The sequence below is a fragment of the Triturus cristatus genome, chromosome 9, assembly GCF_964204655.1.
Source record: "Triturus cristatus chromosome 9, aTriCri1.1, whole genome shotgun sequence".
Taxonomy (NCBI): Eukaryota; Metazoa; Chordata; class Amphibia; order Caudata; family Salamandridae; genus Triturus; species Triturus cristatus.
Genome location: NC_140592.1, coordinates 942,454,084 through 942,598,262, shown reverse-complemented (window position 1 = coordinate 942,598,262; position 144,179 = coordinate 942,454,084). Strand labels below are relative to the sequence as shown.

At 45.9% G+C, this 144,179-nt stretch overlaps 2 long non-coding RNA genes across 2 annotated transcripts; one reads left to right on the top strand and one right to left on the bottom strand.

Moving 5' to 3' along the window:
* Positions 1–23,279: 23,279 nt before the first annotated feature.
* LOC146799116 (uncharacterized) lies at positions 23,280–75,978 on the bottom strand. Its single transcript, XR_014969237.1, has 4 exons — positions 75,781–75,978; positions 50,943–51,065; positions 38,132–38,254; positions 23,280–23,388 (listed from the first exon to the last, which is right to left on the bottom strand). It is a non-coding gene; the product is annotated as an uncharacterized LOC146799116 (long non-coding RNA).
* Positions 75,979–119,874: 43,896 nt separating this feature from the next.
* Positions 119,875–142,134, top strand: LOC146799115 (uncharacterized). The gene is made up of 2 exons (XR_014968848.1): positions 119,875–120,039; positions 140,172–142,134. It is a non-coding gene; the product is annotated as an uncharacterized LOC146799115 (long non-coding RNA).
* Positions 142,135–144,179: the final 2,045 nt, after the last annotated feature.

The window sequence follows — 144,179 nt, the reverse complement described above, 5'->3', positions numbered from 1 at the left end:
AACCGGTCAGCGCCATATTGAGTATGAGCTTTTTGAGTGATTTACGCTTGGTAAAGTTCATGTTTTTAATGTGTTGCATGCTTTTCTATAGAAACCTAAAGGCCTAGCAAGTCTTTGTGAATTCCTGAGGAGTGCTAAAGTGCCTTATCATCAGGGCCTCGCCTGTCTTTCTCCCCGACCCTCTTTTCTTATTATCTTAGTGTGTGTTACTTCTCTTGCTGACAACTCTATTTTATGGACAGAAGCTAAGTCTCTCGGCTCCTGAGAAACCACAATCAGTCTTCAGTTTGGACTGACAAGATCTGTAATCTTGATACAAACAATAGAAAGAGGAAAAGGGATACAGGGTGAAGTCCATAGCCAGGGGGACATGACCAAGCAAAGCAAAGGCTGTAGGTCATGCTCTGAATGAGGCATAGGCACATGGTGCAGGACATGGGAGAGGGTCTATGACATGTGGATGGGGTTAGGGGTAAGGCGGGCTGGGCATGGCCAAAGGCCCTCTCCTGAGCACTCTGTGGGCATGGGTACAGTGCCAGCATCATAGGCCATGCCATATGGCTACTGCCATCATGTGTATTTCAGTTTGAGTAATGGGAGTAGGACATCACCAAAGGTCATGCCTTTCTCACAAAGTCACTGGACCACACACCACAGGCACAAAAAGGGGCACAGCTGAAGTCCATAGCGCCTGTTCAGTGACCAGCACTTTATACAGGCATGCAGGTGTACTGGGAACAGAACCTGGACATAGGCTATATCCTGTTCTTCATACCCACAGGCACGAACCAATGAGCAGGATCTAACTTGTGTAGAGGGTCGTATTAGGTACACAGCATGGCCAAGATCCATGGCCTTTTCTCAGAACCATCTGGAAACATCCATGAGGGTGCTGTTGAACAAGTTACTTACCTTCGGTAACGATGTATCTGTAAGAAACATTAGTTAGTTAGATTCCTCACCTTAGAATATCCCCAGGCGTCAGACTGGATCCGGAAGATTTTTCGTCAGCAATACCCCTTGCGCGTCGCTAGGCGTCGTCTGCGGCTCCGCGTCCGTCGTTGGCCTCGTGCGCCGGAATGACGTCGGAGTACTTAGACGCCGCCCTCGCGCGCTGACGTCAGTTCTTGTACATAGCCTTCCGCGCCAGGAACGCAGAGCCATGCAAGAGACCGACACTGGTGCCAAAAAATTCTAGGGCCCTGAAAGGGATAGCCTTAACCCTAGATGTCAGTTCGCAGAACGGGGAGGATGGGTGGGTCGGTGAGGAATCTAACTAACTAATGTTTCTTACAGATACATCGTTACCGAAGGTAAGTAACTTGTTCATCTGAAAGAAACACGTTAGTTAGATTCCTCACCTTAGAATAGATACCCAAGCAATACCATCCCCGGAGGTGGGTCTGCGAACCAAGATCACACCAGAAAGTCCTGGAGGACAGAATGGCCAAAGAAGCCATCCCTCCGGACTTTGGCTGTCAAGGCAATAATGCCTGGCAAACGTGTGTAGCGAAGCCCACGTTGCCGCCTGACAGATGTCCTGCAAAGGGACACCCCGTCCCAAAGCAGTAGTAGCCGCTGTGGCCCGAGTAGAATGGGCGCGCAGCCCAACAGGAGGGTCCTTTTTTGATTTTGATTTTGATGCACAAAACGACCCACCGAGAGATGGTCCGTTTGTGCACAGCTTTCCCCTTCTTAGAACCCACGTATCCAACGAAAAGTTGGTCGTCCACCCGGAACTGCTTTGTGCGGTCCAGATAAAAGGAGAGCGCACGTTTTGGGTCCAGACGGTGGAGCCTCTCTTCCTCTTTGGAAGGATGCGGAGGCGGAAAGAAGGTAGGCAAGGTGACAGACTGCCCAAGATGAAAGGGGGTCACCACTTTCGGTAGGAAGGAAGGACGAGGCCGAAGGACAACCTTGTCCGGATGAACAGATATAAAAGGAGGCTTTGATGATAAAGCCTGGAGCTCACTCACCCGTCTAGCCGAGGTGATGGCCACCAGAAAAGCAGTCTTAAGCGTCAGCAGACGAAGAGGACAATTATGAAGAGGCTCAAAGGGAGCGCACATTAGAAATGTGAGAACAAGATTCAAGTCCCACTGAGGCATTACAAAAGGGACAGGAGGGAACGTGTGAGTAATGCCTTTTAGAAAGCGTGTGACTACAGGGGACTTGAAAAGAGAAGGCTGATCAGGAAGCCGCAAGAAGGCAGAGATGGCAGCAAGATAACCTTTCAAGGTGCCCAGGGCAGAGCCCTGCCGGGCCAAAGAAAGAAGAAAGAGGAGAACCTCAGAAAGAGGGGCGGAAAGGGGATCCACAGCCTTTGCTGTGCACCATGCCACAAATTTGTTCCACCGGCAGGCGTATACCGTCTTTGTGGAGGGACGCCTGGCTGCCAGAATGATATCACAGACTTCAGGAGGCAAGTCAAATGGCATCAACTGCCGCCGCTCAATCTCCACGCATGGAGGTGGAGGCTGGACAGGTTCGGGTGTAGGACCGCCCCCTGCTGCTGCGACAGAAGATCCTCCCGAAGGGGCAGACGTATCGGTCAACATACTGAGTAGCTCAGGATACCAGTATCTTCGTGCCCAATCCGGGGCCACCAAGATGACTTGGGCCCGGTCGTGCCTGATCTTCTTCAGCACTCTGGGCAGAAGTGGTATAGGCGGAAAGGCGTACAACAGACCGCAACTCCACTCATGACGAAAAGCGTCGCCGAGCGAGTGCCGCCTTGGAAATTCCAATGCGCAGAACTGCTGACATTGCGAGTTCCCTTCGGTGGCGAATAGATCTAACCAAGGCTCTCCCCACTGCTGAAAGAGACCTTGCGCCACTTCGGAGTTCAGACGCCATTCGTGATCCATCATGCACCGGCGGCTGAGTTCGTCTGCTCTGGCGTTCAGAGAGCCCGCCAGATGTTGAACCACTAGGGTGACGCCCTGGTGTTCCAGCCACGTCCAGAGGCGCAGAGCCTCCTGACAAAGGGTCCACGACCCCACCCCGCCCTGTTTGTTGCAATACCACATGGCGGTGGTGTTGTCCGTGAACACCTGCACGACACTTCCCCTGACAGAGGGAAGGAAGGCTTTCAGTGCAAGTCGGATCGCTCTCAACTCCAACAGGTTGATTTGGAGGCGAGACTCCGCCGGAGACCAGAGGCCTCTGATCTCCGCCTCTCCCATATGGCCACCCCATCCCAGGAGGGACGCATCCGTCACCACGACATGCTCCGGTTGGGGAAGAGAGAGGCTCTTGCCCGTGACCCAATCGCGGTCCGTGAGCCACCACTGCAACTGCTGTGCAGTGCCCTCCGAGATCAAGACATGGTCGGACAGGTTGCCGTGATGCTGGGCCCACTGAAACTTCAGGTCCCACTGCAGAGCCCGCATGTGCCGCCTGGCGTGATGCACTAGTAGGATGCAGGAGGCCATCAGCCCCAGAAGCCGCAACACTAGCCTGACCGAAACCCAGGATAGAGGCCGAAAGATGGGAATCAGGGCCTGAATTTCCCGGACCCGCAGTTCCGGCGGATAGACCCGGAACTGCGCCGAATCGAGAACCGCTCCGATGAAGAGGAGCTTCTGAGAGGGACTCAGGTGTGACTTCGGCACGTTGATGGAAAACCCCAGCAAATGCAGGAGATCCGCCGTAGTCTGGAGGTGGGAGACGACTGCCTGGGGCGAGCCCGCCTTCAACAACCAGTCGTCGAGATAGGGGAAGACTGGAACCCCTGATCTGCGCAGATGAGCTGCGACCACCGCCATCACTTTCGTGAACACCCGAGGGGCACTAGTAAGGCCGAAGGGGAGCACGGTAAACTGAAAGTGCTCTTGACCCACCGTGAACCGCAGGTAACGCCGGTGGGCCGGCAGGACCGGGATGTGGAAATATGCGTCCTGCAAGTCCAACGCTACCATCCAGTCTCCAGGGTCTAGGGCAGCTAGAACCTGAGCCAAAGTTAACATCTTGAACCTTTCCTTCCGGAGGAAGGCATTGACGTTCCGGAGGTCCAAGATAGGGCGTAGGCCCCCTTTGCCCTTCTTGGGAACCAGAAAGTAGTGGGAATAACAACCACGACCTACTTCTGGGCTCGGAACGCGCTCGACGGCCCCCTTAGCCAAGAGGGCCGAAACTTCCTCGTGGAGAAGATTCAAATGATCCCCCGAGATACGGTGGTGCTGCGGTGGCATGGCTGGAGGGGACGTCTCGAAGGGGAGGGAGTAGCCCCTTCGGACGATTTGCAGCACCCACCTGTCCGATGTGATGGACCGCCAGTGGAGCAGGTGATGACGAACTCTGCCGCCCACTGGCGTGGAATGGGCCTGAAAGCTCGGACTAGGAAGGCTTTGAGGCGGATGCTGCCGGGGTGGATGTGGGCTGACCGCGTCGTCCTCCAGAACCGCCTCGGCGGAAACCACGTCCGCGACCGCGCGCAGGTTGGTTCTGCAGCTGGTGGCTAGGCGGACGTGAGGAGGCACCCCTTCCTTGGCCACGAAAGGGGCGAAAGGCGGAAGTTTGCGACCGCGGGGCCGAGAGGCCCAAGGACTTGGCCGTAGCCCGGGAGTCCTTAAAGCGATTCAGCGCACTGTCCGCTTTCTCACCAAAAAGGCGAGTGCCATCAAAGGGCATGTCCATGAGAGTGCTCTGGACATCTCCTGAAAAGGACGTGGACCGCAGCCAGGCGTGACGTCTAAGTGCCACCGTGGTAGAAATCGCCCTACCCAGCGAGTCCGTAGTGTCAAGCCCACATCTGATAGCATGTCGCGCTGCATCCCTCCCATCGGCCAGAGCCTGGGTAAGTCGTGTCTGGACCTCCTCCGGACACAGGGGCAGCACGTCCTCCACCGTATCCCACAGAGAGTGGGAATAACGGTCCAAAAGACAGGCGGTGTTCAAGGACCGCAGGCCCAAACTAAGGGAGGAGAACAGCTTTTTGCCAAACTGTTCCAGTCTCTTGGAATCCCGGTCCGGCGGAGCGGTCGGGAAGGAGGATTGGGAGGTAGAAGCCTGGATAACCAGGCTCTCGGGGGTGGGGTGTTGGGACAGAAAACTGGGGTCGCCCGGAGCAGGGCGGTGGCGCCTGGCGACGTTCCTGTCCACAGGAGGAACTGTGGAGGGCTTGGACCAGGTGCCCTGCAGAACGTCAATGAGGGCCTCATTGAATTGCAGCAGAGGCTCAGTGGAGCTTGCTGCAGACTGAAGCACCTCAGTGAGGATGTTAGTTCTCACAGCCACGGCAGGCAGCTCGAGCCCAAGGGCTGCGGCCGCCTTGCGCAGCACCACAGAGAAAGCAGCACCCTCCTCCGAAGCCACAGTCGGAGGAGAGATGAATCCAGTGTCTGGTGAGGTATCCAGACCACTGGCCTCCCCCAGTTCATCTGCCCAGTCCTGTGACAGCTGAGCCTGAACGGCCATAGGATCCTCGGACCCCTCCCATTCGCCCCCGTCATCCGATTCCTGGTAAACAGGAGGAAGGATCGGAGCCGGACGGTAGACATAATGTGTCTCCAGCGGCGCCGTACGCGGCGTCCATCGACGCCGTAACGGCGCCGTGTCCGGACCGGGGCTGAACTGGGGCACGACGCCGAGCGGAGCCGGTGTCGGAGGTGGAACCGGTGTCGACGCCGGCGGAGGAGGCGTGACGAGGTCGACCGGCGTCGGCGGGGACTCGGGGACGAGTCCCTCGGGCACTTGCGGCGTCGAGGCCGGAGCCGTCGACGGCGCCGGGGCCGGAGCCGCCGGCATGCAAGGTTGCCCAGTCAGGTCCGCTGGGCCCGAAGGCGCGCCAGCGGGTGTCGACGGCGGAGCCAGGTTCCTCATGGCCGGGAGGAAGGCACTGACTTCCGCCGGCGTCGCGTCAGTCCCAGGGACCGGCGGGTATGGGGACTTGCGCGGCGCCTGCGGCACCGCTGGAGCCGCGGGGGTGGAACCACCCTGACCCTCGGCCGAGTCGCGCGACCGGCGAGGGGAGTCCGAAGAGCGGTGTCGCCTCTTGGACTTCTTGGAGTGCTTCGACTTACCCGAAGACTTGGAGCCAGACGATCGATGATGACGTCGGCTGCGGCTCCGCGACCGATCCTTGGACCTCCTCCTGGACCGGGATCAAGAGGGGCGCAGAGCCGAGTGGCGAAGCTCGAGAAGCTTACGGGACCGCTCCCGTCTAGCCTTCGAGGTCAGGGCCTTGCAGTCCGAACACGACTCCGCGTCGTGGTCGAGGCCCAAACAGTAAAGGCACCGGCGGTGATGATCCGTAACCGACATCAAGCGGTTGCAGTCAGCACAGGCTTTAAAACCAGGCATCCTACCGGCACCGGAGTCGAGACAAGATCAAAAAGGATAAAAAAACGTAGTCAAAAAAGACTAAAAGGGGTAGCTCTCCCGGATCTGCGCTTACTGGCGCGGAAGAAAGAAGAACTGACGTCAGCGCGCGAGGGCGGCGTCTAAGTACTCCGACGACGTCATTCCGGCGCACGACGCCGACGACGGACGCGGAGCCGCAGACGACGCCTAGCGACGCGCAAGGGGTATTGCTGACGAAAAATCTTCCGGATCCAGTCTGACGCCTGGGGATATTCTAAGGTGAGGAATCTAACTAACGTGTTTCTTTCAGATAGAGTTGATATATGTACTTGGCACCAAGTTTGGTTGAAAGTGATGCCTTGAACCCAGTGGAAAAACAACAGTTGATGGACAGAATGCAGAACAATGTCATACATTCACCCCAGTACAGAGATCTGGGCCCAAATCCATCGTTTTTTTGCTCACCATGCCGTTCCAGTTTGAACCCAGCCATATGCAAATCAGTCTTGACCGTGTGCCTCATGGGTACAGCACAGCCGGAACTGCCAAGCCAGGTCCTCCCTGGACTGAAAACAAGCATCCTAGGACCGGTTTCGGGGTTTCACCCCTCTTCAGCCAGGATAGCTTGATTCCAAGCCATGTTGTAGCCATTCACGTGTTGCTCTGGGCTCTGGGCTCTTAATTGAGGTAAATGTTGTTGTCTCTCTGGGTCACATTCAGTATGTTAGATTCGTGTTAGTTTAAACTGTGTGCCCAACGTGCATATCTTTGGAGACATGAGTGAAATCTGACCCACTGAAGGCCAGCCCTTTGGGGAGGAGTGGACTCGGGGAACACAGGTCTGATATTCAGCCAATGTTTTACACAGGGTGTGAGGAAGCATCAAATCCCTGACAGAGGCATTAGAGTATTAGCAAGCCATCTGCAGTTCATTATCATGAAAGTAGAGGAAGTCTTCATTGTTTGATCTTGAATGCAAACTGGTGCTAAAGTAAATAAGGAGCGCCGAGTCTTTCGAAGGACAGGATATAGTCTTTGCAAAATACAAAGATTATAAAAAAGCATCGCGGCACCGACGCTTTACTTTTAATGTGAAAAGTAAAGCGCGGGTGCCGCGATTATATCAAAAGTAAAGAAATAGATTTTTTTTCTACTTCTTTACTTTTGGTATAATCGCGGCACCCGTGCTTTACTTATAATATTAAAAGTAAAGCGCGTGTGCCGCGATTATAGCAAAAGTAAAGAAATAGATAAGAACATCTATTTCTTTACTTTTGATATAATCAGCGAGACCTAAAAATGTGAAGCTTTTACTGCATAAATTATTTTGTGTTAAAATCGAAACGGAATTACAGCACAGTTGCAACTTAAATTAAGGAGGATGTCTGGTATGGCTTGTTCTCTCCTGGCGCCCGTGGTTTGTGTACTTGTAACACTTGCAAATGCCAAGCCATTAATCAAGCCGGATGGCTCTGTCTGGCTTCGAGCCTAGTGGCGCCTGTTGTCTGTTCCCTCCTTAGCATCTCACGAAACTCTTCCGTGCAGTAAGGGAGGGGGAGGAGCGGGTGAGAGAGGGGGAGGAAAGCCGGCCATGCGAGGAATGCTAGAAACCAGGATAGCAGCTGTGCGCATGCACGCCATCGCGAACGCAAGCTGGAGGCCTGAAAAAAGCCACTAGGTTAGCACTTCCAAAACCCGTTACTAAAACTCTTGCCAGAGCAGCGCTATAAGCGCTGGCTCAGGCGAGACCTAAAAAGGACACTGTTACACAGTTATATTTTCTTCTATGAATCTCAGTGTAACACTACACCACCTAAAGTACCCACTCCACGCTCTAGAAGTTCTCCTGTTTAAGATTCCATGTATGTAGTATGGACAAACAACTGATTAGGCAATGGGGCAATTCACTCTGGATGACCCCACTGACTAATGCGCAGATCGGTTCAACATTTTGTGCCGTGCCATTACAGGTTCACAAAGTCTAAGATTCACATCTGCATGTTCACTCTGTCTTTGCATGGTTAGGTCCGGCTCAACCTACTCACATAGGATGTGGTTCTTGTGGCACTAGCCATGCATTCTGACAAACTGCTCATACAACTGCATCATTGATGGTGTGACACCACAGCGGTGGTGTAATGTGGCACACAGGCTTCTGAAAGAGGATCAGCAACAGGCCTGAACTGCGGAGCTTGTTTTCGGCAGTGGTGACCTCCCAGCCCAGATGCAAATGAGTGCTCGGTCTCCACAATTACAGTCTCCAGGCCAGATGTTCCACAGGTGTTTGTCTTTGGCAGTTGTGGACTCCCAGGCTGGACCAAGGCTTCCACATCAGTTGCAATTGCAGCTCATTGTGTGTGGCAGCCCCAACGAAGGGGTGCCAGCACCAATCTTTTGGCCCAAGGAAGAGATTTCAGACATGTTGTAGCTTTTTAGTTGATTGTCTAGGCATAGTTCACAACAGGAATTGTTTAGGGAGACTGGGCGGCCTCGCACAACATAGACAGCTCCCGACTTTGCTCCTTCTGGCATTCAGCTTCTTCTAGGTGTTTTTACTGCCTAAAGCTCGCTGGGCTTCCCGGCTTGGAAAGTCTCTCATTCTGGAGGGAATGAGCTCTCCTGCCCTTTCTAGACACGCAGGCAGTCTTCTAGGTTCTAGACCGACCCTGATCTCTGCCAGCATGAAGTGCAGAGTTCATCTGATGTCCCCTCATCTCTGGGAGACCGGATGTCTTGATGATACCAGTTCTGGTCATACAGCAGCTCTTCAAGTACTCTCCAGAGCACTCTTCCTTGGTCATAAAAACATTGGAACAGGAATGGGGTGGTTGGGGTCCTACTTACACAGTAATTTCCAGACAGGGAATGTAAATCCAGTATCTAAGGGTTTAGAAGTGGTTTGAGAAGATTCTCTTTCAAATATCAGTTTCTGGTTGTCTTCCTGATACAGTCTTTGTGCATGGTGATGCCGCTCACAGAAGTTGACTCCACGAAGGAATATCAAAAACAAGGGCACAATGAAGAGTGAGATCTCTGCACCCAGATGTTACGAATCTTCCTGACGCAGCAATCAGAGACAGACAAAAGGGCAGGCCCTGCCGAGAAACCGCCTTACCTTTAACAACAGAAACTGCTGAGCCACACCCCCCCCTACCATATACCAAATGGCAATGATCAGGAAAAACTAACCAGCAGCTCTTTGCTAACAAGTATCTTATGGAATTTCAGTTGTCAAGGTAGCCCTGTCTCCATCCAATTACACTTCAGTGCCTGGGTCTTCAGCATTCAGGTATTGGAATGCTGTCAATACACATCCATCTGGGGAAACTGTATTCGTCCTCCATCTTGTGCCATTCTAAATTAAGGGCCTTCAACAAATGTATCCCATTTACCCCAACACTCGGATTCTCACTGCATATGGGGTCCTACTACCTAAGTGCTACACATGCACCGCACATACACACATTCAATACGCTCATTGAATATCAACGCCAGGGTCTGGGGATCACACTAACATGGAACTTTACATGAGTTGAGTAGTAGAACGAACTTTAATTTGACACATAACAAAGGTCTGGTCAAGACTAATGTTTCACAAAACACAATACGATGCCACCACCTCTTTACATAACCAATCCAGAACTTTGACAGTAGTCCCAAGTCGAGTATGAGGGTACATTCACTAAGGCCCTCCAGGTCACAGAACACGTTCTCGATCTCATATTACCATGGGGAGGCCTGGGCTTCTATGCATATTCTAGATTAGCATGATTGCAGGGTCAACTAACAGGTCAGGATATTACTTTCACATTCAGTTGGGCATTCAGGGCAGCACATGCCTGCATACCATGCACAGGACGATCCTGTCCCAACAGGTTTGCCTTTCCACCTTGGCATGGCAGACCTGCTGCCACGCTTTCATTTCACTAAAGTGGCTTCTGCCTTTGAGATGGGAAACTCATTGTTGTAAACAAAAATGCTGACCAAGCGAGAAACCCTACATTTTGTGTTCCAGCCACTACTTGTCATCCAGAGGTGGCACCCTCATTCTCCCAGTCACTTGTCAGCCTACTCACCAAACTTTAAAGGAGTCTCTTAGTCTTTTTAGGTCCAGCATTCGAGACCTCTTGTATATACTTAAGTATATACTTATATGTGTATGTACTTTGTGGGCTCTGGAGATCAGCCCTAGGACTTATCTGCTTCTGCTTAGGGACTTTCTTTTCTGTTTAACTGCCTCTATTTACCTGTCTTGATAGAAAACGACCAGTAGATGTCAGTAAAATACCAGAATTGCTTTCTGCTTGTTTAACTGCCTTTATTTAACTGTCTTGATAGAAAACAACCAGTAGAGGTCAGTAAAATACTAGAATTGCTTTCTGCTGAGGGATTTTCTCTTTTTTATTTTTCTGGCAACTGCCTCCATTTAACTTTCTTGATAGAAAAGGACCAGCAGAGGTCAGTAAAATACCAGAATCACTTTAGGATTCTCTAGATTCCAGTCCATAGAAATTGTCTTCCACGAGCACCGGTAGACAATAATATTTTTTTCAAATCTTGTATTAAAAACAGAGCTTTGGACTATATCATTTCCAGCTGAAAGGCAATATTTCTCTCCATGTGTTCCCATACCTGGCGTGTCATGCAGTTTGGTGCTTACTTTCCCTCCATGTTCAAGAACAGTAGATTTTTCAGCACCCAGGCTAATGTGCTGCATAGCTAAATACATATAAGGTCCCAAAGAGGAGACAAATTGCATTACAAATGCTTGTTTTACTTTTAGGATAAGTTAAATAGGGTTACGTGTGTCTGAGATGTGGTCCTGGTACATTTGGAACTCATCTGTCTTTCTGAATGACTGTTTACTGACCAGAGAAGTAAGTGAGGATAAGTAATATAGGGAGGAGTGCAAAAGGCGATACCAGACTGGAGCATGGGTAGCATCCAGCTTAAAACTGGGGTGGGTCATCTGCCCAGCGTTCTAAGCCTCCCTACCCAGCATGTGTGCCATTTTTAGTACAGTCTAGCCTAGATACAGGGGCTGGCCTTCCTCCTCCACTCTTCAGTGAGTGATGTTTTGGTGAGGGTAGCTGTATGTGAGGGTTAGACGAAGGTGATAATTGCATGACTCGACGTTTGGAAAGAACTATCTTTATTTGGTTGGATGCATTAATTATTGCTAAAAATATTACTGCTTAACTGATTTCTTAAATGTTTTTGTGTGGCGAAAAGCCCCAATCCTTCAAACCTTCCCAACAGCTCTGGGGATGATCTGGTTTGTAGGGCATCCCATAATGTTATTGACATAAGACTAGGGCCACTGGAATTATGTAATTGTACGACTGCAGCATTTTTCACATAATTATGAATTTGCCACACAATCCATCACTTGGTTGTGCAGTGGAAAGCCCTTTGTAAAAGTTGACTCGTCACCTTTCTGTTGCTTATTGCTATATTTAGATATTAAACTGGTAATAACAAGGTGCCATCACCTTGTGTTAACAAGAGTAAAATTTTACAAAATAATGAAGTAAAGCTATTACACAATTTTCCGCATTAAGATGCATTATTTGCCTTTTCTTCCCACATAATTTACTCACCCCGACACATAATTTGGTCTTTCCCTGCTGCATAGTTCCAGTTGCCCTGCCTATCAATTATTAGTCTCTTTATTTGAAACTTACATGTAAAATGCACCATTTAGTCCCATTTGTTTCCTAAAATGTTATTTGGGAGACCTCCCCCTAACTCCCACTGAACACCCGCTGAGGGAGGCCGGGATTCCTCACTTTGCTTGGTGCAGTTTATGTCAGACTATGTTGAATGCTTACCAGCAGCCACATTAGGGGTTTGGCTACCAGAGGTGTATCCAGTACAGTGGCACCGTAGGGCCCAGAGGTGGAAGGAGGCAACCTGGCTTTAGCATCCTCCCCAGCCCGGGTACTCGCCAATGACTACGCCACAAACGGAGCTTAGTATAACACACCTTTATACTTCTGCATGTATACATGAACTCTAAACCTACATTCAATTCACTACGCTCCAATGCTTACGTCACAGTTCTACGGAGTCCATCAGGAGCCACAAAGGTTCCTTCATTACAGACTCACATGACACTACATCGCCCCCTCAGTTAAATAAAACTTTTACTTTTTTTTTTACAAATGCCTACAAATAGAGCTCTTCAATGGGTCTTTGTGGCGCTTGGATCACACATTCCAACAGTGTCTTCAGAAACTGGGGACAGACAGTACAATTGTCCATGACTAGCGTTGGTGATGGAGAAACAGCATCAGCCAGGGATTCTTCACTTGTTCTTTCAAACCCAGACTCTACAATTACATTAGCGCCTGACGAGCGATGAGCCAAATGTCGGAAATGCAAGGAGTTTCACGTAATGGACGTCCCAGGACGATGGGATGTCACCACTTGTCCTTTGCTGGTCAAAACATGAAATGGTTCACCATTAAAAGGAGCATCAGACTTTTGTTTTCTATGCTGACAAACAAGAGCTTGATCTCCTATAGTAAATGTGACATGGTTCGCATGTCAACCCTAGTCTGCACAGTCCTTTATTTTCCCCTTGAGATCCAAGCCTTTCAAGCGTGTTTCTTCCTCGGTATTTGCTCTTCTGTTGGTCCATTGAGGTAACTTGGTCGTCATGGCTCTCCCCAACATCAAGGTTGCAGGGCTTACACAGGTGGTCGAGTGAGGGAGAAGGGTCAAGCGGTAAGCTCAAAGAGTGGAATTTAAGACAACTTTAAGGTCAAGCTTTTCTAGTACAGCACACTGGACAGCTTCCTTTAGAGTAGTCATGAAACGTTCGACAAGGCCATTGGCCTCTGGCCAAAGAGGGGTGCTCTTCTGATGCTTCACATTAAAATGACAGAGAAAGTCTCTGAATTCCTGACTGTTGAAAGGTAGGCCGTTGTCAGACTTTAAGATTGCAGGAACGCCCCAGGTCATGAAGATGCTGTCTAATCTCTCAATGACACGTTCTCATGTGATAGATGAGAGCTCTTCGATCAATGGAAAACGGGAGTATTCATCAACAATCACCATAAGGTGATGTACGTTGTCAAGAGGACCAAATAAGTCCACTGCATATCTTTCCCATGCATGCATTGGCAACTCTGACATGTTTAACAGGTGTTGAGTAGTTTTCAATGATAGGCAATTGCATAGATGACAGCCCTTTAACTCTCTTTCAACTCTCTTGTCAAGATGTAGAAAACAGACTCAGTCTCGGAGACCTTGTTTGGTGGCAACAATTCCACAATGTCCTTCATGGGCTACTTCAATTATCTGTTGTTGCAGACTCTCCGGAATGACAAATTCTCAAACCTCTTAGAATAATACCTTTCTGAGTAACAGACAGTTTATCTTTGACATTCTTAAACTTTTGATATTCACGGTCACTGGTAAGATGTTGAGCGTGCTGGTACCAAGACTGATGTGTAATAATGTCTTTCAGCTTCGACATGCCATTATCTTGACTTGTGGCAGTGACAATTTCTTTCAACGAAATGGTAGCTGGGGTGCTTGATTTCACTATGAAATTTATGTAAGCTTCAGCCGTCTTAGAATGGGTGCAAGGACACTGTAGAGGCACTTGTGAGAAGTAGTCGGTAGGGTTCTGATCTTTCCCTGGACAATGGTGTGGTTGTACTCATGCAGTCGCAGACCCCAACGTTCAATACTAGGAGGCATTTTTGCTTTTGAATGAGCAAAGATAGTCAACAATGCTGGATGATCGGTCACAAGCGTGAAGGGCTTTCCATACAAGAATACCTGGAAATGTTCACAAGCCCACACCACTGCAAAGCTTTCTTTCTCAGGGTTTAAATAAGCATTTTCAATTTGGGACAAACTTCGGCTAGCATACCCCACAATACATCTTTGAGCATTTGGGTGCCCGCTGTGCCGTGCATGGATGGCTCCAAACCCAACAGGGCTAGCGTCAACAACAAACCCAGTATGAAGCTTTGGATAAAACTATACCTTTTCAGTAGCATTATCAATAGCTTGTCTGATTTTCTGGAAGCTTTGCTTGCATTCTTGTGACCAAAGAAAAGAAACATTCATTTTTGTCACGTCTCTTAATGGCGCACTGACAGTGGCAAAGTCTTGTATGTATCTAGAGCAACATTTTTTTCACTTTGTCTTATGGAACTCATATTTCTCTGCATTCAATGTTAAACCAGCATCAGCGAGCAACTGACACACTTGCGTGAACGCTTTGTCATGCTCCTGTGAAGCTCTGAAAACCAATATGTTATCACTGTAATTGAAAGCATTCATGACAGGCTGTATGATATGTCGAATTACATCTTGCAATAGCTCTGTAGCTGATGATGCACCAAAACGTAGTGTCTTGTAACAGAACAGACCAACATGTGTAGAAAAGTTTTTAATGTACTTGCAATTCACGAGTTTCAACTGATGATAATCTTTACTCAGATCCAAGCGAGAGAATTCCTTTGCACCATTCAATTGTATTAAGTCAGCAATGTGCGGACCTGGATGTCATTCTCTTTCAATTGCCTTGTTCGCTTGATGAATTTCCACGCAGATGCGTACAGCTCCTTCACTGTTTTTTTTGGGTACTACCATCATGGGAGAACCCCATGGAGGTGGACCAGTGGAACGCTCAATGATATTGTGTTTAAATAAATCAAATTCTTTTTCAATACCTTCCTGGAAGTGAAAGGCAATGTATCTGTGTATTTGAGCAATAGGATGGATGTCCTCATTAATATGTAATTGGACTTTCATAGTCTTGAGTTTTCCCAACCCATGAAACAACTAAGGAAACTGACTTACTATTTTGTGATGACCATTCATGTAGTGGTTCATGGATATCAGTCCAATATCAGCAGCGGAGTATACAGGCGCTCGAGGTTGTACCTTTAAGTACATGAACGGGTGCATGTATTTTTGTTTTCGTATATTTCATCGTTGCTACAAATGAACCTTGACTTTTTAGGTGGAGTTGATGCAGCCCACGTATATAATTTTCGATGGTGTAAGTCTGGGCAATGGAGACAGTTTATTATATTTCTCCACAGGCATAATATTTATTGGTGCACAACTCGAGATAATAAAAGGTATTGAGCAACCATTGACTTTTAGTGTGATCTTCGGACAATGTTGGAATGACTTTGGTGCTTTGTCATGTCAATTTCTCTTGGACTGGTATTTTTCCTCACAGGCAGCCAGGCCAGTTCAATATGCACAAGCTTCTCTGAGGTAAACATTGACATGGTACAATCATCTTCTTCGCTTTTACTTCATATTGATACGGAAGAACTGTTTGATGAAGATTTAGATGTCAATCGATTTACTTTGGTGCGTGCCTGCCTCAGCTGATGTCGTCACTTGGCCTTATCGGTGTTCATCGAACTTCGCTTCTGGAACGTTCGAGCGGGCATTTTGTCTTTGTGCCTTGACACACTTACTTTTTCCTTCACCTTGCAAACTGTCACAAAATGGTTCTCCTTTCCACAGCCTTTGCAGATCTGCCCAATGGCTGTGGAACATTTACCTTTGTGTGGAAACGAAAATCCATACCTGAAGCACAACTTCTTTTTCTGTGGAGAATTCACTCTGTGTCCCTTGGCCTTGTGCCTTGTGCTTTGGTTTACTGTTCACATTCATGACTGACTCACTCTGGGCACCTCTGACCTCCATGTCAGCATCTTGCCGATCAGCATGCTCTTCAGCTCTGGCAGCCATGAGAACTCACTCCAGACTAAGTTTCTCTCAGCATTCGTCGTCTGAATGAATCTGACAAGCATCTGTCAATCACTCTGAGGCGTATAGCTTCCTCATCATTAAATTAATTGATCTTACAGTATTTGATGAGTGTTTCCAGTCTCTCAACAAAATTGCCAATGGTCTCACCGGCTTTCTGTCATTCTTGACTGAAGATGTATCTTTAGTAATCAACATTTGGCATTAAACTGAACTTGAAATTCAAGGCTGCTTTGATTTAACTATATGAACTTTCGTCAGCTCGCGGATAATCTTCTTGTTATCGGCCTCTTCAATCGCATCAATGAAATCATCAAATGTCTCTATTCAGCCACTCCATCTGTCGCCAATATTCAACTTTTTGTTGGTATTGAATGGCTGTGATGGTTTCAAGAAGGCGGAAGCATTGTAACCATTTACAAGCTTGGCTGACATGGAGGGTGGAGTTATATCTGATAACGTATGCTGTCCCCTAGGACCTGCTTCATCCATACCATCTTCAAGGCCTTTGGCTGTGCTGGCTTCTTGGTCATCTGGGACAGCACTTGGAACCTTGTTCTCCCTCTGGGTCTCCATGGGAGTCCTTTGATTTCAGGAGACCTTGGGAGTTGTTCTGAGCCACCACACAACAGCTTTGGTGGTGGGCCCCTTCGGGTATGGACAGCTCCGCAAGCACAACCCCTGGTGCTTCCTCTGGGGTTACTTCCCCCAGCTTAGTAGCACACGGACTCTCTTCGCTCAGCTCTGGTAAGCAGATGACTGTTTAAATATTTGAATTTCGTTGCTTGGAAGCATCCCTTTGTGTCGTCTAACACCTGGTTGATCTCTAACTCGCAGAGCTTCTGTTCGCAGTGTTATCACTCCATATAATGTATGCCTTTAAGGTGCATAGTAGCATAGTACTTCTCTTTGCGGCCTTCCAAGCAGGTTTTCAGTCACCGGTGTGTGGACTTCTCAGTTAAGCTTTTCTTAACTTCAAATGTTTTATACAGAACTGGGGCTGCGCTTTCACTCCACATATGCCAAAAGTCGATTTCGCACTTCAACTGAGGCACACGTGGCACACAGGAGCAGTTTGCAGGACCACAGAAAACACTCTGGGAGAGCACGGTTGATGTTTGGGTTACTTATCCACTATCTTGTCACCAGTTGTAGCGTCCTCCCCAGGTATTCGTCAATGACTACCCTATACACAGCAAGTAATTTATCAAAAAAACACATATAAATGACACACCTAGGGACACCATAGAGGGTATTCAGAAGTTTTATAAATTACGGCATTTATGAATACCGTAATGCCCCTTGGGTTGAAACGTCGACAATTTCCCCGGACCAGTTGAAAGACCCTGTGTCAAGACCTATTCATTTAATCCACAGAGCTATTCAAACATTGTTGTCTTCCTGGCCTTCCAAAAGAAACGACTTCTCTGTGAAATTCACTTTGTACATATTGTGCACCTTCACTACTGCACTGAGCACTATATTCACCTTGTCACAAAAATTGCAACGCATTTTATGTTTTGACAGCCTCATGAATCAATGGTGGTATTCATAAATGCTGTAATTTATAAAACTTCTGAATACCCTCTATGGTGTCCCTAGGTGTGTCATTTATATGTGGTTTTTTGATAAATTACTTGTTCCTATGAGTAAACCAATGACTGGTTTAAAGGCTTTAAAGAAATTAACTTTACCCGACAGAATCAATTGTTCATATTATATCATTGCCCAGGTTCTGAGGGATACTGGGTCACCCCATTGTTAATGTATTTTTACCCTATACACAGAGCTTAGGAGAACACGTCTTTGTTCTTCTGCGTGTAACTGTGAACTCAACATTCTAACCCTGCATTCAATTCCCTATGGTCTAATGCTTACGGCACAGTTCCACTGAGTCCCTCAGGGGCCACAAAGGTTCCGTCCTTACAAACTCACACAACACTACCCTGCCTTGCACCAGCTGAGATTATTTTAGAGGCTGCCTGTTCAGATGTTTTTAAACATAGCGCATGCCTTGGGGATTTACTCTGCATTTACTCTTTGGAGAGAGTGGAAGAAGATGTGTCAACGGAATAGAGGATGGGGAAGAAATAAAGAAGAGAGAAGGGATTAAATAAAAGGAGAGGGAGAAAGAATGCAGAGGAAAGTGACAGAATGGATGAAGGAAATAACCATAAGTGAAAAAAAGATAAAGAAGAGAAGGATGAGCAAAAGGGCAAAGGTGAGAGGAAAAGAAGGGTGCCATAAAACAGGATGTTGGATAAGTGAGGAAGGAGATGAGGATAAGTGAGACACAGAAGAGGGGACACGAGTGCGAGAGGAAAGGGACAGAGAGGAGAGTGTGAAAGGGATGAAGGTGAGGAAAGGAGAGAAGAGTAAAGATGCGGAAACAAGAAGGAAAGGCAGACAGAATGAGTACATTGGAGACCCGAAAGCAGTGCAGTATCTATCATTACTTCAACAAGTACAGTGACACTGGGGTCCAGGGGTGTGTTGGCCCCACATCACCTCATTCCTGTTGTTATTATAATAGCGCCGCAGTTTCCTTCCCTGCATTAGGGCTCATTACATCGAGGCTGAGCTGCTGGACTCCCGGACTTCCTCTCCAGCCCTCCACACTGGAAATCCTCAGAAACGCAGTGAACGTGCAGTGGAACTTTGGTCGTATATTAGGCCCTGCTATCAGCAAGGCTGGTTCACTGCCCCCTATCCTTGGGGTACATGGATCCCCACTGCACGCTGGAGCACGGCGCGGATTCGGTGACTGAAGGTTTCCGCTAAATGTTCTATTATGAGAGTCCCTCTAACCTACTTACCGAGATTTATGGGATTTTCTTCCACAATACAGATACATGTTCTGCTTGGCCCTCCGGAATACCGTTTTTTTTTTTAAGTTGCTAGGATACGCGGCTTTGCCGTTAGCAGAGAACTGTCTCTGGGCTCCAGGCTCAGCTGTGGTGGTGTCATGGGGTTGCTCTGCCATATGAGGTAGCGCCGGTGGGGGGTGGGGAGGAGGTGGAGGTGAGGCACAAGAAAAACTGTCTCGTGTATTTTCCATCCCTTAGAATAAAAAAAAAACCACACATCACATTGGTTTCTGCGGCGCTGCCAATGCGCGGTTACAAGCCGAGTACAAAATCAAAATGTTGTTTACAGTCACAACTGAGAGTTGCCTCAATGAGACGTGGTGCATGGCTTGGGCTGTCTTTTGAGACACCTGGCATTCAGAGGCTGTGCGCACTGGCATTCTCAAGGCCGCAGCAGAGCTGTCTCACGGGAGTCCTACGCTCTTACATCCACTAGGCCCATTGCTGTCTCTTTGACAGCCACGCGCACTGACACTCTTAAGGTCGAGTCTAGCTAAGGAATCCCTGCATAAGGACGTTCACAAGTCCCATGCTACAGGAGCGTAACGTAAACCCCTGCGGTGCAAAGGGGGGGGGGGGGCAACTTTTCGGGGCCCCCTATTCATCCCAAGGGCAATTAATATATGTGAGAAACAGGGCACTAAGGGGCCCGTCCTCACACTCAGCGGGGCCACGCCATCATTTTGCGCTACGCCGCTGCCATGCTGCCTCCACGAGAAATATAAGGACTGACATCTTACAGGACCAGGCCTCTCAAGTTCTCCATTCTGCCCATCAATTGTGTCAATTGTGTGTCTTTTTGCTCTCAAGTTCACTGGCATTTATCAAGGATGCCGCCTAAGCAGGAGTCACTGGCATTCTCAAAACCTAAGTCTGGGTAGTCTCTTTTGGAGCCTGCCACAGACATTCACTTGGGTAATGTTGTCCATTTCACAGACACATAAACTGACTCTCAGGGGGTCGAGTCCGTTTTCAGGGGAGCACTGTGTACAGATACAGTAGGCCCATGCTTTGTTTATGAAAACTAGAAGCGATGATGTTCACGAGGTCAGGACTGTTTCTCAGGAGCCCTGTGCGCTAGAATTCTCAAGGCAGCCACATAAGCTATCTCTGTGAGGGGCCTTTGCACCTACATTCACACATGGCCTGAGATGTCTCCAGGGCTTTAAGTGGGGTGCAAAAAAGTGCGGGTCTCTAAAGGGGACGTGGCTTCTCTCATTAACCCCTTGCATGCCCGCCCCTTTCCCCGCCCAGTGCCACGCTTTGCATTAGCGGGCGGAGTTCATGACGAGCTGGACTCGTCATGGGCACAGCGCCACCGCAGCCCATGACGAGTCCAGCTCGTCATGGGCACTGAAGGGGTTAAAGGAGTGGCTTAAACATGAAAACTAATTTTTGTGTGATTTCTATAGCGTGGCACACGACTGGTATTTTGGTGCAAGATTATGTCAAATAAGTGAAATATAAACAGGAGGTAAATCACTGAAATGGAATACCCGAGTGTCTTTTACATTACTTGCTCAGAAACCCACAAGTGTTATTTGCCAGTGAGGTTAAGGACATGAATATAGGGTTGATAGGGACACCTTTCAATGCCCGTTTTTAATTACTAAGAGGTCTGAGACCTGTAAAGACCTGGCCCACTGAAAGCCCTGGGTATCTCTGGAAAAGAATGGTAATATGGTGTTCCCAAGGTCCAGGCTTGAGACGAATAGTCGAAGTTCATAAAAAAAAAATACGTGGGTAAAAAATAAAATATTCTGTAATTGTTAACCTTCAGGTAACTACATATAAAATAAGGTACAGCTCAAATTAAAAATAAATGCAAGGTACGTTAATCAGTGGGAAATGCAATATCATACATTATGAAAACAAAGTACTGCAAAGCTTTGTGTCTGTAACCAGAGAACCACTGAATTGAATCTTGGTTGGTGCAGTAGAGAATAGTGGCTTGTGTGTGTTTAGTGCTACGAGGTCCCAGTCAGACAGAAAGCACTGTGAATATGCAAGTCATTATTTTAAATTTGCATTACACACAGTATAAGATAGGCTGCTACAAAATGCGCAAAAAAGGTTTAGAACCAAAAAAGTGCTTCCAAAATATAGATTTTAGTAATACTCAGACAATTCAAAGTTCAGCTGGTAACCCCCTTGCAATACCACTCAAAAAGAATAAATCTGAGTCATTGGGAAGTTTCACGTGATTCCATCAGTTATAGCCACTAACTGCTTCCAAGCACCCTTTACATTTTCAGATTAACAAGTTATGCACAATTTCATTTCTTTCAAGCAAGCAGGCAACCTGGCAAGAAGGCTTATTTAGCTGTCTGACCATCTTTGGTTTCACAGCACAGGAGACTCCCTGCCATACACTTGACCTGAAGCATTTCAGCTCTTGGAATTAACCGCCCAGGCCAGTTGTCTTTTCACAAAAAGTAGGATCACTGTTTTTCATAAATTAAAAAAGTATGGGTACGTCGTGCCCCTCAGATCCCCCCATTTCGACCACTGCTTGAGAATCTCCTTAGATTACAAAAACAAAGCCTTGACTGTGAGATAGGATGTGTGAGTGCACAGGAGTGGCATTGTCAATACTCAGTGGATGGGGCACCCGTTCTGGCACAGCGCCCCACTGAGTAACTATGCTGCTGTGGAGTTAACCACCCAAAGAATCTCTATAGGAGGCCAGTAAATTTCCTAAAGTGGATGTCCATTCTTGGACTCTGCTTCATATTATGGAGCAATGGCAGATCTGTTTGTAGCTCTAATGGTTTCATTCAATTCACCCTTCTTTGGGGGAAGTGCGCTTGTCTGGACCTTTGTGGGTGAGTACATCAGGCGACCCGGAGCATTCAGGAGTAGCCGAGTAACTGTGGAGAGCCCACTCTCACAGCTTTGTTTTCCAGGCTAGAAGCCAGAGTCATCTGTCAGGTTCCAGTATCAAGGTAAGCAAAACATACTCAACTCCAAACAATTTAAGCCAAAAATATTTAGCACATCCAAATCCATCCCCACTGTTTTTATGGGGGCAATCCTGAACAGTTCCAGCTACCCAAGATACTACCGTCCAGACAGATAAAATTAAAGATCTCAATCAGGGGGGGAACACTCAATTCAAAGTTCAGCATCTGTTAAATCCATTGGGCCCAATATATAAAAAGGAAACAGTCTTGATATAGTACAAAAATCTACTTTATTGAATTACAAATTTAAATCCAATACAACCAACAAATTTTATTCAAATTAATTTCTTCAGGGCGTAGCTCATATAGCCTAATTTTAGTGGTCTAGGCCGAACCAAGAAGGAATCCATTGAAAATTCACCATTCGACAATTTTATCCTTAGTATTGAATTCCTACTGTAGGCTGCTAACACTGACATGCTGTGCGCTAATACCTGCTTATACCTTTATGAATTGAATTTCAATACTGAGATGAAAATGGCAAACTGTTGATTTGCAATGAATTATTTTTAGGATGGGCCTAAACTAACAACATTTGAACCCCAAAGAAGTTCATTTGAACGAAACAAGTTGGCTGTTTTGGTTTTAAAACTAGAACATAATTAAGAAGATTTTGACAGTGTGTTAGATACACTTGATAATTCTTCTCCCAGGAAAATCACTTTTAGAAAAGCAGTCTTTAACTTCCTAAAATGTATTATATCAACATTTCATGTTACAGTTGCAATTTTTCTGTCTGTCATATTCTGTTGATCTTCTGGATTGTTTACTGTGAAATAAATGCCATGCGTGTAAATAATTGTTTCAGGGTCCCCTTGTAGGAGTTTCATGATTATATGTGAAAACATTACAGGGTTGGGCTTCTAGCCAGTGGTGGGTGATTACATAGGCAATGAAACCCGCCAAATGTAAAGTCGGTCAAATTATGTGATTCAAGTGCTACCTTTCAGCTGAAGGAAATGTTTGCTGAGTCAAGAGTGATTTTGTATCGCTTTTTTTTAATACACCAGGTTTCTCTTAAGCCCATTTCTTTGTGCATTCTGGTCAGCATGTACATGTATGAGAACTGTAATTCATTAGGATTCTGTGGGATCCTTCAGCTGTAATCACAGGAAACATAGGGGTGTTCATTGTAGAATAGCACAGTACTAGCACTCCTAGATATTAGGATTCAGTAAGAATAGAAATTTGCCTAACACCGTGAAGCATAAGTTTAAATTCTATTAAGGACACGGAGGCGCAGATTATGCTTTGTCTTTCGCCGCTTTATTAACATATCAAATTTCATCGCAGCCAGAAAGACATATTTAAAATACTTGCATGAAACAAAGGTAGAAATGAGTAAAAACATCAACTCCCATGACACTGAGGGAGGTCTCCAACTTCATAGTCTTTCCATAGCGTTCATGAACAGACATAGTCCTTTCAACCTGTTGGTTCCTCCTCTTTCTTCGCACATGTCATGCCAATCCATCACTGGTCCTGTTTCAAACCGTTGTTTCCTGAAAAACAGAGACAGCCTAAGGCCACCACTGAAATCAACTTCGGAGGAAGCAAAGATTCAGCAATGCGTACAAAAACCCATACGTGACAGTCTCACTATCCGCCCAATTACAAATTCTTATAACATGAATCCGTTACCTACCATCGTATGGGTGAGTTCGCACAAGACAGTGCACCAGGCGGGATAATCCTCGCCTCAGTGTCCTTAATAGAACTGAAATGTATCCTTCACGGTGTTAGGTAAATTTCCATTCTATGTCAGGACTGGAGGCTCAGATTATGCTAGTTTAAAGCTTACTTACCACTAACTGAGCAACCTCTACTATAGGCCTGAAATAAAATCTCTTGAAGGTTGAGTCCGAGGACCAATCTGCTGCCCGCATCAAGTCCTTTAGACGGGCCCCAAAAGAAAAAGCTTTCGAAGCCATCGTACCCCATGCTGAGTGAGCTCCAAATTGTTTTGTGTCAATGCCCACTTCTTGCATGACCCAACGCACCCACCTGGCTATAGGGAGGGGGGGGAGGGGGGGGAGACAGCATTGTGCGGATTCCTTAAGGCAATAAGCAATTGACGTTCGCCCGGAGGGCGCAACTCTTGAGTTAATTCTTCATATGCCTTGAGGCAACCCACAACCCACAATTTTGAGACATCCGGAAAGGCCGGATACAAGACTGTTCAGGTAAGTGACTTAGTGCGACACCCCACCGTGAACACTACCACGTCCGGGGAAAAAAAACTCTTGCTGTAACGTCCAGTGCTCGGACATCTGAAACTCGCCTGCAGGAGACTAAGCATAGAAGCATTGCCAGTTCCTTTAGAGAAAGATATGTATTCAGCTGCCAAGATAGGAACAGATTCAGGACCAAACTGACGTCCCACCGAGTGGAGTAGCGCGGTTCCGGGGGTAAGGACAGACGGATGCCCCGCAGAAGCCTGCAGACAAAGGGATGTCCCCCCCACTGGAGCCCAATCAATCGGACTGTGGCCCGCCGAAACTGCCAACCTTACTGCATTTATTGATCGGTAAGCCAGACCTTCCGTTGCCAAGTCTGCCAGGAAGTCCAAAATTAGAAATACACCTGCGACCACGGGATCCAAACCCCTTCGAAGACACCAACAAACCCATCTTGACCAGGCAGACCGATAATGTTTGTTAGTGCTATCCGCCCATGCCTTTGACAGGAGACTCTCAGCTGGTTCCGAAAGGCCCGGGAGCGACTATCGCTGCCTGAAAGCCGCCACGCCATGAGCTGCAGGGAGCCCTGGGTTACCAGATGGTGCGGTACTCTATCTGGGTTCAGAAGAAGATGAGGAAACAGGATTGGAGAATCCCCAGAAAGTTCCAGAAGAACCGGAAACCAAACTTGCGATCTCCAACACGGAGTCACCATCACCATCTCTGCCTCCTGGCGGTGAATCTGGGCTGCCGCTCTCGTGATCATTGAGAACGGGGGAAACGAGTAACCCTTCTCTTGACTCCAATCCTGGAGAAAAGCACCCGTGGCCAAGGCCATCGGGTTCGGTCTACAACTGAAAAACCGTGGGACTTGATGGTCTAGGCGCAACGCGAAGAGGTCCACTGAAAAAGGGCCCCACAGGTTCTCCAATCACTAGAAGACCGGAGGGTCCAGCTTCCACAGACTGGAATTGTGGAGGTGTCTCGAGTGCTAGTCCACAACCTGATTGTCTTGGCTGGAAGGTACTCCGTTGTCACAGAGATATGATGGGCCAAGCAGAAACCCCAGAAGACTTTTGCCAGGTTCGCTAAGGCTCGCGAACGAGGACCTCCCAAGTGATTGACGTAACGTACCGCGGAAATGTTGTCCATTTTTTTTAATTTAAAGTTTCTTTTTATTAAGCATCAAGCAGAACAGAATTACAGACATTAGTTCGTTCCAGGGGCGCGCAGGCTCCAAGGTTGCAAAACAGTCAGCTAAGGTGAGTTCAGCTTTGTACCGCCCCAGTTCATACCACACCCCCGAACAAAGTGATCAATGCTAATTTTAAGAGAACATAACCCTGAGGAGGTTCTTCAATCCAAAACCCATCCCCCAAACCCCCTCTCCCTCTCCCCCCCAAAATAACACCCCTCCCCCATCCCGGTGGTGGTAAGCTTATATAACAAGAAACCTAAAGGATAGCATCATTATCTCATCTTGATGTGAGTAGCCCAGGACCCCCACAGTTGTGTATTAAGGGCCGCGTCGTCACAACCAGACCCTGGGACCACCTATATTTGGAAAAGGTGCCCAGCCCGCACCATAGGAGGACAGACTGCAGAGGGTAGTCCCTGGGTCAGAAAAGCAACCAACGGCCCCCAGCTGAGTTTGAACCCTTTATAATTATCCCTAAAGAGATCTGCCAAGCGTTCCAAGGAAAGAATCCTCCACAACCGGGAGTGCCACAGTGACACCGCTGGGGTGTCTGCTTTCTTCCATGCAGCTGCAACAGTTAGCTTAGCAGCGCCAAGGCACGTCCACATAATCGCCTTGTCGGCCTTAGATTGATATGCTAAGGTGGGATCCCAGACACCCAGAAGGGCGAAATCTCTGGTAGTAGGAACGGGGTACCCCAGCATATCCTTGATGTGAGATAGGATCTCAGCCCAAAAAGGCCTAATCTTCGGGCAATCCCACCATATGTGCCGAAAATCTCCTTGCAGCCCCGCCAGCAGAGATTCGAGGTCCCAGGTAAGATACGACGGAGCTTGGTAGGATACAATTACCAATCATGTAAGGTCTTGTAGTGTGCTTCCCTTAGGGTCATAGAGTTGTTGTGTTGGGCAATGTCTCTCCAGGCGTGTTTCCATTCTATCTCCGACAGGTCCCTGCCCAATACTCACCCCCAGAATGTCATGAATCGAGCTGGTGGAGAACGTAGGGTGTTCAAGAGCATGTTATAGAGTGCGGAAATGGTGCCTTTCATAGTACCTGCCTTAGAGATCACCAACTGCTCCATGGGTGTGAGAGCCCTAGTGGCCGCCTCCCTAACGCGTGGGGGCGTAGCCCAGTGTTTAAGTTGAAGATAATGATAATCACTCGAGGGGAGTGCAAATTCCCTCGGACAACTTGCGAACGTTAAAACCTCATCATTATGGAACAAGTCAGACAATTTAAGACATCCTCCCTACTTCCAGCTGTCGAAAGGACCCTCGCGAATCGCCGGCGGGAATGCCGGATTGAAATGAATAGGAGTATAAGGGGATGGAAATGAGGTCCAGCCCTCCCTCCATGTGAGTCAGTCCCAGATGGTCAGGGTTGTGCGAGTGGGGGTGCTAAGATGTGCATTGTGGGGTCAGTCGCCCCTCGGCTTCCAGAGGATATCCCAAAGGGATCGTCCCACCACAGAGCGGTCCATATGGAGCCAGTGTTTCTCGGACTCCCTCGCCCACCATTTCATTGCCACTCTTTTTTTTTTTTTTTGAAAAACCTTTATTGACATTTCGATCATTGACAAGTATGGGCCTACAACCCCCCAGGGCCGGCCGCTAAGCAATCAGAGCAATAAGGTCAAATATAAGCACATGCGGCACCGCGGTAGCAAAATCTTCATACTTAAGATAGTTCGGCCCGGGAGCCGCGCAGGTAGGACACCAGGAGAAAAGGGGTTTTTCATTTTATAATGAAACAAAACAGTAGGATCAGGTGCCAAACAATTTCCCAACAGCGATAAAGGGCAGGCCGCATGATAGACGTTAGCAATAAACAGCAATCTGTCGAATCCATGGCGCAAACACAGGAAAGGATGGGGAAGAATATCAAAAACAGTTGCGCCTGCAGGCCCCCATACCTAACGCCCAGAGAACCCCCAGGAAACTGTGGCACACACGGAGAGACAACGGTTCACAGCAAAAGAGGCGTACCACGCTGATCCCAGAAAAGAAGAAACAAGAAGAAACGGAGAAGAAAAAGGAGGCCATGGAAAAAGAGAGGAAGACTGAGAAAGAAAAGAGTCCCCCCCCCAACCCCCCACCCTGCACCTCCGCAAATGAGTATGGCCCCTCCCCCCAGCAGTGTGCCTGTCGCCCTGGAACTAGACCCGAAATATAGAAGAAACAGGGAAAAAGGAATAAGAAAGCACCCCACCAGGCGGGGGGGTGGAGAAAATATAATAAACTGGAGGAGGGCCTTCAGAACATACCCCCGGCTTCTCCCTCCCGCACAGTAAGGTATCCCAACAGCAAACAATAAGTAGCACCAAATCGACCATAACAAAAGGGGGAATGGGGAGCATTGCGCACCGAATATGCTAGTAGCTGTGTCCTGGGAGTACACAACCGTGAGTTCACCCGTCTACCAGATGACCACCCCGAGGGATCAGCCTCATCCCTGACCACTCCTGGCGATGCTGCCCATGCCTACCCCCCGACCCAGCGCCATGTCCGATGTTCCAAGGTGAAGGGATGTCCCAAAACAACCGGGAAGCGACGCACACAGGTGGGGTGGAGGTCTCAGAACGCCAACACAGTCCGCATCTCGGAGGGACATCTTTCCCAGTGCTGCCCCAGGATCTGCACTGCACACAAGGTCCGGAAAGGCTGAATCATCCAAAGTAGACAGACATTGCTGGTAAAGTCCCTGGGTCACCGGAGGTCGTGCACGGGACGAGGCCACCACCTTCCACTCGGAACCACTACCTCCGGAACAGATCAAACCCTCAGTCAGCCGATCATACGGTAGCATACTGTCCGGAGTGTACGGCTGTGCCCTAATCGCAGGGATGGCCGCGACATTATCCTCCTGTGTGCAGTGTAGGAAGTCCCCGTGTAACTGCGGACCAGCATGCCGCCATTGTCCCATCGCTGATGCCACACCGTCGATCTTACTCCCCAAGACCTCGATGCCACGAGCCAAGGAGAAATGAAGGGCACCAAGGGCCTCAAGGAGGTCGCCGTACCCCAGCACTGCTCCCCGCGGTCGCTCTGCCACACTCCCAAAAGTCACACACTCCCAATCCTGCTGCGACCCGGTGGACAGGATAGTAGGCTGCATCGCAACAAGATGGCCGCCGGGGGAGGCCCGACTCGTATGGGGGCCGGGACCCAGGGACAAGCACCTCGGGGTCCACGTCGCTGGAGACAGGGGTCCGGGGGCAGGTACAAATTCAGCCGTTGCGTGGACTCGGGCAACAGTCGTCTCCACCAAGGACCAGCAGCCGCGAAAATCCGGGAGCAGTCTGCAAGGATCAGGGCGAGCTAGGGGCGGTGTCCGGGCAGCTCACCGTCAAAGGCAGGGGCAAACACCGAAGAGTCTGAGAACTGCACCCCCGGGCATGCCCTCGATCCACTACGCTTTAGCAACGGGAGCGGCCGTGGCGAGATGCAGGCCGGGGGCAGCACCGCTCCGGTGGACCGACTCCACCCAGTCACCACAGGCCGTTGTTGTTAAACTGCCACCCGGCCAAGGCGTCCACTCGAGGTCCCGGCTCCGGGGCTGCACGGGCCGCAAAGTTCATCCGCAGATTTCTCAGGCGGTACAGTAGCCAGAAACCCCGGAGTCACACGATCGGTTGCCACTCTCCTTCACAAACACGATCCCATGGCGCAAGCTGAGGATCTAGTACAGGATATCCGTGCGGGATGCGGAGGTTCACGGAGCCGGGAATCTACGCTGCCGTCTCGGTCGCCATCTTGGCTCCTCCTCCCTCATTGCCACTCTTAGCTGAGCGGCTTGGTAATACAAGTTAAAATCGGGTAAAGCCAGTCCACCCCTATTCCTCGGGCGTCTAAGCACGTGTTGGGGCAGGCGCGCCCGTCCCCCCTGCCAGATAAAGTTAGTGAGCAACGAGCGGAGACGAGGCATGAGAGATCAATCAAGATCGATGGGTAGAGCTTGAAACAAATATAAAAATGTAGGCAGTACTGACATTTTAACTGCATTGATCCTCCCGCTCCACGAAATGTACAGGGGAGACCATCGTTTAAGGTCCTGTTGAAGCTGTGTCACCAAAGGCGGGTAATTCGCTCTGTAGAGGTCGCCTAGCTTGGCCGTAAGGTGAACTCCCAGATAGAGTAAAGAGCGTTTGGCCCATTGAAAGAGTGTTTGGACTCTCAGTCTGTTCGCGTCCGCAGAAGGGAGGGTGAGATTAAGTATGTATGATTTAGACAGGTTTACCTTAAACCCCGCCACCCGCTCGAACCAACGTAATTCCCCTTGCACCGCCTGCAGCGAGGAGACCGACTCCGTAAGGGTAAGTAGTATATCGGCAGCAAACAGAGATGCCTTATGGTCGTACCCGCTAAAGGGAATTCCTCGGATATTGTCATTGGAACGAAGCCTGAATGCCAGGGGTTCAATACTGAGGGCGAATAAAAGGGGGGACAAAGGGCACGCCTGTCGGGTGCCTCTGCTCAGGGCAAAGGAGGCGGAGGGACAACCATTGACCAGGACTCAGGAGGTTGGAGGCGGTAGTTGGCCTGTACCATTTTGAGGAAGGGAGCTCTAAACCCAAACTTCTGCATAGTTAAAAAGAGGAAAGCCCAATCCACCCTGTCAAAGCCTTCTCCGCATCCAAACCCACCAGAATCGCAGGAATGTTAAACTTGGAGGCCTTCTCGATCAAGTGAATGATGCGTCTGATGTTGTCATGCTTTTGCCTGCTCTTTATAAACCCGGATTGATCCGGATGTATTAATTCTGGCATCAGGTGTTCAAGCCTCGCTGCTAGAATTGCGGAATATAATTTGGCGTCAAGGTTTAGGAGCGCAACGGGCCTATAGGAGCCGCAGAGGTGTGGGTCCTTTCTGGATTTGGGGATCACCGTGATCACAGCCTCAGCCATAGAATCCGAAACACGGGCGTCTGACGCTATGGCCTGGAATAGAGTCGCGAGGTGAGGAACTAGCTCGGAGGCAAAACATTGAAAAAATTGAGCCGTGAGGTCGTCGGGTCCGGGGGCTTTATGTAATTTGAGCCTGGAGATAGCTACACGTACCTCTTCCGAAGATATAGGAAAATCTAAGACGTCGGCCGCCGAGCGGGAAAGCTGCGGGAGCGTATCCTCGTCTAGAAACTGTTGTTGTAAGGCCGTATCAGGAGTAGTGCCCTGATATAGCTGACCGTAAAATCTCCGAAAATGTTAGCCTTAGCGGTATCGGAGTGTGTGAGGTGTCCCCGTTGATCCCGTATCCCCCAATAAAGTCCCGTTCCCTCTTTACTCGGAGTTGACGGGCCAAGTGCGTGCCCAACTTATCGCCCTGTGCGTAGGATGATTGGCGTAGTTTTAACAATGTGATCTCTGCTCGATTTGTATAGATGGAGCGGAGTTTACTCCGGAGGGCGGTGAGTTGTCGCTGTAGGGCACGTGTTGGTGTAGCTTTGTGGGCCTGTTCCACAATCTCCAACTCCCCCTCAAGAGCCTCCCTCTCCTTCGTCCTTTGTTTGTTGAGGATCGAGTTAAGTTGGATGCACTTCCCTCTCAGAACTGCCTTGAAGGCAACCAAATTGTTCTGCAGGGATGTGTCTTGGGGAGTGTTATGGGCAAAGAAGTCTACAATGGCAGCCCTGAGCTCCTCCCTGAGGACCACATCCCGAATAAGAGCCGAAGGGAAGTACCACCTAGAAGGCCCTTTAGAAGGACCGGTCCAGCTAAGGCCCAAGGTGATCAAGCTATGGTCTGAAATGGAGATCGGCAATATCTGTGCTGCCTGGAGGGCCCCCAACAAGGATTGGCTAACAAAGAAGTAGTCTATTCGGGAGTATGACTGATGCATGTGGGAGAAGTGTGTATAATCTTTTGCGGTAGGATGAAGGAAACGCCAAGCGTCACATAAGCCAAGGGTAGATAATTTCTGTCTAAACCCTTCAGAGAAGGTGTTGGCCGCCGCCCTGTTAGCGCTGGTACTGTCTAGGGTCCCATGCCAAGCCAAGTTAAAATCCCCATAAGGATAATGGGCCCTTCCGCGAACCCCCCTAACTGGTCAAGAGCGGTGGAGAGAAACTTAGACTGACCCGAGTTAGGTGCGTATAGTGAGATGAATGTGCACAGCAGGCCCCTCAGCCTCCCCTTAACCATCAACATTTGCCCCTCACGATCAGTCTTGACAGTGTCAGGTTGAAATTTCGTGGAGCTGTGGAAAATTAAGGCGACCCCATTGGGTTTAGTGGTCGTGGACGAAGTATAGATTAGCGGGTATGCTCTGTGACGGAGCCTAGTGACCTCAGCTCGCATGAGGTGTGTCTCCTGCAGTGCCACTACTTCAAATTTGCGGTCCGCGTTATATTGCTAGATTTTCTGTCGTTTCTGCGGGGAGTTCAAGCCTTTAACATTCCAAGAAGTTACGTTAACCATCAGGCAAGGAACACTCTCCACCCCCCATGCGGGCCCGCAGGTCCCGTCCACCCATACCCGGCCACTCTCAGTAGAATAGAATGTACCCCTCCCCAGTCCACACCCCCACCATCCGTCCCCCCAACCATGCTGAGATGAGTTAGGTATCCATAAAAGTGAAAATACATACCCCTAAAATCACCACAGGGACCCCTCCCCCCCCACAAACCCACCCCAACTTCCCCAAAATCTGGTGACCCGAGAGCCAACGGATCTTCGGCTCACACTTCCTCCAAAAGCCATAGGAGAAATAGTGGGTAGCACGGTCAAGGCCCGCACCCCCGATTTCAAAATCGTACAAACTGGTGAATAGCATTTTACTGAGTGGGAGAAAATGAAAAGCTCATTATCTATAGTGTCTCGATCAGAAATCGGGCGCTACCATGGCGGCCCCCCTCAGATCCCAGATGATCAAGCAGCCAGACAGCCGGGAGCCCAGCAAAAAACTGGCAATAGGGTCCCCCAAGAGAAAAAGGCTACGTTTCAACGGTTCTTTGTGACCTTGTGCCAAGATCCGGAGCGTCTCCTGGGAGATACCGCCCCAGCCGAGGCCCCCGAAGCCGGGGGGTCCTCCGTGGAAGCCAGTCCCAGGATGCGGAGGCCGTCAGAGAGCTCAGTGACATGATGTGTCTTTTTCCCATACTCGAAAGTAATGCCGAAGGGGAATGTCCAGCGGTAGCGAATGCGATCCTCTTGCAGTTTGGTGATCGGTCGCAATGTTTGCCGGCGAGCCAAGGTCGCGGGGGCCAGATCTTGGTAGAGAGAGCATCTGTGGTCTTGAAAGGACACAGCTTTCTTCTTCCTGGCAGCGGACCTTATCACTTCCTTCACTTTGAAAGAATGGAGTTTGACCAAGACATCTCTCGGACGCTTACGGCTCCCCGCCTGTAACACGCCCACACGATGGACCCTGTCCAGCTTGATTTTCAGGCGTTGTGGGGAGAGGATTTCTTCAAAGAGGCCCATCACAAAAGCCTCCAGATCCGGCCCTTCCGCCCTCTCTTCCAAATCCCGGATCCGAATGTTCTCCCGTCGAGTCCTGTTCTCCAGGTCTTCCGCCTTAAGGATGACTTGCTGAAGCTGGGTTTGGAGCGCTTGCTGCGAATCCTGTACCTTGGAAGTAGCCGTCGCCAGGTCCTGCGTCTGTTCCTCCACCTCCAGTACGCGAGTACCTACTGCGTCCACATCCTGCCGGAGGGTGGTGAGCTTCTCGGTGAGGTCACCTTTTAATTGGTCCACCGAGGACCGCAGGTCTTGTTTGATCTCTAAACACAACTCAGCTTTGAAATCACGAAGGGTGGCCACCAGATCGTCACGCATAAGCGCCATAGCCTGCAGTGGAGCAATTTCCGCTGGGGTGAGAGCCGTCTCAGGTGCCTTAAAGAACCGGGAGACTTTGTTGACGTTCTTCTTGGGCGGCATAAGGTCACCACCCCACTCCCTCGAACGCAAAGTCACTAGGATTCTCCAGACCTTGCCAGAAGGAAGCATAACAAGAGGCCAGATCGTGTCGTGTGCTCCCCCCTCGCTGTGGGGTCAGACACCCGCTGCCCACTGCCCCCCGGTATGCTCTTGAGGAACAGAAAGTGGGGGGACCCGTCCCGCTGTAGGCTCCTAAGGGATTCCCCTCCAAAGCGCGACCCGTCGCTTCCTCACACTGTAGCTGGGAGGCCGGTGCAACATCAAGGCCCAGATTGCCGAGCCACCGCTGGTGGCCGTCTCTGCCACGCTGCCATCTTAGGGTCAGGCACAGCCCTCGTGGAGCGTTTCTTTCCCCCCAGATCGGTAAAAACTGCAAGGCGCTCCTGTAGCGGGTGGTGGGGCCCCAGGCCGCTCCAGAACGTCACTCAGAGTGCCCCCCTGTCGCCGCTCCCCATTCAGCACATCGTTGCCACCTCTGCGCCAGCACTGCGGGACCCGCGAAATGGCGTCAACGAGGGCCCACCGGCACTCACTGCCTTTGGAGGGCTGGGCGCATCGGCAAGGACAGCGGAGCACCGCCGCGCCAAGGCACCGCTCCGGCGTAAGGAAGAACCCTCCACGGCCTCCTCCAGCGATCGTGGCAAATCGCAGGATTCCCGCACCGGTCCCCTACACCTGTCCGCGGTGGGCCCGGGATCTCATGAACGCCGCCTCAACTGCAAGATGCTGGAAATCCGCGGCAGATCTCTCGTCGCCGGCAGGCCATCCAGCTCACGGACAACCTCAGACGTCCAGTGGGTAAGTCTCTCGTTCACCAGGCTGTTGGGTAGCGCATAAAACAATCGGTGGGGTCCGGAGCCGAGTCGGGTCACAACCGCTCCGCCATCTTACACCCCCCAATGTTGTCCATTTTTAGGAGGACACATGAACGCACCCTGTTCCTGGTCCAACAACGAACCGCGAATGAACCCGCTAAGAGCTCTAGGCAGTTGATGTGAAGGTTCTGCTCGTCTAATGACCAGACGCCTCCAGTGGAGAAATCCCCACAATGGGCGCCCCAGCCTGACCAGCTGGCGTCGAACTAGATGATAAGGTCCAGAACAGAGCCGAAAATTGCCCGGCCGTTCCATGCTTCCATGTGGGTCAGCCACCACGCTATCTCCTCCTTCGCTTCCGTAGAGAGTGGTAGCGACTGAGCGCATGACAAACCGCTCCTGAGGTGGTGAGCTTTGAGACGCTTGAGTGCCCGGTAATGCAAGGGTCCCGGAAAGATTGCCTGGATGGAGGAGGAGAGGAGGCGCACCAACCAGGCAATCTCCCGGAGAGACGTGTGAGTTCTGACAATGGTTTGCGCAACTTGTGCCGTATGTTGGCCATCTTCCGGGACGGAAGACTCGGGGATGATTGGATGGAGTCCACCCCAAACCCGAGAAAAACCTCCTTCTGGGAAGGGCTGAGGACTGACTTCTCTGCATTGATGACAAACCCCAGTCCTTGCAGAAGGGAGACCGTTTGCTGGAGTTGCTGGGATAAGATCCTGGGGCACTGTGCCATGAATAGAATGTCGTCTGGATACACGATCATGCGTATGCCCTGTGCCCTGAGGAATTCCACCGCAGGATGGAGCACTTTGGTAAAGCACCATGGTGCTGAGGAAAGACCGAACAGAAGGGCGGTGAACTCGTAGATTAGGTCTCTCCAGCAAAACTGAGGGAACCGCCGGTGAGGAGGGTGAATCGAGACTACCAAGTAAGCATCCTTTAAGTCAAACTGTAAAATTCAGTCGGATGGAAGTAGAACATCCCGGAGGAGGTGAATTCCCTCCATTTTGAAATGGCGGTACACAAACCACCCGTTGAACTCTTTGAGGTTGATAACAGGCCAGCGACCCCCATCGGACTTGTCTACTAAGAATATGTTGCTTAGAAACCTGTCGGGATGCAGGGCTGAACGACAGATGGCCCCCTTGCGGAGTAGTGCGGAGACTTCCTCATCGCTCAGTTGTGCATCGCGACTTGAGAAGCAAATGGGACGAGGATAACTCTCTTGCAGAGGATGGTCGAAACATTGGATATGAAAACCTTGAAGGTCTGTAAGACCCATGCATCTAACGTAATGGCTGCCCAGGCGTCCCAGAAAGCCGCTAAACGACCCCAATACGGAACTGGTCCACAGGTAAAACACTCACCGCTGGAATTGCCACCTCCGGTGTTGTTCTTGAATCCTCTGCAGCCCCTGAAGCGCTGGCCTTTTGCTGGGTAGAAGTTATTATAACTTGCTTTGGAATTATACAGTCCGCGACCGGAGCCTTGTTCCCTGGGGGGATTTTGTTGGACACCACGGCGGACCGAGCGTCTCCTGCCTCGGCCGGCCCCATGGAAAACCTGCGGGTTGAAGACTCTTTTCATACTGGATTGGGCCTTATCCAAGGAGGTAAAAGTTGCCACAAAATGTCCCAATTCTTTCACAAATGGGTCCCCAAAGAGGCCTCGCTGCGCCGCTGCGCCTGCCTCCGAAGAAGCTAAATCTCCTAGCTTGGGGTCAAATTTAATCAACAAAGAGCGGCGACGCTCTGTTGACAGGGCACAGTTTGTGTTGCCCATGAAGATAAGGTCCCGTTGAGCCCAGTTCGACAACACCTCTGGTGAAATAGGGGATCCTGACACCTTCGCTTCCTCTGCCATGTCCAAAATTGTGGTCATAGGGCCAATGGCGTTGAGAAGCTTATCCTGGCATGAACGCCAGGACCTATCTATGCCCGTGCGAGGGTCTTTCATATATTTGGCCAGGAAAGTGGCCATCTTGGAGTTTAACTCCGGGGTGATAGCAACTTTCCCTTCAAGAGTAGGCCCCGGGCACTCTGCTCTAATGCAACCCAGAGCCTCCTTTTCTAAGGGCTTGCGGAAGCAACCAGCGACAAACTTGGCTACCTTGTCGCCAGGAGCCCAAGCTGCCGAGCGAGGATGAAATATCTCGTCCGGGTCCAACATACCCAAGTCCTCCTCTGGGGCTGAAGGAGGGGGAATCATCGGGCGCCATGGGCGGGAAGGGCCTGCCTCGTCCTCTGAGTCCCGCTGGGAGTCCTCATCAGGCTCTTGGTACCCTTGGGACTCGGGAGCTGGTGGAGGGGTCGGGGAGGGGGAATTCCCCTGCGCTAGGAAGGCGGTCTTACGGCGTGCAAACACGTCTTTATCCACCCCTTCTGAACACTTCTTTTTAGGAGGTGGAGGGTCCTCTCCTTTTGGAGGATCCAAAGGAGTTGCGGGCGGTACAGCGCCTGTCTGCACTAATTTGGCGCACTCCTGAACAATCCTGTCTGACATGCGTTGTTCCATAGGCCCCACCAGTTCGTTGACAACTCTGTAAATGGAGGAGTCTACGGCATCGTAGAAGTCATCCCCCACGGAATATACTCTTGGGACTCCTCATATATAGTATTCTGCGCCTCCATCATCTAAACAGGCCAACCTCAACCTCTGCAGGGGTTAAAAGGGGGAAAACAACTTTTAAGGTGTAGTGCGCTAATGTGTTGGGAGCTGGGAAACCCAGACAATATCAGTGGCAGACCTGAGGACTGCAATATTTTGGGCAGACCCAGGGCCTGCAATTAGGCTTGCACGTACCTGAGCGCGCGAGCCCTCAGGAGCACACCTGACCAGGCTTGCTACCTCACAGCGCACTGTCTAAAATTATCCAGGGAAAGTGCAAATTTCGAATCGTCTGCCGGCGTCACCGCGGGTTCAGCCCGCAATACGGACCCCTGCTGGGGCGTCAATTAAGAAGAAAGTGCTGGGAAAAGTACAGGCGTATCGTGCAGGCAGCGGGGACAAGGCTCATGTTACGCGTCTCTTGCAGCGCGGCACCTCCTCTAAGGCACTGCGATGCAGAACCAGTGAGACGAGCGAGTCGCCCTAGCGGGCCTCTGAAGCACCGCAACCACAATGGCGCCGGCCGCGTAAGCAGTGCGAAACGCTCCCGCAGCCGGATCCTGGACCTGAAAATGAAAAAAACACAATACAAAGGTCCAGAATGAAAATAAACCGCCCCCAGGCAACACAGTCTTTAGCGCGTTTCCCACAGGAGCAAATACAGCTAGAATCACAGGCAATCAATGAAATATACCAGAAACAAGAAAATTGACTTAACTGGCTGCGAAGCAGCGAAGAAAGAGGAGGAACCAACAGGGTGAAAGGACTATGTCTGTTAATGGACACTATGGAAGGACTATGAAGTTGGAGACCTCCCTCAGTGTCATGGGAGTTGATGTTCTTACTCATTTCTACCTTTGTTTTATGCAAGTTTTTTTAAATAAGTCTTTCTGGCTGCTATGAAATTTGATATGTTAATAAAGTGGAGAAAGGCAAAGCATAATCTGAGCTCCAGTCCGAACATAGAATTGTTTTTACATTATGTTTAAACTCTGCCCAATATTAAAAGTGTTGCACACAAAAATAGTAATAAAGCAAATGCGGCTAAGAAAATTATAATAGCGAGTGATACAAAATTAGGTATACCTATGACTAACTTTAGTTGAACATGTTTCTAACTAGAACTATGTTGGTGCTACCAACAACACTTTGCAAGAATATAATGAAGTAATAATAAGGTTCTACCATGTTAATACCTCTGAGCTCACTTCAAATTGTGGGTATTCAGGGTAAATGTATCTCGTAAAAGTAGTATGTATATCAACAGGTTTTTGTAGATCAACACATAGTCCAAATGAGGGCTGTGAAGTGGCTGAGAAGCAATGCAAAAGGAATAACACAAGGGGCAGTACATAGCATAAGTGAAGGAAGGCTAGCAAACAAAACATAAAACTACTTGTTTAGTCCAAAACTGTGAAATAACACTGATGTAGTAAAACATATTCCAGGATTAATAAAAAACTCAAAGTTGCATATCAATTTGGATTTAAAATAAGGTACCTTGAGGTGATCCGACACCCAATTATGGTTCTCAAGAGAGCCAAAATGTAAAGGAGAACTTACTCCATGAAGATGGTAAGGAGAGTATTCGTAATGAGCTGTGAATATCAATATCATTAACCCATCATAAGGTATGGTAACAAAGTGCTGTCCTGTGGGAAGACAAGATCTCTTCACGTCGGTATTCTGAAAAGGAAGGCCAGAAGGGGAAATTAAATGTGTGCAAATACCCACTACACGGTAGCATGCAGCAAAATTAAATGGTGTAATGCTTGGAGATCCACAGGCACATTTACTATTATTTCATGCAAAGCTGTGCAGCAAGGGAACTTACTGTGTGCGAAAGCAGAAATTCTCAACATTTACATAGATATGGAGCATTTCTGCTCGCTCCTTGCCTTGGCGGACTGTACACACTTCCTGCACAAAAACAACCCAAAGAGGAATTTTCCTCTTTGTTTATGTGCTGCAGAAAACAGCACACATTGAAATAGGAAGTAACAAAGAGAAATAAAGATATTTCTCCTCGTTATGCCTCTGTCGGCTATGCCCATATTTTGGCACAAACCCAGGTTTACAAATCTTTGCAAATCTGTGTGTGCGTCAAAATACATGCATGGATGCATGGGAATGGTCATCCTCCACCCACCTACCCAATGCAAAGTAATACAAGGTAGTGCTATGCGCAGAATTGCATTAATTTGTATTTTCTAACCAATGCAAAGCGGCTTTGCTTTCTTAGTAAATGCCAAAAATGATGTGCATTGGGGGCTGTGCCACAAAAGTGACGCAGCCCCAATGCTAAATTATAGTAAATCTAGGCCATAGTGCATATCTGTTAAAACAGGTCTGAGTACCAGTCAATAGGGAAGTGTGCTCAAACAAGAGTAAATTAAGTTTAAAACGAAGGGTATACCTTTAGAAAGGCCCTGAAAACTTGGCTTTACAAGCAGTAACTTTTTATGTTTGTGTTTTCTTCCATCTTCTCTCTCAGTTTGGGGTCAGAAAGCGCCGGGACACTCCCTGGAGTAGCCGTGCGCTATATAAGCAACCCCAATAACATAACATAACATAACATAACATAACATGAAGAAACAAAATCAGAAGATTAAGCGAGCCCATAGTGCAGCTTAAGATAGGAATCAACAAGCGATCAGTGTTAGGTAATACAATGATGACAAGTAGTGTTTTGAAGTTCAAATTGTCGGATCAAAAGATACTATTGACAGAATAGGAAATTAAACTTTGTTTAAAGAGCAGACCATAAGATTGAGAATAATTATAAAGTATGTCTAATGTTCCACCAAAATTCAAAAAACAAATCATGCGAAAAAAATGTGGAAACAAAATTGCCGCCAGCTTGCCCACAGAAGTTGCAGATGCAGAAGTAAGGACTCATTGAATGTAGCAAAAGCGTGAGGTAGCTGGTGGCCCAGCAACCCCGTTGATAATGGTGTGTGTTGGCGACAATCTCGCTGAACACTAATAAGCATCGAGCCATAAGTGCCAATGGCTAAGGTGCACTACAACTCTGCATATGGAATGTCAAGGACGAAAATGGTAGGCTTGGTGGGAGCAACATAAATATTTTTGTGGTTCACAACAAAGGCTGGTAGAGGGATAGTTCAGAAATAAAAACAATGTATGATATGTATGGGATAAAGTACCTTCTTTCATATTTTATAAGGATATTGCAAGTCAACAAGTTGTTCCGTGATCATATAGAGGAACTAGGCTGAAGGCAGAGTTCATTTATAAGGTCACGGAATGCCAAGGTGACTTGCACTATCTTTAAAATCAATAATCGATAGTATTTTATTCCTTATACTACATAGTCACACCATCACCCCTCCAGCACATCACTTAAAGCCTTGGGGCCAGATGCATCAAGCATTTTTTGCCTTCGCAAACGGCTGATTCGCGGAGTCGGGCCGTTTGGGAACGCAAAAGAATTCCCTTCTGATGCAGCAAACCCTATTTTGCGATTCGGCAACCTGTTACTGAATCGCAAGATGGGTTTGCAATTCGCTATTAGGATGGGACGTGTTTAGGGTGTCCCTTCCTAATACCGAATCGCACCGGTATGCATGAATGTTTTGCGACCGAAATGCGGTCGCAAAACATTCGCATTTTACCACCTACTGCAAGTAGGTGGTAACCGATTCGCGCGAATGGGCAGGGGTCCCCAAGGGACCCCTTCCCCTTTGTGAATGTCTGTAAATGCATTTTCTAAGAGCAGGCAGTGGTCCGACGGACCACTGCCTGCTCTTAGAAAATGAAAGGAAAGGTTTTCATTTTCTCTTTTGGAAAGCATCCCCTTTTCCTTTAAGGAAAACGGGCTGCTTTACAAAAAAAAAATTGCTTTATTTAAAAGCAATCACGGACATGGTGGTCTGCTGACTCCATCAGGCCACCATCTCTGTGATTTTTGCGATTCCTATCGCAAGTATTCGCAATTAGGAAATCGCAAAATGGTTTGTTGATGCATGTGGCCCTTGGTGTCTTGCTCTTTCATATGAAAGAGCAAGTATGGTTGCAGATATGAAGAATAAAAGTGGTATCTGGTGTAAAATTATATTCACCAAAGAGTAGTTAGTAATTTATTGACTGTTGGCCATGTTAGTAATTTATTGACTGTTGACCATGTTGGTAAGAACATGACATTGATGGTTCACAGTTAAAAGCTGTTGGAATGAAAGTTAAGGAATGAATTTAAAAGCGTGAACTCAATGTTATTATTACTACGGAGGAATTATTTCCAAAGTAAGGTGGCATATTTCAAGGGAGACAACGAACATATGGATTAAATCCTGGGTGCACCTAATAGAGATGCTCAAGTGGGTGTCATCAGATCCATGGGCCTACCACCAGTAAAACCAGACACCGACTTGCCCCATGACATGTGGTCCCCTAAGACTCTGTAGAGTGCTCTCACCCAGTATAGTTTTTGTTCTCTTTTCGAAAAAAGCTTTTGCCGTCTACAAAACCAGTAGGGTCTTTAACTACTCTTTCATGACCTCTATACTGCAGGGCAACGACTACTTGTTCTGTGTTAGCTCACATTAACTGAACACTGAGACTCTGAGGAACAGGCAAGCTAACCGTTGCACCCTCAAAACTTCTTCATTGATTTGTTTTTGGAGGATTTTATATAGCGCAAACTAGACCCGAAGGTATCAGAGCGCTTTTCATGAGCACCAATTATTTTACAGACGGACACATTCATTTTTGTAAGGCACGGGGAGATTAAGTGATTTACCCAGAATCACAGATTGTTGAGCGTACCTGCCGAGACTCGAACCTGGTTCCCCAGCTCCGAGATTGACCGCCCTAGCCGTTAGGCCACATTCTCTCCCCTACCTGGTTGGGACTCTTGTTTTACTTGGGGCGGTTGGATTTAGAGCTTACAACATGTTTGGACTGTTCTATCCAGGGCCGGACCGGGAACACAAACCAGCCCTTGGCAATTCTGGAAACAAACTTACTGCGATTTCTAACAACAGTGAGAAATGGGGAAAAATCTTAAATCTCAAGATGAAGTTAACCAGGGCTGAATTGCATGCTGAATTTTTAATTGAATATGTCAAAGCAGGAGTAATCCCTAAAGGGCTCCAGATAAGACCTGAACCAGGACTATTTCTGGCCAATAAGACATTTTTAGACGTTGGGACTCAAATAGCCAACTGGTGTAATAGAGATTGAATTCTACTGATAAAAGAGACAGCGCAGTAGATCATCATATTGGAGAAACAGACAATCGAAGTGTTAGAATCCAGTCTGAAAGCTAATACGGCATTAGATGAAGCTAAAAGAAAATTGGAGATGTTAGATCTACAGGTCAATGGGTATAGGGAATACCTGATTAACAAAAAGACAAACTCAAGAAATATGTTAGCAAATTCAGGATGGAATTAGCATTTCCATATCTAAATAAAGAATACTATGAACAGAGAAAAGAACAGGGATGGGAGGGACAACCAATGACCAGGCCCGTGTAGTTGAGGGGTTGCAAGAAACATGTAACGTTCTACAAGACATCAGGGTCAAGTAGTGAGTATGAGGGACCATCCCTGGAAGAACAAGCAGGACATACCTCCATTTCCTACCATTTTGTTTTTTTAGAACGACAGAGAAGGGGACAAAGAAACAACTCGAATCAGGGCAGGGGCAAATGACAAGGAATTACCCACCACAGTAATACCTAAAACAAGGAAATCAGAAATATTGGAGGTAAATACATTTCCCATTATCAATCTATCAAAGGAAGAATTAAACAGGGTAGAAAAGGAAGTCTTAGAAAAAGGGTTTAGTTTTGCTCCCACGGCAAATGCCAATAAGTTTGAACTAGAAAAGGATCTCAAATCCTTTTTTTAGGAAAATTAGACTGAATAGACTTTTTGAAGGCTGTCAACCACAACCGGTTGAGAACATTTCAGAGTTGAAACCAAAATCCACATTTACACCATCCATAAATCAAGTCACCAAAAATGTAGAAATATTAGAAAGAGCAGTAGAGATCAATGTGCAAAAACTCCTTAGCGATCCCCATTTACAACCCAACAACATGTCCAGTGAATTGAGAGAGGCTCTACGCTTACTCAAAATGATGGTAGCATCACCATATATCCCGCCAATAAGGGCAGGGGAGCAGTGATTTTAGACACAATGGACTATGTGAGAGTATTGAAACTCCTTCAGTTGGAGCAACATTGATAAAAGTTCCATCTAGGAAACTTCTTGTTCTGAGGAATGAAGTAGATGTGCTATTAGAGACAGCTGAAGATAATAATTGAATATGTGAGGAGGAGTTTAGGTTTTAAAGAACAACAATCCCCCAACTCCAATCATCTACAGATTACCGAAGATCCATTAGGATGAAAAGAACCCACCTTTGAGTCCGATTGTCAGTAGTTTAGGTTCCCTTTTGGAACCTTTAAGTAAATATGCCGACTGCTTTTTAAAAACCTTTGGTATCAAGAAAAAGTCATACATTAAAGATTCAGCACATATCTCCATACTTGAGGAAAAAAGCTTCAACAAGGATACACACATTTTAGTTACCCTCAACATTGAAGCTTTGTAGTTAAAACATTTTTAGAAAATTAGGAGATACAAGGTGCCAGTAAGGAGTTCATTTCACAATGTGTATCAATGATGTTAAAAAATAAAATATTGTTATTCAAGGATGAACTATTCTTGCAACTTAAATGGACCAGTGTAGGGGTCACATGTGCCCTAATTCTGGCCTGCCTTTAGGAGAGTGTTTTTGAGGCTAGACATATTTTTAATGAGATGGCCCCTTTTTCAGAGAATGTAAAGAATTGGTATAATTTTATAGAGGATATTCTCTTCATATAGGAGGGCCCTAGTGAGATATTGGAAGACGTTTTGGAATGGTTAATCCTGGCTGACTCAAACCTTAAATTCGCTGCCCATTGGAGCAAAACAAGGGTGAACCTTTTACACATTTCCATCAAGAGTGTATCAGGACAACTAGAGGTAGAATAGTACACGAAACGGACTGACAAAAATACCCTTTTGCATTACTCTAGTTACCACTCTAGAACACAGTGTGATAATATCCCTTTCTGACAATTTATTCGTCTTCAAAGAAATTGTTCCTTACTCAATGACTTCTACACATATTCAGAAACTGTAAAGAATTTTTTTTAAAGCTAGGGGTTACCCGAAAAAACGTATAAATCATTATTTTAAAAGAGCCCTTTTCTACAACAAGACAGCATGTTTAACAGAATACACACCAACCGTAAAAATAGTAAAATGGTTTTTGCAAGTCAGTTTTCTGGAGTAAGCAATCAGATTAAAAACATTGTGAACAGGAACTGGAATATTTTGAATGAAGGCGAGGACACGCAGTTGAAAAAAATATTTCTTACCTTCAGGAGAAATAAAGTATGCAATGCTTTGGTACATACATACAGAGATTCTAAAATGAAACAACAAACCACCTTAGAAATGAAGAGAGTACACTGCCCACAATGTGCTCTTTATAAGGCAGATATAGTTCATATGTTTGCGACTTGTAGAGAGCTGGACCCTGATTAAGGAGATCAAGGGATGTCTCAACGAGAAACTATGGCTTCAGGTCGAGCTGGACCCTCCATTGATATTGCTGGGAATATCTAGGCTGAAAGAATAGGAAGGAGGTGCCTTATTAATTATAGCAATGGCTGTGTATAGGCTATGCATTGCATCAGCCTGGCTGGATCCGGCACCCCCCTCAATTCAGCAATGGGTGCCTCGCTTACTGGCTGTATACAATCTGGAAAAAGCTATATTTTGGTGAAAGGGATACAGGGCAAAGAAGAAGGGAATAGACATTTGGAAGCCTGTATCCGACTGGGCTGAACAACCGGATTGCTAAGGGGGCGAACAGAATAAGTGGTATGCTATGGGGAAGGGAGCTTTACCAAAGTTAACAATGAGTTTGATGAAAAAGATTTAGTACCGCATGTAAAAACATTGTTTACACCTTGCACTTTGCACTAAGCATTTTATGGCTATGTCTTTGCTGTCATTTAAATAGCTATGCTGCTACGTAACAAAAGTCAGGAATGTAAAGTTTAGATGTACAGTTTTGCACCTGGTACTTTAACTATTTTAAATGTACAATGAGAGCATTTTGAAGCTTTATGCATCACCACTGGGACGGAATTAATTAAATATCAATATAAATGTGGGCCGGGGTAGGGGGTCTTCGGGGATAAAACGGGGGGGGGGGGGCAAATTTGTTTTCTTTGTCCCTCTCTCTCTCAATAAAAAAAATTAAAAATAAGAAATCAAGAGAGCCACAGGTAATCATAAATGTGGCAACTGTACTATATGTGACCACTGCATAGTGAGTAAAATGACATCCAGAAGCTTGAACAACTGTTGGAGTAGTAATATTGTTTACCTGTTATTATACCCATGCTTATATGGATAGGTGGGTGAAACAGGTCCAGAGTTAAGGCTCTGCCTCTTGGATCACAAATCAGCACTAAAACAGGAAAACCTAATGCGCACCTAGTTGAACATTATATAGAAGCCAAATATGGATACCTTGATTTCCACAGGTTTATTTTACAAAAAATGAAATGGAACAAGAGGGTTGGATGCCTAGAATATAAGAGAAGGTTAAGAGAAAACTGGTACATCTCCAGACTCAACACTGTGAGGAATGGACTTAATTTGAGAGAAGACTGGATGAAAATCATTAATTGATGGCTATAATCATCTATGATATGAAGTCAAAACGACTATATACAACCCAACGGCCATTGGCTCAGTCTTATCGATAGGCTACAGGGCTCGAAGAATCCACTCGCCCGCTCGCATTCGCGAGCCAGATTTAATTAGGGAGAGCTATTTTTAGGAGGAAGGAAGACTGACATTTGACCTCTGTCTCTGAAAGCAGAGCAAATGTGACAAGATAGCAAGATTTAAAGGCATCTTTATTGCTCACAAAGTGAATGAGCAATAAAAATGCCTTTAAATCTTGTTAACTTCTCACATTTGCTCACAGAGGTCAAGTGCATTACAGTTAGGTCAAGTAGATTTTTGAAGTTACTAGACCTGCAGGTCTATTGAGATTTTTTTGATTTTTTGAGCCCTGCTACACCCACAGATTTATAGGGCTGGGTATCAGCCACTGAGAGCTTGTATGTGGAGTGCTATCAACTGAATTGGATACACACTGAATGATGGGCCATCTCTATAAGCACTCACAAGAACAATTTGGGGCTTCTCATTTACCAAATAACTATGCCTGGTAAGCCCTAAAATTTATAAACTGTCTGGTTAATAGGAAACAGAAGGTTAACATTGTACATACGAATACACCACAAAACGGCGCAGCTGTGATGATACAGCATTTTTAAAAAACAATATCTTTATTCGTGTTCAGTACAACTGGGAAAAACATTTTTTTAAAAACACCACATTAGTTACACTGTATTATAACCAGATCTAGACTTATCATACCTAGAACTTCTGCAGTCAGTTGGAACTTGCCCACTCGGAATACCATGTATGTGGGGGAAGCGCGGGAGGGGGGGTAAATAGGCCCCCACAATAGTCTTTCCATTTACCCCAGATTTTTACCCATTGTTTTGGACCGCCTCTATTGGTGTAGACATTTTTTTCCGCTACCATGTTTGTGTCCATAACTTTTTTGCATTCCATGCCATATAGGAGCATCATGCAGATCGTTGTCTCCCAGTCAATACTCAGGTCTCATCATGGTGGGGGGAGTGGCACTTGCTTCCTAAGCCATTTATGAGGCGCTGTCGATCACGGGTAATCCCTACATGTTTCTGCTGTGCCTGGCGATTAAGGGCTTTGGGGTCTGGGGCCCTCCATCCAGTCCTAGGCCTCCTCCGCCAAGGAGAAGAACCACTTTTTGTCTTCTGCCATGACCCTTAAGCGGGCTGGAAACATCATGTAGTATTTAATGTTTTTTTCCCTCATAGCTCTTTTTACGTCCAAGAAGTTTCGGCGCATTCTTTGTACCTTAAGCGTGAAGTCTGGAAAGAATGTGATGGTGGCGTTATCGTATTTGAGAGGTGGAGCACTTCGAGTCGTCTGCAGAATCACATCACGGTCCGTATAATTGAACACCTGAGCTACGATGGGACATGGGGGAGCCCCTGGACATGGGCGGGAGCCCGGCACCTTGTGTGCTCTCTTGACAGAGAAGAACTTGGATAGGCCGTGGGGCTGCAGTTGTTTCAGCACAACATCTTCCACAAAGAGTTCAGGGGTAGGGCCTTTCACCCTCTCTAGAACCCCCAATATTCGAATGTTATTGTGTCTTGAGCGGCCCTCCGTGTCAACCCAGGCCTCCAGGTCTCTTGTGATTCTCCACAAGTCGGCCCCTTGGGTTTTGAGGGTGGCAGTTTCAGTCTCTAAAGCCGTTGTTGTTGCTTCCACCTCTCGGACTCTGGCCCCTTCATTGCGCAGGTCTGCTCTGACCAGCGTGAGTTCTGAGTTCATTATGTCTATTTTACCTTCAAGTGCTGTGCGCACTACCTGGATGGCAGCCATTTCATTGTGGAGCATGAGCGTCTCAGCGTCAGTGGAGCCAGTCGTCTCTTGGGTCAACTGCTCCATAGCACCGCCTGCAGCTGAAATCTCTCTGGGAACCGCATACTTGTCCAGCTTGGTCTGAAGGCTGCCCATTGGGCCCTTCCCCCCTGTCAATGTAGTGCCTGGGCCCTTGTTGTAGCTAGGGTGCTGGGTGTAATCTTCTGCATGAGGCGCAGGAGTAGCGTACCGTATTTACTAATGCCTGCCGGGGTGTCAACAGCATACCTCGCGGCCTGTTGGCATTCCGGCAGTCCCTCACAAGCCCTTCTGAGTAGTAAAATGGTCATGGACAGCTAGGCCTCGCAGGTTCAGGTTCACTGCAGCTCGAGACAACCGCCAAGTTTGCCCTCCGTTGCTTCCCAGGGGCTATTACTCCAACACTACCGGTCTCCAAGGGGGGGGGTGGGGACAGAGTCCCCGCTCTCGCAGGTGTTTAATACTATCAGGGATGTAGCGCTAGAAATTCTCTGAGTGGGTTCCTGCTTGTCCGGTGCTATCCCGTGGGTCCGCACCATGCACAAATTTTAGTCGAGAGTCGGAGCCCCGCCCCCTTAGGTCAGTCAATACACCGCCTCTCACCTGGCAAGTCTATTGTTTGCAGTCCACCGGCTCTACTGGGCAGGCCCGGCGAGTTACGCTCGTGCTCTTCTGCCTCTGTGATACGGCCCACTAGTGTCTTCAGAGGTTGTGGGGCCTGACACCTCCTTCGCCGCACCACCCCCCTCCAAGCAGCTCCTCACCTCTGCACTTGCAGTGGCAGTGGCAGTGGCTCCCCGGCCGGCCTGGAATAGAGCGGATACCAGGGCTTCAGGCGCCGACTCGATCATCACCGTAGGACCGCTGCCCCCCCACCACCTGATCACCTCACTACTCAGGATCGGGCAGAAATCAGGATCACCGCCAAGCGCCACAGCTCCCCTGGAACTGCCCACTTGTGGGCCTCTGCCTCTTGACTCCACAGGTCCATCAGGTGGGTGCACATGGCATGGCAGGCCTCATGAGGCAACCCGCCACTGATGTCAGGCAGATCAGCCAGGCTCCAGGTCGCAGTTCGGGAAATCGGCAAAGTTTTGTTATGCAAAACGAACAGTTTCAGAGCTGTTGTCTGGCGCTAGGATCGGATTTTGTAACAGATGGTGGGGGATTGGACATTAGAGGCTCTGAGCTGCTCTTTGCAAGTTGCCATCTTGCTCGGCAGACAGCCACGCTCCAATGATACAGACTTTTGATCTAAGCAATAGAATAAATGATTGGGGACAATGGAACGCATGAGACTATTAAGAGGCTCTAAACGTTAATAGTATTTTAACCAAAACAATGTTGGAATCTTATGAATGTATATATCTATGAATTAATCAAGCCTACATGGTCTGAACAGGTAAGAATCGACTAGCGGATAGGAAGCAGATAAATAAAATAGGTAACATTAACACATTACAAAATGGAGCAGCCTTCATTACATGGGTCCCTCCATCAAAAATGACGAAGTCAATGATTGGTGAGGAAAAAATACGTCACACCGGAAGGAGGGATAAGAACGCCTTGGAATATGGCATTATCCCTAAAACACAGCAAATCCAACAAGAAAGATGGTTAGACGCGTAAACGCAGTTAAGCACTTACGAGGTAAGGGGGCTAGGCTCGGGTGGCAGATGACAACAGTGATCCCTGGTTGATTAGGTAGGCTTTGTAACATCCCGTAGTGATTTGAGAGGAGGTAGATGGTGTCACCAGGACGGACCGCAGTTAAATTCAGTCACCCCCTAGGTTAGTCGAGGCAGGCTCTGGAACACCCTGTAGTAATATGAAAAAGAGGGGAGTGGCTATTGTCCTGTGAATTATTCCGGACTGTGAAGGAGGTAAACTCATGGAAGATCCATTTCCATTCGATGTGAGGAATGTGGAGGTTAATCTAGTATGCGAGACAAAGACGACTATGATCATAATACACCCCAACATGAAACATGGGTCATACGAGAGATTAGGATGGCTAAATAATGGAAGGTTGAAAGCCCCATTAGATAATCCCAGTAGTGAAATTGATAAGGACGTAAATTTGGGCTAAATAGGAGTAGTTTAATATATGTAGACATTAAACAATAATCATTGGCTTTTAGGCACTGGGAGGCCTGATCAGGCAACCAGCAGCCCCACAACCGATTTTGTATTGGCAAGAAAGCCTGGAGGTTGATAAATTCTATATAGATCCCTCAACTCAAAGAGGAAGGTAGGAACATGTATTCACCCAAATGAGGTTGAGTGAAATACCAATGTTAGGGCCCGTAGTGATTGTTTAAGCGGGGGACGTGAGTATTCGCTTGAGTCAAATGTGTTGGGAGCTGGGAAACCCAGACAATATCAGTGGCAGACCTGAGGACTGCAATATTTTGGGCAGACCCAGGGCCTGCAATTAGGCTTGCACGTACCTGAGCGCGCGAGCCCTCAGGAGCACACCTGACCAGGCTTGCTACCTCACAGTCTAAAATTATCCAGGGAAAGTGCAAATTTCGAATCGTCTGCCGGCGTCACCGCGGGTTCAGCCCGCAATACGGACCCCTGCTGGGGCGTCAATTAAGAAGAAAGTGCTGGGAAAAGTACAGGCGTATCGTGCAGGCAGCGGGGACAAGGCTCATGTTACGCGTCTCTTGCAGCGCGGCACCTCCTCTAAGGCACTGCGATGCAGAACCAGTGAGACGAGCGAGTCGCCCTAGCGGGCCTCTGAAGCACCGCAACCACAATGGCGCCGGCCGCGTAAGCAGTGCGAAACGCTCCCGCAGCCGGATCCTGGACCTGAAAATGAAAAAAACACAATACAAAGGTCCAGAATGAAAATAAACCGCCCCCAGGCAACACAGTCTTTAGCGCGTTTCCCACAGGAGCAAATACAGCTAGAATCACAGGCAATCAATGAAATATACCAGAAACAAGAAAATTGACTTAACTGGCTGCGAAGCAGCGAAGAAAGAGGAGGAACCAACAGGGTGAAAGGACTATGTCTGTTAATGGACACTATGGAAGGACTATGAAGTTGGAGACCTCCCTCAGTGTCATGGGAGTTGATGTTCTTACTCATTTCTACCTTTGTTTTATGCAAGTTTTTTTAAATAAGTCTTTCTGGCTGCTATGAAATTTGATATGTTAATAAAGTGGAGAAAGGCAAAGCATAATCTGAGCTCCAGTCCGAACATAGAATTGTTTTTACATTATGTTTAAACTCTGCCCAATATTAAAAGTGTTGCACACAAAAATAGTAATAAAGCAAATGCGGCTAAGAAAATTATAATAGCGAGTGATACAAAATTAGGTATACCTATGACTAACTTTAGTTGAACATGTTTCTAACTAGAACTATGTTGGTGCTACCAACAACACTTTGCAAGAATATAATGAAGTAATAATAAGGTTCTACCATGTTAATACCTCTGAGCTCACTTCAAATTGTGGGTATTCAGGGTAAATGTATCTCGTAAAAGTAGTATGTATATCAACAGGTTTTTGTAGATCAACACATAGTCCAAATGAGGGCTGTGAAGTGGCTGAGAAGCAATGCAAAAGGAATAACACAAGGGGCAGTACATAGCATAAGTGAAGGAAGGCTAGCAAACAAAACATAAAACTACTTGTTTAGTCCAAAACTGTGAAATAACACTGATGTAGTAAAACATATTCCAGGATTAATAAAAAACTCAAAGTTGCATATCAATTTGGATTTAAAATAAGGTACCTTGAGGTGATCCGACACCCAATTATGGTTCTCAAGAGAGCCAAAATGTAAAGGAGAACTTACTCCATGAAGATGGTAAGGAGAGTATTCGTAATGAGCTGTGAATATCAATATCATTAACCCATCATAAGGTATGGTAACAAAGTGCTGTCCTGTGGGAAGACAAGATCTCTTCATGTCGGTATTCTGAAAAGGAAGGCCAGAAGGGGAAATTAAATGTGTGCAAATACCCACTACACGGTAGCATGCAGCAAAATTAAATGGTGTAATGCTTGGAGATCCACAGGCACATTTACTATTATTTCATGCAAAGCTGTGCAGCAAGGGAACTTACTGTGTGCGAAAGCAGAATTCTCAACATTTACATAGATATGGAGCATTTCTGCTCGCTCCTTGCCTTGGCGGACTGTACACACTTCCTGCACAAAAACAACCCAAAGAGGAATTTTCCTCTTTGTTTATGTGCTGCAGAAAACAGCACACATTGAAATAGGAAGTAACAAAGAGAAATAAAGATATTTCTCCTCGTTATGCCTCTGTCGGCTATGCCCATATTTTGGCACAAACCCAGGTTTACAAATCTTTGCAAATCTGTGTGTGCGTCAAAATACATGCATGGATGCATGGGAATGGTCATCCTCCACCCACCTACCCAATGCAAAGTAATACAAGGTAGTGCTATGCGCAGAATTGCATTAATTTGTATTTTCTAACCAATGCAAAGCGGCTTTGCTTTCTTAGTAAATGCCAAAAATGATGTGCATTGGGGGCTGTGCCACAAAAGTGACGCAGCCCCAATGCTAAATTATAGTAAATCTAGGCCATAGTGCATATCTGTTAAAACAGGTCTGAGTACCAGTCAATAGGGAAGTGTGCTCAAACAAGAGTAAATTAAGTTTAAAACGAAGGGTATACCTTTAGAAAGGCCCTGAAAACTTGGCTTTACAAGCAGTAACTTTTTATGTTTGTGTTTTCTTCCATCTTCTCTCTCAGTTTGGGGTCAGAAAGCGCCGGGACACTCCCTGGAGTAGCCGTGCGCTATATAAGCAACCCCAATAACATAACATAACATAACATAACATGAAGAAACAAAATCAGAAGATTAAGCGAGCCCATAGTGCAGCTTAAGATAGGAATCAACAAGCGATCAGTGTTAGGTAATACAATGATGACAAGTAGTGTTTTGAAGTTCAAATTGTCGGATCAAAAGATACTATTGACAGAATAGGAAATTAAACTTTGTTTAAAGAGCAGACCATAAGATTGAGAATAATTATAAAGTATGTCTAATGTTCCACCAAAATTCAAAAAACAAATCATGCGAAAAAAATGTGGAAACAAAATTGCCGCCAGCTTGCCCACAGAAGTTGCAGATGCAGAAGTAAGGACTCATTGAATGTAGCAAAAGCGTGAGGTAGCTGGTGGCCCAGCAACCCCGTTGATAATGGTGTGTGTTGGCGACAATCTCGCTGAACACTAATAAGCATCGAGCCATAAGTGCCAATGGCTAAGGTGCACTACAACTCTGCATATGGAATGTCAAGGACGAAAATGGTAGGCTTGGTGGGAGCAACATAAATATTTTTGTGGTTCACAACAAAGGCTGGTAGAGGGATAGTTCAGAAATAAAAACAATGTATGATATGTATGGGATAAAGTACCTTCTTTCATATTTTATAAGGATATTGCAAGTCAACAAGTTGTTCCGTGATCATATAGAGGAACTAGGCTGAAGGCAGAGTTCATTTATAAGGTCACGGAATGCCAAGGTGACTTGCACTATCTTTAAAATCAATAATCGATAGTATTTTATTCCTTATACTACATAGTCACACCATCACCCCTCCAGCACATCACTTAAAGCCTTGGGGCCAGATGCATCAAGCATTTTTTGCCTTCGCAAACGGCTGATTCGCGGAGTCGGGCCGTTTGGGAACGCAAAAGAATTCCCTTCTGATGCAGCAAACCCTATTTTGCGATTCGGCAACCTGTTACTGAATCGCAAGATGGGTTTGCAATTCGCTATTAGGATGGGACGTGTTTAGGGTGTCCCTTCCTAATACCGAATCGCACCGGTATGCATGAATGTTTTGCGACCGAAATGCGGTCGCAAAACATTCGCATTTTACCACCTACTGCAAGTAGGTGGTAACCGATTCGCGCGAATGGGCAGGGGTCCCCAAGGGACCCCTTCCCCTTTGTGAATGTCTGTAAATGCATTTTCTAAGAGCAGGCAGTGGTCCGACGGACCACTGCCTGCTCTTAGAAAATGAAAGGAAAGGTTTTCATTTTCTCTTTTGGAAAGCATCCCCTTTTCCTTTAAGGAAAACGGGCTGCTTTACAAAAAAAAAATTGCTTTATTTAAAAGCAATCACGGACATGGTGGTCTGCTGACTCCATCAGGCCACCATCTCTGTGATTTTTGCGATTCCTATCGCAAGTATTCGCAATTAGGAAATCGCAAAATGGTTTGTTGATGCATGTGGCCCTTGGTGTCTTGCTCTTTCATATGAAAGAGCAAGTATGGTTGCAGATATGAAGAATAAAAGTGGTATCTGGTGTAAAATTATATTCACCAAAGAGTAGTTAGTAATTTATTGACTGTTGGCCATGTTAGTAATTTATTGACTGTTGACCATGTTGGTAAGAACATGACATTGATGGTTCACAGTTAAAAGCTGTTGGAATGAAAGTTAAGGAATGAATTTAAAAGCGTGAACTCAATGTTATTATTACTACGGAGGAATTATTTCCAAAGTAAGGTGGCATATTTCAAGGGAGACAACGAACATATGGATTAAATCCTGGGTGCACCTAATAGAGATGCTCAAGTGGGTGTCATCAGATCCATGGGCCTACCACCAGTAAAACCAGACACCGACTTGCCCCATGACATGTGGTCCCCTAAGACTATGTAGAGTGCTCTCACCCAGTATAGTTTTTGTTCTCTTTTCGAAAAAAGCTTTTGCCGTCTACAAAACCAGTAGGGTCTTTAACTACTCTTTCATGACCTCTATACTGCAGGGCAACGACTACTTGTTCTGTGTTAGCTCACATTAACTGAACACTGAGACTCTGAGGAACAGGCAAGCTAACCGTTGCACTCTCAAAACTTCTTCATTGATTTGTTTTTGGAGGATTTTATATAGCGCAAACTAGACCCGAAGGTATCAGAGCGCTTTTCATGAGCACCAATTATTTTACAGACGGACACATTCATTTTTGTAAGGCACGGGGAGATTAAGTGATTTACCCAGAATCACAGATTGTTGAGCGTACCTGCCGAGACTCGAACCTGGTTCCCCAGCTCCGAGATTGACCGCCCTAGCCGTTAGGCCACATTCTCTCCCCTACCTGGTTGGGACTCTTGTTTTACTTGGGGCGGTTGGATTTAGAGCTTACAACATGTTTGGACTGTTCTATCCAGGGCCGGACCGGGAACACAAACCAGCCCTTGGCAATTCTGGAAACAAACTTACTGCGATTTCTAACAACAGTGAGAAATGGGGAAAAATCTTAAATCTCAAGATGAAGTTAACCAGGGCTGAATTGCATGCTGAATTTTTAATTGAATATGTCAAAGCAGGAGTAATCCCTAAAGGGCTCCAGATAAGACCTGAACCAGGACTATTTCTGGCCAATAAGACATTTTTAGACGTTGGGACTCAAATAGCCAACTGGTGTAATAGAGATTGAATTCTACTGATAAAAGAGACAGCGCAGTAGATCATCATATTGGAGAAACAGACAATCGAAGTGTTAGAATCCAGTCTGAAAGCTAATACGGCATTAGATGAAGCTAAAAGAAAATTGGAGATGTTAGATCTACAGGTCAATGGGTATAGGGAATACCTGATTAACAAAAAGACAAACTCAAGAAATATGTTAGCAAATTCAGGATGGAATTAGCATTTCCATATCTAAATAAAGAATACTATGAACAGAGAAAAGAACAGGGATGGGAGGGACAACCAATGACCAGGCCCATGTAGTTGAGGGGTTGCAAGAAACATGTAACGTTCTACAAGACATCAGGGTCAAGTAGTGAGTATGAGGGACCATCCCTGGAAGAACAAGCAGGACATACCTCCATTTCCTACCATTTTGTTTTTTTAGAACGACAGAGAAGGGGACAAAGAAACAACTCGAATCAGGGCAGGGGCAAATGACAAGGAATTACCCACCACAGTAATACCTAAAACAAGGAAATCAGAAATATTGGAGGTAAATACATTTCCCATTATCAATCTATCAAAGGAAGAATTAAACAGGGTAGAAAAGGAAGTCTTAGAAAAAGGGTTTAGTTTTGCTCCCACGGCAAATGCCAATAAGTTTGAACTAGAAAAGGATCTCAAATCCTTTTTTTAGGAAAATTAGACTGAATAGACTTTTTGAAGGCTGTCAACCACAACCGGTTGAGAACATTTCAGAGTTGAAACCAAAATCCACATTTACACCATCCATAAATCAAGTCACCAAAAATGTAGAAATATTAGAAAGAGCAGTAGAGATCAATGTGCAAAAACTCCTTAGCGATCCCCATTTACAACCCAACAACATGTCCAGTGAATTGAGAGAGGCTCTACGCTTACTCAAAATGATGGTAGCATCACCATATATCCCGCCAATAAGGGCAGGGGAGCAGTGATTTTAGACACAATGGACTATGTGAGAGTATTGAAACTCCTTCAGTTGGAGCAACATTGATAAAAGTTCCATCTAGGAAACTTCTTGTTCTGAGGAATGAAGTAGATGTGCTATTAGAGACAGCTGAAGATAATAATTGAATATGTGAGGAGGAGTTTAGGTTTTAAAGAACAACAATCCCCCAACTCCAATCATCTACAGATTACCAAAGATCCATTAGGATGAAAAGAACCCACCTTTGAGTCCGATTGTCAGTAGTTTAGGTTCCCTTTTGGAACCTTTAAGTAAATATGCCGACTGCTTTTTAAAAACCTTTGGTATCAAGAAAAAGTCATACATTAAAGATTCAGCACATATCTCCATACTTGAGGAAAAAAGCTTCAACAAGGATACACACATTTTAGTTACCCTCAACATTGAAGCTTTGTAGTTAAAACATTTTTAGAAAATTAGGAGATACAAGGTGCCAGTAAGGAGTTCATTTCACAATGTGTATCAATGATGTTAAAAAATAAAATATTGTTATTCAAGGATGAACTATTCTTGCAACTTAAATGGACCAGTGTAGGGGTCACATGTGCCCTAATTCTGGCCTGCCTTTAGGAGAGTGTTTTTGAGGCTAGACATATTTTTAATGAGATGGCCCCTTTTTCAGAGAATGTAAAGAATTGGTATAATTTTATAGAGGATATTCTCTTCATATAGGAGGGCCCTAGTGAGATATTGGAAGACGTTTTGGAATGGTTAATCCTGGCTGACTCAAACCTTAAATTCGCTGCCCATTGGAGCAAAACAAGGGTGAACCTTTTACACATTTCCATCAAGAGTGTATCAGGACAACTAGAGGTAGAATAGTACACGAAACGGACTGACAAAAATACCCTTTTGCATTACTCTAGTTACCACTCTAGAACACAGTGTGATAATATCCCTTTCTGACAATTTATTCGTCTTCAAAGAAATTGTTCCTTACTCAATGACTTCTACACATATTCAGAAACTGTAAAGAATTTTTTTTAAAGCTAGGGGTTACCCGAAAAAACGTATAAATCATTATTTTAAAAGAGCCCTTTTCTACAACAAGACAGCATGTTTAACAGAATACACACCAACCGTAAAAATAGTAAAATGGTTTTTGCAAGTCAGTTTTCTGGAGTAAGCAATCAGATTAAAAACATTGTGAACAGGAACTGGAATATTTTGAATGAAGGCGAGGACACACAGTTGAAAAAAATATTTCTTACCTTCAGGAGAAATAAAGTATGCAATGCTTTGGTACATACATACAGAGATTCTAAAATGAAACAACAAACCACCTTAGAAATGAAGAGAGTACACTGCCCACAATGTGCTCTTTATAAGGCAGATATAGTTCATATGTTTGCGACTTGTAGAGAGCTGGACCCTGATTAAGGAGATCAAGGGATGTCTCAACGAGAAACTATGGCTTCAGGTCGAGCTGGACCCTCCATTGATATTGCTGGGAATATCTAGGCTGAAAGAATAGGAAGGAGGTGCCTTATTAATTATAGCAATGGCTGTGTATAGGCTATGCATTGCATCAGCCTGGCTGGATCCGGCACCCCCCTCAATTCAGCAATGGGTGCCTCGCTTACTGGCTGTATACAATCTGGAAAAAGCTATATTTTGGTGAAAGGGATACAGGGCAAAGAAGAAGGGAATAGACATTTGGAAGCCTGTATCCGACTGGGCTGAACAACCGGATTGCTAAGGGGGCGAACAGAATAAGTGGTATGCTATGGGGAAGGGAGCTTTACCAAAGTTAACAATGAGTTTGATGAAAAAGATTTAGTACCGCATGTAAAAACATTGTTTACACCTTGCACTTTGCACTAAGCATTTTATGGCTATGTCTTTGCTGTCATTTAAATAGCTATGCTGCTACGTAACAAAAGTCAGGAATGTAAAGTTTAGATGTACAGTTTTGCACCTGGTACTTTAACTATTTTAAATGTACAATGAGAGCATTTTGAAGCTTTATGCATCACCACTGGGACGGAATTAATTAAATATCAATATAAATGTGGGCCGGGGTAGGGGGTCTTCGGGGATAAAACGGGGGGGGGGGGCAAATTTGTTTTCTTTGTCCCTCTCTCTCTCAATAAAAAAAATTAAAAATAAGAAATCAAGAGAGCCACAGGTAATCATAAATGTGGCAACTGTACTATATGTGACCACTGCATAGTGAGTAAAATGACATCCAGAAGCTTGAACAACTGTTGGAGTAGTAATATTGTTTACCTGTTATTATACCCATGCTTATATGGATAGGTGGGTGAAACAGGTCCAGAGTTAAGGCTCTGCCTCTTGGATCACAAATCAGCACTAAAACAGGAAAACCTAATGCGCACCTAGTTGAACATTATATAGAAGCCAAATATGGATACCTTGATTTCCACAGGTTTATTTTACAAAAAATGAAATGGAACAAGAGGGTTGGATGCCTAGAATATAAGAGAAGGTTAAGAGAAAACTGGTACATCTCCAGACTCAACACTGTGAGGAATGGACTTAATTTGAGAGAAGACTGGATGAAAATCATTAATTGATGGCTATAATCATCTATGATATGAAGTCAAAACGACTATATACAACCCAACGGCCATTGGCTCAGTCTTATCGATAGGCTACAGGGCTCGAAGAATCCACTCGCCCGCTCGCATTCGCGAGCCAGATTTAATTAGGGAGAGCTATTTTTAGGAGGAAGGAAGACTGACATTTGACCTCTGTCTCTGAAAGCAGAGCAAATGTGACAAGATAGCAAGATTTAAAGGCATCTTTATTGCTCACAAAGTGAATGAGCAATAAAAATGCCTTTAAATCTTGTTAACTTCTCACATTTGCTCACAGAGGTCAAGTGCATTACAGTTAGGTCAAGTAGATTTTTGAAGTTACTAGACCTGCAGGTCTATTGAGATTTTTTTGATTTTTTGAGCCCTGCTACACCCACAGATTTATAGGGCTGGGTATCAGCCACTGAGAGCTTGTATGTGGAGTGCTATCAACTGAATTGGATACACACTGAATGATGGGCCATCTCTATAAGCACTCACAAGAACAATTTGGGGCTTCTCATTTACCAAATAACTATGCCTGGTAAGCCCTAAAATTTATAAACTGTCTGGTTAATAGGAAACAGAAGGTTAACATTGTACATACGAATACACCACAAAACGGCGCAGCTGTGATGATACAGCATTTTTAAAAAACAATATCTTTATTCGTGTTCAGTACAACTGGGAAAAACATTTTTTTAAAAACACCACATTAGTTACACTGTATTATAACCAGATCTAGACTTATCATACCTAGAACTTCTGCAGTCAGTTGGAACTTGCCCACTCGGAATACCATGTATGTGGGGGAAGCGCGGGAGGGGGGGTAAATAGGCCCCCACAATAGTCTTTCCATTTACCCCAGATTTTTACCCATTGTTTTGGACCGCCTCTATTGGTGTAGACATTTTTTTCCGCTACCATGTTTGTGTCCATAACTTTTTTGCATTCCATGCCATATAGGAGCATCATGCAGATCGTTGTCTCCCAGTCAATACTCAGGTCTCATCATGGTGGGGGGAGTGGCACTTGCTTCCTAAGCCATTTATGAGGCGCTGTCGATCACGGGTAATCCCTACATGTTTCTGCTGTGCCTGGCGATTAAGGGCTTTGGGGTCTGGGGCCCTCCATCCAGTCCCAGGCCTCCTCCGCCAAGGAGAAGAACCACTTTTTGTCTTCTGCCATGACCCTTAAGCGGGCTGGAAACATCATGTAGTATTTAATGTTTTTTTCCCTCATAGCTCTTTTTACGTCCAAGAAGTTTCGGCGCATTCTTTGTACCTTAAGCGTGAAGTCTGGAAAGAATGTGATGGTGGCGTTATCGTATTTGAGAGGTGGAGCACTTCGAGTCGTCTGCAGAATCACATCACGGTCCGTATAATTGAACACCTGAGCTACGATGGGACATGGGGGAGCCCCTGGACATGGGCGGGAGCCCGGCACCTTGTGTGCTCTCTTGACAGAGAAGAACTTGGATAGGCCGTGGGGCTGCAGTTGTTTCAGCACAACATCTTCCACAAAGAGTTCAGGGGTAGGGCCTTTCACCCTCTCTAGAACCCCCAATATTCGAATGTTATTGTGTCTTGAGCGGCCCTCCGTGTCAACCCAGGCCTCCAGGTCTCTTGTGATTCTCCACAAGTCGGCCCCTTGGGTTTTGAGGGTGGCAGTTTCAGTCTCTAAAGCCGTTGTTGTTGCTTCCACCTCTCGGACTCTGGCCCCTTCATTGCGCAGGTCTGCTCTGACCAGCGTGAGTTCTGAGTTCATTATGTCTATTTTACCTTCAAGTGCTGTGCGCACTACCTGGATGGCAGCCATTTCATTGTGGAGCATGAGCGTCTCAGCGTCAGTGGAGCCAGTCGTCTCTTGGGTCAACTGCTCCATAGCACCGCCTGCAGCTGAAATCTCTCTGGGAACCGCATACTTGTCCAGCTTGGTCTGAAGGCTGCCCATTGGGCCCTTCCCCCCTGTCAATGTAGTGCCTGGGCCCTTGTTGTAGCTAGGGTGCTGGGTGTAATCTTCTGCATGAGGCGCAGGAGTAGCGTACCGTATTTACTAATGCCTGCCGGGGTGTCAACAGCATACCTCGCGGCCTGTTGGCATTCCGGCAGTCCCTCACAAGCCCTTCTGAGTAGTAAAATGGTCATGGACAGCTAGGCCTCGCAGGTTCAGGTTCACTGCAGCTCGAGACAACCGCCAAGTTTGCCCTCCGTTGCTTCCCAGGGGCTATTACTCCAACACTACCGGTCTCCAAGGGGGGGGGTGGGGACAGAGTCCCCGCTCTCGCAGGTGTTTAATACTATCAGGGATGTAGCGCTAGAAATTCTCTGAGTGGGTTCCTGCTTGTCCGGTGCTATCCCGTGGGTCCGCACCATGCACAAATTTTAGTCGAGAGTCGGAGCCCCGCCCCCTTAGGTCAGTCAATACACCGCCTCTCACCTGGCAAGTCTATTGTTTGCAGTCCACCGGCTCTACTGGGCAGGCCCGGCGAGTTACGCTCGTGCTCTTCTGCCTCTGTGATACGGCCCACTAGTGTCTTCAGAGGTTGTGGGGCCTGACACCTCCTTCGCCGCACCACCCCCCTCCAAGCAGCTCCTCACCTCTGCACTTGCAGTGGCAGTGGCAGTGGCTCCCCGGCCGGCCTGGAATAGAGCGGATACCAGGGCTTCAGGCGCCGACTCGATCATCACCGTAGGACCGCTGCCCCCCCACCACCTGATCACCTCACTACTCAGGATCGGGCAGAAATCAGGATCACCGCCAAGCGCCACAGCTCCCCTGGAACTGCCCACTTGTGGGCCTCTGCCTCTTGACTCCACAGGTCCATCAGGTGGGTGCACATGGCATGGCAGGCCTCATGAGGCAACCCGCCACTGATGTCAGGCAGATCAGCCAGGCTCCAGGTCGCAGTTCGGGAAATCGGCAAAGTTTTGTTATGCAAAACGAACAGTTTCAGAGCTGTTGTCTGGCGCTAGGATCGGATTTTGTAACAGATGGTGGGGGATTGGACATTAGAGGCTCTGAGCTGCTCTTTGCAAGTTGCCATCTTGCTCGGCAGACAGCCACGCTCCAATGATACAGACTTTTGATCTAAGCAATAGAATAAATGATTGGGGACAATGGAACGCATGAGACTATTAAGAGGCTCTAAACGTTAATAGTATTTTAACCAAAACAATGTTGGAATCTTATGAATGTATATATCTATGAATTAATCAAGCCTACATGGTCTGAACAGGTAAGAATCGACTAGCGGATAGGAAGCAGATAAATAAAATAGGTAACATTAACACATTACAAAATGGAGCAGCCTTCATTACATGGGTCCCTCCATCAAAAATGACGAAGTCAATGATTGGTGAGGAAAAAATACGTCACACCGGAAGGAGGGATAAGAACGCCTTGGAATATGGCATTATCCCTAAAACACAGCAAATCCAACAAGAAAGATGGTTAGACGCGTAAACGCAGTTAAGCACTTACGAGGTAAGGGGGCTAGGCTTGGGTGGCAGATGACAACAGTGATCCCTGGTTGATTAGGTAGGCTTTGTAACATCCCGTAGTGATTTGAGAGGAGGTAGATGGTGTCACCAGGACGGACCGCAGTTAAATTCAGTCACCCCCTAGGTTAGTCGAGGCAGGCTCTGGAACACCCTGTAGTAATATGAAAAAGAGGGGAGTGGCTATTGTCCTGTGAATTATTCCGGACTGTGAAGGAGGTAAACTCATGGAAGATCCATTTCCATTCGATGTGAGGAATGTGGAGGTTAATCTAGTATGCGAGACAAAGACGACTATGATCATAATACACCCCAACATGAAACATGGGTCATACGAGAGATTAGGATGGCTAAATAATGGAAGGTTGAAAGCCCCATTAGATAATCCCAGTAGTGAAATTGATAAGGACGTAAATTTGGGCTAAATAGGAGTAGTTTAATATATGTAGACATTAAACAATAATCATTGGCTTTTAGGCACTGGGAGGCCTGATCAGGCAACCAGCAGCCCCACAACCGATTTTGTATTGGCAAGAAAGCCTGGAGGTTGATAAATTCTATATAGATCCCTCAACTCATAGAGGAAGGTAGGAACATGTATTCACCCAAATGAGGTTGAGTGAAATACCAATGTTAGGGCCCGTAGTGATTGTTTAAGCGGGGGACGTGAGTATTCGCTTGAGTCAAATGTCCTGGGCCATTTACCAATAAGCACAGCGGCTTTGGATTAGTAATGAAAAGATCGAAGGAGTACCAAGCTAGGTACCCAGTTGCCGAGTCTTTATATATAAAGACACCCCACCATCATTATGCATTCGAGTTAATAGTTTTTGCGAGGAATGGATTGTGGCACAATGATTAAAAGGGTAAACAAAATTCTGGACTAAATGTGGTATGTGATGTGAACAACATTTGGGAGATGTAAGTCATGGTAAAAATAAATGAATGGTACTGTAGCACGAACTGGTGAACCACCAAGCCTGAGTTCGAAAATTGTTACAAGAATAAATGGAATCGAATGGATATCTGTGTTCACAATTATATATGTATTCAATGAAAAAACCATAGGTTTCAGGGGCGTTATAGTTAGCTACACATTTCACTCGTACAAAACCATAGAAATTCGGCGGTTATAGTTAGTTGAGCTAACTATAACTCACGCCACCGCAATGGACTGCTGATGATGTCACATATTACATCATACATGACATGGTCAGTGACATCTCAAATGACATCACTGATGACATCACTGATGACATCATCCAGTGACTGTGTGTTTCTGTAAAGTTTAAATATGTTTTATAAATATACTGGCCAAGGTATATTGAAGAATGAGTGGGTGTATAAGTGTGTGGATGGAGGATTTAGTAGGTGCGTGACTGACTGTATAAGTGAGTGATTAAATGTGTCTTACTGAATTCATGGGTTAGTGACTAAACTGTGTGAATGTCTGTATCAGTCTGTCTATTGCTGTGTAAGCTGCTGCATTGGTTGATGAGTAGCTACATGAGTGTCTATGTGGGTTATTGATTGGTTGCCTGAGTATTTGTATGGGTGCCTGAGTGTGTGGGTGGGTGGGAGGTGTGTGACTTTGTGCATAGATGTGCAAGTTCTTTATTCACTGGGTGTATGGGTTCAAGACTGCATGTGGAAACAGCTGTATGGGTGGGTGAGTGTGTGTATGGGTGTGTTGGTGAGTGAATGGATATCTCAGTGCTACATGTCCAAGTAACTACATATGTAAAACGCAGTGCATGAGAGAGTTGGAGTATATAAATGACTATACGTGAGAGCCAGTGATTGTGAGAGTGCTGTATGGATGAGTGTGTACTTGTATCAGTGATTGTATAAGAGAGTAAGTATATGTTAGTATCACTATGAATAAGTGAGGTTGTGTGTGTATAACTGTATAGCTGAGTAAATAGAAGTGTGATTGATTCTTTGCATGACTGACTAGATGTGTGAGTAACTCTGGATGAGTGGAGGTGTGTGTTTGTATAGGTGTATGAATGCCTATAATAGTGTTGTATTGATGAGTCACTGCATGTATGAGAGACTGTGTGGGTGAATGAGTGGATGTGTGTGTAGACCTAGGAATCAGTGCGTGCGTACGTAGTAACTGGTATTGGTGTCTCTATTGTTTCGAAATTGGTAGTCTGTATTTTAGAGTGGGTGTATCAAAGGTTTTATTAAGGTATGAGGAGGGGCATCAGATTTTCACGTGGATGATGTCATCAGTAATGTCATTTGAGATGTCATCAGTGATGTCACTGGCCATGTCATGAATTATGTAATATGTGACGTCATCAGCAGTGCATTGCGGGGGTGTGAGTTATAGTTAGCTCAACTAACTATAACGGCTGAATTTCTATGGTTTTGTATGAGTGAAATGTGCAACTAACTATAACGTCCCTGAAACCTATGGTTTTTTTCAGTGAATTTCTAAGGTTTTCTTAAATGCTAATTTGTAACTAGAATGTCCCTGAAACCTATGATTTTTTTTAGAGAATTTCAAAGGTTTTTTAAATGCTAATTTCTAATTATAATGTTCATTAAACCTATAGTTTTTTCAGTGATTTTAAATTCTCATTCCATTCTCAACCTGGTGAAAACAGCAGATATTGCCAGTTTTCCAGCGATAGCTTCCGCCCAAAACAAATCACCACAAATGAGAGCAACAACTAACGCTAATAATATGCACAGTAGGCGTTCCTATGCAAAAATAACACGAAAACACCACTTCCCAATATTTTCAACGAGCAGCCAAATCTGCAGTGTGATCCAAAAACAGGCAATAAGCTGCGTTAGCAGTAGGAATGTAACATCTGTCTTTTACTGGTGTAAAGTAGGACGACTACCTACAGGGTGAAAGGGAGCCCGCAAAGAATCACATCTGAAGACCAACACATATCATAGAGCTACTGATCATGCACCTCCCACACCCAAGAAGGCCACAAAACCCACTGCCACCACCCTCAGGACCTCCCCCCAGACCACCTCCCTCCCCTACTACCACCGAGGCAGCGCACAACAGCACAGCGAACCTTCCAAAAACGGCATGGCCCCTCAGCCACACAATAGCTGAATGTTGCAAGATGTGGCAACCAAGCATGTGTGGAGGACGCAAGTCACCCACCAATAATAATGCACACAATACCAAGTGTAGCGGTGATGTGCTGGACAGACCTCACTAAGCAGAGCACAAACCTCGCCATGTGTACATATACTGCTGGTGCTTGTAGTGTTGTGGACAGTGGACGCAACCATGTGACCTCAGGCAGTGGGGAAGATCTCAGTCATGTACCTGTGTTGGCGTCCCCTGTAAGCGGAAGCGTAGTGGGCTGGTCCAAATTACGCCACTCCAGCGTACAAGTGTGATTAAATAGGCCGGGGCTCTGGGCGTGGTTCACTTGTGTGAAGGCCAACGCGTCTGCCAGAGTGGCGGTCCTCATCCTGCCACGTGGCTGCCACCATGACCGCGGACCTCCTCGACACAAGCCCCCTGCAAACACAGCGGCACAGCACCGCAGAGTTACATCTGTACACACTACTGCCTTCGATCTACACGGCGGACAGTAGGACTCACAATTCAGATGGAGTCGCAATTGCAGATGACGCAGTCCAGTAGGCAAGACACATTGCTCGAAGTGCGGCTCGCCCAGACCACGTATCATCGCAGGCTGCTTACACGCTGAAGGCCAGAGGTACCACTAACTCAGTGGACCACAAGTCAATGCCACGTGGCCTTACTGAGGCAGAATTCATTAGACAAAAGACATTGCTACCAGTGCAGCCAGCCCGGACCACGCATCATCGCAGAGTGCGCACACGCTGGTTGTTTCAGGTGCCACTAACTAACTGCACCACAAGTCATCGCCACGTAGCCTTATTAAGGCAGAATTCATTAGACAAAAGACATTGCTACCAGTGCGGCCCGCCCGGACCACGCATCATCGCAGGGTGTGCACACACTGAGTGCTACAGGTGCCACTAACTCACTGCACCACAAGTCATCGCCACGTGGCCTTACTGAGGCAGAATTCATTAGACAAAAGACATTGCTACCAGTGCGGCCTGCCCGGACCACGAATCATCACAGGGTGCGCACACACTGAATGCTTCAGGTGCCACTAACTCACTGCACCACAAGTCATCGCCACGTGGCCTTATTAAGGCAGAATTATTAGAAAAAAGACATTGCTACCAGTGCGGCCCGCCCGGACCACGGATCATCGCAGGCTCCGCACATGCTGGTTGCTTCAGGTGCCACTAATTGTGCAGTTGAACTCAACGCCACGTGGCTGTGGGCCCTTGCTGACCGCTGCCTCCGGCCTACACTGCGGTCAGCAGGGCTCACAATTAAAATTGAGTCTTGATTCATTAATTACAGAGTCCAGTAGGCAACTAACTACAATGTCTTCGAAACCTAACTAATATCCTTTTAGTATCCTTGCTTCAAGAACTTTTTTGACATCAATTATAGCTTTAGTACAATGACCAAATTCATCTTGCAAGTCCAAAGGAACACTGAATGGCAGTCTACACTGCGGACAGCAAAGCTCACAGTTCGAATTCAGTTTTGATTTATTTATTGCAGAGTGAACTGTACTCTATGTCATTGGATTTTCTCAAGAGGAAGTCACAAAAAGCATTCCTCGATGTCTGTGCTGACTACTGCCTTCGATCTACACTGCGGACAGCAGGGCTCACATTTCAGATGGAGTCGCGATTGCAGATGACGCAGTCCAGTAGGCAAGAGACATTGCGCCCAGTGCGGCCCGCCCACACCACGCATCATCGCTGGCTGCGCACACGCTGCGTGCCACAGCTTCCACTAACTATACAGCTCAAGTCAACGCCACGTGGCTCTGGGCCCTTCCTGACCACTGCCTCCAGTCTACACTGCGGTCAGCAGGGCTCACAATTGAAGATTAGTACTGATGCAAATTGTATAAGAGACTATAATCGGTTAAGAAAACCAAATGCTCCCAATCTGTGCAGCTAAAGTAAACGCCAAGTAGCTGTGGGCCTTTGCTGACCACTGCCTCTGGCCTACACTGTGGTCAGCAGGGCTCACAATTGAAATTCAGTCTTGATTCATTAATTTCAGAGTCCAGTAGGCAACTGACTATAACGTCCCCGAAACCTACACATTTCGACAATGTATTCTATACATATTTCATCTTTTGTTATCTACACTGCGGTCATCAGAGCTCACAATTTACATTGAGACATGATTTATTAATTGCAGACAGAATTGTTCTCTATGTCCTCGGATTTTGTCAGGAGCAAGTGACAAAAAGCATTCCTCGATGTCTGTGCTGACTACTGCCTTCCATCTACATTGCGGACTGCAGGGCTCACAATTCAGATCGAGTTGCGATTGCAGATGACACAGTTCAGTAGGCAACAGACATTGCTACCAGTGCGGCCCTCCCGGACCACGCATCATCACTAGCTGTGCACAAACAGAATGCTTCTGATGCCACTACCTCAGTGCACCACAACTCATGGACCCTTTATGATAGAATCTTTTGTGTATGATTTCAGATCTGCTGCCCCTACCTCAGTGTACCACAAGTCATGAACCCTTTAGGATAGAATCTTTTGTGTATTATTTCACATCTGGTGCCCCTAACTTAGTGCAGCACAAATCATTGACCCTTTATGATTGAATCTCTGCGTGTGATCTGATGATTACTGTTGTAATTGTTGCCAGCACCAACCATTTCCGGAGGGCTGGCTTACACTCACCCCACACGCATCAAGCACAGACACATGCCCTTACCCAGTTACACTATCTATCTGTGTCCGTGTGTTCATTATGTATGCAACATGCTGCCCCTGGGCCCTACCACATTACATTGTGCTCTGGTCAGCGTATGCAACCAACTTACATTTGACAGTGGGAGAAAACGTTGGTTATGTAACTTTGTCTCGGTCATTGTACAAGTACGTACGTAGAGACTGGATGATTAGAGTAGTGCAAGGAGAGTGTATAGTGAATTTATAAGTGCGTGGGGATTTCCGGAGAAATTGTACAAGTACATATGCTGGCGCAGCCCAACTCCAACGACGAGCTTGTCTCTAATTGGCTGCCCTCCATGTCCCAAAAACTGAAATTTGGGCTTTGCATAGCCCTGTATTGCTACAGCTGCAATACTCCACTGAATGTGCAATAAACATTCACATCCACACAGATGTGTCATGTCCACCATCTTTCTTGTGTGGAACTATGGATGAATGTAGGGTCAGTGATTCCCCGTACCTTCCATGTTGGCCATGTTGTGGCACTTGGGTCACAGAGTGACACATTGACGCTTGCGACCCGGGTGACGGCAGCACTACAACAAGAACACCCGCATGGCGGCCAGTGTTGCCACATTTTTTAAGCATTCTCTAGCCCAAAGCCAACAAAAAGGTAGCCCAATATTGCTACTTTAAGAAAGATGGGGCAGGGACATCGTCAAGCAGGTGGTGAATGCATTGGAATTGATGTTGCAGCAGGCTGCCAAGTAAATATTTGTCTAATAAAGCGCTTTAACATACTACTTTGCTGGAGTGCTGTATTTATATTTATAATCTGGCAACTAGCACAAACCACAATTTTACCACACAACCGGGAAAAATATAGCCCAATTGTGCATGATGTAGCCCAATATGGCAACAGTGTCACATCAGTTGATTCCTCATACAGCTCACGATGGAGCCACGCCCATAGCTCCGGAGTCATTCTTCACAGCCTCACACAGGACTGGCATACGTCAGGCCAGCCCACTCTGCTTACGCTTACAGGGAAGGACAACAACGCTACATGGCCCAGATTTTCATTGTAGTGATCTACTGGTCACAGGTCTAGTTGTCAGTATGCCACAGCCATTCCCTCACGGCTGGTATACACCCACACCCATCCAGCACAGGCGTCACAGGACACGTGACCCTACCAATAAAAAAGACCGGGCACACATGCTCTACGCCATTTTAGAGTTGCTCCCACCGCATGCACTGTGATGGCCCGTCCCGGTGGTCTGGACACCTCATGTAGGCCTGAGCCATCGAACAGGGGGGCCTACCGCCACGTGCGTGGCCTCACTGGTCACTGAGTTAGTGGCACCACAAGGACTGAGCAGGTGTGCAACCTGTGATGATGATAGGTGCACTAGTATGTCCTCTGCCATGGAAAAATCAAGACATAGCTCCAAATGTAAGACTTGTAGGCTTGCGGAGCGCAGCTGCATGATGTGGAGGGTGCCCTGTCCGCGAAAAGGTGAGCAGTGAGGCCTGGGTGCGCAGCGGTGGGCAAATACGTCTGGGCGGCGAGAGTTGATGAGGTGCAGCAGCCTGGATACAGAAACGCGGAACAGCGATTTAGGCGTACGCAGTCGTACATACTCTGCCATTACTAATTCTGTACTATGTTTCAGATGTGGGAGCTTGAGGGCTCCACTAGATCCCGGCACGTGGTTGGAGACAAGGCGGTGGCGTAAAGATGAGCTGTGAGCGTTTTGTCCACAGTATGGGCACTCTCTGTCCCTCTTCATCTCTTCCTTTCTCTCCTTCACACTTTCTCTCTTCCTCTCACACTTTCTCTTTATCTCTCTTCCTCTTTCTCACTGTTTCTCTCTCTCTCTTCCTCTCTCACTGTTTCTCTCTCTCTTCGTCTCTCACTGTTTCTCTCTCTCTTCCTTTCTTTTCTCTCTCTTCCTCTCACTGTTTCTCTCCTTCTCTGTCTTCCTCTCACTCTTTCTTTCTCTCTCTCTCCTTTGATGGGCGCATGACGCACAATCTTATCTTGCTTTTTGTCTAGCAGGCCTGCGATGATGCGTGGCCATCCTGCAATCAACACTCAACCTAAATTGTGAGCTCCGCTGCACCACGTGTACACAATGGGTGATGAGGTTTCTTCGGTTCTCTCTCACTCTTTCTCTCTCTTCCTCTGTCTCACGCTGTTTCTCTCTCTCTGCCTCTATTACACTGTTTCTCTCTTCCTTGTATCTCACTCTTTCTGTCTTCGTCTCTCTCTCTTCCTCACTCTCTCACTCTTTCTCTCTTCCTCTCATTCTCTCTCTTCCTTTCTCACTCACTCTCTCTCTCACTGTTTCTCTCTTCATCTCTCTGTCTTCCTCTCTTTCTTTTTCTCTCTCAATACCACTGTTTCTCTCTTTCTCTGTCTTCCTCTCACTCTTTCTTTTTCTGTCTGTCTTCCTCTCACTCTTTCTTTCTCTCTCAATCTCTCTTTCTCTTTCCTTTGATGGACGCATGACGCACAATCTTATCTTGCTTTTTGTCTAGCAGGCCTGCGATGATGCGTGGCCATCCTGCAATCAACACCCAACCTGAATTGTGAGCTCCGCTTTGCCGCGTATACACAATGGGTGAGGAGGTTTCTTCGGCACGTGGTGGACCCGCTTTGACACACGCCGGTGGCGGAAGGTGAGCAGAGGCTAGTTTGCGCAGCGGTGGGCAGTCACCTCCGGGCAGTGGGAGTGCATGGGGTGCAGCAGCCAGGGTGCGCAGCGACTGTCATACACCTCTGGGCAGTGGGAGTGGATGGGGTGCAGCAGCCTGGGTGCGCAGGGGCGGGCAAACACCTATGGACAGAGGGAGTGGATGGGGTGCAGCAGCCTGGGTATACAGCAGCGGATAGACACCTCTGGGCAGTGGAAGTGGATGGGGTACACTAGCCTGGATACACGAAGGCGGGACAGCGATTTAGGCGTGTGCAGTTGTATGTACTCATCCATTACTGATTCCATACTATGTTTCAGATGACTAAGCTTGAGGGCTGCCCTATATCCTGGCACGTGGTTGGAGACACACCGGTGGCAGAAAGGTGAGCTGTGAGGATTTTCTCCACAGTGTCAACACTCACTCTCCCTCTCCATCTCTTCCTTTCTGTCACTCACTCTCTTTCTCTGTCTCTTCCTCTCTCTCATTCTTTCTTTCTCTTCATCTCTTACACTGTTTTTCTCTTCCTTCTATCGCACACTTTCTCTCTTTCTCTGTCTTCCTCTCTCACTCTTTTAAACTTGAGGGTGCACTATGTCCCAGCACGTGGTTGGAGACACACCGGTGGCACAAAGGTGAGCTGCAAAGATTTTCCCCAGTGTCAACACTCCCTCTCCACCTCTTCCTTTCTCTCTCACACTTTCTTTTTCTCTGTCTCTTCCTCTCTCTCATTCTTCCTCTCTCTCACTCTTCCTCTCTCTCACACTGTTTCTCTCTCTTTTCCTTGTATCTTACTCTTTCTCTCTCTTTCTCTGTCTTCCTCTCTCTCTCACTCTGTCTTTCTCTCTCTTTTTCTGTCTCTTCCTCTCTCTCTTTTTCTCTCTCTCTTCCTCGCTCACTCTTTTTCTCTCTCTCTTCCTCTCACGCTGTTTCTCTCTTGTATCTCACTCTCTTTCTCTCTCACTTTCTCTTTCTTTGTCTTCCTCTCTCACTCTTTCTTTGTTTCTCTCTCTCTCTCCCCCTCACTCTTTCTCTCTTCCTCTTTCTCCTTTGCTGGATGCATGACGCACCATCTTATCTTTCTTTTTGTCTTGCAGGCTGTGATTCACAAATGGTCCAGCGATGACACGACATAGCTGTACAGAGTTTTATTTGTTGTTGTTTTGTTTTAATAAAATGTTTTATATGTAAATCCGTACATGACTAAGATTCTTATTTGTCCAACCTAAAGTGACTGTCCCATTTGTTGGTGGGGGTGAGGGGGGATGGCGGACAAGGAGCTCCTGCTGGGGGATGTCGGAGCAGTGTTGGGTGTCTGACCTGCATGATCATTGCCTCCATTGCATCTGTTCTCAGAGACTTACGAGCCGGCGGGCTGGCTCATAGATGAAGAGCTGCGAGCCGACTGGCAGGCTCAGAGGGAGAACCGCGGCCCGTCAGTTCGCAGAGGGAGAGCTGCGGCCAGCTCGCAGAGGAGAACCTGAGGGCCGACTGGAATTGGGAAAGGTGCAGACCGTCGGCTTCCAAAGGGATAGCTGAGGAACAGTGAAGTGGGTAGAGGGAGCGTGAACGGGGTATCTCGCAGAGAGAGACCTGCGTATATTTGCAGTCTTGGCTTCACAGATCCAACTGCGGGCCCGAGAACTCGCACCCGAAGAGCTGTGAGCTGACAAGTGGTTTGCAGAGGGAGACTTGCGGGCCCAAGAATGTTGTTGGAGGTATGCTGTTGATGGGGGAAAAGGGTGCGTTACCTGCTGATATAGGGAGACGCAGCGTGAAAGAGGTATCTCGGACAGAGCTCCAGTATTATAAATTGCCCCCGGGACCTTTCTTTTATATTTTCACTCGATGCAAGGCACAAGATGGCTGCTAACACTTCCTGGTTTGAAGTGTTAGCAGCCAATCAGAGGCAAGCTCGTGCTCGAGAGTTAGGCACCATCCAGATATATATAATTGTTTTCCTTTAATATCTCAAAAACTACTGAACGGATTTACACCATTTCAACAAAGCCACGCTTTCTGGACCAAGACCTTTCTCCCTGCCAAATTTGGCGTAATTCCGTTCAGCAGTTTGACCTGTAGCCTTCTCTAAAGTTTCCTATGGAAAATGCATTGAGAAAACACTTTTTCTGACCCCCCTTTTTTCTCAGCCCCCCCATGACCTATCACCCTGTAATAGGTCTTCGCAGCTGGATGGCTCCGGTTGTGGGTGCAAATATCTCGCAATAAACTTGCTTTCAATCAACAACCAACCTTGTACGTCCTCAATACACCCCTAAACTTTCAAGATACAAGCTGATCAAAAAAGAGAAACTTTCTGGAAAATTTAGTAAAGATTTGTCAAAGTTATAAGCACATGGAGGGCTCCAGGAGGGGGGCCGCGCAACATGAGTGAAGCCCCGGGTCTGCGGGGACCCCAGCGGGCCCCCACTATTATTTTTTAAGAAATGCCACCGGTACCTAGCCCACCCTGGGGTCTCATTAAAATAAAACGCGGGAACCTGCGACCCCAGCGCGAATTCCGCCGATATATATATATTTTTTTTTGTAATGCTTTCTTTGGCCCTGAGGGTCCTTCTGGGACCCCCTGAGTAGGCCTAGGGGGTCAGGGTGTTCCTACCCTGCCCCCTTCTCTTGTTTTATACCTTTGTTTGTCTGTTTTCTGGTGACTCGCTTCTACCGAGTCACAAGATGGCTGCCAACACTTCCTGGTTTGGAGTGTTGACAGCCAATCACGGTGAAGCTCGTGCACGAGACTTAGGCTCCGTCCAGAAACTTTTATTTTTCCAATCTCTCAGCAACTACTGAACGGATTTACACAATTTTAAAAAAAGGTCGCTTTCTGATCCAAGCACTACCTTTTTGCCAAATTTGGGGTAATTCCGTTCAGTAGTTTCGGCTCTAGCCTTGCACAAAGTTTCCTATGGAAAATAGATTTTTTGACTCTTATTCTTTGAATTTCTCAAAAACTACTGAACTGATTTACACCATTTAAAAAAAGGTCGCTTTCTGAACCAAGCTCTACCTTTCTGCCAAATTTGGGGTAATTCCGTTCAGCAGTTCGGGCTGTAGCTCATCGCAAAATTTCCTATGGAAATTAACATGGGGAAAAGGCGTATTGAGACCCCCCCTTTTTTCTCAGCCCCCGCTTGACGAATCACCCCAAACTTTCAGGATAGGAGCTGACCTGGATAGACTTTTTTGGGAGAATTTCGCGAAGATTCGTCAACTGACGCCAAAGTTATTAGCAAATCAAAAAATGCTTTTCCTATGGAAACTAGGTTGTAACTATAACTACCTACTGGCAACCGCCAGTAGGTAATATAATCTTTTTGGTTAATGGTTTTAACTGTAATATATAATCATGATCAATGATATGTTTAGCAATTCAAGTATTTATGTTTACATTCAGGTTTTAACAATTAATATTGACATGTGAGAGATATTTTGTTGTCTTGAAGGTGGTGGTCGGTATTGGCTTCAAATCACCAAAACACATTGATGCATATATAGTGCTAAAATCTGTGGAACAGACGGGCATATTAGATAAGAATTGTTTCTGGATCATGTGCGTGTATCCGATTATTTAGACTATTTAGCATTTTACAAAGACAGTATGTATTGTTGTGTGTTCTCTCTCTCCTTTATTTGTCTATGCTTTTTATTTTCTATTGTGATGTTAACTTGGTATGAAAAAATATTTATGCAAAAGTAATCTTTTTCTAAATTCATGAAAAATGTAATGAGTTTTACAATATATATGAAGGATTAGGTAACATTACAAGTACAGTGTAACTTAAAACAACATTTTTATTCTATTAAACATATGATAGTGGTAGTAAATGTTGTGGTACGTTACTCAGGCTGGGGATCATGCATACGAGTGGTGGATAAATGAGAGAATGCATATATAATGGAATGCATTACCCCAAAGGTAAAACCTTGCTACTTTACAGTTTCTTTAAATATTGACTGAGACAACTGCATATTGACTTTCTAGGACCCCCTGTGTGATGGCCCTAACCTCTGGGAGACTGCCTATCACACCCCTAGGAGGTCTTGACTGGCATATGTTCTTTTTGCCCTGCTAGCATAAATTTTTGAATGATGATGTGGGGGCAAAGTACATGGTGCCACACACTTATCCAATGTCCGGGGGAAAGTTCTGCTCCTTCATGGCACTTCTGTTGGATTCTCCTCAAGGACAGAATTGTAATATCCCGCAGACGGTAGCATGAAGAGATTCAGGGATGTTTCACATACCCATATCTTGCTCTCAGACACCCTTTTTAGTGCCATCCATAGGCCCCTCAGAGTAACACTCAATGACGTTCGAACACCTCTGACTCGTAGGTGGAAACCCCTCAAGACTCTCCAGTGTAAGGGCCTTGCATTATGGAATGGATAGGCAACTTCGCACCTGCATTGGACACCCTCACCCAAACAGCTCACTCCACCTCAATATCCTCCCAAACAGAACTTTTTCTGTGTCTAACGTTAATTGCTGGGGAGAATTTGACTTTCCCTATAAACACTGCCATGTGAACAACAAAGAGTGCAAGTGGACTGCCTGAATTAATCTCAGCCACAGGTAATCAGGCGGACAACGCCTGGTCAGTAAGATTGGAGAGGGGGCGTGAACTTCAGATTTCTCAACAATAGCGCTGGCGTATCTACTTTAAAAAAAAAACCACTATATTTTTCAAACTACTAAACATTTTTTAAGACCTTCAAAACAGAGCCAAGAGAGCGAGTGTTTTTGTCTGTGTGTATGTAAAAAAAAAAACAATAGACACCTCATAATATCCGACTGAAAGCACCTGTACTCGACTATTTACTACAGAATACATTTTAAGGGGGGGGGGCGTAGCACCCTAAACACCCCCTGAAACTACGTCCCTTCTGGCAATTATTTTGGGTGACATTTCTGTGCCACCTTTGCGACACTTCAGGCAGAGGGCAGCCACAAACTAATTACAGGTTGCTGACATTAGCTTTAGAATTCCTTTAATAACATTTTCTTTTTTACTGAGTGAGTCACCCTGGGTGGCACAAGTATGCCCAAACGTGGGGCCCATAGCTCGTTTCATGGTCCTTAAGATGCCAACCGGGCTCATCACGTCTTAGATTGATGGTATTCCAGAGCACAGGGCACATGGTTTAGAAGTTTCACGGTAGACTGTCCTCTTTAGAGGCTGGGCCAAGACTCATTACTCCAGGCCAGATTTCGGCCACCATCTTTTTTGTTTACATGTACACCACCTGAGACCAACAATATGCACTGTAGTCTTGGCCCTACCTAAAATGGGGCAGAAAAGCTCAAACAGCAAAAACTTCCCTACTGCGTTGACACATGGGCCAGCCATGAAGCATCAAACGAACACAATGCCAACCCCAAAAGTCTACATAAACCACAACACAATGTGTACAAACAGTACTCTGGTAGGTGGGCTCTAGAGATTGGATCATTGAAGGGTTATTTTTTTGGCGCTCGAGCCCGACTCTGGGGCACTGGCCAGGCAAACAGTGTCTTCACTTTGCTGTCCTGTATACCTGTCTCTGACGGGCAGATCAGCAGTCAGAGTCTAAAGGTTTGCGCCCTGCGTCTGAGGCGCTAATCAGACTGTATTTATGGTTTTTGATCCACCCTGCCGTTATCACGCGCCGGGCAACAGAAGAGGCTGCAGGTGCCGGCTGTGTGACAGAGTGGCCTGCGCTTCCATCTGCAATTACCTCTCCCCGTTTGCGAGGGCCTCCGCCAGGTACCCTGCAATGCAGCACTGAGTGCTCCGCGCTGTGATAAGTGGCTGCCTGGCTCTGCCGGTGCCAGGGGCGGGGAGGTGAAGCAAAGTCAGCTCAGCCGTGAACACTGGCTGCTGGCCTGGCTGGGCCGTTGCGACGCGGTTTCATCGGTCTCTTGTGAGGCGGGCTTCAGCCGCTGCCCGCTGGTCTGAGCTGGAGGCGCGAGGTGGCTTAAGGGTAAACATCCGGTGATTTCCAATTTGGCCCCACCCTGCTTCCGCCCCCGCGTTTCTTTTTAGTGGTATCCTCTCTATTAAACGTAACTTTCGCGTCTCATTTAACGCCTGACCTTAGGTTTGAGGAATATGTGTTTTTTTCCATTGTTTCGGAGCGCTTTAAAACACTGTAAATCATTTTCAAAATCTCAGTTTTTCAGGTGGATGTTAAATATACAGAGATTCATAGTGACGGTATGACTAGACCCCTAAGCCCACCGTAGCAATTCCCTACCTCTGCAATACTTAAACATACTGTTTAAGATCTCGGTGTACTCTGACGGTCTCCTGCTCATCCAAATTCCTATACACAATGTGATTTTTTTCTCTCCAAATAGTCTTTATTTGCTACTATGCAGTTCAATACGCAAGAATAGACCTTTATCCAGGCCAGTGAAAAATTCTTACCTTACTTCAGGAAGACCCCATACTCCCCTACCCACCGGCACGCTAATGTGGCTACCATTGGCCCTTGACATGTTTTGGATACCCCAAGCAGGGACATTGCTATTTGCCTGGTTCTGCGTCATAAGGCAGCAGCAATAACAGAAAGTGAACATGGCTCTAAGAGCCCTCTTTAATAACTTTCTGTATACCTCTGCATAGAGATTCTAAGTGCAGTAAATGTTAGATCTTACTATTACTTGATTTAAGGGTACACATTTTACTGACTTCGGAAAGGACGGAAGGCTAAGGCCCAGAATTATCATTATTTGTAGTCACGCAATGCAGCAAGACAACTTGCTGCGCTGCGCCAAATGGAGAGTGCGGGAATGCGCTATATCTATCAAAATATGGTGCATTCCTGCTCTCTCTCCCTGCACTGGTGCATTGTGTGCTGTCTAGCACCAATGCAGACACCCTTGTGAAGGAAGGGACACTGTCCTGCACAAGAACAATCCTTATAGGCGTTTTCCTCTTTCTAAGTGGGCTTCAAAATGCAACACACTTAGCAAGAGGAAGCAACAAAGAGAAATAGAGATATTTCTCCTCGTTGCACCTCTAACATGAAGGCGTACAATTTTTACACATTTCCAAATTTACCAGTCTTGGTAAATCTGACAATGCTCCAGAAGGCATGGGTAGATGAATGGGAACACCCACTCTCCACCCATGTAACACCTTCCCGACGCAGATTAATGCAAAGCAGTGACTTGCGCCGCCTTGCATTACTCCAGTTTACGAAGCCACACAGGACCACCATGCTTGGTTTGGTAAATCTGACTTAACTATTGCTTTGCCCTTGGGCCACCTTGAGTGACGCAAAGGCAACGCAATCCATTGATAAATCTGGTCCTGAGTTTGCAGATGTTAATTGTGGGAGATAATTCACAGAGACTCTCTTGCTGGCCACTTCCTGCTATTCTCCTAATCAGCTAGGAATAGGACATTGTTTTAGAAACTAAGGGTGAGACAAGCGGTCGTCCCTTTAATGTAGGCGCTGGTGAAACTGTGTGATGTTATTTCTGTGATCCCTGGCTTTTTTGTTAAGATGTCAGCTGAGCCCTTTTAGTTTAAATTTTCATGGGAGGTATCAAGGTAGTTTAATAACACATTCAAAACAACTAGGTGATATGATGGGCATTTTGCAGCACCCAATCAGCACAGTCAGTTGCATGCAGCAACCCGCACCTTATCCAGCCGGACCTCCTAAGGTGCACTGAGACTTACTGTAAGTGGGCCTGGGAAGGTATCTGGTAGGGTTAGAGAAGTTACATATACTTTGCTCCAAATCCCAAATGCATTTTGGGAAAACACACCAGGGCTTTAAGTGGGCCTGGTCTAAGACCCAGTACTAATTAAAAATGGACATTGAAATAGGTCCCCATCAGGTCCTATATTAATGTCTTTAACTTTCTAACCAATGAATGTAAAAAAGAGTAAATGTTGGCAAATTAATTCCTTTTTACATTGCACGTGTTTTATTTTATCTTGCCTCCCTTTGGAGTATTTGCTAATTCCAGGATGGTGTGTTTCTGTATTTTTCATGTAACATATTACTCTTGTACAGTGCATACTTTGAAATGAGTCCCTCCAGGTGTTCACAATGGGCCACCATGGGAGTTCTGGAGTTGGGGCTGAATGCCTGTTTCTCACAGTTTCTCACAGCGCCTGTCAGTGGATGAGAAAGGTGTTCACAATACATGGTCATCCAAACCTTGGCCTCTCTGCAGAGCATGCAGAGCAGTGGTCATGTGTTCCATTGCAAATGTGATTCTGTGTGCATGGGTTTGAAGCGAAAATATTGATAGGGCAAAATTAAAAGTAAAGGCAGTGTTTATTGGTGAGTGGGTGCAGTGTGTGTTTGGGGTTGTGAAGTGAAGGAGATGCAAGGAAGTGCATTAAGGAGAGAGTGAAAAGGCAGTGTTGAAGAAAGAGATGAGTTTAAGATATGCAGATAGCGGCGATATGGAGAGAAAAAGAGCATACACGTTCTGGACAACGGCAACTCTGTCTACATGGGAGTCACCACCCAGTTACTAAACAGACTGAAGACCATCTAGAACTTAGCAGCCAGGCTCATCCTCGACCTACCTAGGTGAGCCAACATCACCCACCACCTCAAACAACTCCACTGTCTCCCCATACACAAAAGGTGCCAGTTCAAAATGCTGACCCACACCTACAAAGCCTTGCACAATCAAGGACCACCCTACCTAGACCACAGACTGAACCTCCACACACTCAGCAGACACCTGCGCTCTGCCTCCTTCTCCCTCGCCCACACCCGTACTACCACCGAAGCAGAAGCAGCGGCCATTCTTTCTCCTACCTGGTCGCAAAAACCTGGAACAGTCTCCCCCTCCACTTACAGACCACACCCGCTCTGCAGGAACTCAGACACGGACTAAAGATTGGTTTGTTCGACAAACAGCGACCAGTAGCAGCCCCCCCACCCCTCCTTCCAGCACCTGGATACTCTTGAGGGTCATAGGCAGTGCTTTACAAATCCTGATTGCTTGATTGACTGACAGAGTTACCATAACAGGAGTGATTGAGACACCCTGAAGATCATTACCCCATCCACAGACCTCACTAATGTTTAATTCAGTCTTGTGATTTCAAAATGAAAACAATTTCAATATAAATTATTTACAACAAAATCATTGTTGTTACTCATTTATCTTAAACAGCTAACAACCACGGACAAAGCCGATAGTCCTGGCTGGTTTTAGGTGTATGTCAGTTGTTATGCTATATATCTGGATGCAATAACAGAAAGCTCGGATAGGAACCAAAATAAAGGTCAGGTGGCACACTGGCAATCACAAACCTTCACTTTAAATGTTTAAGCCACACCCTTAACTACATAGGTCACACCCATTTTAGGGACCCTCCTCCCCACCTTTTCATCCCACTTAAGGCCCTGGAACACACAGTGGGGTTGCCAGAGCCTCTGATTGTTATGAGGAGACCGGTGCACAGCTAATAAAGCATTCTCACCCTGCTCTACCCCACCGATGCAGTGGTGCTAGAACAATTTTCAGAGTAGGGTACATCACTGAAGTCATAGGGCTTGAGAAAAATCCAAACGCCACACAAAGAACAACTGTAGCAAATGTATTTAGCAAGAGTGGTAAGTGTGTGTATAGCTGGGTTAGCAATTTGAAGCATACTGTTGCAAATATAGTACTAAAGATTGGTATGCATGCAAACTGTCATTAACAGACAACACACTTGCCATTTAAATGTCTCCATATATGCACAGACGTACAGTTTTACTGATAAAGCAATATAGCACACAAACTTTATGAAGAAATAAAGTTTCAGCAAAAGTTTATCAATTGTGCATCACCAAGTAATGAGTATAGATTTGATTTGATCCTATTAAGTCTTTGTTTCCATCACACTTCAGATTTTTTTTTTATGTGCTTTATTTGGGATGTCCTAACAGCTGATATATTCCGAAATAATTGTACAGTTCATGTACAGGTATTTACATTTTGTTGCATGTAAGAAAAAAATTACATCATATAGCCTTTACTTTCATACTCTCTGCATCACAACCAGATTGTTGTAGTTTACTTTACAAAATCATTTCACTTTGCAGAAAGAGAAGTTGAACACCAATATCCATTTTTTTAAAAAGCAGCAATTTGTCAGAAGACATAATTTGTGATTTGACCTCTGTCTTAAAAGCACAGGAATGTCGTTTTTAGGTCTCGCCTGAGCCAGCGCATGCGCTACTCTGACGAGACATTTAGTGAGTGGGCTTTTAAACGTCCAACCACAGCTTTTTCGGTGGCATGGAGCATGTGGTTACACGCAGAGGCACCATCTGACTTTCCTCTTGCTCTCCCAGCGCACGCGCACCACTCGCGTGTTTTTTTTCTTTTCTCTTTGCTCGCGTGCGTGCACACAACTCCCGGTCGCGGCCGCACGTTTTTTCTTTTTGCCTGAGCGCATGCACACAACTCCCGGTCGCGGCCGCACGTCATGCTTGTTGCGCCGCCAATGCTTGTTTGCTTAGCGACTCTTCATTCGATTGCTCATACACTTCTTGGCCACTTGTTAGTTTTCCTTAGTTGGTGGAATCTTTTGCACACTCATTGGTCTACTTGTTTTCCTTCGGTCGATGTCTTTGTGAGCACTGCAGCCCAAACAACTTTGCCTTTCTATTCGTCATATCCTGTTGTCTTTTGCTTTAGATGATTTATTTGTTTTTGTGCTACTCAGTCTGCCTACTTCCCTCCAGTAGAGATGCACGTGTTTAAATTACATTTCTATAGTGCTTTTTAACCTGACGAGGCGTTACTTACTCGGTTCCATTCACCTTTGTAGGTATTTGTGCTCGTCTGCTTCCAACCCCTCTGGGAGCATTTTCTTTGAATCTCGTATTGTTTACCTGCTTGCTGCTTGTTCAGGGGACACCTGTGTGCCCCTGCTCTCTCCTGGTGGCCTCCATGGGCACCTTCCGACTGCTGCTCCTCTGGGTGACGTCAGCAGACACCCCATTTTGCTTGCACTTTCACCTACACTCAGTTGTTAGTTGATCTATTAGTTTGTCACCACCTTTCCTTACTCCCTCGTCACTGCTTTCCTTGTCCTGTTTTCTCAGTGTGCAAGCTCGCCTCCCACCCTGCCTGTAGCCTGCTTGCTTCTCAATTACTCACTTGTCAGTTCATTTGCTGCAGCCTTTGGAGCTCTGCCCATACGTCGTGCAGGAGCTGTGGTCCAAGCCTCGCCTTCACCTGTTAGAGTCTGCCAAGCACCGCTAGAGGAGGAGGAAGCAGTTGGGAACCCTGGCTCCCGAGAGCATGGGGAGGATGGAGGCTCTCGGAGGCCCCAGAGCTTCTCGAATGCTGTTGAGTCATGGGAGGGCACACAATTCATAGGGGCTTAGAAGGAGATTCTCTTTTGTTGAATAGATAGTCCACCTCAGCCTCCAAAATGAAAAGATACTTTAGTTACCTTTACACAAATTCATATTTTCCATCTTTTAGTGCCTGCTGCTTTCTGCTAGGGCTGGTATATTGTAACGATTCCACACCCTAGCCCATTGATGGGGCGCTGGCAGGGCGAATGACTGAAACAAGGGCTGTGTTCACGTCACATTTAAACGGTCCCAGTGAGGACGGCAAAAATAGCCAAGTCCTAGAACTAAGGCTCGGCTGTTTCTGGGACGGGCGTGGAGGGCAGAGAATGCAAAGGACTCTGGGGCATATTATCAAGACGGGTGATAAAAGTATCGAGGCTTTAGCGGCAGAAAACTGCAGCTAAAGCGGTGATAAGGGGATTGATAATATGCCCTATGAAAATCCAATTGAAACCCAGGTTAGATGTCCTTCACTATCGATGTCCTTCATTATCGCCGCTTTAGCAACAGTTTTCTGCCGCTAAAGCGCTGATAATTTTATCGCCTGTCTTGATAATATGCCCCTCTGTTTTTCCCTTCTTGCCCAGAGAAGACAAGGGATAATTTTAGCAACGGAATGCGATAATAATCATAAATCGCGCTTAGCGCGTTTTCCTGTATCGCCGTCTGTCGTTGATTGACATCGCCGTGTTAGCGGCGTATTAGCAACGCCTTGCTCAGAGGCGATGTCAAAACCAGCGATATACGGCGATAAGCAACAATAGCGTGAGAAATCATGCGATGATTTCTCAGCGCTAATGAAATGCTTGCTAATATGCAAGTGTGAACCTAACCAGACAATCCACCTCCCATGCAAAAGTTGGTTAAGTCACCTTTCAAACAGGTGTTAGATTCCTGCGATGACCGCGGTAAAGCATATTAGCGTGTTCTTGTAGATAGAGCGAAGAAAAAAACGCCGCTTTTTCGGCGATATGTGCCGAAAAAGTGGCGATAGATTTCTTGATAATATGCCCCAAGGACAGTCTGTGTTCCCTTCTCCTGCTCTGCTGCTGCCCCCGTGTCTTTTGTTCTTCCTCTTAGTCCCTCTCTTTCTCTCTCTGTCTCACTCCCCCTCATTTGCTAAAAACTATGGGGCATATTATCAAGAAAACTATTGCCACTTTTTCGGCACATATCGCCGAAAAAGCAGCGATTTTTTCTTCGCACTATCTACAAGAACACGCTAATATGCTTTAGCGCTTGTTTTCTCGAGATAGCTGCTTTTTTTTTCCTGCTTTGCTTGTCAGCAATATTTATAGCTAATGACATGAAAAGTAGGCGTCTCCTCATCAATACTACCTGAAAACAGTCGCAAACCAAACATCGCACTATTTACAATCCTGCCCCGGACACGCGAAGGGATATGAAAAGCCGCGCTATCGCAGGAATCCAGCACCTGTTTGAAAGGTGACTTAACCACCTTTTGCATGGGAGGTGGATTGTCTGGTTAGGTTCACACTTGCATATTAGCAAGCATTTTATTAGCACTGAGAAATCATCGCATGATTTCTCACGCTATTGCTGCTTATCGCCATATACAGCTGGTTTTGACATCGCCTCTGAGCAAGGCGTTGCTAATACGCCACTAACACGGCGATGTCAACCAGCGATAAATGGCGATACAAGAAAATGCGCTAAGAGCGATTTGCGATTATTATCGCATTCCGTTGCTAATATGCCCCCGTGACTTTAAGTTAAGAAACACTCTTACCCTTTCTTTTCCTTTATTTGTCCCCTGTGAAATGGATCCAAAACAGAAAAGCCTATGAAATGCAGAGACTAGTGGAACGCAGACTAGTTTGTACATAAATGTGTAAACTGCTGCGTTTCTCTGCAAATTTTATTTTTTTCTCCTCTGAACAAAATGCAACAAATATATTTCATTAGGGGGACACGAGGGAAGCTCGGGACATCCGCCCACCCTAATAAACAGTTACCAGCAAACTTTTGCGCTCTTGCGTGTAACAGGTTGTTAAAAAAAATCTACTTATAAAGCACCTGTGATCTCTCCATGTGTCCTTGTGCTGCAGCTGCACCCTGCTCACCGCCATGTCCGTCCTTCCTCCATCTCACACTCTGTGCCTGCACTTTTCTTTTACAAGTCATCACTGTCGCTGTGTTAGTTCAGTTGCACCAAGTAATCTGGACTTCAGCTCAGAATGCATCAGGTGGTTCAATTCAAATAGGCAGAGCTGCGCTGCGATATTGGGTACACCGAGTCACCCAGTACCTCACTCCAGTGTCTGCGCCGCTTGCCAGTTAGGGCACCAGTATATACGTTTTTATCCAAAATGTTCAGTTGTTTCTTGTAAAGGCCTAAATATGGAAATGTCGTCTTTTTCTGACATTTTTCTATTCCAAAGGGCAGCCTCAGGTACTGAGAGGAAAAAAAAGGTTAAAAATACGCAAAATAAATACATTACGTAATGCAAGACAGAGTGGTTGCAAAGTGGCCAGATTTTATTGACAACCACACACATTTGCGCCACTTTACAGAGCTTGCCAGTGAAGCGCTAATTTCATTTTCTTTTCTTTTTATTTAATAAGTCGTTCAGTTATACATAATATGATCTTAATTATAAATAAGGTAACAAAAATGCTTATAACACTCTTTAATTATAACTCTGCAACGTGCTGCACACAACCCACACTACTCTACAACATCGCTTAGACACATTAGCAAAGCCAATAACTCTGGCTAAACACTTATAAGGTTCCAAAGGCGAGACCTATTGGCTATGCCAATGCTTGTTTTGTTTGGAAAAAAATGTATTTGATTTTTCAGATGACACTTTACCCCTCCTGTCCCCCCCACACCCTCCAAACATGTAGTTTTTTTAAAGTAAGAAAAAGATCTTGCAAGCGACAGTGCTCGCCCAGCCTCAGGGGAGACTGGATGTACTGGATTCAATGTAATTGTAGGAAATTCTTATTGACCTTGATATAGTGTCGTACCACATGATCATTGTGGGTAGTTTTCAACGTGGAAGGCCTATATTAACTAAAGGTTGATGAGAAAATTCACTTGTAGTGGCTGGGGGCAGATTGAGTCCACTTACACTATGTGCCACTTGTACAGAACATCAAGTACCTTCTGAATCTGTTTGCCGGGGGAATGTAAACTGGTGTAAAGAAGTCACTTGTACGCTGCATACTGTTCTCAGTAGCATGAAGTCATCCAAGGAAGCTGACTTACAGGCTTACATGGTCAGCAGCCAACTTTCGAGCACACAGGCAGCTTTAGTACCAGTTGCAATTGGTCAAACCTGCCAGCGCTCCTTAACACTGGTCCCTGCGGCAGTGCATTCATCAGTCAACCTGCTAGATTGTGGTGCAGCGGGGAACATTGCCAGAAATGGCGACCAAGCACAGGCTCTTCTGAGCAGCTCAATTGACCTAACTGAAAAATCCTCATTGCGTCTTCACTTGCTGCGCCGCACCAATGCAGCAGCGGAGTCTGCAGATGTATCCCTCCTCACCCCCGGCCATCAATCACTGTGTATCTCGATCAAGGGCCTTGTGCTCAGCTCAAATCAATCTCAGAGTGATGTGCAGTTCATGAGCCTTCGGCTGGTTCTGAGCAGAGGGACGCTGGCCAGGACAAGAACGTATGGAAATAAGGCAGCTGCCGTGATGTGTATGTGAACAGATGAGATGAATGGGATGCAGTATGTGAGATGTGAAGTATGCATGCAGGGGGGGGGCATCTGGCACCCGCACCCTGTGCCCTAGTGAAGAGCTCTGGCCTTTCTGTGGGAGTCAGGTAATCCTGTATTGTGGCTTCCTGACTAGGTGTGTCTATTTAGACACCACGGGCAGTCGTCTGCTTGTGTTTATCAGTTTATGGGGTTAACGTCATACTGGGGCGACCAACTCACTCCAGGTCATTATGGACATGGTCTCCAGTTCTGAACCTTTCACCTACAAATCATTGATTTCAGGGGTGCTAGGCTAATTCATTCAAATGAGGCATAGCAAGACAACAACACCCGGAATGCATTTGGCTATCACACAAAAGTCAGGACTAGAAACAGTGCCCGTAATGACTTGGAGGGAGGTGGTCACACTACCACACTACAACATGCAGAGGAGGGGTTGCAGCACCTAGCATAGAATATTATAATCTGATGCAATTATTGAATGCTGCAGAGAGCGGTCAGGGTACTTTTGTAGAATATATTCACTTCCTTACTTCGCAGCAGGAAAGTTATACCACACAGTCCCATAAATTCTGCAAAATCTAATATCAAAAGATATCGTCACAGGACCAGTCAGACTATAGTCTGAGATGGACACCTCAGCATTGTTATGAGGCCATAGTAACAGCAGGCTTTGTGCAATGTAAATGCACATAACATAATATAACATAACAAAACCTTACCCATGACATATCCTAACGTAACGTGACATGTAATATAACATGATATGACACTACATCACATGACCTAATACCGAGTCACAGGGAATGCATATATGTCAGCGGGCAAAGGTGGCCCCTTAGCTGGCTGTCTGTGTTGCCACATTGGGCACACTGGATTCATTTAGCACACACCATAACTGCATACAACAAAGGGGGAGCCTGTTCTGCTTACTCAAAGTTCCAACTCTCACGAGGTGATACAACCAGCCCTGGGAAATATTGAAATCTCAGCACTGAAATGTAGGGAGCAGAGCAAGTGATTCCAGCCCCCCCGAGAGGGGCGTGCCCTCAAAAGAGCTGGAAATTACGCTTTATTTTACAGCAACATCTTTCAGATGCACTGTTAAGGCCTTTGTAAAGGTTCTGAATAGAAACGCAGGAAATATTGCAGCTCATCAGAGTAAGGTGCTGCATCCAAGAACATTATTTCTCAACAGCAGTAAATCATATCTGTGCTTATAAGGACGTTGTGTGCTTCTTCCCCAGGGCTGTTTTCCCTCTGCTAATCCACCCTGAAAGCAGGTATAGGCCCTGCCACCGACCCAAGGTTTTATTGTGTTCCAAGTGGCAAACGCCACCATCTTCTTGGCAATCTGTTTATAGTAAAGAACCGCCCAGGTCAGAATGATGCACTCCATGTTTGCTCCACTCTTTATATGCAGCCTTTCTAAATGTAAACTTGCCAGCATCTTTCCACCGCAAAGCCTGGTGAGATGTGCGTAGCGTAGGATGGTATGTTATTATTATTATTATTTTTGAGGTAGAGTTCCACACTCACAGTAGTTTCTTGGCTTTATGGATAAAATAACAAAACTCCATATGAATACAGAATGAGGAAAAGCAAATAATAACTGCTGGGACCAAATTAATAATTAAATGGAATGGTCTTTAGCAAACAGTGAACACACTGTGGGTGAGGAAGAGAACATACATCCTGTGTAAGGTAATTCCAGGTCTTTCCTGTGGTCACATACAAAGCTTATGGCCCGTCAGGGGAAGTAAGCACTATGTAAATCTACAATACAATACAAAAGATCAGATGTGATACAACCAATGGTTGGTAGGTTGCAAAGTACACTGTGGCCTATTAGGAGCACGTTTGGATGTCTTTAAAATAGGGATGGCTTGTGGTTGTCTAGTCGAAGATAATAGGAGACGTAAACAAGGCACATTCTCTGACAGGCATCCAATGCAAAACATGTAAAATTAGAATTGAATGATCCCTTTTTTCTGTTGTGGGTGACAAACTGCAGCATTCTGAGCCACCTGCAACATTGTTATCAGTTTGTCTGAGAGACCAGGTAGATTCAATTACTGTAGACCAGCCGAAGCATTCGAAAAAGGCACATGATGTTCAAAATCAACTAAATCTTTTTTAGCACTTTAATCTGCTCGAAGCAGGAGCTAGGCACCTTTGCTAGTTGTACCTCCAGGGATAGCTATGTCTCAGTGAGAATGACAGCGTTGCTGACAGTGCAGAGCCCAGGATTCCAGACCAGGATGCTGGATTCCGTTTAACATGGTTATTCCTGGTGATGAACTCAGACTTTGATGGACCAAGCTTCAGGAAGTTAGATGACATCAACCACCGAATAATGGCTTAGGCATTTGTAAGATCCTCCTGATGTGACAGAGCTAATACCTACGGAGGCTTAACGGGGGTATGTTTGTAGAGCAGGGTACATATGGTATTGAGATCCAGCCAAATGTAACAGATGCCCCAGTGTATATGTTAAATAATAGAGGTGATAAAACATGGCCTGACAGAACACTACAGATGATCTTGTTAGACTCAGATTTAAGAGGGGGAAGGATAATTGTTTGCCCCCTCCTGGTAAAAAAAATACTTTATTCACTTAAGAACAATGTTGCCAATTCCTATTTTTTGAGATCCAGCTTTGAGAATGGAGTGATCAACGTAGTTACCAAAAACTTTTAAATAGCGATAAAAGAAAGTGCAACAGGGTTGAGCATCAATAATTTCATTATTTTAGATGGTCAAACAAATTGGATGGAGAACCTCATATGATTGATGGTTCCTTCTAGTTCCTATGAGGTGGCTTTCTTAAAATAAAGTAGCCTGTGAGGATTAATAGGTTCTGGGAGATGTGGGTCCCAATCTTGTCTTATTAATGAGTTGGACACCGAGAAGACATTCAAAATATTTGCTTGGTAGAGGCGTGGGAACATGGCAGCCAACTAGAGTAGCCGGTTGGTAGCTCCCTCATACGGGTTAACTCTAGCACAAAGTTTTCCCCCACCGCCACGTGCCTGTCTCCAGTCACCTTTTGGCAGCGTTTGGTGCCATGGAGGTGGTAACATGATCCTCTGATTATGGCTAGTGTTTTATGAGGGAGATGTTGAGGCCAATGTTGTTTGCTGGGTTAAGCTGGTTCTGGGCAGCCAGAAAGCTCTGTAGGGAACTCCGTGCTGTGCATCTCACACAAACGCAGCACCGGCAGAGTCAGCACAGGCTCCACACATCCCGGCTGGCAAGTAGACTGAGGGGGGTGAGTGCAAATGTGTGATCAGTGCGTTCATGCATACAAGGTGAATGGTAAGTGTAAATAATAAGAAATAACAACTTACCTTGCATGCTGCACGAAGTCCGACGTCCTTCTCATTCCATTTGTGTTCTGCTCCAGCAAATTCCCCTAACCAATCCTGATGCTGCTCTCACCAGCATGAGAGCAGTGCAAATATTGGAGGGAGCGGCTTCTCTCAGCGCTCCCGAGGGCACTGGAGACGTGCTATTGCTCTAACCCAGCTGTCTTAAGACAGCTAGGTCAGAGAAGTTTAAAATGCGCATCTCTGGCTGGCTTTCGCAAGATGGCCGGCCAAAAAGACATGCACACTTTTAGCTTGGGAGCTAACAGTAGCTTCTACCTCAGAAAGAGTTATGAGTGCTTTTAAGTTAGACTGCTGGGCATGGTTCAACATATAATGAAAGTGTTGCCCAACAAATTGGTAAAAAGCCCCGGTAGTGGCAAAGCTATCCTCATTGTAGAAGTCCTGAAAAAACTACTGGAAGACCTCTTGAATGCCTTCCAGGTCTACAACAAGCTCCCCCTTTTCTCTCCTGATCTGCTGGATGATATTCAGACTGGCACTGTCCTTGACTCTAAAGAAGAGCATTCCACCCATCTCTTCACTGTTCTCAAAGCTTGCCAATTGCCGAGCACTACACTTTTTAAGCACCTTACCCCTTATGCACTTCCTGAGCAAGGCCGGCAAGACAGCCAACCGCTCCACAAGAAATTACGTCCGCTGCCCATCACTAGCGATTATACTTTTCCCCAAACAAGTCTCCAAGGATCTAAGGGTTAAGTGAGCCTCGGTCCCCTCCAGTGTAGCTACCCTCTGTTGATAGGCTACAAACAGCGATGTATGTCCCCGACAGAAAGCCTTAAGGGCATCCCAGACAACTGTGATAGCAGTTGAGCTGATTTTGACCTCCAGAAACTCATGTAGAAGTATGTTCATAGCGCGAATATAGTCCTCTTCTAACACAGGGGCGTAACAAAGGCCTCCACAGCCACCGCGGTGCGGGGAGGCCCCACGCTCCAGGGGCCCCCCTCAAGTTTTGTTGCGTCACTGTACAGAGCCACGGTGCCACATTGTCTTCAGTGACGTTGCTTCTGTTTGTTTGTATGTTTATGCAGTGCTGAATTTTGCAATAGTAAATCGGGTAATTGCCATCGCTCTCTGTCCCAGAGTACCCCGCCTTAGTTTAATACTTGACATGTTTTCTCAGTTCTGTAAAAAGTGACAAGAAGTGCTGAGAGCTATTGTGTCTTATCTGCCATCGTGTGCGAGTCTTTTTCAGGAAGGAGTGGTCTTCGTCAGCCTTCTTGCGGCTTCAAAGATTGTTTGACAGCCTTTTTACTTCGGCTTCATAAACATGGATTCCTTTGAGTTCTTGTGCGAGCCCACTACTGTATTAAGAATATATTGCCATCATGGAGTGTGTAGGCGCGTGCATCTCCTGGGCACGACCGTGACCTCTGCTGGCCCAGCTGGTCACAGACACAGAAGCGAGCCAACAGAACGACACCACCCAAGTATATCCTGTACAATTAATATTCCACTGTGCTAACGGATATAAATTAGCTGTACACACCCGTTCCATTCGTTAGCAAAATGTCCCTCGCTGAGACCACTAAAACAAATGTTTGAAAGAACCGGTCAAACGTTCCAGTTCCTTCCAGTGATGTATTTCAAGGGTTCCATATCCAGCCTACGATTGTATGAAGCAATGCATGTTGTCATGTATAAAAAACCAGGAAGCATGTTATAAACAGTCCTTGTTAACTTACCTTCTAAAACACATCCCCTCTACTCTATAATGTGCACATTCGTCAGGAATGTTTTGCTGAAAGTATGTTTGTAATGCGCTATGGACTGTGTGTTTGTGCGCACTGAAGGGTGTTTTAGTGCTATGCACTGTGTGTGTGTGTGCGCTGGAGAGTGTTTTAGTGCTATGCACTGTGTGTGTGCATAATGGAGGGTGCTTTAGCGCTATGCACTGTGTGTGTGTGCGCACTGGAGGGTGTTTTAGCGCTATACAACTGTGTGTGTGCTGGAGGGAATTTTAGCGCTATGCGCTTTGTGTGCGCACCGGAGGGTGTTTTAGCACTATGCACTGTGTGTGTACGTGTGCAGGAGGGTGCTTTAGCGCTATACACTGTGTGTGTGTGTGTGCGCGCCGGAGGGTGTGTAAATGCTATGCACTGTGTGTGTGCGTGCTGGAGGGTGTTTTAGCGCTATGCGCTGTGTGTGCGCGCGCACCGGAGGGTGTTTTAGTGCTATGCACTGTGTGTGTGTGCGTGCCGGAGGATGTTTAAATGCTATGCACTGTGTGTGTGCGCGCGCCGGAGCGTGCTTTAGTGCTATGCACTGTGTGTGTGCACGCTAGAGGGTGTTTTAGCGCTATACGCTGTGTGTGTGCGTGCACTGGAGGGTGTTTTTAGTCCTATGCACTGTGTGTGTGTGTGTGCGTGCCGGAGGGTGTTTAAATGCTATGCACTGTGTGTGTGCACGCGCCGGAGGGTGTTTTAGCACTATGCACTGTGTGTGTGCACGCACCGCAGGGTGTTTTAGCGCTATGCCCTGTGTGTGTGCGCGCTGGAGGGTGCTTTGGCGCTATGGACGTCTACATAATGGAAATAAAGGAATACGTGTACTTAGAAGGAAGCTGTAAAGCTGGAGACCATTTGGAGTCTGAGTTTAACTGGTAGGCAGGCAATTGTCAGGCTGGATGAACTTAGCTGACTTAAAGGACCATGTCTACTTGTAAAGCGCCTGGTCCCCAGTGTGTATCTTGGCGCTGTCAACATCTGATCTCATACTCCCTCTACCTATAAAAAAATAATTCCGGGGGTCTGATTGATATGTATTCACCAACAAGCTTTGAGCATTATCATTAATGGTGCCATACCTAACAAGCAAACAAACATTTGAAGTTGACTTATTTAGGAAAACTATGGGCCATATTGCATGAAATACATTGAAGCAAACCAGTACAAACAAAATTTGCATTCTTTTTTCACCAGTTTTTTGTTGTATTGCAGAAGGGGTCCCCGGTGTAGGAAGCTGGCTCTGTATATACTATACCAAAGTGAGGTATAGTGTGCACAGAGTCCAGTGGAACCCCAAAGGTAGGCAGAGGTAAAGTTAGATAGCACCTTACTCTCTATTTGTGGTAGTGTGGTCTAGCAGTCAGGCTTTATCAGGGGACAGTGTTAGGCATTTGTTGTACACATTCAGTCAGCAAATGATGTCACACACTCAAAGACTGAACTTCAGACCAATTGTTTTTGTATAAAAATATTCTTTTAGTTATTTTATTTCCTAGAACCAAGCAAGCCTGGCACAGGTAAGCAATAAATACTTTGCAGTAATAATTCAGTTTGTAACACAGTTTGGATTGCAATTGTAAATGTACTTTGATTTGACTTACAGTATTGTTTCAGAGAAATGCAATGCTTTGTAAATTCAGTACATAGACTTGAATGGGTTTTCAGTAAAATACCAGGTAAGTTACTTTTTGGATTACTTTTCTTACACAGAGTAGTATACCTAGATACTACTCTGGGACATTTCCTGTAAACAGGTAAGTAAAACACTTGACATTTTTCCAAGAAAAACAGTCAATGTTATCCAGTGGAGGAAAATAGTGTTATCGGTTTTAAGGTAAGTATTCGTTAGTGGGAGTTGAGGTTCTGGGGTAGACTCAGGTGTCCCCCAGGGTCAAGGTTGCACTCTCATTAGACCCCCAACCGCACTAGGGCGGCCGGGTGTAGAGTGTTGAGGCCCAATGCTATCCAATGGGCGATGGGTTGTCTCCGGTTGGTGGCTGCTGATTGTGGAAGCCAAGCTCCTGGTGTTAGGTTCAGGGCGAAGGGGGATCCGGTTTAGCACACAAAGTGCACCCACAGCGGCGCAGCGGCAGCAGGGTGCAGGGTGCTGTTTTGGTGTCTGGTGCCCTATTTTTTTCAATGGGGATTTTTGGTTTTGTTTTTTAGCTGCAGGCTCGGTCCAGGAAGACTTCTGGGAGGAACAAACAGCTGGGAGGTAAGTTGAAGGGCTCGGGGACGTAGGTGCACCTCTGGTTCTGTTCTCCAGGGCACAGGGCGACTGGATTCAGGGGTGTCTTTTGAGGTCGGATTTCACCTTACCGGGCCACTCGCTGTTGGGGGGGGGGGGGTCTCCGTGCAGAGGCTGCAGGCAGGGGTGTAACACAGGCCCCCGCAGCCCACGCGGTGCAGGGGAACCCCGATCTACAGGGGGCTTCCTCAGCACAGTTCTCAGGCTTGGGGGCTCTGGATTAAATCAGGAGCAGAGGCCCTTATGTGTACCTTGCAGTAGGGCCCCTTCAACTTTCGTTACACCACTGCCTGCTGCAGAGCTGTGGAAAGAGACTAGCTGACGCTGTGCGTATGACAACGGCACCTCACAACTGATATGCGTAGTAATACCTTGGGGGGTTGAGCACCTGCTGCAGTAATGGAGAAAGAGACTAGCTGATTCTTTGTGTGGCACGGACTGGCCAGTAGCAGCATATCACATAGCTGCCAAGATTTCAGATTGCTATGTGTGACATTTTCATAATTTCAGGGTAATTATGAGTGACATTTAAACAACTATGACTAACACTTTCTCACAAGCAAAATCAAGCTATGAATATGAGGGAATCATATAAATATCATCAATTACACTATCCCTGCCAAGTACCGCGCATCAGGGGTAGGACTAACACACACAGTTGCCAGGTTTCCAGCATGCATATGAGGGACATTTTTATGTTTATACTCTACTTATGATAGGTATTTATGTCTATCACAAGTGACACTTTGAATAACATTTTATCAAGAGAATTCAGGAAGAAAACGTGTATGGGACAAAATAGCAAATCATCAATGCATTATATGGTCGTACCATCCCTGTTACAGTATCAACCTTGCAGTGTTTTCTTTACTGCAGTGCTTACTAGAGATAGCTGTACCCTGGCATAACCCAGTGTAGCCAGCCTCTTATTATTTGGGTTATTTTGTTATATTTTTTAAAAGTTAGCCTGGGGTGCATGCAACACTCACCATGCTATGTCCCATTTGCAGGAAACAAGCACATGTCTATCTACACTCACCTTCACTCCACTCTTTCAGGGTTGCTCAGGACATTCTGAAATTAGCATTATAACACAGGCACAGCTACATTGACATGCGATAAAGTGTAACTCAAAGTGTCACACATAAGCACACTCCAGCCATTGAAATGTCACACATATGCATCCTGGAACCTTGGCAGTGATGCATGGGGGGTCCCCCTCTATGTACTTTGCAGGGGGGCCCCCTCACGTTTCGTTACGCCACTGCTCAAACAGCAACCGTCACTCAAATGACCATCCTTGAAGCCCAGAGGGCTGAAGGAGGCCACTTGATTGAACGAGCAGGGATAGAGAATTATGATCGGATAGGTCTCTTGGATTAAGCAAAATCTTTGAGAGCAAAATCCACGTATTGCTCACTAGGCACAAATCTATATGTGAAATAATTTTATGAGGGGCAGAAAAGAATGTAAAGCCAGGTTCATTGACTTTCTCAAAACGTGATAGATCAACCAGTCCTTATGAGGAGATGAGCTGTTTCAATGCCCCTCTGAGCCGGTGCTTCCCCCAAAACACCAGACTCAAGTGGCTGTGGGCCTGATACGTGGAATCTTTTTGGGGGCAAAATGTGACTTTAAAATCTCCACAAATGAATGAAGGGCAATGACCAAAGGTGGAGCTCAGCCAACAGAAAGTCAACGATAGACGGGTCATCATTATCCAGTCCATAGACTTGCGTATATAGTAAGATGCATACTATCCTTCTGGATGGTTGCGAGAAGCCACCGACCACCAGGGTCAACCTTTTGCCTCAAGACGCCTCATTTACTGTCCCAGGCCAATAATGCGACACCGCTCTGGGCTGAAGTAAAACAGGAGGTACATAAAACACTCTAACCCAGCTCCTTTAGCAGCTGTATTTCTGTGGAAGACAAATACTACTCCTGGAGGCAGACAATTTGTGGCTTGAGGGTATATCATTCTTTCCATGATACCTTGCGCTCATGGGGCGACTTAACCCCATTAATTTTCCAGGAAAGAATATGCATTTGCTGGCCAACACCCCTATTATCACCAGCCACTATCACTACATGTTGAAATCCATGAGCTACCCCTCACCCGGTCATCTTCCTGTGAAACAGATCCCATAAGTCAGTTATCACAATTGTTTCATGCCAACAACCTTTCTCCATTTTCCACCGTCAGCCCTTGATACCCATTCAATCAAAAAACAAAACTTCCACCACATGAATCCCACCCAAAGCCCCTTCTCTACACTCCAGGTCCCCGAGCTGGGGAACTATCCCACCCCCAACGCTATGCCCTAAAAGAAGGGACAGGTCTGTACCCGTCAAGTGAACCAAAAACTAAGGCCAAAAATAACAAACCTCCTTCCAATAAGGAAATCAGATTTGTAGCCTATATGAGGTGCCCCCAAATTCCTCAGAGAGGAACCCCACCTGACCAAGACCAGTGACAGGAAACCCCCTCAACATTTACCGAGAAACAACAGTGCTGGGAGCCACTCTACCCACAGAGGAAGAGGCATGAATAAGAATGAATAGAGAAGACAGCAGGAACAGATGGCGGCCCGTGACCAGACGAATGTATGACGTTACAACTCAAACATTTACAACGCATGCCTTTACAACACGTTTTTTATATCGCAACATCCATTACAACGCATGTTTTTACAACGCATGCAATTATAACACCTACCATTACAACGCATACCATTACATCGCATACTTTTTGGGGGTAATAGTAGGGTAAGTGTTGGATAGGGTAGGGGTAAAAACTACTATTCCCACTCCAGTGAGTGCAACAGTAGGGTAAGTGTTGGATAGTGTAGGGGTAAATATTACTATTCCCACTCCAGTGAGTGGAGCAGTAGGGTAAATGTTGGATAGTGTAGGGGTAAACATTACTATTCCCACTCCAGTGAGTGCAAGAGTAGGGTAAGTGTTGGATAGTGTAGGGATAAAAACTATGCGTTCTAATGGTATGCGTTGTAATGGCATGCGTTGTAGTGACATGCGTTGTAATGGCATGCGATGTAAAGGATGTTGGGATGTAATGTCTGCATTGTAAAGGTAGTATGTTGTAATGACTCCGTTGTAAAGGTTGTTTCTTGACTAGACGTGGGTGGTCCGTACCACTGCTGGTATGCACTTGAAGGAGACTGCTCACTACCGCTCCCTGCCCTCTCACTTACCCGTCCTCTGATTTCTGGGGGGGGGGGGCTGACACCTTGCTAATTGGCGCTCTGGATGCTGAGCACCCTGTGTGGGTTGTGTCTGGGATCATCGGATCTGATCCAGGGGATTTGGAACAACGAACGGGAGCAGCGGCTGGTGTTCTCCCAGGGTTCTTGACGCCTAAGTGAGGGCATCGTATCTGCCCAGCAACTGGGTGATTCCTGGTGGTGTAGTTGGGAGGAGCAGAGCTGTGCCTCCCTCATCTTAGGTGTTTACAGTATTTCGAAGAAGCTCTTTAAGTTGCACTCAACACATTGTTTCCTCTGCATTTACAGGGCTAATAGTCGGCCGGAATTATACTTTATTGCAACTTTTTAAAGGATTTCAGTGTCAGTAGGAGCTGAGCACAATGAAGATCGGTGAACTCCAGGACTTTTTACTTCTCTCATTTTCACTCCTCAGTCGTATATTGGTTGGCATTCCGGCTAAGGGGACAACAAAGTGGGCTGGCTGCAGCTGGCTGCAGCTGGTACCGTCTCTCCACAAAGGCTTGGAAATAAGTGCCTTCTCCCAAATTAGTTGAGAGATAATAATTCCAATAATCCTGTTGGTTTCGGGGGGCCAGAAGCTCCAAGCAATTTCCTGCGACTACTCCTCACTTGTCGGACTCAGTCGGGGGAGGCCAGGTCCTGCCTGGACTGGCTAGTAAGTCTCCAGTAGTTGAGTCTGATGTTGCTCCACTCAACAGTTCTGGGACGATTCTACCCGCCACAGTTTCTGCGGGAATTGGGCAAGGTGGGGTGTCTCTGTGTTCTCAGAAAACATTAGATTACTTCATCGCCGGCTCCCTCTCCTTGCCTCAGCTGCCATGAAAAGTAATGGGAACAAGGAAGTGCTTCCAGAGGTAGAGCCAGATGCTTTTCCCCTCCCCCATCATACTGAGCCAGGCTCATCAAAGCTATCAGGGAGTACTCCCTCTGCCCCCTCAACCCTCATTACCATGTTGGTGGGAGGTCTGGTTCCGGGTGTTGAGGCTTCCTCTCTCATCTTGATAAATGTCACCCTGGCTTAACTGAATGTGGTTGAGATGGGTTCCACCATGGCAGTGACGGCACACCATCCTGAAACAGGAAACATGCAGGCTCATATGGTACAGTCCTCTCAGCTCAGGGTAGCAGTTATCTCAGGGGTACTGCCACTGGATCGCGCTGTCTTGGGGGCAGATGGCCCGGAGGCCTTTTTTTCTCTCTCTGACTCAGGCAGCTTGTCCGATAATGACAATCAAACAGTTCAAGCAGATCATGATTATGCCGCTTGTCCAGAGCCCCCGGGGAAATCTCTCATGACTCCAGGCACTTTTTCTGCTACTGCCCCATCTGCCTTAGGGGACCTGAGGGGTGCCGGGGACTTATTACGGCTGCCTTTGAACAGGGGATTTTGGAGCCTGTATCTTCACTAGGGGAGGAGGAAGAGCTACTTTGGGACCCGGATGGAATGGAGTTAACACCTACCAACAGATTTCCACCAGTGTCTATCCCTCTAGTACGCCATTAGAAGTCCATCGGCCTACTCCTAAGGATCTGGCCTCGGTGGGGGGCTCCTCATTGGGGTCAACACCTGCACAGGATGTTCCCACCCTGAGTGCCATCTATACTCTTCACTTGCAGCATAGGGAGGATTATTGGAAAGATTCTCCCACATTGAAGTCTGCCTGTTTAAAGACTGGTTCTGTGGAAGCTGTCAAAGAACATGGATATTTTTCAATCTCGCATTGGGGAGGTGGGGATATCCCAGTCTGCCCTCCCCATGATAATTATCCAACTTGTACCATCACCAGCATCTCTCTTATTTAGTGTTAGGACGCCCTAGGGCATCCATGCGCTTTACAAAAACCCCCAAACATAAACAAAAACATAGTTGAAGAGAACCAATCAGCCATTACCCAGCATGGCTCCCAGTGTTTCAGTCTCTTATCTAGGGTGGAAGACCTCGAGAAAAGCTGTTCTGGAAATAATCTGCGAGTCTGGGTATTCCAGAAGGGGCAGAAGGGGACGACCCAAGGTGCTATTCTGTCTCCAGTTTCGAGAATCTTTTCCTACATTGAGTGACTGAGACATGGACAGTATGATACAAAGGGCACACCATTTTCCATTTAGGTGTCCCAGTAAGGATGGGTCCTCCAGGTATCCCCGGGCAATTCTCATTTATGTAGGACATTTTATACTACGGCAGGAGATTTATCCAGCAGCCCCACCATAGTCACCCATTAAGGCGTGTGGGGTGGAATTCTTTGTCTGGTCAGACGTTCGCCATCAAACTGTGGTGAGACGTTGGCAGCTCGGGGAACATATCCTGGATCTACAGAACATCAGGGCACTCTCTCATATGGAACCTGCAACTTTGCGGATAAGATTAGATGGTCAAACTTATTTTTGTTACGATGGTTCAAAGGTTCTGGAGTTGTTAGCTAAATGGCAGCCCAGTAATTGAGTCTGTATTCCTGCTGTCTTCCCTATTCATGCTTATTCATGCTTCACCTACAAAATTCAAAGGATCCATAGGGACACATTAAAGTTAAACACTGGGCGGAAGAAACCTCCTAAAAGTCTGGTAAACCGTTTATCATACTTAGTAAAAGTAAAAGAAAATATACTGGCTTCAGCTTTAAAGAAAACGAGCCACCAGGAGGAGGCTATTACTTTTTCAGTTAGATCTAACATTTCTCGTGCTACTGAAGACAGGCAGGTGGAGATAGGTAAGTGTGTGGTGGAGCTGAGGAAATGCAGAGCCAGTGTGCAACTTAGATTTCTAGCGATGTTGAAAATATTGAAAATAATGTGGGAAAATTAAACTTTCCCAAATGTATTTTACACATTGGATCAGGTTTGGGAAACACGTAGAATAAGCAATCAAGAATCACAAATACCCAGAGGAGGGCCCAAATAGGCATAGGTTATGCCAAGAAGAGGATTCCCAAGATTGGGTTTGCACAAGATAGGGAGCAAATGAGAAAAAAACTGAAGCATATATGTACTCTAATGGTATTAAGCAGATGTCAGGTAAAACCGAGATTAGATCTAGTCTAAGGGGTTAGGTTCAGAACTGATGATCAGCCATTGTCAATACTATGTTGGAACAAATCAAATTGTCAGGGTGGAACAAAATACAAGATCGACTTTTGACAAGAAGCTTTTTCTTCGGTCCGAGGTAGTGTTAGAGGTGGAAAGAAAAACTGATGATTTTTTAGTTGAAATTTGGGCACGCACAAATTCATACGGTGTGGGGCGCATCTAAGGCTTGTTTAAAGGGGTTTTGTTTCTACAGAGTATATCGGGTGCCTGGAATAAAAGGGGAAACATGAGGTGTCATAAGTGGAGAAGGAGATTGGTGGTCTGGAGGTAGTGTTAAAATCAACCCCCCTAAGAAAATAGCAATAGATTTAAGATAGATTGATCTCTGTTGAATAACCAGTCAAAATTTGGATTAAAAAAGGAGGAGAAGGTGAGACAGCAGTGGGAAGTTACTAGGACTAGGAGATTTGAGTATGGGGAGATGTGTGGTAAGCTGTTGGCATGTAAGACTAGAGTGGAAAGGAACAGGAATTATATTAAGGATACTTGATGAAAAAACAAGACTACGACGAGAGGTCAATTAAGGTATAGAAGAAGCTTTCTTTAGGTTTTTACAGGAATTATACTCTGAAGATATTGAATTAAACAGTGAAAAATCAGGAAGCTTGTTGAAGGATAAACAGTTGCTTAGGCGTACTTCTGAACACCAGCAATTTCTAAGTCAAGAAATAACAGGAACTGAAATTTTGGCAGCAATAAAGACATTTAAAAGAGGAAAAACATCAGGAACAGACGGGATCTCTAAAGGCGTGGTGGCCGAACATTAAAGTTTGCAGTGGGGAGGAAGGATTATGGTTCAGAGCAACAACAATTTAATAGAAGCAAGATCATATAGTGTGATGGAGGCACTGTTACACATTGACTACAAGGGCAATCACAAATCCAGTAGCGCATGTAGCGTTGTGTGCCAGCCCTCTAAATCAGTCATTATCGCTGGTGCGGCCATCTTCGGACGATGCAGGTCATTCTCAGGAGAGGGACTTCTGCAGTTGCTCGACAAATGTCAAAGCGGCTTTCGGGTCTGTAAAGAATCTGGGTTTCTCACTCGAGTAAATGCGGAGCTTCGCAGAATATAGTAAGGCATATGTGACGTGCAGCTGTTGATGTAGCCGCTTAGCAGGAAGGAAGTCTCTGCGGGCGGCCTGAACAGTTAGAGTGAAGTCAGGGTAGAATGAAAGTGTGCTACCCTGGTGCCTGACCTCGCCCATCTCTGACTTTCCGAAGAATGGAGTCGCAGTCACGATAATTCAAAAGGCGAGCTATTACAGGTCTAGCAGGGGCCCCAGGCAGAGCCCGCGGGCCGAGAGACCTGTGCGCACGTTCTACATTGAAATGATTGGACAGGACTGTACCAAAGATTTCGCACAGCAGGGACTCTAAATAGTCTTCCATTTTAGCTATTGCTGTGGAATGCCAATTATGTGGATATTGTTCCTGAGGGAACGAGATTTGAGATCTTCGTTCTTGGCGTGGATGATTTCGAGAACTTTATCCATCTTGAGGAGTCGTTGCCAGTTTTCAGCACCGATGTCGTCTACGTCAGAGACCCTGGCTTCAGGCTGTGTGATGCGTGTATCGTGCGTGTCGACCTGCTGCTTGACTCGGGCTAAGCGGGATGTCAGGTGGTCAATTTTAGAGTCGATAGACTTTAGGCTGGATTTGACCTCAAGCAATATGGCACGGATGCTGTCAGCTTGCGTGTCGAGTGAGTCCGTCTGTGTAGCCTGTTCACCGGCCTCAAGAGGCAGATCGCCGCCCCTGCCAGTCCCGTGGCCTCCTAAGTTGAGCTTGGGCTGCTTAGTATCCGCCTTTCCCATCGCAATCACTTTCAGGGTGGTTTAGCAGCCAGGGGGGCTGTTGACAAAGTTGGCGTGCAGTGTTTGCAATGCAGGGGTAGGAGCAATGTGGTGCACCCAGCAGGACCCTCCATGGCCCCCCACCCACCTGGGTTGCAGGTCGTACAGCAAGTACAGGTGGTCCAGTAATCGGCTCTCACCCTGCGTGCACAGTTATCATGGAGCAGCAGAGGAGGAGCACCAGCCCGGCAGTCACAATGCAGGGTCCATTCAGGGTTCTGTACGAAGGTCCACCATTAATTTAATATGGGCACAATAAGGTAAATTTATCCAGGTGGGTGTAGGCCAAGGCAAGGTCCGGGGTGGAAGGGGGCCAGCAGGCAGCAAGCTGGTGAAACCAGCGCCCGAGGGCCTGTGGGCGCAGTTGGAGGAGAAGAAGGGGAGAGCTCTATTGTCACACAAGAGGAAGCATGGTGCGAGTAGGCTTGCAGCAGGTGGAGACGCAGGGCCGTGGATACTGTTCTGAGGTGATGTTCAGCCTCTCTGTTCCACTCAGGCCAGCCGGCCAGCAACCGAGCCACGAGGCCCACCACAACCACAGCGCCTCTCGAGTCACAGTGCTCAGGTCCTGGAGCTTCTGTCAGCCAGGACGCCGCGCCCGCTGTGGCCCGTGCCCGACGCAGGCAAGAGGCCCCAGCAGGGAGGGCCGATGCTGTCTAGCAGGCCGCCTCCCCCTCGCACCACCGCCTTACTTGTGGGGTTGTAGGGCACTCACTGCGCCTCGCAGCCGCCTCCTCCTCCGCTCCGTTGTCCCACAGTGTAGCGGGTCTTGAAATCTGGAGCCACAGGGTCGCGTGAGATCTCAGGGCCCAGGCACTCGGCCAGGCCACGCCACCGGGGAGTGAAGTCGTCCACTCCGTGTAGCGCACCCCACACGCCCCCACCCAGACAGCAGCGGCAACCAGATCTCAGTGTGTGGGATCGGCCCAGCCCCGGCAAACAGCCAAATCCAGTATTTGCGCCCCGGTGCATGTTCGCGGCCCAGGAGTGCAGCCCCTCTCGTGGGCACCGCGCAGCAGCATTGTCTCAGCGGCGCTCTCCCGTAGATCGAGGGCTCAGCTACTTGGCGTCCCCGGTCCACAGGAGCGTCGGAATCAACAGTGCCGGTGCAGGTAGGAATTAGCAGCGTGGGTCTGCCATCTGAACAGCTGTGGCCCCCCCACTGCTGACGGATGTTCGTCGCTCTGCTGGCAGAGCTCGCTCAGTGGGCATCCATCTTGCCACTGGCGAGACCACGTCCCAAGGTGGACAATGGGGTTAGCATTAACATTGGTTTCTCAGGTGCACCCGTAATGTCTCTGTGAGGACAGCCTCTTCTTCTGCCCTGTTACTGCGTTCCTTATCTAGACCACAGATGTCAGGTGTGCCACACGCCCAGCATTACATGTTAGACTCAATAACCCACATAACGTAACATATCTGTGATATTACCTATTGTGGGCTATCAAGTTGCTTACAACATTTGCCACAATGACACACTACACATAAACGTCCACACAGCCAGCCAGTTCAGGCCTAGCTGCTCTCTATTCGTAGACATTAGCTTTATCAAAGGGTCAGCGGTGGGCCTATTGACTCTATCAAAGAGTCAGCACATCAAGGTATATAACTAAAATCAAATGTATATTTGATAAATTCACACATTGCAATGAGTAATAATAGTAATAATAGTGATTGTCTTAAATAATTTTTAATAAAGTATTTTTTTTAAAACGTGTTTGTGGCTTGAAAAAAGTTTTACAAAAAGACACAATGTGCAGACATTGAGCCAACCACCAGGGTAACCTGCAATGCAGCTCAAGAGCATCAGAGTGCTTTAAAAAATATGGCAAGCTCTCTTGGGGTCATGAATTCAATGACCCAGGAGACTTACTGCCTTTTTTTTTAATGTTGGTGGGGGGCTGCTGCACTCCCAGCAGTGACACACTACAAATATATTATTTTGAAAAGCCCTAGCGCATTACGGGGTGCTCCTTGCTAGAGCAGTGAATAATAAAGGAGCAGGCTAACACAACACATTTATTATTCATTAAAAAAAAAATTGGGTTGCCCCAGTGCCCACCCGGGGAACCCACATGCACAATAACATTGGGTGCTGCAGGAGGATCCTCAGGCCCCTGTGGACTCCCCTCGCGGGCAGTGGCGGGCAGTGGCGGCCAGCATGGATCTGGGAGTTTTTTTAAACGTCCCCACTCGCCACGCCTCTCCTCCGTCTTCCCTCAGTCATTTCTCCCGGCCGTAAAGAAATAGGAAGCACCCAGGCTAAGGCTTCCCTGAGCCAATCACAATGCTGCAAAAGCGCCGTGGTACAGCACTCAGCCAGGGAATGGGAGCCTGGGCATGTTCTCCATCCAGGCTGTAAAGCAGCCTGGGTGGAGAACATGTAAAGTGCAGATGACTGTTTGACCCGCCCAGACGGCCAGCTAAACAGTCAGGGGCACTTACAGTGTGCCACCATGACTCCCCCTGCTCCTCTGTCACCAGAACCCCGCTCACAAAGCTGCTGCAGCAGGAAAAAGATAAATGATAATGACCTCGAGTTATTATCATTTTATTTTTCCTTTTTATGAGTGCTGCAAAGCAGTGGGGCAACGCTCCACCGCCTTAGCGGAGAAGCTGCCACTGGTCGTGGGAACCAGCCACTTACTCTACAGGTGGGTGCCCCAGTGCCCAACCCGACATCCACAATGTCTCTTTCGTTGGGGGCTGTGGGGTGGGGGAGCCTCAGGGCCCCCGTTGTCCCTGCTTGCTCCCCTGGGAGGAACCAGACACTTTTTAAATTTTTGGTGGGTGTCCCAGTGCTCACCACGGGCACCAACAGACCAGATTTTGTTGGGGGCCACTTGAGGAGCATCAAAGCCCCTGCCAGCTCCCATGGCAGGAGTTGGCCGCTTTTTACATTGTTGGAGGATGCCATGGTGCCCCTGGGCAGGGAACATCAGTGTCCTTGGGGAGTGTGTCCCTGGGACACTGCTGGACCAGGCTCTGGGGGATGGGGTCACCAGAGGCAGTGTACGGCTTGAGAAGAGGAGGCCGGATGCCTCCTCCCCAAAAATCACCTGGCCCAGGGGATGGGATCACCTCAGTTGCTTAGGGAGGGGGTTGCATGCTCATCCTTGCAAATGGCCCAAGGGAATGGGGCCCCCGAGGCAATATAGTGGCTCAGGGAGGGAGGTTACATGCCCTCCTTCCCTTTATTTTGCAAACAGCCCTCCGGTATGGGGCCCAGGGGCCCCTATGAGGTACGAGGAGGAGGGTTACAGCCTCCTCCCCATCATAAGAATAGCGGCCCTGGGACATGGGATCTCTGGGGCCTCAAAAAGTTTAAAGAGTGGGCTGTACGCACCCTCCCCTATAAAACTGATTGTGCTGCTCTCCCACCTCGGGGGGGGGGGGGGTGCTAGAACCTGTGCTTTCAATTTTTTTTACTATGGGTGCACTGCACATTTGTTTAATTTTTTTTTTTTGTGCTTGGCCTGGGAAGGGTTTCTATGAGGGAAGGGTATCCCAACCCTGACCCTTACATCTTTTACCTTTTCAGGACTGTGGACTCAGTCCCTGAGTCCTAAAATGGCTGCTGCTACATCTTTGTTGATGTGGTGGCAGCCAATCTGATCTTATCTTAAGATCTGTCAGCTCTGTGGATCCTCCGCTGCATGAAATATACGTTTTGAGCCTCAATTTCTCAAAAACTAATGAACGGATTCACATCAAATCCAAAAAGGCACACTTTCCAGACTAAGATCTTGGTTTCTGTCAAATTTTGTGTTATTCCATTCAGCAGTTCTTGCGGTATTGCTGTTCAATTTTCCTATGGAAAAATGAATGGGTAAAACACGTTTCGGGACACCCCTTTTTCACTGCTCCCCACTTGATGATCACACTGAAACCTTTCAAGAAGGAACTAAGGTAGATAAGACATTTTTGGGAAAGTTTTGAGAAGATTTGTCAAACTGTTATAAGCAAACCAAAAAATGAAACGTGGCCCTAATATAAATGACAAATAATGACCCATCCATTAGCCATCCCCTCAGGCACACCACAAGTTATTATAATATGTGATTTCCAATAATATCACAATTCACGCCTTGCAGAAGGTGTTAGCTCCATTTTACCCTCCTCAGCTATTTCGCGAGCTCCCTTGTGGCATCATTTATTAGCAGCCCTATCTCATCCAATAGCTCTATTTTAATTAAATCTATATAATTTTATAAATGGCTTCAACTCCCCGCAGTCCACCAACATAAATGTGATGCTGGCTGAGCAGGCACAGGATACAGAAAGCCATCAGTGGTATTCTTACAGACATTACCCAAATCGATCATTAGACGGAGAGAAAGCTGTCAAGAGCGATTGTGTGATATTTCATGGCGGCGAGGCAGTTCTATGATGAATGAACAGAAGTGGGCGCCACGACGAAGGCAGAAAAGGCACACAGGATCAGACAGATCTCAATTTTCACAGGTTTAGAAGTGGGGGGGAGAGAGATGTGGGGGGTGGGGTGATGGATAATGGACAGGCTGTAAAAACCTCATCAGACCTACCATCTTTTCTTAGCAGAGTTTTTTTTATTGGTTATAAATTACAGCGCTTTGAAGCACAACGCTGTGCCTGCGAGATATGCTACAAAAACAAGCAAAAGCAAACCACCTTGCAATCACATTAGTGCATACCACAAAGTGTAAAGTCGATTAACACTTGAATTTTAAGTGCTACTGTAACCAAATGTCATTGGTGCTCAGTTTATCAACCTCGGAAGGATTAAACCCAGCCAGCATTTAAACATCTGTTAACAAGTCAAACCCACGTCAGGGAGACCAGGAAAGCTCCAAGCACAACGATAGCCCAGTTGAAAAACAGCTAAACACCAGCCTACAAACTGAGATCAACAAGTCCCAAACAATCACTGTTATAAAACTGCCCCAGTGTTAATGCATTCTATTCTATTTTTTTATTTGAACAAAAAACTGACGCAGAGCTGTACAATTAACAAGGAACGTGAGTGCTAATTCTAAGAAATATGTCCATGGTCTACAAGAAGTAATCGTATATAAAATGAACGTATTCGTAGAATCATAACGTTTTTTCTACACAAATAAAATAAATCTATATCTTTTGTCTTTCAACAAATCATTTAAAACTCATTTTGAATGGCCTGTGCCCTCTTCCCAGTGACTACTTATGAGCGCTTGCTGTAAGCCAAACTCCTGCCCTCTGGACGCCAGGAATGAAGATTACCAGTAAGTAATCAGGGACATTTTCTCACACACAAACCGACCCCCACTTGTACATTCTTTACCCTAAACAAACCGGTTGCGGGTATTCTTAACACTGGCAATGAACTGCAGGTTGGACAGGGGGAGCCTCGCTTCCTTGCAGATGGAGAGAGGCCCGCAGGGGGTTCCCAGTGTTCATGGCTTGGGCCAGGGGCGGCCTTAGGCATGTGCAAGCTGTGCACCTGCACAGGGCCACCAAACCCCAGGGGCCGCCTTGTCACGAGGAATCGGATACAATACATATTCGTGGCAGCCCCTGGCAGGGATTTGGCGGCCTCCGGCTTCCGCCCCGCCCGGACCCCTTCTTCCGGGGCCCCCTACCTACGCTCCCTGCACAGGGCCACCATGAGCCTAGAGCCGCCCTTGCTTGGGCAGAGGTGATGCAGTCCTTGGGGGGTGCTCAGAAAGGCTTTGCAGGGCGTCAGGTGTCTGGTGTTCCCTTGCGTCCGCCGGGAAAGGTGAGACAGACTTTCCATAACGTTCAATGTGTAGCATATTATTGGCAGAGTGTCGCCTGACACAAATATTCCGTTCTAAATATCGCTTACAAACAAAATTGACCCATAAGAGTAAATAATATAAAATCTACAACAATGGGGACGGTATCTTTGTAAATGATACTTAGGACAGAATATTTATGTCAAACAACATTTCTGTTTGGAATATTATGAAATAAAACCATCCCTTGGTGCCTGGTCGGATCTATACAGCCTGGGAACGTCTCTCCCGCCAACACAAAGACAAGCTCCATTTCATTGAGAACTAGGTGTGGAAGCTTGGGGCATATTTACAAGCCCCTATCGCCACCAGAGTGTCACTTTTTCTGACACTCCGGTGGCATAGTGCCATTACCCATATTTACAAGGTGGAACTAAGACACTTAACACCACCTTGTAAATCTGCCCCTTTCCGCAGCAGTCCTCTGAGGCAAAGTGGCGTGCAATGGGTTTTGCAGTGGGCGTTCCTCCGCGGCACCCATCGATTTTTGATGTTGCCCCAGATTTACCAGGCTGGGGCAGCGCCAAAAACTAAGGCAAGAGAATTCCCGGTCTTAAAATGGCGATACGGGGAGAAAATGTAATTTCTCCTCGTTTTTTGCTCATTCTATGAGTGCTGCATTCTGCATCACACATAGAAAGAGCAAATCGCCATTATTGATTGTTTTTGTGCAGGGAGGTGTCCCTTCCTGGACATAATCAATCGGCTCTGCAGCGCAGGCACTCTTGCAACATGGCGGCAGGGTGCCTGCACTGGTGCTAGGCTGCTTTATTTTAGCGCCAGCACAAGAGGAAACACATGGGTGTGCTTTTGTAAATACGCCGCATCCCTGCGTTTTTAAAATGTTGGAGCATGGCATTGCCAAATTTGGTGTAGCACAGCGCTCTGGCATTTTCTTGTACATATGTTCCTTGATCTAGTTGGATTCAAATAATACAACAGGCAGAGCTTCTTATGGGGGATTATTTTAATTCAGCCATTTCTATGCCCTTATACATTTTGGGATTGTAACAGCCTTTTACCACAAAATGTTTCATCAGTTCTTCTATTTCATGCAGTCCTTTGAAGACGATATGGAAGTCCAGGTGCTCTCCAACGAGGTATCCCCTCAAAAGAAAATTATAAATCGGTGTATATATAAGCATAAAGCAAAACACATTATTACAGATAAATGAAAACCAAACATATCTGAGCAAGATAGTGTCTTATATCATCACAGCAACTACTCTTTCCTTTAAGTTGACTTTCTTATTGTGTCTCATTGCTTTCCCTCTTTCTCTTATTTCTTGCTTCTTTCATTTCCTTCCAAAGTTTTGACTTATATATACTTTTCAGAACCACTTCCGACTTTATACATAGAAAAAGGATGACACAGGCCTTCTGCAGAAGATCCCTTTTATAAGTCAGCATCCATCGTAACATCAAGAAAGGGGTTGAAAAACAATTTTCCCAAAGAGAAATGATCGAGCACATTGTTAGGCTTAACACACGCAGCCTTAGTCACAACTTTGTGAAGCTTCTATCACTCTTCGTCAGCTTCCTCTTTCATAGTCTCTTGTTCCCTTTTATGGCATTCTCCCATCTCCCTAACCTTCTAATATTTCCTCAGGACTTGCCTATGCCAAAGCTCGTCCTGTGTGTGAAGAGGTATGGGCACCTTTCCTGATGGAGCAGCGACGGAGCCACCAGCCTTCCAGCTCCTCCTCTTTTGAGTTGTTGACCAGGGAATTATCAAGTGACCCGTAAGGTCTGACACCAACTGGGTTCTCTTCCTGCAGTGTGGCTCTTCCTGCATGGTTTGCTGTGTTGCAGCTTCTCTGCTGGTCCCGCTCTCACTCACTCCACTGGAGGGTTTCTCTTAAACTTTGGTTCCAGTGATCGAGCCTGCCTTAAAGGAAAGTTGTTCTTTATTGCTTCCGATCATGGCTACTAGCCACTCCCTCTTCCTGTTCTTTCTCTTCACAGCAGTCACAATCTGTAAGGCACTTTCACCTAATAAATCAAAATGTAACTTCAGTACTCCTACAAAATGTGACCTTTTGGCCGATTTAGAGATTGATGTACGAATTTCTGTCAATGGAGCTCTCCTTGGCTCTTTCGATGGGAAGGGTCCTCTGATGGCCTGCCAGAGTAGGGTCTGTCACAGAAAAGGTATTCTATCGCCTGCCCTATTGAGTGCAGATGGTGTAATATTGTTATTTTATAGTACAACACACACAACAGCAGACTGTCAGAGCCGCACTCCACTATTCTGTTTCTTTTGCTGTATTTTTTATACATTTTATATGCAAATGTGCACAACAATTCCTGCACCTGCCGTCGTTCGGTGCAACTGCAACGCAGAACTAAATTCTTGTATCTTGGAATGGTGCTCCATCAAACTTGTTGTCCACAGTCAATAATGATATGCGTAAGATCAAATAATCATTTTAATTCTTTATTTTTTCAATTAAAATACTTTGCATCACCGCACAATATCCAGCCAACGCGTTTCGTTCAGTTTGCACTTGAACTTCATCAGGGCTTTATTCAATAATAACTCGTTGGGATGTCCAAATTCTACTTAAAATGCTATACATGCACAGTAAGCCGGAGCTGTTGATTTTCAAGGAGTTCTTAATCAGAACGCAAATGGCGTATGGCAATTAGTATCGATTGAGTGGCAAGGGGGGGATACTTTCTAAATATACTGAGAGAAACCGATAGTACTTGACATGGGAAATTATTTATTTAATTTTCCATAAACAATATATTCAAGCTATCTTTTTTTTAAAGTTTACGTGCATAAAAAAGTGAAAGAAGCGTGATGTGGCGAGTGAGGGTGACATTTAAAATACCTCCCGCGAAGATGGGGTCGAGGGTGTGTCCTGCCTTGTGGGTGGGCGTGGTTACGAGCTGCTTCAGTCCGATGTTGGTGAGGTTGTCCAGGAGGGTTATGGAGTTGAGGTCGTCGAGGTGGAAGTTCAGATCTCCAACGAGTATGTAGCCCAGGTAGGCGGTGGGGTGCAATGAGGTTAGCTATGGTGGTGGTAAACGGTGCATGGGGTCAGGGGGGTCTGTAGACGAGTGTGCCACAAAGTTTGGTTTTAGGGCGGGTCTGGACCTGGAAGTGGAGGTGAAGGTGTTCGGTGGTGGAAAAGGAGTCGCTCATGGTGGAGGTGGAGATTCAGAGGGAGCTCCTGTGTGCGATGGCGAGACCTCCTCCTGGGCGGTTGGGGCGATCCTTTCTCTGGATCTTGTATCCCTCTGGGATGGCGGTGGGTAATTTCAGGGGCGGAGGATGCGTTGATCCAGGATTCTGTAAAGAAGACTTGAGCAGTCATGTTGAGCATGTTGTCTAGGATAAGCCATAGATTTCTTGCGTGGTCTGTGCGTGTGGGTGTGGGTCTTAGCTCCGACAGCCACCAGGTGGAATACCAAGGGTAGGTCTTGTTGCCTAAGATCAGTACCTCTGTCTTTTCAAAGTTGAGCTTCAATCAGTTGGTTCGGATCCAGTCTGCTACCATGGTCATGTAGTTGGTGAAGTTGCTTCTGGTTTTGTTAGTCTTGCCCGTCAGGGAGAGGATGAGTTGTGTGTCATTCTTGAAGTGAACATACCGCATTGTAAGACAGATTTCTCCTAAACGTTTGCATATAACAGACCAGTACATTTAATGTATTTTGAAAAGACCAGATGGGAATAAATGAGAAGGAATGGGAACAAAAACTGGCTGCATTTGTTTTTGCATCAAGTTTCTGCAGCTAGATCCTAGGCCAAGACTTCAGCATTTTGATAGGGACTTATGCACGTCTGCATTCAGAGACGTTTTAAGGCAAGGGCAAAATGAGGAATTGTCCAGGGACCCCACCTCCTAAGGGACCAATTGGTAAAGTGATATTTCTAATTTTCTCTCAGTTTCATTGATTTTTCAATCAGAACTTCTCTTCCTGCCTTTACCTCTGGCTCTCTCTATCCAGTGCATTTCTGGGCCTCAGGCAAGATACATTTCTGTTGTTTTGTGTGATAGTTTAAATACAATATAACATTGTTTGACATTATGCAGATTTGTAGTAATAAAAATAGGTAATACAATTCAAAGTTGTTCTCAATGCGGGTCCTGAAATATGTATTCCCAAGACCCCAAAATCCCTTAAGATGACACAGTGAGTGTTGGTCCTTGAATAGCCGAACCTAGGAGAAGTGCTGAACAGAGAATAGAGGGTGTGACTCCTGCATATGATTATAGTGCTCTTTGAAGAGAAGGGCCTTCAGTTTCTTACTCAGTTGAAGGAGCGTAGGAGTCATTCACTGAGATATGCTGCATCTGTAGAAGTCTAAATTGATTATGTGAACGTAGTCATTTATTTGTAGCAAGCAAACTGTCAGAAATTACCAACAGGTGCAAACAGGGCAAGAACAGAGCAAGATGACGGGTAACAATTAATTAAAAGCTGGGTCGACAGGATTGCTGAGAAATAGCAAACAGCAGAGAACAATTATCTGGATATGTCATTAATGATTTTAAGTATTTTAGGAGCTGCAACTGCAAACCTGTGCTTGCCTTAGTGAGAAAGCTGCAGGAAACAGTTAGGAGGAGATTCACAGATATCAAAGATCTACTTTGGAGGGGGGAGCATTTTCTTACAAAGGTAAAAGGTCGCTTTGCAACAGATGAAATGAAGGTGAGACAAAAAAACTCTGGATATAATTCTGACATGAAAGGATGTCTGCTAGGGATCTGAGAAAAGACAGCTGTGACCCGGTTTTCCAAGTGCTGCAGTCAGGCTGCATTGTTAATGTGTTGAAGCCAGGTAGGTGAGGACACATTCATGAAGGCTGGAGTAGATGACACTGGCATAAGCCGCTCTGAAGTTGATCAGAGGGCTGGCTGCCCTTTATGAAGTGTGGGAGGGAATGAAAGGCAGGGCGTTTTGAAGTTGACCAAAGAAGAATGCACCTTTTTGAGATTCATTAATCTGTGAGACCACTCTAGGAGAACACATTCTTTTTTTAAAAAACATTAAATTATTTTATAAAGAATACAATCACAACCACTGTTACCGGGTTAGCCAAGAATGGATAATAGTCGTTTACACACTGGTGTATATATAGCTAGCCCCTATTGTTTGTTTTTTGAGAGCGAAAGAGATGCAAGAGGGAAAGGACAGAAAAGTTAGTGGTGAAACAGGAGAGGAATAGGACAGACCCGGAGAGAGATGCAGTCGCTGTACATTACATTGGTATCAGCTATACATGCTGCATTAAATCTGATGCTGTACATTACATTGGCATCGGCTATATCTACTGCATTACATCTGACACACTTCCAGAACACATTCTTCTTACTGTACTTGAGAAGTGAAAAAAAGGGAGCATAGATCCAGAAAGGCTATTGGCTATTTAGGCTGTTTGTACCCCACGAGCATGATGACTTCGATTCTGAAACCACTAAGATTTAATTAGCATCTTTGAGTAGAGTAAGGTTTTGTGATGCATCTTCAACTTTGTCAAAGAAACACATGATGCGAAGGCAGAACTGGTTAATATGTCCTACCCAGGGACATAGCTTCGGGTTGGGGGGAGGGACACCCCCCCCTCCTAATAAAGGTATACTGTAGTAAATAGTTGGGTACAGGTACTGTAAAAGTAGGGTATGGTGAGGTGTTTGCCGGTTTTCACTTGGGATTTTTACAAACACATGCAGACAACAACACACACACTCTTGCCTCTGTTTTAAAAGCCTTAAAAAATGGTTATTTAAAAACAATATTGAGTATTAAGTACCCCTCACAATCCACACTCCTCTCCCTTCCTACTATTCTTTAAGCCTCCCCCCACCACCACCACCTGCTTCTCATGTAATGTATTTTCACCAGCGTGATTGTTGGGAATTCTGAAGCTCCCCCCTCCCCCCATCGTACTGACAAGGCTAAGCCTCTGGTCCTACCATGTGACTGATAGGATAGATCAAAGTCTTTCAACAGGAGCATGAGAGGTGGCATGCAGAAGTTGAAGAGGACTGTGAATAACTAGGACGCTTGACAAAAGGGACACATAACAGGGAATGCGAATGATGGAAAAAGCTGATTTTGAAACACTCCTCTTCACTGGAGAGGAAGAAGTGAACGCACGCAACAGGTGACCATCTAATGGAACAGACAGGTTAGGCATGTTGTGTAAGAAGGATATTTCCTCAGTGTTCCACAGAAGGTTTTCATTTATGGGTTCATGGCGGTTTCAGTCTGATGACAGACGTGGTTGTAGTCTGGAGGGGATACAGAAAGTGGTGGGATTCAAGGAAAACTTCTATCTGAGAAGTTAAAACCACTTAAATTATATTCGGAAACCAAGGCAGTCCCTTAACTAGGCTATATCCCAATGACAGAGGAGTTCAGATATGGGATCTTATGTAAACTGACACAAATGGAACTTTTAAAAGACCCAACAAGTTTCCCCGTAGAGCACTGCAATTACGCGTGCACTACTAGCACATGTACTCTCGCTTGCGAGAGATATTGTATACAGTAAGGGGGCTTGCAGCCCGCACATTGCTTACCATTGATTCACGTAATTGTCCCTCTCATTTCTTTGCTTCACATGGGTCAGTTCATACGTACTTAACTTCCTGGCTGCATGTTTATCTCTTGGCTGAAGCATGGACCAAGTACTGATTAATTCAGTTGCCTTCCGCTTAGCCTAATCGGATTGAGTTACTTTAGTTTTGCTTCGCCTTCACTGTTGTTTCCTTCCACCCCGTTGGTGCTTACCCATCTACCCAACCCGCTCCCACATCACTGTTTGTCCAACACACACATCACTGCTTGTTGTGTCCCTTTGCTCTAGTATCTTTTTTTAAAAGGAGTGAAGCTTAATCTATGCAATAGTCGCTATACATAAACAAATATTTGTGTGGTTAATTTAGTGCAGTTTTTGAGACTATTTCTTTGAAAATGTACACACATATTCTTATTTTTGAAACTCATTGCGATCCTAAACAAAGTGCTTATTCTAAGTTTACCTTTACTACTAATCATGGGTTGTCTACAATAGGAACCCATATCAGCCTATGTTCTACATACTTCGTAGTTTACTTTCTTTGAATAGGTAACAAACAATTTTTAGTAACTATGACAGCTACACGTTAATACCGCATCATCGAACAAGACAAGTGTTCCTGTCAGCTCTAGTTTTACCATCCTCCTCACCACCCCACGCAACTGACAAAGCCAATAGCTCACTCACAGGCGCGACCTATTGGCTTTGCCAATGCTTGTTAATCTGGGGTCTGTGGACCTGGTGGTGTCTGTGATGGCTGCTCAGGGGGCCTGTGACTGTATAGTAAACACATATTAACAGATTAATTAAGTAGATGCACAGTTTAAAACACTGTACATGTGAAGGAATTTGAAACTGGAGGATAAACATTAAGGGCCTCATTACGAGTCTGGTGGTCGGAGGACTGCCAGTCTCATGAGGGCACAGCGGTGGAGGACCATCAGTCTGACTGCTCCATTACAAGTTGGGTGGTCGGACTGCCATCGCACCGTCGCAGCCGCCAGGGAATTGCTGTTCCCTGGTGGTGGCGTGGCAGTCAGGACTTTAGTAATATGCTGGTGTTGCAGCTGTAGCACTGCCATGCATAATATGAGTTTCTGGACTGCCAACGGTGTCATGGAGGCCTTTCATCCATGAAAAGGCTGGCGGTCCTGAAACAAAGGGGTCCAGACAGGACCCCCTGTTGCCCATTTGTATGAGGATGCATGCAGGGGCACAACATGTGCCTACCTTTGTGCATGCACCCCAGTTCCAGACTTTACAATCCATGCCGTGCAGAAACTGTTTTTTGATATTCCCATTGTGGTTCCCATTTTCATAAGTACCGCCTTGGGACTGCCAGAAAAATCCCGCCAGACACAAGGAAACTCTTAATCGGGCGGGCGGTGGGCACACAGGTTTGGCAGTGCGGGAGTGAGCCGCCGGAGTGGCAGTCCGCTCCCGCACCGCCAAACTCGTAATCAGGCCCTTAGTTGGTATCCTGACCTTGACTTTGTGTAGGCTGAGCAAGTACAGCAAACAGATTTCAAGTCTGGAAGATCTGTGGTCTCCATTGAAGCACTGGTACACACTCAGAAAAAGAAAATGCATTAGGAGAAATAAAGACAAAGTAATATGCTAGAGTCTAGCACATTGCTTCCTCTTTTAGAAATAAATCTACATTTTGAAAAGCTACAAACTTCCCGTTAAAATTTCAATTTTGATTTCTGCTTTTTTGTGTGGAATAAAAAGCATATTTCATAACGTCTATATTTTCTTGATGGATACTTTTTTTCTATATGTGTGTGTATTATTTTGTAGTTCACATTGCAGAAATGGCTTAGGTTGGGGCCCCTGGCTTTCAGTAGTGATTCATAGGGGATTCACAGAAACCAAAAGGTTAAGAACCCCTGAACTAGTAAATGAGATGTGCTGATGATGTGGAAAGCCAGTACTGCTCGTGTGTCAGCATACTCTCTAGCCAATGAGTAGGGAATAGCGTAATTAAGGAATTTATATGGTACCCTGTAGTCCACGAAGGAACCTCACTGAAATGTGTAAATAAAAATAAATAAAAAAGGATTGTTATTTCCTAATGGATATTGAATGTGTTATATTATGAAGAAAAACAATTTCTAACACAAAGTTAATGGTCTAGTGTTTCAAATAAATTGTCAAAGTGGCGACAGAGCCTAGAATTTGCACGTTTTACAATGATTTAATGGGAATTATACATAGGGCAATGACATGGGGCAATAAGTGCAGCCATGCAGTGATCAATGCTAAGAAGTGAAATGGTGCCAAAGTGAAAGTTTAAAAGGTTATAATTATGCTAAGGAGTGGGGTGAACACATTTCAAGTGTGTTGCAAACAACCAGTAACTGGCAGACTACAGAGGAATCAGAAGGGGGTTTCGGATTGAATGGTTGGCTTGAATGTTGGCCACAGATTGCTTGTTGGATGTCTCTGATGTTAATGAGGGATAAGAGCTTTCTTCTTGGGTGCCTCTCATTCGGAAATGAGAACTCTGCAAAGCTCTTGGGAAGCAAAGGAAGGAAATGGTTTGTTATTAGAGCTAATGAATTTCTGAACGGTGGATAAAGCAAATAGGGCTGTTAGGGACATCTTGAATCGTGCTCCGAAGAAAGACGTGCTTGGCTTCGAAGACCACTTTTGTTGTAGAAGGTAAGAGTAGACCTGAGAGCAGTGTTTGGACAGGGATGTTAAGATCCAGTCATAGGCGATAATAGTGTTTTAAAAAAAAATCATTTGGAAAAATCTTTCTAAAACAACTTATACAATAACCATTAAAATATCAGTTCGAGTTTAACATTGCAGTCTATGGCATAAAAAACAATTTATATAAATACATATATATTTGTCAAAACACACACTTCTGCATCAAGAAAGTAGCACGCACTCCACAGTGTGTATGCATACTCAGTTTATTGATTTAAATCCACGAGCATCAGCAAATTAACAAACCAATATTCTGTTGCCATCCATCAGGGATATGCGAATCTGTTGCAATCTGATTGGTGGGCCCTCTCAGAAAAATTTCAGTTGCAGCAGTATTTACCCACCACAGTGCACCGAGCTCTGTATCATAAAAAATAAAAAGAGAAAGGGCGTAAGGAGACAGGGCAAACCTATCCTGACTCCCAGGTGGGCGGCAAATGACCCTCTCTGACAATAAAAAAAATTTAAAAGAAATATTTCTTTTCCACAGGATTAGTGAATCCAATCCTGGGATTGATATTCCCGGACAGTACTTGTGTTCACAGATCCTCATAGGGCCTCAGGATTTGTGAATTATGAAACAATTGGCAAACAAAGTATTCAGTGCTTTACAGCTGCGCTTGACCAATGGCCACAAGTGTCTTCTGAGGCTGTGCACAACAGGAGGTTGATGCATGCAGAGGGTGGGCCCTGCAGCCAACCACTACTGGACGCAGCCGAAGGCATTGCAAAGCAGAGGTTGAATGCATGCTGAGGTTTGGGTGCTGGGCCCTTATTTCCAAGTGCAGAAGTGGTAGGCCTCTCGTCGAAATTTGTGCGCTGGGTCAGGCTTAAGGCCAAACATTGTGGCCCACCCCCACAATGCACAGCGAAAGGCCGTGCACAGAGGAGGTTGGCTGCACTTGGTTTGTTGGATGCAGGCAACTTTTCATGTAGTATATGACAAACAAATCACTGACAAAAACTCAAGGCTCAAGTTAAGTTGGCTTTGGTTTTAATATTTTTAACATGTGTTAAAAAAAAACCTTAGAAGGAGTTACCGTTGTGAATTAAAGCTGGAAAACCACTGATATTTGCATGTTATTGTTGGGATCGCAACCATAACTTATACAACAGATATGAAAACCATAACCCAGATCCAAATGTTATGCTTATCATTTCAGACTATTTATTCCATTAAGTAATAAAATTTACAAGTACAACATAATTAAGGCTCACAGTTTTCTATTTTTACTGATTTTAAAGGTAAATACAGACAGAAAATAATGCGTTTCCTGTCTGTATTTCTTTTTAAAAGCGTTAAAATATGGAAAATTGTGCTTCTTGTGGGAGACTCTCCATGCAGTTTTTTGTGATTTCCAGGACAACACCTGAGAGAGAGCATGGAAAGTTTAAAAACAGGTTGAGATTTCTCCAAATACAGGCATAGGTTAACATATATTTGTATTATAATGCTGATATTTACCTGTAGGTGTAGTGTTTTGCTATATTTGGCTGCCTAATTTGCTAAAACACTACAGGCAGAAAAGTATGAGTGTATGTTTATCAGTTAAATAAACGTAGAAATATACCATATTGTGACTCCATTTATTCGCAAAATGCAAAAAACAATGGCTAAATTCCAATAAGATGACCAAAAAATGAATATGGATAAATACAGACGAAAATGCTAAACAAATAAATACCATAAAACCAGGAGCCCTAAACATAATTAAACACCCATACATATTGAAAACAATAAATAATACTACATTCAACATTTTAAGGGTGATATATGTAATCTCATCTGTAAGATTATTTACAGTATTTGTAATTGCATCTGTAACTTCAAGTGTAAGAGCATTGCATCTGGTTCACAGGTTATGGTTTTATCCTTGCCTTCTCTCTTTGTCAAAGTTTTCATAGCTTTCTCTATCTGCCTTTCCCTCTTTCTCTTGGTTTGGGGTCAACATCTGATGACGAAAAACTAGTCCATGTCTCCAGAAATGAGTGCTGATGTCAGCCATCTACATCTGCACTTCCTGCGATGTCACACCAACAGCAGTTGCACACTATACAACTACTAGGTGAAATAACAGAACAGAACCTTAGTGGAGTCCACATCACAGAATGAAAGTGTGAGAGCATAGAGACAATGGAAGACTATTGGGTTTTTTACTAAGAATTTGCTCAACCATTCGTGTGGCCTCAAGCATAGCGTTGATTTGCTAACCATTTTAAGTCCCCACAGATCAACGCACAATTGTGCAGTGCCGCGTAAAGGGCCTGCAAGTGCTGCATTAATAAAGGAAATGGACAGTCGTGATAGATGTGACCTGATTCAGGACCAGGTATATGTGCCCTTGTGCTCAGGGGTGCACTTGGCACATAGCACAGAAACCCATTTAACAGTCATTGCTTGAAATCTAACCTTGCTAATTGGCATTGTTCAGACTGTAAATGCAAGTGCCATTTGTTCTGGAACATCAAGAAGGCAACAAAGAAGACATCAACGTTGCTATGGATACGATCCATAATTTAAGGCTGAAAAACAACATCTAGCAAGAGAAATTGCACTAACCCTTGTTCTTGCAGTAGTCTATGGAGCCAATTCTCTCACGAGCCATTGAACGTTGATGGAAATGGGTGATGTAGTCTGCCGCCTGCAGTGTTAGTCGCAATGTGTAAGTTAACTACTCGACGAATATTTGAAAAGGAAAAATCCTAAAGCCCCAGCTCTAGCTTCACAAAGGTACATTTGGTGACTTAGAGCAGAACAGGCAAATTTAAATGGACAACTTTTATATTTAGGACTGAAAACTTAGACCTACTGATTATGACAGATAATACAATGGAGGAACTAGGGGCAAAGAGTTTTGCCAAGTTTCACACAATTATCACCTGTCCAAGCCAAAATCCGAAGTGGCGGATTAACTGAATTATAGTGCAACGTAGCAAGGAAGAGAATAGTGAAGAGTCATATTCACTCATTATGCCTGCTGATGCTCTCCTCCAAGTACACGTGCGCAAACGTATTGCATAGCACCACACACACATCATGGTGCAAAGGTGTGTGTGTAATGTCTAGAAGGGTATATTTCCAGTGCAAAATCCTAACCCTAGACAACCTGTAAAACATTTAATACACTGGATGTAAGCTTTACAGCGTGGCACACATGGAGTGTGTGGTGTGTTAGGAGAAATAAAAGATTTGTTCAAATTTGCGCCTGCCTCAAGGAGGCACCATTTTTATGCAAAGCCTAATCTAACACATTTTATGGTTCGGCATTGAATAAAAAATCATGGTGATTATGCTGAAATTCTCAAGTACCACCCATGGAACACCTCCTTGATACAAAGTTGCCCAAAACAATGCAATGTGCTGTTTGTCCTGAAAAAAGCTAATTTTTCTAACACAAAAATGTTTTGCAATGGAACATAAACCCCTATTAAGAATTGGTGCTGCATTGTGGTTTAGCAAAGTGTAGATAATTTGCCCTGAAATCTCTTTCCTGGGTAGAACCCCACTTCTATATGAGATAACATTTTATAGATGAGATCAGTTCTTAGATTAATGTCATCAATTGCAGGACTATTAGAATAGAGCAAAGTGACAGTATCCCCACGCAAAATATGGCGAGAGGGTCTTGAGATTTAACTAATGGAATAACTGATCACCATCAGTGTGCATGCAACCGTCCAAAAATCTCACTTTTAATGCTTGTGAACGCCTGGCTTGCTGCCAGTGTCTGGAACTCTCAACCTTAATTAGAGTGGAGGTTTGACCTGTCTGGTACCTTGTGGAAGGGCTGTCGAGGAGGGGGACTCTTGATAGTCTGTGGACCCTCTGCCCATAGGGACTGAGGGACTGCAAAGAGTGTGTTGCGAAGTGCACCACTTTTGAGCTCCCTTGAACAGTCCACTCCCTTTTTTCCAGAATCCTTCGTTTGACATTGGAGCAGATACCTTCTGCATTCGGAAAGACTGAAGAGGTTTCTCTGTCCGTTCTCACTGAGTTAGCGCTGAAGGGGACTTCTGAAGGGTAAAAAGGTAAACAGAGCTTCCATTTAAAACAATTCTAGGTACCAGTTCCTTCTTCATTGTCAGTCTATGGCACAATGGATAAGAGGTGATAGACACCAATCAGGCCACTCTCATGGACGTGTGTCAAACTGTCAGGGTCTGATGCCGGTTACGCGCTGGCTGAACCTCTAGCGTGAACCAGGAAGTACGGGGGTTGGAGATCTACTATCCCCAGCATGCAGAGCGAGTCACGTCTCACATGACTGCAACATGACGTCGGGGGCAGGGTAAATGGCGGCGGATGAACGGAGACGCGGCCGATTATCCTGATTTGCCTTCGGCGATACAGACTTCTCCAAAGGACTTCGTAATAAAGGCGGTAAGAGTGCGGTTGCACAGTTCCAGTACCGCATTTCCTGAGTGAGAGGCAGAGGGTTTCTCTCCTCGTCACTCTCCCCTGCGCTCCTCCTCTGTTAGACGAGACCGGATTTGGTCGGGCTCTTCCAGAGGAGGTTACCTTTGGCAGGGAATTCATTTTGGATTGTGATTTCCTCTGTTCGCCGGGACCGGCAAGGAGTGGTCTCTTGCAAAGAAATACTTACTGGCTTTGGGGCGTAATTCGGCTCGCCTTATTTCCTGACTGCAGAAACCAGTCCGGTTTCAAACAGGAAATACGTTATTGATGTTCATTCAATGGGTCCTCATGTTTAAGGTGTATCCTGTTCAAGAACCTGCCTAGACATTCTACTGATTAGTGTAAATACTAACCGAAGGGACACACTAGTACTTGGTGTTCCGTTTTCTTTTATGCCAAGGAAATGGTGAAGTATTAACGTACCTGGGCTTACTTCTTTTGGGCATTGTACAAGACTGTGATTGAAACTTGGCCCACCTTTTTTCCACCTCACGATTTGGTTGTTCTTTGTTTTCTTGTTCCACAGTAGAGAGAGTACAACGAATGGGGTGCGGTTCTATATATGGCCAATACTTTCTGTTGACATTGGTATGAGCTACATGGGTTTCTTTTAGCATACTTACTTAAGGTATAAATCGAAACAGGAATTGTTTACAATGTATGCTCTCTTTTTTCCAATAGTTTCAGTTTGAGGAACTTGCAACCACCCTGCTCTCTTCTGGCATCGCTCCCCCACTTCTTTTTTTATTTCAGGTAGGGTGTGTGAGGCGTAACAGGATTGGAGTATGGAAATTTATCTTTTTACTACTGTGTAGGAGAATTGGAGTATATTTCCTTATCGTGTTTCTGTGTCATCCTCAGATCTCCCTCCCAGCTGTTCCTACCCTTTCCTTTCCCTGCTTGATGATCCCAACAGTCTGTGAGTATCACATTTCAGACTTGGGATTATCGAGAGGTGGGCCCCCATAGAGCATCGACACCACTCTCAGGATTCTGGAAGGAGGAGCCTGACAGAATAATCAGCCCAAGTATTCTATTTCCTCCTGGTTGTGTCAAAGCTAGAGATGGCCACTCTAGAGGACGTGGTGGCTGCTCTTGTGTTAGTCCAAACCGAGCTTGCCGCCTCACGTCAGGAAACGGCAGAGTTACAGAACAGAGTAGACAGAATGCAGAGAAATCCGTTAGTTGCAGGGGGTCCCTCATACCCAACGTCAGTAGTAGTCGAGGTGCCAGCACAGATACCATTAGCCCCCCCTAAGATGTTTCACAGGGATATAAAAAAGGTACAGGTTTTCATGACCCAAGTGCTGCTACATTTCACCTGCAAACCTAAAATGTTCGCTACCAACCAGGCCCGGGTTGCTTTCCTGATCTCCTTTCTGGGTGGTGAGGCAGCACAGTGGGCGGTCCATATAGTACGGAGAGATGATCCCTTGCTCCATGACTGGGATGAATTCAGGGTTCAATTTGAGGAAACATTCGATCGCCGAGCCGCGACCTTCTCCGCTGACAGGGATCTTCTTGAGCTTCGACAAGGTACCTCGGACTTGGTCAGTTACCTTAACAGTTTCCGTAAATTAGTAGCAGAAACAGACTGTCCGGAAGCCAAACAGTCGGCCATCTTTTACCAAGGACTCACAGAGGAGCTAAAGGATGTCCTCGCCCAAATAGACCCACAACCTCGCACCTGTGCCGCTCTTATTGAACTCACTTTGCTTCTCGACTGAGGGAGGGAAAAGGAGACCACAAACGGAGGGAGAGAGAGACACGTGCCCTTGAATGATCTTGTGTTTATTCCAGAGAAGACCCCAAAAAAGGCAAAACCTATGGAGTTTAAGGCAGTGGGAGCATCCTTGACGCTCAGCGAGCGAGACCATCGGCGCAAACAAGGATTATGCTTATACTGTGGAAAAAAAAAGACATTTTCTTCATGATTGCCCAGTAAAACCCAAATACGGCCGTTCTCGTACCGGACAAGTAGCGGCAGTAACTGCAGAACAGGGGGCGGAAAACCACAACGCTTGAGGAAACAAAAAGGGAAACCCTCAAGCGGATGTCCTATCCCTTCGGTAAATTTCTTCACCATCTCGGAAGCCGATTATTTTTTAATTTCGTTAAACCCGATGGTCAATCAGCAGCAGAAACAAATAAGGGCCATGGTGGATTCAGGGGCCACAGGATGTTTTATGGACAGGGATGAAGCAGAACGGCTAGGGGTACAGCTCGTCATCAAACCAACACCTGAACCAGTGTATGCTGTCGACGGCAAGGAGCTAGAAGCGGGACCCATTAGCCACAGCACTACGGAGTATGAAGTTACCGTTGAGGGTTACCATCATGAATGGCTCTCTTTCAATATCATTCAAGTCCCACAGTATGGGGAAATTCTGGGCCTCCCATGTTTGCAAAAACATGAACCTACCATTAACTGGGTGAATAAAACCTTGCAACTGAGCTCCCCCTACTGCCAAAACCATTGTCATCAAATACTCCATAGTCCATCCAAAGCATTAGCAGCCAGACATCACATCGCGACAGCAGCGGAAAAGAACGTAGAGCTACCTGTATGTTATGAGGAATACGACGACGTATTGAGCGATACCCAAGCGGAGGTGCTGCCTCCGCATAGACATTACGACTGTCGGATTGATCTTGTCCCAGGAGCCGTGATTCCATGCGGACGACTGTATGCTCTTACCATACCCGAGAACGAATACCTACGCCGCAGCTATTTGGATAAACATCTTGCGATGGGATTCATCCGCCCTTCCAGATCTCCGGCAGCATCTCCACTCTTCTTTATTCCGAAAGCCAATGGGGATTTACGGTGCTGCATAGACTATCGAGCACTGAATGCCATAACCGTCAAGAACCAATACCCGCTTCCATTGATCCCTGTTCTTTTGGAGCAGGTGAGAGCTGCGGGCATATATACAAATCTTGACCTTAGAGGGGCGTATCATCTGGTTCGGATGCGCCATGGTGATGAATGGAAGGCCGCCTTCAAGACACGGTATGGCCTTTTTGAATACCTCGTTATGCCCTTTGGGCTATGCAACGCACCGGCGGCGTTTCAGTTCTTCCTCAACGAGGTCCTCAGAGAGTTTTTGGACCACTTCGTCGTGGTTTAAATCGACGACATCTTGATATACTCAGCAAACGAGGAAGAACATGTCATCCATGTGGGTCAAGTGCTGCAGGCTCTACGGAAACATCTATTGTTTTGCAAAATCACTAAATGCAAATTTTATGTAACCCTTTCGAATTCTTAGGGGTCATGCTTACTCCTTCTGGACAGGTCATGGCAGAAAGGAAGATCCGGGCAATCATTGAATGGCCACGTCCTAGTACTGTAAAAGACATACAAAGCCTGTTAGGCTTTGCCAACTTCTACAGGCGGTTTATTCAACAGTTTTCAGACCTGGTGTCACCTTTGACCCGTTTAACCCGGAAGAAGACGCCTTTTCTTTGGACAGAGGAAACACAGAAAGCGTTTGATCTTTTGAAGGAAGCCTTCATGTCTGCTCCGGTTCTCACGCATGCCAATCCCAGGTTGCCCTTCATTGTGGAAGCAGACGCATCCGACGTAACCGTAGGAGCAGTGTTGTCTCAAAGGCATGAAACAACCGGTTATCAGCATCCCATCGCGTTCATTCCTGGAAAACTAAATCCAGCTGAACAAAAGTATACGATTGCGGAGAAAGAACTCCTAGCAATAAGAGATGCGTTTCTGGAATGGAGACATTGGTTGATGGGGGCGGTCCACCAGGTGACGGTCTATTTAGACCGTCGCAACCTTCAGTTTATGCGAGCCGCACGACATCTCACCCTACGCCAGCTCCGTTGGATGTTGTTTTTTGCTGAATACCATTTTATTGTCACCTTCTGGCCGGGCGCAGACAACAAAAAAGCCGACGCCCTGACGAGGCAAGAAAACCCTATTCAACAGACCCCCACTCTCGAAAGATCCATCATAGGACCTGGTAAGGTTCTGCATGCTGTGCAGACGGATGACTTCCTGCAGAAGATCAGAAGAGGGGTACAGTCATTTACTTGGAGAACCTGGCTCAAGCTTCATCTGGAATGGCAGATGAGACAAGGTCTCCCAATGAAAGGCCCGCAGGTGCTGGTTCCTACCCAAGAACTATGCAAAATAGTGTTTGGTGTCATAGCCTCCCATGTGCAGGACACATTGGAGGAAATAAGACCCTGGAGAAAGTATTGAGACAATGTTGGTGGCCTACGGTCCGTTCAGACGTCCTACGATGGGTTCAAGAATGTACCACATGCGCCCAGATGAAGACCGACCACAGACAAGCCCAAGGACTACTCCAGCCCATGCTCACACCAGAGATGCCATGGGAAAGGTTCTCTGTGGACTTCATAGTAGGGTTGCCCAAGGATCAGGGTAACACAGCAATAGTAGTGGTAGTGGACTATCTAACCAAAATGGGACATTTTGTTGTTTGCAAACAAGCACCCTCGGCAGGCCAATTGGCACACATCCTGTTAACTAATATCGCCTCTTCCCTTTCCACGAGCTTCCACCCTCAGACAGACAGTCAAACAGAGAGGCTTAACCAGACTCTCAAACAATTCCTCAGATGCTATGTTGACAACAATATGGAGGCATGGGTGGAATGGCTATGGGTGAAAGAAATAGCATACAACCGCGCCAAACACTCTTCCACACAACACACTCCTTACTTCAGTAACTATGGGTTTCACCCTCGGTTTCACCCTTTGATTCTTCCCAGTAACAACAATAAAGTTCCCGAATTATGTGAGAGACTATCGCACATTCGCAAGACCTTGCTTGCAACACGTACAAACCTGCTCCAGGCTAAAAAGACATATAAAACACAAGCAGACAAACATCGTAGACCAGGGACGGTGTATAAGAAGGGAGATAGGGTGTGGCTGTCAACAAAACATATTTGATTTAGGAAACACAGTGTATTTAATCCCAAATTCATTGGTCCATATCGGGTTTTCAGACATGTCAATCCTGTAGTGGTAAAGCTATGTTTGCCGGCTCATTTTCGAATACACCCAGTCTTCCATGTCTCGTTGTTGAAGCCTTCCCACTACCCGATAAGGAAATAGCCTGAACCCATATGGGTTCGTCAAGAGCAGGAGTATGAGGTAAAGGGGATCCTGGGTGCCAAAAGGTTGCGAGGGAAACTATGGTATTTGCTTGCATGAAAGGGTTATGGGTCTAAGGAGAACACTTGTGAACCTGCCGGGCGGTGCATGCGCCTAGGCTGGTGGCCCGGTTCCATCGTTTACATCCAGATAAACCATCGATCAGCCAGCGTTCCCCGGAAGGGAGATGTTCTGTCAGGGTCTGATGCCGGTTGCACGCTGGCTGAACCTCTAGTGTGAACCAGGAAGTACGGGGGTTGGAGAACTACAATCCCCGGCATGCAGAGCGAGTCACATCTCACATGACTGCAACATGACATTGGAGGCAGGGAAAATGGCGGCGGACGAATGGAGACGCTGACGATTATCCTGATTTGCCTTCCGTGATACAGACTTCGTAATAAAGTCGGTAAGAGTGCGGTTGCACAGTTCCAGTACCGCGTTTCCTGAGTGAGAGGCAGATGGTTTCTGTCCTCGTCACTCTCCCCAGCGCTCCTCCTCTGTTGGACGAGACCGGATTTTGTCGGGCTCTTGCAGAGGAGGTTACCTTTGGCAAGGAATTCATTTTGGATTGTGATTTCCTCTGTTGGCCGGGACCGGCAAGAAGCGGTCTCTTGCAGAGGAATACTTACTGGCTTTGGGACGTAATTCGGCCCGCATTATATCCTGACTGCAGAAACCAGTCTGGTTTCAAATATGAAATACGTTATTGATGTTCATTCAATGTGTCCTCATGTTTACGGTGTATCCTGTTCAAGAACCTGCCTAGACATTCTGCTGATTAGTGTAAATACTAACGGAAGGGACACACTAGTACTTGGTATTCCGTTTTCTTTTATGCCAAGGATATGGTGAAGTATTAACGTACCTGGGCTTACTTCTTTTGGGCATTGTACAATACTGTGGTTGAAAGTACGGGGGTGGAGAACTACAATCCCCGTCTCACGTGACTGCAACATGATGTTGGAGGCAGGGAAAATGGCGGCGGACGAACGGAGACGCTGCCGATTATCCTGATTTGCCTTCGGTGATACAGACTTGTCCAAAGGACTTCGTAATAAAGGCGGTAAGAGTGCGGTTGCACAGTTCCAGTACCGCGTTTCCTGAGTGAGAGGCAGATGGTTTCTGTCCTCGTCACTCTCCCCAGCACTCCTCCTCTGTTGGACGAGACCGGATTTTGTCGGGCTCTTGCAGAGGAGGTTACCTTTGGCAGGGAAATCATTTTGGATTGTGATATCCTCTGTTGGCCGGGACCGGCAAGAAGCGGTCCCTTGCAGAGGAATACTTACTGGCTTTGGGGCGTAATTCGTCCCGCATTATATCCTGACTGCATAAACCAGTCCGGTTTCAAATATGAAATACGTTATTGATGTTCATTCAATGTGTCCTCATGTTTACGGTGTATCCTGTACAAGAACCTGCCTAGACATTCTGCTGATTAGTGTAAATACTAACGGAAGGGACACACTAGTACTTGGTGTTCCGTTTTCTTTTATGCCAAGGATATGGTGAAGTATTAACGTACCTGGGCTTACTTCTTTTGGGCATTGTACAAGACTGTGATTGAAACTTGGCACACCTTTTTTCCACCTTACAATTTGGTTGTTCTTTGTTTTCTTGTTCCCCTGAAGAGAGAGTACAACAAAGGGGGTGCTGTTCTATATATGGCCAATACTTCCTGTTGACATTGGTATGAGCTACATGGGTTTCTTTTAGCATACTTACATATGGTATAAATCGAGACAGGAATTGTTTACAATGTATGCTCTCTTTTTTCCAATAGTTTCAGTTTGAAGAACTTGCAACCACCCTGCTCTCTTCTGGCATCGCTCCCCCACTTCTTTTTTTATTTCAGGTAGGGTGTGTGAGACGTAACAGGATTGGAGTATGGAAATGTATCTTTTTACTACTGTGTAGGAGAATTGGAGTATATTTCCTTATCGCTCCCAGCTGTTCCTACCCTTAACTTCCCCCACTTGATGATCCCAACAGTCCGTGAGTATCACATTCCAGACGTGGGATTATCGAGAGGTGGGCCCCCATAGAGCATCAACACCACTCCGAGGATTCTGGAAGGAGGAGCCTGACAAACATAACCACTCTCCTCACAAGCCGCCCACCATTGGTGGATACACCTCACAACAATGTTCTCAAACTTCGCCACTCCATGAGTCAAATAACCTGAAACTGCAGCTTATAAACCTAGTCGCTTGGCCATCACGTAACTGTAGCACTACAAAAGGGTCTACCATGAAAAAAATAAGCATAATACACCCTGAACCACAGCTCACTCTGCAGGGGATGCCTTCAAAGCTGTTAAACTACCATGTTGTGATCTACCTTCCTTCTTCAAGTCCCATCCTTGGTTACAAAATTGGAGAAAAGAATCAATTTTTCCTCTCTTTTTGCTGTCTCAGCAAAACTATCTTTGTGCAAGTTGCTCTTATTTGTGCCTAAAATGCATGGCCTGCTATCAAGTATCCCATTAATATCCACAGCATACCACTAATTGCGCCTGCACCTGACCACTCTCACTCCAACACAGTTGAATTCTGCAACTAGTATTTCCTTTTCCAAAACAAAGTCCATCTGGAGGAATACAGCCCCCATTTGAAAAACAGTGATTGCCACTAGCCATGAAGGTGCACTATTTCATCAATACAGCACAACAAGATGATTAAAACATTTCCTGCTGAACTCCAGGATTTGGTGCCATTCAGATGTAGCATCCTTCATCCTAGGGGACCTCAACATTCGGATGGCTAACAACCTTAGATGGCTATGCTCACAGCATATTATAGGACACAAATAATCCCAGGCCATATGCAAAATTTCCCAGTAAGGAGACAGGACAAATCATGGATTTATTATTATCCTAACTTTAAACCTTGGCAACACAGAGCAACTTCACATGTTGGTTGTCAGACACCTCCTGCTACCTACATTAAGTTACATCCATAGCTTTTGACAAAGATATAAACAAAAGGAAAGTCAGAATAGCTAAAGTACAAAAACGACAGTGGCTCGCAGAAGTTCTTTAGTATATGAGAACAGAGAGGTCACTTGAAAGACACTATAAAAATAGTTCTCAATCACTACCATATGCACTGGCACATTGAATACAGGCATAATGCTATGTATAGGGATATGACAAAGAGCAGCAAGAACATGGCCAATAATCCAGTGTGAAAAATGAAAATTAAATGCCTTAAAAGTGACATCATAAGAATCCCCTACCACAGACAGCTTTTACTTGTATCAAACCCCTCACAGTCACTACCCTACATTGAGAAATAAAGTTGATATGAGAAGATGTGGGTACTGTAAACATTGTTTACTCATGAAGAGAGTTTACTCTGTACCACACTGTTTGCAGACAGTGAAACTCTCAATGTGAAATACACCACAGAGTATTAAAAAATATCTACTAACAACAGTGTACACTCTATGCAACACTTGTCAAAAAAGTGCCTATTCACTTAAAATAACGAAGGTCTGAAAGAACTAAAGATTATACTACCTACAGCCTTCATACTGTGGTGACAATTTTAAAGATATCCCATCTCCTAAAGTAAAGAGCACATGTACATATGATAGTACCTGGTGCCCATAGTCTTCTATGTTATGTAAACATTGGCATGCTGAGATGACTGTCTAATAACTCAAGACTGCTTACAATACTTAGTATCTAGTATGTAAAATATTTGCCCTGTTGGAAACTTCGCATGGAGATTTTGTGTTTTGGGGCTCCCTTTTTTCTTGGCCTCTGCTTGATAGATCACCCCGAAACTTTCCATGCGCAAACTAGCCAAAAAGTAGCACCTTTTTGGAAAACTTCGTGGAGATTCACCAAACAATGCTAACGTTTTTAGCAACACAATAAATGCTTTTCCTATGGAAAAGCAATCCTAAATATAACTACTTAGTGGCGATCGCCACTAGGTGATATATATTACCTACAGGCAGTCAGCAGTAGATAGTTATAGTTCGGATGTAGTTTCCATAGGAAGAGCGTTTTTTCATTCGCCAATAACTTTGGCGTTGTTTGACAAATCCTTGCAAAATTTTCAAAACTAATTTGCCAGTCACTTCAGCGGCTGTCTTGAAAATTTCAGGTGATCCATCAAGCGGGGGCTGAGAAAAAGGGGGTGTCCCAAAACGCTTGCTACAGTCCAAACTGCTGAAAGGAATTACACCAAATTACACCAAATTAGGCAGAAAGGTAGCTCTTGGTCCAGAAAGAACTCTTTTTGTTAAATGGTGTAAATCCGTTCAGTAGTTGTTGAGAAATGTAAAGAAATTTCCATTTGCATATATAGGGATGCTGAGATCTGATTGGCTGCCAACACTTCAAACCAGAAAGTGTTGGCATCCATCTTGTGACTCAGTTAAACCGAGTCACAAGAAAAAAGTTTAAAAAAAAGAAAAGGGGGCATGGTAGAAACACCCTGACCCCCTAGGCCTCTTGGGGAGGGGGGGGGGGGGGGGGAGGGAGTTCCCATGGCCAAAAAAGCATTTTGTATCAAAACAAATTCAGCGGGAGTCGTGGTGGATCTGTGACTCCGTCTGAAAATATTTTAAAAAATGAAGTGCGACTCCCACGCTTTGTTTAATCTAGGCCCCTAGGTATACCAGGTCCTGGGGGCAAATTTAAATAATGATGCAAAGCTCCTTGCAGCCCCGAGTACCGCCACCTCCCCGTGGCTAGAGATATTGAAATGTGGGGGGGGGGCACGCGGCCCCCGCTGTCCCAGAGTTCACCCCCTTTTCCAGGGCACACTGTTTATTTTTTTCAAGTAATGAGGGGGAGGCGGTAGGGACTCCTCTGCTGCCCCATGGACTGCCACCTCCCTGGGGCACATACTTTATTAGAAAAAAAACAGGGGAGGCCGCAGGCCCGGGGACAGCCACCTCCCCGGGACAGAAATAGAATAAGTAAGGGAGTCCGTTACGGACCTCCGATGACCACCACCTCCCCGGGGCAAGTTCGAAGAAAGGAGGGGAGCCACGTGGCCCCCTCCAGGAGCCCTACATGGCCTTGGGGACCACCACCCCCCAAGGCCGGCTTCAGCAATGTCCCAGGATGCCCACCACAAGGACATTGCAGTTTGCTAAGGCTTCTCCTACCAAGCCATAGCAAACTCTCTGCTTTCAGCAAACAAGAGCAGAAAATGCTCTCGCTTGCTGAAAGCAGAGCAGTGTCTGTTTCCATGCCCGCTGTGAAGCTAGTAGGGAAACAGACCTTGCTTTGGGATCCAGGGAGCTGCATGTCAGCAGCTCCCTGGGTATCAAAGCCATGCCGGCTCCTGCAGGAGGCGGGGAGCTGACAGGGAACGCGGGGGCAGGCTCCCCCATGGACCGCAACGAAGTGCCAGGCCCTGCCGGATGTCGTCCATGGGGCCAAAATTGTCCGGGGGGGGCCGCCTCTTTACATTTTTTTAAAAAAAGTAAAAATGCAGGTGCGTTTGCAGAGTGGTGGAAAAAGGGGGCGTGGCCTCTGACAACTTCTCAGCAGTCTACCCGTGTGGGTCTTACTGGAAGTAACAGGAGAGCTAGTTGGCCCCCAAGGACCCTCAAGAAGATTTCATCTCCCAACTAGTAGTGCACCAGGAGGCATGTTGGGGGGTTGTGGCCTCCTACCAGGTCTCACCAATCCTGCTGTGTGGGACTTATGGAGGTAATAGGAGGGGTAGTTGGTCCCCAAGGTCATCTTTGGGTGCCAACTACCCCTCCTGTTACGACCAGTAAGTCCCACACAGAGGGATTGCCAAGAGATCTTCAGAGACCATGCCCCCTTCCTCCACCACTCTGCAAAAACACCTCCTGGTGCACTACTGGTTGGGGAAAGAAGTTCACTTTACTCCTTGGGGGCCAAACGTCCTTCTGGTACCTCCTGGTCAGAGGCTGATGCCCCCTTTCCCCACCTCTCTGAAAACGCGACTACTACTTAAAAATCTATATAAATTCACTGAAAAAACAAAAGTTTATAGGGACATTATAGTTAGGAATTAGCATTTAAAAAACCTGAGAAACTCACTGAAAAAATGAAAAGGTTGCAGGGATGTTATAGTTAGGCTAATATTTCACTCGTACAAAACCAGAGAAATTCAGCAGTTATGATTGTCACTGATGACATCATCTAAGAATCGCTGATGCACCCACTCATACCCCAATATAACCTTTCATATACCCACTCCAACTTCCACACTACCATTCTCAAAACCATTGACACACCATACCAGTACTTACTCACTGTTTCATAGGTCTACACACACATCCACTCATACACCAACTCACTAATATACCCACTGATATATCCACTCACACCCATACAGCCACTCACACACTGTCAGTCACCCATAGAGCTACTCACACGCCAACTCACTCACCCATACAGTCAATAACACAGCAAATTACTCACCTATAGTTACACACACCCCCACTCTCTTATTCATACAGATACTAACACATATTCACTCACCTATACAGTCACTGATGCAGGCACACACTCGCCCATACAGCCACTCTCACAATCACTCACACATACAGTCCTTCATGTACTTCAACAGTCACCAATACTGTATGTATGTATGTATAATTATTTGTAGAGCGCACTGTAACCCTACGGGCATCCTGGCGCTATACATGCCTTTCACATATGCAGTTACTCACCCATATACCACTGATACCTCCATTCACTCACCAACAAAGCCATACACACACTCAGTCACCCATACAGCTGCTCACTGACCCACTCACTAACCCATACAGCCACCGACTCACTCATCCATGTAGGCAATCATACACACCCTCACCCACCCACACAGATACTCATACACCCAGGCAGGTACTCAGACAACCAATCAATCATCCAAACAGCCACTCGTGTACCCCCTCACCAACCCATATAGCCACTTAGACACCATCTGACAGACTGATATAGACATTCACAAACCCTAGTCACTCACCCCCACATTCACTGAGAAACCTAATCACTCACATATACAGTACGTCACGCATCCACTGAATCATCCATACATGCACTCGTACACCCACACCAATACACAAGGATATTTAACACAAACTTTTTTTAAATGCGCACAGTCACTGGATGATGTAATCAGTGATGTCATTTGAAAAGTCATGAGTGATGTCACTGACCATGTCATGAGTGATGTAATATGTGAGGTCATAAGCAGTGCATTGCGGGGGCACAAGTAATAGTTAGCTCAGCTAACTATAACAGCTGAATTTCTCTGGTTTTGTACAAGTGAATTCTGAGCCTAACTATAATGTCCCTGTAACCTTTGTTTTTTTTTAGGGAATTTCTTTTTAAATTTGATTTCCTAACTGTAACCTGTAACTTTTTAGAGTGAGTGTGTGACTGAGTGCATGAGTGTCTCAGTGGGTGTGTGAGTGAGTGTGTGTCTCAATGTATGTAGGTGGGTATGTGAGTGTCTGAGTAGGCCTGTGAGAGGATGCATAAGTGTCTCACTGGGTCTGTTAGTGAGTGCATGAGTCTTTGAATGGGTCTGTGAGTGGGTGTGTGAGAATCCGAGTGGGTCTGTGAGCAGGTGATTGTCTCAGTGAGTCTGTGAGTGGACGCGTGAGTGTTGTAGCAAAAATGAAGAAAAGAAACCAGCGCGGGATCCGGTGCTTGTTTAGGAAAAAGCGTCCAGGTGGACCAGGTCCGGGGGGCAGGTCCATTTATTTCACAATTAAAATAGGGGGCGCAAGGGGCCCGCCTCTATGGACATTTGTATGCCCTGGAGCTCCCCACCACCCCGGCATATATTTATATGAATGTGGAGGAGGGCCATATGGAGCCCCCCTCCCGGGAACCACCACCTCCTCGGGGCATTTCTTTTTAAAATTGTGAAGAGAACTGCGGGGACTCCCCGAGCCCCAGGGACAACCACCTCCCGGGGCCAAATACATTCATTAAAGTGGGGGAGGGGCCGCACAGCCCCCTCCCTGGCCACATGCAGCCCTGGGGCCCCTATTTCCTAGTTATGGCCCAGCCATAACTCAATGAGGAGGGGAACCGCAAGGCCCCCTCCCTGGGCCGAATTTGCTCCCAGAGATTTCATCCCCCAGGGCCCAGCCTTTAAAAATATATAATTCAAATGGGTGACTCAGCCGTGTCTCTTGGTGCTGGTTTCTTGCCTCTATTTTGCCTCTTTCTGACCTTTATTCTGCTCCTTTCTGACCTTTATTCTGTCTCTTGCTGCTTGGTTCTGACCTTTATTTTGACCCTTTCGGCTTGTTTCTGATCTGTATTTAGCCTCTGTCTGCTTGATTCTTACCTTTATTTTGCCTCTTCTCTCTATTTTGTCTTTCTGCTCGTTGCTGGCTTTATATTTCATATTTCTGCTCCCATATTTCTATTATTATAGGGGAGGGGGCCCCCCTCCCTGGGCAGATTTTGGCCCTGGGGACTCCATGCCTCCAGGGTGCCCCCAAGGCACCCAGTGTTCAATGGAACCGCAGGAGGAGCTACAAGGCCCAAGCAGTCCCAGACGGCTCCCCGCCTCCTGTGGGAGCCAGCCTTGCTACCGATGCAGGGGGCTACTTTAAATACCAGCTCCCAGCTGGCAAGGAAACAGACAAAAGCTCCACTCTTTGCAAGCCAGAGCTGTTTGATAGCTCTGGCCAGCAGAAAGCAGAGTTATGTTTGCTTTTGCTTGGTGGGAGCTGTCAGCTCCCACCAAACAAGAGAAAACAGCTATCTGACGAGGGTGGGCACCTCAGGATGTAGCAGGAGCCGGCCCTGGGGGTGGGGGTCTCTAGGGCCATAAATGGCTCTACAAGAGGGGCCACGCGACCCCCTCCATCGTAGAATTTAGCCCCGGAGAGGTAGTGGTCCCCGGAGCCATGACAGACCCCCTACATAAATTTATTTCAGTCTGGGAAGGTCTCCCTGGGGCTGCAGGGGGCGGCTCACAGGCCCCCACATTATTTTACTGAAAAACGCTCCAGGGAAGTGGCGGTCCCCATGTCATGGGCGGGCCAATCGGGCCCAGCCACATACATATTTTAGGGTGCCACAGGGAGGTGGCGGTCCCAGGGACTGCGAGGGGGCAATGCAGACCCCCCTGCATTATTTTACTGTAATTTGCCCTGGGAAGGTGGCAGTCCCCGGGGCTGCAGGGGGGGTGCGTTCAAGCCCCAGCATTATTGTATTGTAATTTGCCCCAAGGAGGTGGCTGTCCCTGGGGTGCGGGTGGGCCCAGCAGGCCCGCCTGCTTATATGTTTTACAGTGCCCCAGGGAGTTGGTGGTCCGCTGGGCTGCGAGGGGGCCGCGTACACCACTCACATTATTTTACTGTAATTTGATTTGTCCCGGACTTGCGGAGGGGGGTGCTGGATGTTGGAATAGTATAATTTACAATTCCAACTCCAGTCTGTGCGGACAGTAGGGAAGGTGTTGGATTTTAAATTCAACACCTTCTTCCCCCCTCTGCAAGTCATTGTAACGACTTGCGGGGTAATGGTATTGCGTTGTTACAACGCGGTCGTTGTAACGACCGCATTGTGACAACATGCGGGGTGACTGATGTTTACCAGCTGGCAGTCCCTGGGGCTGCGAGGGGGCCATGCAGTCCCCCTGCATTATTTTACAGTGATTTGCCCCAGGGAAGTGGTCGTCACCGGGGCTTTCATAAGCCCTAGGATGGGTGGCCTGTGCTCCCCCTCCTAATTTTGTAGTATGTCTCCAGGACCTGGCCCACCCAACAGCTATAATAGAAAACAAGCGCGGGAGAGCGTGCTTGGTTACTTTTGGGGATTTTACAGTGGATTCGGGACTCCGTTGCACATTTGTGGCAATTTTTCTTTTTTAAAACTTTTTTTGCACTGGTAGGGTCCCTGTGGGACCACCCCTAGAGACCTAGGGGGCCTCGATATTCCTACCCTGCTCCCTTCTCTTTTTTTAAAAATCAATTTTTGGGGATACGGTAGAAGCCAAGTGGCTGCCAACACTTCCTGGTTGAAGTGTAAGTAGCCAAACAGATTGCAGCAAGGGGACTGTCAGATCCTCGATGGATCCGCACCCCTATATGTACAAATTTGACTTTCTTTTAATAACTTTGCAACTACTGGATGGATTTACACCAAATCAGAAAAAGGCACTTCTCTGGACCAATAGCTACCTTTCTGACAAATTTGGTGTAATTCGGTTCGGGCTGTAGCTGTGTCTAAAATCTCAATGGGAACACGTGTTTTTTGACCCCCCCCCCTTTTTTTCTCGGCCGCCGTTTGACGGATCACCCCGACACTTTCAAGACAGCAGCTGAAGTGAGTGGCAAACTAGTTTTGTACATTTCTTGTGGATTTGTCAAACGGTGCTAAAGTTATTGGCATAACAAAATAGGGTTTTCCTCTGGAATCTAGGTCCTAATGACCGGCAGTAGGTAAAAAAATAAAATAAATAAAAAATAAGGTAAAAAAAAATAAAAATATCCCTCTCTCTCTATATATATATATATATATATATATATATATATACATATACATATATATCATTTGGGGGCTTGAAATTTCCGACAGGACATTGAACGCACTTTTGTGGGGATATCTACATCCCTCTGGGACTACGGGTACCATAAGGCGAATGCGTAGATTAATTTTAGCATCCTATAGGGGGCGCGCAATAAAGGAAGTTCCTTACCTCCAGTTCCAGACTGTGTGTGTTCCTTTCCACTAACAGCCTCTGAGGAAGATTTATGAAACGCGTTAGGCAGTGGTGGTTGGGTTGCTAAAGGCATCAGCAGTCCGGGGTTCCTGACGGATAAATGGGCTGCCGTTTGAAGCCCGTGTCCGCGTTCGAGTGCCTCTCAATTGTTGGTGCAAGCTGGAGCTGGATAATATATATATATATATATATATATATATATATATATATATATATATATATCCACCCAACAAGAAATCGCTTCAGCTCGAACCACTTGTTGACGGCGGGCCGTGACGGGTTAGCGAAACCCCAATATCCAAACACTACATTGCAGTTCTTTGTCAAAAAAACAACAACGCTTCATGGCACCCAAATGCTTTGAGGCAGAGTTTTTATTCGGGCAAAAACAACTCTACGCGTTTCGGAAAAACTTGTTTCCTTGTTCACGAGTGTTAAGGCTTAGTGAAACAGACAATTAAATATCACCAGTCACGTGACCTGTGACTTCCGTGCAAAGAAAAGTGAAAGCAGACTGTACCAAACTTTCAACATAATCAGACCAAAGGTATTGACAACAAATATTGCCTCCCCTTTCAAACATAATGTCTTGTTGAGAACATATATAATTGCCTCCATATTCTCAGACCAACAGATCGCGGGTATTTATATTTAATTCGGTTCATTATTCTCGTTTTTATCTTTGCTTGTTTTTTGTGATGTTAAAAAACTTTATTGTCAACATCTCTTCTATTAGTGACAAGCTTAAGGCGTCTGAAAACATTTTTTGCAGCTAGAGGGCAGACGGAGTCTCAAGGATTGTCGTATTATAGACTTTGCGGAAGACCGCTTTTTTGGCAGACACGCTATTAGCGTTTAAAACTACAAGTAACATCATGGCAACACAGAGGAATACGAAACGCAGTGAGCCTGCCACATTAATGTTTGAAGACAACATCGTAAATGATGAGAGAGATAGCGCTGAAAATGCGTTAGAAAGAACTGCCAGTCAAAATAAAAATCAATTGTGGGATTATCTATGGAAAGCTTTAAAATCTGAGCAAACAAAGTGGTGGGAGGCAACCACCCTTCAAAAATATATCGATGTGGGTAGGATCCCACGTGGACTCAGAATCTTTACAACACCAACCTTTAACAACCCTGACCCTGAGTTGATTGAGGAGTGGGCAGGGAACAGCCACAATTGTTCTACGATAATGTTGGGCTTGCTCGTCAAATATGCCCGCAGAGACTGTGATAGACTGGCTATTGAAATTGATGAAATCATAAGTAAATTAAAAACAACTTGTACATCGGAAGAGTTTCAATCTGACATGACTAAAATGCAAACCAAACTTGATAGAATTGAAAAGGATATTAAAGCTAAAAAACAACGAAAATATCATAGAGATCAAGTCGATTGTGAGAAAGGACATTTGCCAAAAAATACGATCATCTACGCGCCCAAACACAAGCTCCCATTTTAAAATCTAAGAAAAAAGTATGTATAGTCACTACAACATCAGAAGATTTAGATAAAACAGGAGAACAAAGTGAAACGGGAGAGAGTGATACCTATGAGAGTGATGCATCGGCTATTTCAGAACATCAAGGAGCAAAAAACAAAATTTTAAACAAATTCACGCTAATGGCACAGGGAAGAAGCACAGTCCATTACAAACTGGGTGCCGGCGGCTACAGAGGACGTGGGCACGGCGCGAGAGGAGAAGGAAGCAACACAAGAATATTGACAAGAGATGTCGACAGCCCAGTGGGAAAAAGAACAAGGGGCCAGCAAAAATCAAAATGAACGACAAAAGAACGGTGGTGAACCTTTCAGGTCGGATTTTAAGTCAAGCTGAAATAGATGTACTTTCTCTTGGCCTCTCTTTCTGTCCCACCGCTAATTTCAATTACACACAGAGTCGGATCGACTTATTTCATTTTACTCGTAAATTGAAGTTAAAAAAATGGTTTGCAACAAAAGTAACACATTTTACTGAAAGACCGTTGTGTGCACCAAGCATCTTGAATATTGGTGATATAGAACTATTACATGATATGCATGAGTTACAAGATGATGAAAATGTGATCGATGATCCTTACCTTAATCTAATTAATGATAATATCGAGTTGGATTTATGTTATACTAGTGGTTTTAAACCCAAATCCATCTTTCTCCCTCAGATATCGAATGAGGCGATTGATGTCTTTGAGAAAGGAGTGATACACGAATTTGATAGAGTCCGTAAAAAAGAGTGGCACAAAAAAAATTCTAAAAAGTATAACCTAAGTCAGGACCAATATAATGCAATTGAAGCACTAAAAAATGATGACAATATTGTAATTAAAAAATCTGACAAAGGTGGCAACGTGGTGGTCTTATCTAAGGAGATGTATCTCCAAGAGGTCACCACGAGAGCTAAATATGTACAAGCTAATAAAGATTATAAAGATCTGTTGGGCGAATGGAAGGAAAGAGGATTGCTTGAGAAAGAGGAGTATGATTTCCTGAACTGTAGGCATCCCAAACTTCCAGCCTTCTATCTACTCCCAAAATTGCATAAAGATGAGGTCAACCCCCTGGAAGACCGATTGTATCTTCTAGGGGTTGTTGTTTAGAGAACACCTCACGCTATGTAGATTTTTATTTACAACCACTAGTCCAGAAACTCCCGTCTTTTATAAAAGACTCGAGTGACTTTTTGAGATTGATCAATCAGATTAAATGGGAAGGGAATTTCCTGTTATTAACCTTGGACGTAACAAGCCTATATACATGTATTCCTCATGAGGCAGGAATTAGGGCTTGTCGTCATTTTTTGAAGCACAGGTCAATTTCACATCTATTTCATAAAGAAATGATCATTGACATGATGTTTAGATGCCTCACACAAAACTTTTTCATTTTTGATAAGATCATATATCGTCAGATGCTCGGGGTGGCGATGGGGACCTGCTTCGCTCCCAGCTTTGCGGGATTGTATCTCGGCTGGTAGGAGGAGCAGGTCGCCACCGCGTTACCCTTGTACAAAGAATGTGTTTTTGCATGGGCTAGATACATAGATGACATCTTTGTGGTTTGGAATGGCAGCATAGAGCAGGCTAATCAGTTTGTCGAAACCATCAATGAAAATGATTTTAATCTCCAGTTCAGCAAAAGAATTGAAAAAGAAACGATCGAATTTCTGGATCTTAGAATAGTGGTGTCAGGTCAACGATTAGAAAGTCATCTATTTCAAAAAGAAACTGCTGGAAACAGCCTGCTACATGCAGAAAGCTGCCACCCTAGTAACCTTATACGAAGTATCCCGTTGGGAGAATTACTGCGAGCTAAAAGAAATTGTAGTAATGAACAAGGTTTTGAAATTGAAAAGGAGATAATGATTAAACGTTTCCTTGAAAGGGGCTATTCTGTAAAAAACATCCTCAAAGCTTGTGAGGAAGTTAGTAACAGAACAAGAAGCACACTCCTTCAAGTTAAACCGGTAGACCTGGAGACCAATACATCAGAGAACAAGATTAGATTTATCACTACATATTCATAAAATTCTGGAAAGTCCTTAAAACTGACAAAGATATTGGACCTACAATTGAACATTATCCCCAGGTGACATACCGGAAGGCTAGATCTCTAAAAGGTACGTTATGTCAAAGTTTGGTGAGGTCTATGCCGAAGAACAGTAATCCAATTCAGGGATTTTATACTTGCCAAAAATGTAAGGCATGTAAGTACAGTAAAAACTGCAAAGTGGTTACCTTATCCAAAAATGCAAAACCTTTCTCAATAACTAAGCATGTTTCATGTAATACCGATCATGCTGTTTATGCCTTGAAATGCCCATGCAACAAATATTACATAGGCAGTACAATCCATCCTGCCAAAAAGAGAGTCCTCGAACATCTGAGGCCCATAACAAACAATATCCAATAGCCAGACATTTTAAAGCTGAACACCATCAAAACACGAGTCTACTCTCATTCTGTGACTTAGACACTGTTCCTTTGAGAGAGAGAGGTGGGAATAGAGTCCTCGAATTGAGACGACTGGAGTCGAGAATGATAATAGAATATCAGACAGTACAACCTCTGGGACATAATATTGACGAAGAACTCGCTGTACATTTGGGTTAACCCATATTATAGATAATCTTTTGATTCTTCTCTACTTTATAGATGGAACAGTTTCCTCATCTGTTGTTTCTGTTTTTGTGATTTTTAATCTGTATTACTAAAGTCAATTTGTGACGATGTTTTTTATTATGTGTATTTTTGCAGATTGTTACCATCTTGTGAATAATGACCATTAGGTGGGACGAACCTAGATACGAAAAAGGACCAGCATCGGTGTTTGACTCTGATATGGACATTAATGATGATTGTTACCTAAGTACACGGATCAACATGATTTTGTATAATGATGTTAACAAAACCTTCTAGGAATATCTGCCCACTAGGGCAAAACGATATTGACACTGTTTGTGGCAATTTAAGAGGTACATGCACACTTGTGCATAATAAGACTCATTCAGTATTAACTGTTTTAGGCAGAATCAGTACAAGGTTGACATTACGGTTTGAATATGGTATAAACGGAGTATACAGTTTATATTTTGGTTTCCAGACGCCTTAAGCTTGTCACTAATAGAAGCGATGTTGACAATAAAGTTTTTTAACATCACAAAAAAACAAGCAAAGATTAAAAACGAGAATAATGAACCGAATTAAATATAAATACCCGTGATCTGTTGGTCCGAGAATATGGAGGCAATTATATATGTTCTCAAGTCAAGTCAAGTCAAGTAAGCTTTATTCGGTTAATTAATTTCAAACCATAAAAGCATGTGCAATTTTACATTTCATCATTTGTACAATACAAAACATGTGAGTTTAAAAGAAAAAATACTATTTTAAAAATGACCCGTATGGGTATAGCAATAGAAATATGTGCAAAATAGCAATCTTAGAGGGAAAAAAAGTCAAATAGTTGTCATTTTTCTTTGCATGTTCATAGATTTAGCTCTCGCTATGTACAATTCATCGTTTGAACATTCTGTTCTGTACAATACAAGTGAATTAAAAGATGATATATTCTAAAAAGACCAAAGTGAACGTTACAATAAAATTTACGGACAAAACCGCAATCTTAAAGTAGAGGATACCCAGTTATTAACATTTTGCTTTGGATAATTGTAAATTATGTATATTATGCCTCTTCAAGACGGAAAGAAAAATAGCCCCTTACTGCAAAGTTAGGATGCGTTGGGGGATACACCTAAATCAACGTTGGGTACCTTATGTTGAGAGCAATCCGTCTTGGCGTTTTATATATTCAGAAGGTTGAGTCTTCAATGATATTTAAACAAGAAATCTATCACTATTGACAAGATGGTCTGGAACTATGTTGTTTCGACATTTGATACGATTCTTTAAAAAGAAAATAACATTTGGGATAATACATTCATTGTCAAGACATTGGAGGGCCATAAAGGCAGGACGACATTGTCGAATTCCCCAATTTTTCAGAATTGGGACTATCCATTTTCTTCTCAGATCTTTATAAAATTTGCAAAACAAGATACCATGAATTGTTGATTGCTGAGAAATGTCATCACACGGGCAAGTTGGTAAATTCTTAGACCAATTATTAACAGATGGAAAGGTAACCAACCTATGAAAAGTGTTCAGCCGGAATCGAGTGAGAACAAATCTATCATAACCCTTTTCAGTGTTTTGTAAATACAATTGCATTCCACAGGAGGAAGTTATCATGAGATTAGAAAGGACAGTAGATTTTGTTGCTTCACTCGCGAGTCTCAACCTCTCCATATGGTGCAAACATGATTTCTTAAATTCTTTCCCTGAAACACTTGACATTGAGTATGGATTATAAAAATATTCTGGTTTGCCTATGTCAGTCATAAAATTCCTTACATACTTAATCCATTCTATGTCAAGGGAGTAATCCAACTTCAGTGCATCCTGGAGCACCGACTGGTTCTCAACAAGACATTATGTTTGAAAGGGGAGGCAATATTTGTTGTCAATACCTTTGGTCTGATTATGTCGAATGTTTGGTACAGTCTGTTTTCACTTTTCTTTGCACGGAAGTCACAGGCTACGTGACTGGTGATATTTAATTGTCTGTTTCACTAAGCCTTAACACTCGTGAACAAGGAAACAAGTTTTTCCGAAACGCGTAGAGTTGTTTTTGCCCGAATAAAAGCTCTGCCTTAAAGCATTTGGGTGTCGTGAAGCGTTGTTGTTTTTTTGACAAAGAACTGCAATGTAGTGTTTGGATATATATATATATATATATAATATTTTTTTAACAAAACAAAAGGTTATAGCTTAAGCCAGACCTAAAAATACCAAAATGAAACCTAGTTCTCGGTCTTTTTTAGATCTTTTCAACTCTTCTGCAAATGGTAAAGGAGTGAGTGGCGAGTCATAATTACTGCCGCTGCAGGTTTCCAGACAGCTCTTGCTCGTTGCAAAGCTAGCAATCCCCATGTCCTCCTTGTTCCTGCGCAATCGCCTCACCACACTAAAAAGAAAACAAAAAAAAGACATGGGAGGCAGGATAGGATACCCTGACCGCCTAGGCTTGGTGATGAGTTCAGAGGGACCTCGCTTGGGGTAAATAAAATGTTCTCCCAATTTTTCCGCAAATTCATAGAGGTCCCCGAATCTGCAGCAAAACAACCTTGAGGTGGGTCGTGGGGGGGGGGGGGTGGAAATCGATGCTTTTATTAATTTTGGTGAGGCCCCCGAGAGGTTGCAGTAAAATAAAGAAGGGAGGGGGCACAGGGCCCCCTCCTGGAGCCTAATTATGCTCCGGGGGACCCCATCCTCCATACCCGAAATGCATTAAAAGGGACCCCATCCCCTGGGACCAAAATGTAAATTAAAGGGGAGAGGGCTGCACGACCGCCCTCTCAAGACTTGAAAAGGCACGTGGGACCCCATCCCCTCGGGTGCCTGGTGTCTATGAGACGTGGATGCAGCATAAAGTTCAATGAGGCATGAATGCAGCATAAAACGGTATCTTGTGTGGCTTTTGTTTGTAAATGTATTTATGCAAATTGTAGAAAATTCTGAACACTTTGCATGGCAAAGATAGGAAAGTGCATGCAGAGGAGCAGCTCTTGAGGTGAAATGGAGCATGCAGTACTCCAGGATGATTGCTATACTTCAAACTGACACCATCGAACAGATGCAAAAGGCTTATTTTGAATCAAAATCATTATGCAGCAATGGCAACTGGTGAACTTTGAAAGTAGCAAGGCCTAAATTCCCGCCTCAAATTAGATCGGATTGAACGAGTAACGCAAGGCAAACAGAATACCTCCAGAGGCAAACTTAGGGGTTCTTAGCCTATCTTCCCATGAGAAATGTTAAAAAAAAATGTGCCCAAATAGTGCATTATACTATACACCACATTACCCTGCAGCTCCTCGGAGCCACTGTTGCATGACACAACCTCGACCCGGACGCTCCACAACCAGGATTTAAGATTCTTTGATCAGTGGACCAAACTTGGTCCCTGTATCTGGCCCACGCTCCATTGAGCTTGTCTGAACTTGTAACTTTGCCCCAGTCTGACGCAATCAGATAACTAATTCCAATGCTTTCAAGCGATAACCTTCCCTGAGATGTTTAGGGTTCAACATCCCAAGAAGGGCTTGTAAAGAGCGTAGATATACAAATTGGCTACAGAGATGCCAATTTTGCTGGCAATTAAAACACATGGCTATGCAATTTCACATGAAACTATCATGTTTTTAATACATATAGCATCTCGCTTTGCTTCTATATTTCAACTACATTTAATTTCCTGCTGCTTCTAAGTTTGCGACAGATGGCTGAGATTCTACTCAGAAGATGCAGGTTTGAAAATCTAAAGTTACACGAATCTGTCAACCACAGGACGTCTACAACACTGAATAAATAGTATATTCCGCACAAGTTGTAACATCAATTTAAAGTACCAGACAGCAGACATATTGTACACATCATACGTCATAGGTCAGAGAGCAGTAATGATATTATAAAATAGTTTAGCAACAGAAATAATGAATTAAACTACATACGTAATGGAATGTCAGTCCTAGGACTTGTTCCCTTGAACCAAGAAGCCAACATTTGCAATAGAGCCCACAATCCAGCATTCATTTTCCCTTAAATGTCAATTTTAATTTATATTGGTAATGCTTTTTTTTGTCTGCTGACGTGTCAATTTCTGAGAATACATGTTTTTCCATCAAATACAACATTTTCATTTTG